The sequence below is a fragment of the Cannabis sativa genome, unplaced genomic scaffold, assembly GCF_029168945.1.
Source record: "Cannabis sativa cultivar Pink pepper isolate KNU-18-1 unplaced genomic scaffold, ASM2916894v1 Contig1, whole genome shotgun sequence".
NCBI classification, from domain to species: domain Eukaryota; kingdom Viridiplantae; phylum Streptophyta; class Magnoliopsida; order Rosales; family Cannabaceae; genus Cannabis; species Cannabis sativa.
The window spans coordinates 1,564,821-1,672,290 of NW_026870037.1; the positions used below are offsets into that span (position 1 = coordinate 1,564,821).

General features: G+C 34.7%; 8 protein-coding genes across 8 annotated transcripts; 4 read left to right on the plus strand and 4 right to left on the minus strand.

The window, feature by feature from the left end:
* Nucleotides 1-1,700: 1,700 nt before the first annotated feature.
* On the minus strand, nt 1,701-3,540 carry LOC133032953 (tetrahydrocannabinolic acid synthase-like). Its single transcript, XM_061107439.1, has one exon. It carries the CDS (start codon nt 3,500-3,502, stop codon nt 1,877-1,879), a length of 1,626 nt encoding a protein of 541 aa, XP_060963422.1. The 5' UTR covers nt 3,503-3,540; the 3' UTR covers nt 1,701-1,876.
* A 32,545-nt stretch (nt 3,541-36,085) lies between these two features.
* Nucleotides 36,086-36,754, minus strand: LOC133032976 (uncharacterized). The gene has a single exon (XM_061107466.1). The coding sequence runs from the start codon at nt 36,752-36,754 to the stop codon at nt 36,086-36,088; it is 669 nt and encodes a 222-aa protein (XP_060963449.1).
* A 535-nt stretch (nt 36,755-37,289) lies between these two features.
* LOC133032918 (protein DGS1, mitochondrial-like) lies at nt 37,290-45,754 on the plus strand. Its single transcript, XM_061107388.1, has 14 exons — nt 37,290-37,635; nt 38,468-38,582; nt 38,745-38,948; nt 39,859-39,996; nt 40,133-40,294; nt 40,733-40,927; nt 41,962-42,062; nt 42,983-43,072; nt 43,225-43,297; nt 43,382-43,410; nt 43,506-43,629; nt 44,467-44,577; nt 45,183-45,283; nt 45,387-45,754. The coding sequence occupies exons 1-14, from the start codon at nt 37,394-37,396 to the stop codon at nt 45,505-45,507; spliced, it is 1,806 nt and encodes a 601-aa protein (XP_060963371.1). The 5' UTR covers nt 37,290-37,393; the 3' UTR covers nt 45,508-45,754.
* Nucleotides 45,755-46,579: 825 nt separating this feature from the next.
* On the minus strand, nt 46,580-47,439 carry LOC133032977 (uncharacterized). The gene is made up of 2 exons (XM_061107467.1): nt 47,243-47,439; nt 46,580-47,201 (listed from the first exon to the last, which is right to left on the minus strand). Exons 1-2 carry the CDS (start codon nt 47,437-47,439, stop codon nt 46,580-46,582), a joined length of 819 nt encoding a protein of 272 aa, XP_060963450.1.
* Nucleotides 47,440-70,898: 23,459 nt separating this feature from the next.
* Nucleotides 70,899-75,667, minus strand: LOC133032928 (pseudouridine-5'-phosphate glycosidase-like). The gene is made up of 13 exons (XM_061107400.1): nt 75,519-75,667; nt 75,282-75,375; nt 74,963-75,073; nt 74,185-74,267; nt 73,473-73,532; nt 73,260-73,320; nt 72,198-72,304; nt 72,012-72,089; nt 71,861-71,906; nt 71,637-71,757; nt 71,452-71,537; nt 71,240-71,323; nt 70,899-71,081 (listed from the first exon to the last, which is right to left on the minus strand). The coding sequence occupies exons 1-12, from the start codon at nt 75,597-75,599 to the stop codon at nt 71,250-71,252; spliced, it is 1,002 nt and encodes a 333-aa protein (XP_060963383.1). The 5' UTR covers nt 75,600-75,667; the 3' UTR covers nt 70,899-71,081; nt 71,240-71,249.
* Nucleotides 75,668-77,945: 2,278 nt separating this feature from the next.
* On the plus strand, nt 77,946-80,310 carry LOC115702174 (flavonol 3-O-glucosyltransferase UGT76E12-like). Its single transcript, XM_061107468.1, has 6 exons — nt 77,946-77,993; nt 78,178-78,249; nt 78,666-78,782; nt 79,294-79,407; nt 79,504-79,548; nt 79,948-80,310. The coding sequence occupies exons 1-6, from the start codon at nt 77,946-77,948 to the stop codon at nt 80,308-80,310; spliced, it is 759 nt and encodes a 252-aa protein (XP_060963451.1).
* A 4,975-nt stretch (nt 80,311-85,285) lies between these two features.
* Nucleotides 85,286-87,764, plus strand: LOC115718722 (DEAD-box ATP-dependent RNA helicase 42). The gene is made up of 2 exons (XM_030647543.2): nt 85,286-85,472; nt 85,584-87,764. Exon 2 carries the CDS (start codon nt 85,595-85,597, stop codon nt 87,530-87,532), a length of 1,938 nt encoding a protein of 645 aa, XP_030503403.2. The 5' UTR covers nt 85,286-85,472; nt 85,584-85,594; the 3' UTR covers nt 87,533-87,764.
* A 4,010-nt stretch (nt 87,765-91,774) lies between these two features.
* On the plus strand, nt 91,775-98,145 carry LOC133032919 (protein RAE1). Its single transcript, XM_061107390.1, has 11 exons — nt 91,775-92,075; nt 92,285-92,371; nt 92,529-92,606; nt 92,705-92,898; nt 93,458-93,599; nt 94,244-94,324; nt 94,970-95,098; nt 96,255-96,332; nt 96,956-97,027; nt 97,674-97,754; nt 97,851-98,145. Exons 1-11 carry the CDS (start codon nt 92,013-92,015, stop codon nt 97,899-97,901), a joined length of 1,056 nt encoding a protein of 351 aa, XP_060963373.1. The 5' UTR covers nt 91,775-92,012; the 3' UTR covers nt 97,902-98,145.
* The last annotated feature ends 9,325 nt before the right edge of the window (nt 98,146-107,470 follow it).

Sequence of the window (107,470 nt, forward strand, 5' to 3'; positions counted from 1 at the left end):
TTGTATGTTTAGTTATTCAAAAAAAAAAAAATACCTTGTATGTTTAGGTCTCCAAACTTTTTTCTTCTTGGAAAAAAAAAATGTCATTTATTAGTGATAAATAATTTTGGCATCTTTAAATTATTATTTTCTAATTTGATTCTTTTTATTTTCTAAACTTAATAGTTATATAAAGTAATTTATGCTTTTTTCTTACAATAATATATACATATAGTTTAAACTTTAACATATAAAATTAAATTATTTTTTTAGTTAGGTGAAATGTTGGTGGAGTTCAATATATATTTGAAAGCTCTTTCACTATATATGGTTTTTTCAAAAAATAAATAAATTAATTAAATGAATTAATTTATACATTTTTCTTGTATAATTTGTACATATAGTTTAAACTTCAATAATTAAAAATTAGTGATGAGTGTAATGATATTTTAAAATTATTATTTTGTAATGTTGATTCTTTTTATTTTATAAAAACTAATGATTAAATAAACTAACTTATGCATTTTTCTTGCATAATTTTTGTACGTATAGTTTAAAGTTTAATATCTAAAAATTAAATTAAACTATCCTTAGTTTTATTTTAATAATAATTTTTTTTATGAATATTTATTTGAAATTTTATATACAATTTAGAATACTTTGCTTAATTTGGTATTTTTACATTCAAGTTTATTAATTTAATTCTACTATTTAACAATGTTAAGTATACTTTTTTTATTTTTTTAGACTATATATAAGAAAATAAAATATATACTACTTCTTCATTGCTTTCCAAAAAAAAAACTCAAATATACTATTTTGTGGTAAGTATTTTTATTTTAAGAGATAACTCATTTTTTCCTTTCTATATATAATATAAAATTTAAAAGAGCAAAACATCAACACTTAATTAAATTTTGTATCATTAAATATTTAATCTTGTATTTTTTTTTTTTTTTGAAGGAATTACTTTAATAATTCTTTAACTCAACAATTATATACCTTCAGCAAAAAAACATAATTACACATATATAAAGACAATATAGAGACTAGAGAATCTTAGTTATTAAATGTGTATGTAACTAAATGTAAAAATATGTCAAGTTAATTTTTTTCTAATATTTTTTTTTTTTTTTGGTTTTTATAACAAGAAATATGTTTTTCTTTTAGGAAAGTCACACTCTTTGTTGCTTTTTTGAATTAGACAAAGTTGTTTTTTTAATTTTCTTTATTTTGATTTAATAAAATATTCTATTAATAATATTAATAATATACTTTCCTTCAAAATAATTAAGTTTTCAAAAAAAGTAATTATGTCTCACGTGCGTAGCACGAGTGTCCTAACTAGTATATATATATATATTGTTGAATCTGAATTAGAATATTAGTGGACTTTTGGAATTTAATAATATGGTAATTAATAAAAAATTGTAACTAAATTATTATAAAAATAAGTACAATAGGCTGTTCAAACAAATCATCCTAATTTAATATGAAATAAATAGACTTAATATTATACACACTATATTGTTTTAGAGTGAGGAATCTATACGTAAGTTGGTTATTTCTCCCTTAATGCTGGTTGTAATCAATATTACGAAACTTCATTTCTAATGACACATATAAATGTAGTAAAACTGCAGCTATTAGATAAGGTAGGGTCAATTATTATCTCTATTAAAATAACTATAAATAAATAGACTAATTTGTATGTAAGACCATTTGATACTGAAAGCAAACATTTTTATTTTTTATAAATCATGACGAAGAAACACAAATTAATTTATTGTATAGATACATGAAGAAACAAACGGTACGTATAAATATTACAATACAACATTAATTAATAGTAAATTATAACATTTATATATATATATATGTATATAAATATATGCATTTAGAGAAATCGTGGAGATAAAGGTGGAATGCTCTGTTCGTTCCTAAAGAAATTAGTCGGGTCAACCTTGGTTTTCACTTGAACTAATTTCTTAAAATTTTTATTGAAGTACTTTTTCCCCCAAATGCTTGCTTGTTCATAACTTATAGGACCTTTTTCATTATTTGTTCCCAAATCTAGGTCTCTATAATTAATATATGAAGCTCTTGGATTTTTGGACACGTATGGAGTCATGTAATTATAAACACTTCGAACCCAATTCATATGCCTTTCACTTTCTTCTTCTTTTTCCCACTGAGACCAATATAAAATTTTGTACATAACTCCAGCTCTATGTGGGAATGGAATTGCAGATTCAGGAATCTCGCTCATTTTACCACCATAAGGGTACATTTGAATATATGCCAATCCTACATCTTCTTCATATAACTTTTCCAAAAGTTTGACCATAACAATTTCTGAAATTGGCTTCCTAACGTAGTCTAGTTTCCCCTTAAAATAACCCTTTACTACATTTGTTGGATCGAGCAAAACCTCCAATTTATCCTCACTTGAGAATTCATTGAAGAAAAAGATCATTTCAATCCAACTCGTTTCAAAACAATCTTTTCTTACTACACCCAACTCAGGAAAGTTAGTTTGCATCAAGGAAAGAAACTTATCCACTCTACCAAGAAAAATAGAAAAGAATGTAGCTTGTATTGTTGTCATATTCTTCCCATGCTCATCAGTAGAATTCACAGTTAAGAACCTAACTACCATCAACAAATCTTGGTCAAACTTGTGAGCAATATTTTGCCACTTATTATAAATTTTCACAGTTTCATTTATCGGCAAGTTCTTACTAACTGATAATACAGTAACCTTAGATGGCACAGGAACCAATCTAATTTTCCAAGCAAGAAGAATTCCAAAGCTTGCTCCACCACCACCACGAATGGCCCAAAACAAATCTTCTCCCATTGATTTTCGGTCAACGAATTCTCCATCAGCGTTGACTAAGTGAGCATCAATGACATTATCAGCTGCAAGGCCATATTTTCGCATCAATGCTCCATAGCCTCCTCCACTGAAATGCCCACCTACCCCAACACTATGGCAATAGCCACCAGGAAAACTAAGATTCTCATTTTTCTCAGCAATCCTATAATAAAGTTCTCCCAAGGTAGCTCCAGATTCAACCCATGCAGTTTTGTTATCTACGTCTATAATGATTGAACGTAGATTTCTCATATCTAATATCACAAATGGGACTTTAGACACATAGGAGACACCCTCAAAGTCATGGCCGCCGCTTCGAGTTCGAATCTGTAAGCCATATTTCTTGGAACATAAAACACAGGCTTGGACATGGGATGTATTTGAAGGTGTGATGATAACTAGTGGTTTTGGTGTTGGAGAAGTGAATCTAAGGTTCTGTATGGTTGAATTTAGAAGGGAGATAAATGAAGAGTCATTTGGAGTGTGTATGAGTTTGGCAAGTGATGTATTGTTGTTGGAGATATGTTTGGAGAAGCATTGAAGAAAGTTGTTGTGAGGATTAGCTTGAGAAGTTTGGATAGAGAATGAAAGAAGATAAACTAATAATAGTTTGCAAAGAAACCAAGATACTGATGAGTACTTCATTTTCTTAAGCCTTATATGTTTTGCATTAGCATGAATTGAGATCTTTCTTATATACAACTTCATGCAAGGAAAAGTACACAAATCATTTTTTCTTATATAGATAAAAAATTAAAAATCAGGAAGCAGCTTACACCTTTCATTCGTGAATGATTTCTCTTATTTATTTTATTTTTAAAACAATATGTGTTCGTTTGGTATGTCGTATTATATCGTATTGTATTGTATAAGATTATATTGAATTGTATTTAATGTAATATTTTTATATAAAATTATATGTAGTATTGACTTTTGTGGGCAATTAAATATATAATATTTTAGTATAAATTAAAGTTTAACATAGTATTATATAAAAATATGATATATAATCTAATTTAATGTAATACAATACAATACAACTTAATACAACGTAACAAATGAGCCCGAAATAAATTATATGATACAACTTTGTTGAATTTCAAACTTTATAATAATAATCTTTATTCTTTGACTAATTTTAAAAATTGAATTTTTCACAAATATTACCTTGCATCAATTTTTCTCTTCATATTTTAATCACTACCGCCGTTGCCCAATTTGATCTCATCAAACTCACGAAAAGAAAATGAATATTATGACTTCACAGTGGTTCGGAAAAAAAATCATCTGTCCCAATTATTCTATCACAATCTTACTCCTTATTAGATAACAATCTTCTTCTGAGACAGTATAATTAAATTTTCTAAAATATATTTGTCAAGTCAGTAATAAATTTTAATTGAACAAAAGTTCTATTTTTTATTTCCATATCCAATAATAACTACACAATTATATATAAATTTCACACCCTTTACAAATTACTAATAAGCCTCATAGTATTTTCATAGTCTAATACACAATGTGCAAATTTTGGGTTAAATTTAATCCAAAATATACCATAAAATTATATTTTGTTATTTTTTGTAGTTGTGCTTCAATGAAGAAGATGCAAATTAGCTATAATAAAAGTTAATATTACTATTAATTGCTGCTTGTTTGGTATTATATATGGTAGTTCGTGAGATGATTTTAATCATTTTTATTTTGATATTGATTTCGGTTAATTAATTATTTTGTGTATTTTATTAGGACTGAACATCGAGCGGATTTACCGAGTTTTAGGTTGGCGGGTTTCGGGTTCACGGGTTTTGGGTTCAAAAAATTGAAACCGAACCCGGACCCGAATAGGACACGGATTGGCGGGTTGGCAGGTCACGGGTTGGCGGGTTTCGGTTGGTCGGGTTTAGCGGGTTGGCGGGTTGACCCGGTCAACTCAGTCAACTCGGTCAACTCTTTAAAAAATTAATTTTTTATTCAAATAATTATTTTTTTAATTTTTTTAATTTTTTAAATTAAGCATATATAATATAACAATTTGTTCATAGTATCTACTATTGAAGAAAAAATGCATTAGTCAATCCAACCAACAAAGAAACAACCTATTTATCAAAGATTCAAATCAAATTTCATATTCATGTTCATGAATCATGATAAAAGTAAAAACTAAAATATTTCAAAATACATCCATATCCAATATCCATAGTCCATAAAAATCTAAAGTTCATATTATATATATAAAAACAGTAATAAAAAAAATATATATAATATATTTATAAATCGGGTTCGCGGGCGGGTTCGCGGGTTCAACCCGAAACCCGGTACCCCTAAAATCTCAACCCGCCAACCCACCCGAAGGGTACCGGGTTGAACCCAACCCTCCTGAAACTTTTTTTTAAAAAAAAAATTTGCGGGTTGACCAGTTAGGGTTCGAGCGGGTTGCTCGGGTTCGGGTCAAACCTGCTCAAAATGTTCAGCCCTATATTTTATTTCGTTAATTTTTCAATTTTTAATTTAATTTTATACTTTTTTAATATTAATCTAATTTATATAATTATATTAGTATTTATATATCATTTATGACATTTATTTGCTATTAATAGTAATTTTTCTCTTAATTTTTTCTTGCATATTATTTTTCCGTAAAGCAGTGTAAATCTTTTCATTTTATTAAATTAGAAATTTTATAAATTGTTTCCTTATTTTATTTTTACTTTAATGAGATTTTATTATTATTAATATAGGGAAAAAAAACAGAAAAATACAAAAAAGAAAAAAAAATTACAAAAATACTTTAGGCCGGCCCATTAAACATTTATACAGTTCACATACAAATATTTACAAAAATACCACATGCACTAAGCCTTCAGCTGTACAGAGCGAACCATTAACATGAAAATACGCGCTCGTTTCAAAACCGTAAAACAACCAAAATGAAACCAAAACGAGAAAAATACAACTATTAATTCTGGCGAAATCAACTGGAAAAGAAGACCTGCAATGATCTAAACAGAAAATGACGAAAAAAAATTAGAAAAACTGTAAAGAAACTGAAATAACACATTTGTTTTCTGTTTTATTCGATCAAAATAACTCCCCCTAATATCGAAATCTATATTCATGAAATGTAGATCTGTAACAAACAGATTTGGAACTCCCACCAAACCCAAAACAAATGTATGATGTGAAAAATTTTAAAAAAACCTCATGAATAATACATCTATGTTATATACAGTTGCATTTTAATTGATTACTGGTTTCCAATATAAATATATTTTTTTAGAAACACAATATGAAGAGTAAATTCGAATTAAGGTACAACCAGTTACGTATAAGTCTTTTATTTATTTATTTATTTTTTTTTTTGGTTGCCTTATAGTTGCATTATCGTTTTATGATAGTTTATATATTATGTAGGAATTTAATTTGACGGGGACTAAGAAATAGTAGTTATACATAGTAAGTTTTGTGCAAATAGTTACATATTAATTTTATAATGAAATAACATATGCAAGTAGCAAAACTATAATAAAACTACTAACAACTGTATACAAACTAAAATACAGGAAAAACTTGAAAAATTTTAAAAAAATCTCATGAATAATACATCTACGTTATATACAGTTGCATTTTGATTGATTACTGGTTTCCAATATAAATATATTTTTTTAGAAACGCAATAAGAAGATTAAATTCGAATTAAGGTACAACTAGTTACGTATAAGTCTGTTTATTTTTTTTTTTTTCGGTTGCCTTATAGTTGCATTATCGTATGCTGAAATTTAATTTGACGGGGATTAAGAAATAGTAGTTATACAAAGTAAGTTTCGTGCAAATAGTTGCATATTAGTTTTATAATGAAATAACATATCCAAGTAGCAAAACTATAATAAAACTACTAAACAACTGTATACAAACTATAATAAAGCTAATGAGTGAGAAAGAGTACATTACTTAACTACAAGAAAAGAAAAAGAATTTTCCCACCCAAAACCCCAAAAAAGAGACCACTTTAGAAAGAACCAAATCCTGAATAAAAAAATATAAAAAAGGGTTAGGAATCTGGATACTCCACCAACAGCCACGTCTCCCCCTTCTTCGTCTTCGGCGACGACCTCAGCTGTTGGTTCGGCTCCGTCACCGCCAGCAACGCGATCGACCTCGGCACTGGTGATGAAACCCACCCCAATGACACCACCAGCGGGTCTTCCTCCTCCGACGCTAGCACTAAGCGGGTCTTCCTTCTTCTCTGGCGATGTCTTCAGCGGCGTTTTCTTCTTTGGCCCATCGTCTTCTTCTCCGTTGGAGGTGATCTCCGCAACGTATCTCTCAGGCGACGCCACAGAAAATCCAGATATGGAGGATCCCGACCCACATGCTGTGCGGCGGCGGTGGCAGTGGATTTCACCGAAAATGGGTCTCACGGTAGAGCAGTCGGAGTCTTCTGGGTTACTTCCGCCATGAATAATTTCCAGACATACCCACAAGATTGTGTGTGCAAGTGGTAAAAGTGTAATAAAATAAACTTAAAGTGTATAAAAGTTGCTTTTACCGTGTTGTAGTATATATGTAATAAAGTTAGCCTTTTGTATTTTTAGTGTAAAAATTTCATATTTATATATAATTTTACTTATTTTTTTTTTATTTTTATCTTATTTTTATGTATAAAAATTGATTTATAGAGTTTTAATTAGTATTTAGATATTAAAAAATATTTTTTAATAGTTGTTAGTCAAAGTTATTTAAGAGTATTATATTAATTTTATGAATAATATATTATTTTAATTCCTTTTATATTTTATTTTTAATGGACAATTTTTATAATAATCTGTATTTATTAGGTTCTTTTTTATTTTAGTCAAACCAATTAATATTTTGTAGGTTTTTTTTTCCTTTTAATAATATACTTTGTGGATTAAATTTGCATAGTGAGTTATTTTGTTTAGTTCTTGTTTAACCATTTATAGTAGCTAATTTGTATCTTGATTGGAGGTTAATAGTGCTATTTTTGGTGGAAGGTTGTGCCTTTGTTTGGTGGCTATTTTTTGTTTTATAATTTAAAACTCAATTTAATTTTTAGGTGCGAATAGATCTTTTAAAATAATTTTAGGTTTGATGACTACGCTGGTTTTTTGTATCATTTTTTGATGGTTTTTATGCCTTCAATGGTTTTTCTGCCAATTTTTATGACTTGTCCCTAATTGTGTAAGGTAGATTTGTGATATGGTCAATGGGTACGAGAAGTGTTTCATTTTATATTCATGCTTTCTACAAACAACTTTTCAAATTCGACAGATTAGTTTTTCAAGTCTTGACATTATAATATGGATTGTTTTACCATCTTTATTCACATTAAATTATGTGGTAATAGAGTTTTATGTATTGTTAATTTGTAGGTCAGTTTTGAGGAAGGCCGACTTTTGTAGAGATTTTACCGATAAATTTATTTTAAATATTATTTATTTAAGAGTTGTTATCTTCTAACTATTGAGAATTCTCTTATTACGTTTTAATATCATCGCTAGGGGATTAATTTATTTTTTATCTTATTTTATTTTGTAGATATTTTTGGGACCATTCTTGATATGTTAATGAGTTGGTGTGTAGTATTCAGTGATACAAGTTAATGTTGGATATATTTTACCAGGATCTAGATTTACTAACAAGTATGTTTCATTAACATCCTAATATGAATTCTAAAACAATGAAATAAACACATATAAAGTTTAGGAAACCTTACATTGGGTGCAGCGGAATATGATGACTCCTTCCTTTCAGATCTCTAGCCCTTGATTATTTTCTGTAGCAGAGCATCACCAAGATCTGAACCTGGATCTCTTTCTCTCCTTCCTTTGATGCTGATTCTCCTTCTTGTTGGTTGATTTTCCACAGTCTTACACACTATGATTGAGATACCACTTGATGTGTGTGGGCACTCACTCATTCACTCAAGGATTTTGAAATTTAGAGAAGAAAAGAAGAGAAGAGGTTTCGGCTATAGAGAATAGAAAGTGGCTCAAATTTCATTTGACAAACTTCACAAGGTTAATTGTGAATGAGAGCCATCACTATCTATTTATAGGTAACCACTTAGATTTAGGTTAGAATTATTTGGCATTAAAATAATGAAAAAATAAATGGTTAAATACACTAAGTGTGGCCGGCCATGGATTGTGGATTGGGCCCACTTTGCAATTTTGCCATTTTGTCATTTTTCCATCCCAATTTCTCAAAAACGCTAATTTTTCAATTTAACCATTTAAATGCCAATTCTAATTATTTAATAACTAAAAATTAATTATTAAATAATATTGTCATTTAATATATTTATTAATTAGACATATAAAGTCTCTTAATTAATAAATAAACCTAGAATCTCTTTTCTTTACAATTTCGCCCTTGCTTAGTGAAAATTCATAAACTAGACATAGTCTAACTTTAGAATTATAATTGATTAATCAAAATCAATTAACTGAGTCTTACAAGCAGTATGACCTCAACTAGTATGGGGACCATGGGTCTATATATCCGAGCTTCCAATAAGCAGATCAAGAATTTATATCTTAAATTCACTGACTTATTAATTCTTCATTGAATCCACGCATAGAACTTAGAATTGCACTCTCAGTATATAGAACGCTCTATATGTTCCACGATATAGATACGTCATTAGTTATCAATTGTTATAATCCTGATTTGATCAATGATCCTCTAATAGATGATCTACATTGAATAGGCACTAAGTTACCGTTACACCTTCAATGTATTTTATCCTTAAAAAACTTAGCTCCGTATAAATGATATTTCAGTGAAGTGAAATGAGATCTCCACCATTTATCTCTATTTAGCCAAGCTCGAAGGATATCATCGTTTCACTTCTAAATTCCTATAGAAGTTATAGATTCCATATTTATGTTAGCGCTCCCACTCAATTATACTATCATGTTCCCAAAATGTGCGTATCACCCTGTCCCAAAAGTAGGCTTAACTAACAAATCAAAGAACATGTATAATACTCTTGAGATCGAACCTAAACATATCAGGATTAAGATCATTTGATCTAGGATCAACGGGTGATATTGAATTGAATAGATATTACGGTAAATTTTAATATATCTAATCAAAGTTCAATATCGGTCCCCTCCGATGTATACTCCATACATCTGATGCTGGTAAACTTTGCCAATGTCCTGGAAAGGACATAACACTTATCCAAGGTGTAAGAATACCTATCGCTGATTATCATGTCAGTCTAAATCCAGTGAACTGACAAATCAGGGAATAAACTTTCGAACATTAAATTAAGATTATATTCCACTGTGCTGACAACACTATAATTATTAACAAATTCATATGTTCTGGACTTAAATAGAATTCATACATTATATGTATATAATCATGAAATAAATCATGTGAACCATGCAACATAAAATATTATTTCTGATCTTTATTAATAAGTAAATTTGATTATATTGAAATGGGTTTTATTTAGGGCACAAAACCCAACAAACTCCCACTTGCACTAATATAAAACAAAATGTGCATTTCAAATAATCATTAACACATTGATATACAAATCAAGTGTAGTAGTAGTAAACTCCTCGTAATAGGATCTGACAGGTTGAATTAACAACAACCTTTTCTCCACCATTACTTTCCCTTAATCACAAAATCCTTGATATTGTGAAATTCCTCTCTATATGCCTACTCTTTTGGGATACTGGATTCTATACCTTTGGCAACTACTTTTGGTTATTCAGGAAATAACACTAGTAGTTAAGACAAGTTGGAACGGTACCACAATTGTATAGAACTTTTCTTGGACTGAACAAGTACCTTTCCTGCAACTTTAACATTCAGTCTCTCTCTGGTAGACCTAGAGATTTCAGATAGGTTTTTACACTTCTACAAAATCACTACTCCACCCCCAGAGTAATCACCATCTTATCAGCAGACTTTCTAGCACAAAGGCAAGTCTCGAAATCTGATGTGGTGTAGTCTAAGAGTTTTAAACACACCCTTATAGACTAACATATAGTTCCTCTTCTTAATCTTAAGATTTACTTGATTGTCTTCCAATGTTCTTCTCCTGGATTAATCTGATACCTACTCATTACTCCCACTCAACAGCAGGTGTCTGGTCTAAGGCATACTAAAGCATACCTGGGACCTCTCACTGTTGATTTAAGAAATTCTTTCATGGCTTTATCTTTTCTGGAATAGTTGAGACTTTTCCTTAGATAAATAAAATTATGCCTAGAAGTCGAGAAGCTTCTATAGGTTGCCATTAGAAAGAAAATGCTTCAGCATCTTACTAAAGTAAGTTGTTTGCATTAGAGTAAGTAATTACCAGGTATACCACAAGCCATAGGTCTAGATAAACTCAAACCTATAATACTAGGAACAGGAAGTTTTGTTAAGTCCATTGAATAGACTTATAAACTAAAATTTCCTTTCACGTCCTTGTAATAGAAAACTTTAGGTTATTCCATGTGAATGGGTCAAACCATAGTTCTATTGGCTTTTCTTCTTAGTTTCTTATCTTGACAATCCATTACTTGTTTAAACTCACAATGGATTTTAATCACTAGTGTCTTCCAAGTCATAAGAAGGTGAGTTCCTAGAAACTCTCCCACTATGATAAGGTACCTTGAATTATGTCTAAGAAAACTAAATGGTATTGACCTCTTCGGTTGTGTCAAAACAACAGAGACAGTGGGATCATCATATGGAATAAGATGATAGAACACTTTTGGAATCAAGAAAAAAAATATCTCCTTTATTTGCTACTTTATTTTCAGACTTAGTCATTTTCTTAGAAAAATAGTATTTGTTTAAACAAACACTTTCTTATCTATTAACTATGGGATGGTCCACCCCTAATCACTTTGAATAGCTAACAAACTATGGTTAACAGTTCTAGCTTTTCTTAAGATTTTGATTAGGTCATCCATGAATCTAGTAATGATTTACACTAAGTACACAACCATTGCATCATTCTAAAATTCTATTACCATAGAAGGATTTAGGCAACGACTAGTAACTAATCATCAATATACAAATCGAAATTTCTGGGGAGGTGAGTTTGGATATAATTCAAAAATCAATTTAATGATCTTTGAACTGCATATCTACTAACTATTTCTCCACCCCTATCAGTTCGCAAGATCCTTAACCACTTACCTTAATGGTTTATCACCATTGCTAGAAATTCATGAAATTTCAAACATTTCAAATTTCTTTTGCATAAGGTAAAATCTAGAGTGATCGTTTTAAGAATACAACGAAAAACTCATATCCACCCATGAATGTACATCCATCTGCAAATGAGATGAACTACTTTCAGTGGATATAGGCATATTAACTCTTTGTAGAGATTGATCTTGTCAAAACCACTATGAACAAGATACAAATGCCATAGATTAAAAAAAATGTGGTTGTGTCTTTTGATGACTTAGGTTTAGTTACATCAAAGAGTTCTTAGAATAGTGCAAGTGGATCCTGGTCACAGAATACTAAACTCATATTCCATACAGTTTGAATCCATTGATAGAAGGTGGATATTAAACACTTGTGAAAGTGTACCTGTATTGTATTCTGGAATTAGAAATATAAGAAATTTTTTGTTTGGAATCTAAAATTAAAGTCAAAGACTTAAATTTATACCAAATATAATGAGTAATTCTTTCTTGGACCACCACTACTAATTTTAACTCTAAGTCAGATTTGCCCATACAAGTAGGAGATTTATAAGATTGAGGATTTATATCATTTTGGGATAGAATTTCGGGAATATAATCATATACGTCATTAAATTTCTTAAGAGAAAATAGAATGACATGAATCGATTTATAGACCATTCATCCAATGATATGTTATTAAGGTAATTCGAAATGAATAAGCTAAGAGGAATTAGGATAATTTCGTTGTTTTAAATAAGAATCCAACGATGATTCGATTAACGCGAGTCAAAGTAATCTTATTTATACAATCTTCTTGTTTCATATTGTAAAATACTAGTCTAAGGTGTCATCAATTGATGAACAGCTAGATGTTGTATATACAATATTTATCTTTCGAGATCTAACACTATTGTGTATGTCTAATGGTGAAAATCCATTAGGGATTTATCTCATTAGAAAAACAAACCAAGTTAGACCAACAATGAAGATTCGAAATTAAACTACAATTTAATAACAGAAAATAACATGGTTCAATATAAATTCATACACAATTCAAAAATTATTAAACATATAGCAAGTAGGAATGACAAGTGAAAATACTAAAACATACAATCCTAAATAATTTCTAAGGTTTTCAACAAACTGATACAGTGTCCCGGTAGGCGAGAGTCAAAGTATCATTCATTGAATAGAGTTGTCAGCTCATCTAAAATGCAAACCATTCTAGCAACCTTTAATTCGATCAAAATAAGAATCCAACGTTGTCCCGGTAGGCGAGAGTCAAGGTTATTCTCATTTTATGAGCTTCCACCATTGTTTCATGTTTTATAAGTTTATCTCTAAGTAGTCACCGTAGGGGAGAGTCTAATAGAGACGAAAACTTACAAAACACTTATCAAATGAGATCTTACGGTGTTAAATGCGTTCAACGAATAACCATCCATAAGGGGGGCGAAGTTTAGCGTCTCGAGGTTATATTGAAAACATTGAACTATTGTAAGACCAACAATAGAGATCGAATGTCCTAATAATAATAAAGCTCATTATTTTTTTAAAAAAAATGTATTTTCTCTAATATTTATTTTAATCAATTTATTTTAAATATATATTTATTAAAATTTCCAATTTAGAATGAAAAATGTGACAGTCAGTAGTCCCGTGATCCGTAAGGGGAAATACCGAGTAAGCTGTGCAATCCCACACCGCCTGGGGAAGGTCAAGTGGGATGATTCTGAGACTGTGTAGGTATGGGACTACACAGTTGAAGAGGGCTTAAATGGATTGATTGGTACTACCTATGTCAACAAGGTGCATCTTGTTTTTCGGTAGCCCATCTCGAAAGAACTCCAAAGTTAAGCGTGCTTGGCCTGGAGCAATTTCAAGGATGGGTGACCTCCTGGGAAGTTTTCCCAGGATGTGTGTGAGTGAGGACAAAGCACGCTGGAAATACTTGTGTTGGTCTGTAGGGTCAGTCATCAATCCAGGAAGCAGCCAGAGTGGCGTACTCGTGTATAAGAGCCATTAGTCCGTGGGTGTAAGGGCCCAATGGATGCTTGAAGCGAGGACGTTACAAAAAATCTAAATATAAATTTTAATTTCATATTTATAAATTATACGTAGATGGATATGAAAATAAAATGAATTATTTCCATCTTAGTAATAATTTCCAATAAATATTTAGAAAATTATTCAATTTAAGTTGTTTCAAAATTAATTTAAATTAACTTACAACTCAAATTTAATTTTCTATAAATATATATTGCATTTCGAAAAATTGAAGTATTTAAGAATACAATTTTCAAAATTGCTTGTTAAAATAAAATAAAATAAATCCTCGAAAAAATTATTCTAATTTAATGTTGGCCCAAAATTAATTAATAAAAATTAATTTACAACAAAAAATATAATCTTCCTATTTAATTAAATATTAAAGAAAAATTTCAAATATTTAAGTATCATAATGAAAATCAACTTAAATATTAATTTTCTATTTAATTAAATACACTAGAAAAATACTTCAAGCAAAACAGATAATATCTATCTATACTTTCATTGACTAATTAATTCATTTTCTAATTATAATATATTTTAGTTTATTTATTTTAATTAATCATTAAATGAAAAAATCATTGATTTAAGTTGGACCAAAATTAAAATAAATAATTTTCAACTTTAATCTATTTTTCAAATAAAATTCGAAATTTCTGCATTTAAGAAATGCAATTTCGAAATTGTGGGAAAAAGATTAATAAAATAAAATAAAATATATTTTGAAAATGATTCAAATTTAAGTTATTCTGAAATAAAATTTCAAACTTAAAATAATTTTTAATTTTAATTAAATAACATGAAAATAATAATATTTAAGTATCATGATGAAAATCAACTTAAATATTAATTTTCTATTTAATTAAATACACTAGAAAAATACTTCAAGCAAAACAGATAATATCTATCTAGACTTTCATTGACTAATTAATTCATTTTCTAATTATAATATATTTTAGTTCATTTATTTTAATTAATCATTAAATGAAAAAATCATTGATTTAAGTTGGACCAAAATTAAAATAAATAATTTTCAACTTTAATCTATTTTTCAAATAAAATTCGAAATTTCTGCATTTAAGAAATGTAATTTCGAAATTGTGGGAAAAAGATTAATAAAATAAAATAAAATATATTTTGAAAATTATTCAAATTTAAGTTATTCTGAAATAAAATTTCAAACTTAAAATAATTTTCAATTTTAATTAAATAACATGAAAATAATAATATTTAAGTATCATGATGAAAATCAACTTAAATATTTAAATTTTCAATTTAATTAAATGTATTAAATTCAAGAAATAAATAATTAAGTATAGAGAAGACTTAATTATTAATTCTAATTTAATACTAGAAAAAATATACTTAACTTGGATTGTACCAAAATTAATTATTAAACAATTAATTTCACAATCTATGATATTTTCCTAATTAAATATTAGAAAAAATAACTAGTTCTAGAAATAACTATCTAGAATATATTTCATTTACTAAGTGTTTTTCTAAAATTAACTTTAAAATATTAAATGAAAAATGAAATTTCATATATTTTAAAAGTTAATTATGTTGCTAATTCAATTTTTAATTAGGTTAGACTAATATAATTAACCTAATACAATTATTTAAATAAGGCAAATAGGTCTTCACAATTGGGGTAGTTTATGTGAGGGGGAGTTGGGTTCAGTATGTCGTACCCACTTCTATTGGCCCCCAACTCTCACACAAGGCCCAAAAGAGAGGAATTTAACCTTTAAATAAACAATTGTTATTCATTGAATAAGTCCAAATCTAATTGGGCCTAAATAAATTTACTTATGTCAAAATTTATTTTAGCAACCTAGTCCATTTACTTAGTAAAACTTAAATGGGCTTCCTATATGCATCTAAGCCCAATAGCAAACATATAGGCTCACACAGGTCAAATGATTTGGATGGACCCTATCATGTTACTAGGTTTACACAGATGAAAGAAATTGCAAAATTTACCTGTTACAAATTATTTATAAGATCTATTGACAATTGGACTATGATTAAAATCAGATCATTGGATCTGTCAACAAGTTAATCATAGCAATTTAGATCAAATAAATAATAGGTTTGTAAAAAAAAATTGAATACATAATAATATAATCAAACAATACAAACAATAATAACTAATCTGGAATATCTGGAAAGTAAGCTAAAATATCTCAATTTTAAAATTTAAAATAAAATTAAATTTTAAAATAAATATCTTAACTAGAATTCAAATTTAGGTTGTTAGAGAATATTTGAAAAAATTCAAAATTCAACAAACTCCTAAATTTCTTAAATTCTAACAAAAAATCAAAATATCGAACCAATTTTTCAAATATCAAGTTTATTCAAAATTTAAATTTATTTAAAATTTCTAATAAGATAATATAATAAAATATCTTGAATTTTAAATTTAGATATTTTATTATATTCTAAGTCTTATAATTTAATAAATTTAAATATTACATAAATAAACTAATTGAAAAATAAGATATTTTATATGGTTAGAATATTTTAAAAATAATAAAATAATAAGTTTGAAAAATTTATGGTTTGAAACTCTAAAATATCTATTCAAACTAAACTAACCAATTTTTCAAATCTTCATGTTATTTTTTCCAAAATATAATTTTAATAAAAAAAAATGTCTAATAAGATAAAATGTTAAACCTAACATATTCCTAATCTTATAATTTTAATTAATAAAATATATTTTGAAAATAACAAATTTGAAAAAAAATATGATATGGTTAGCAAATTTTGAAATTAGTACAAGATTATTTTTAAAAGATAATATTTTAATATCAAAGTAAGATCATTTAAAAAATAATATCTGATCTTATAATTAAAATAAATAAAATAATCTAAAATTTCAAAAATAACCATAAGGCTCCTTTGTGAGAAATCAAATTTTTAAAATTCAAAGCCTACTAATATCAGAAACTAATTTTAATTAATTAAAAATTTAATAAAAATTAATTTTATTCTAACAATTAGATTTTTAATTGAAAATTTAGATTCTACACAAAATTCTACCAAAAATTGGCTTTTGTTTCAATGAAAAACGATTTTTGAATCAAAAGTTATGACGAAAACAAGTTTGAGGCACAGGGGTATGCATTGCATACCCCTGCGCTCGCGGATGCAAGGGAAACGCCGAGCTTTGAGGCTGCATGCAGCCTCATTTGACGGAGGATGCTCGGACATGCATGTTGTCTGAAGCGTGTTTGTCCGAGCGAGCCCAAGTGCGTGCGCGCGTGTAACGCCCTAATGCTAAGGCACGCTACAGTGCTTTTTCAATTATTGTGCAAACTTTGCTAATCAAAGTAATTTCTCGAAAAACGTGTCAAATTAAAATTTTTGCTTTAAACATTAAACTTTATAAAATAATATAATATTTACAAATCCCGGGATCCCGATTTCAAACTTTTGAAAATTTACTGTTTAAACTTTACATTCAAAATATACAAGTTCTGGGTCGCACAGCGACTTTCAAAATACAATACCCAGATGTCCCGAGACCGAACACTCCAGGTCGCGCTGCTTGACATGTACAATCTCACCCGAGCTCAGGTTCACTCCTGTTCAGCTTTCGCCTTTCCTTTACCTACACATGGAAGCAGAAACTATGAGTCGACAGACTCAGTAAGAAATGCATATAACATACCATATAATTTCCGACCTGTAAATAGGCGCCCATACACCTATTTACAGAGCTTAACAGATGAGCATGAACGTTCAATACCAGGGTACGACCACTATACCACATACACAACGTACCTAGCTGTACGAGTGTTGGTAGGGTTTACCTCGACCAGTGAGTAACACTGAGTAATGTACCACACACCTTAGCATTTTCCTATGCTTGTGTTGGTATCACCGTATCGTACTCAAATCAACAACAATCACTGTACCAATACACTCTATAACTTAATTATACAAGTGTTGGTAGTGTTTAACATAACTCAAGCATGCATATATAAACACATATACACACATTCAGATAATCACATCATACATTATACACAGTCCTTACCTGTTTTCCGAATTCAAGTGTGCTGGCCGACCTGAACGGAATTCACGTGCTAGATGGATGCCCTAATCACAATAACGGTAACACAGATGAGTGACTCGCCAAATCACTTTTCGGGACTTAAAACTCGAAACTAAAAGTTTCCCTATCAATAAACCTCATGGCAATACCCTATATAACCCAAAATTGGCTAAAACTAGGGTTCTGGAAAAACCCCCAACAGGCAGACCGGATCCAACCGGTATCCCGGTTCTGGGTCACCAACCGGTCGACCGGTTGGTATAGACCACCCAGAACCGGAATTCCGGTTCATCTGCAGAAACCCAAAAATTTATCCCCCTTGATTCAAATCAAGCCCAATCTTTACCAAACTCTCCAAAAGATACCTATACAAAGCATACACAATGATTTCCAGGCAGTAATTCACAGAACAAACCATCACAACCCAAGTTGCCATTAATGAACAAAGCTTGAACTTTAAACCTAAATTTGCATAAAAACTATCTACAGCCATTAAAACCAGTAGCTAGGACTTAGAATCAACTCATCTAAACCCTAAAATTCGAACCTTAAACTTACCTAAACCTACTTGACCACCATATCACAAATTCATTAATTCAAACTATCATAAACTTGAAAATTCACATACACAATGATTCTAGGGTTTACCTTGCTTTGATTCCTCTTGAATCCTTAGCTGAAAACACAACTTAAGCTCCCAAAATTCCTTGCCCCTTGCTGCCTTCGAAGAGAGAAAGAGAGAAGAGAGAGCTTCTCTTGATTTTCTTTGATTTTTTCCTTATTTTCCAAATGAAAAATGAGTTAATTACTTAACTCTTCCAAATTAGATGCTAGGTGTCAACTATATGGGCAGCCACCACACTAACCTTAACCAAAAGACTAAAATGCCCCTAGACTTAAAACTAGGGTATTTCTAAAGCTAGGGGTAAAATGGTCAAAATCCATAACCCCGCTCAATCCCGGTAATTTATTTTCTCTAAAATATTCCCCACTATAAAATAGGGTTCTAAAATTACCCATGTGATTAATCTAGCCATCCATCGCATTTTCCGTTGTCGCCGAATAAAAATTACAAAAATAACATATTACACATATAAGCTAGATAATACCCCTAGAGTTTAATAAAATCTCCGAAATTGAGAAATTATAACTCTAATATTTATTTCTAAATATTGGGGTCCACATTAAAATTTAATTCACAAATAATAATAAAATAATAAAAATTAGTGCTAATTGCCTTTACTAATTCATAAACTAGAGCGGTCATTACAATTATCCCCCCGTTAATAGGATTTCGTCCCCGAAATCTAACCTGAATAGCTCTGGATGTTGAGTCCTCATATCTGACTCCAACTCCCAGGTGGCTTCTTCCACCTTACTATTCCTCCAGAGCACCTTAACCAGTGCAATAGTCTTGTTCCGAAGAACTTTTTCTTTTCTATCCAAAATCTGAACAGGTTGCTCTTCATAGGATAAGTCTGGTTGAAGTTCAAGGGCTTCATAACTCAAGACATGAGTCGGGTCTGACACGTATTTCCTTAACATAGAAATGTGAAATACGTCATGAACAGCTGACAATGCTGGTGGTAAGGCTAGCCGATACGCTACCTGCCCGACCTTCTCAAGTATCTGAAATGGCCCAATGAACCTAGGGCTTAACTTACCCTTCTTCCCGAAGCGTCTAATACCCTTCATTGGTGAAACCCGCAGGAAAACATGTTCCCCTGCCTGAAATGTAACATCTCTGCGCTTCGGATCAGCATAACTTTTCTGCCTGCTTTGAGAAGCAAGCATCCGAGCCTTGATCTTATCAATAGCTTCATTGGTCCTCTGCACTAACTCAGGACCCAGGTACTTCCTTTCTCCTGTCTCGTCCCAATGAATAGGAGAACGACATTTTCTACCATATAACATCTCATAGGGAGCCATCCCTATTGTACTTTGGTAGCTGTTGTTGTAGGAGAATTCAATTAGAGGCAAGTACTTAACCCATGAACCCTCAAAGTCCATGACACAGGCTCGTAATAGGTCTTCTAAAATCTGGATAGTTCTTTCTGACTGACCATCAGTCTGAGGGTGAAAGGCTGTACTAAACTTTAACTTGGTACCCATAGCCTTCTGGAGACTCACCCAAAACTTCGATGTGAACTTTGGATCCCTGTCTGATACAATAGATTTAGGGGCTCCATGGAGACGAACTATCTCCTTCACATACAATTCAGCATATTGATCCACTGAATATGTAACTTTCACTGGTAAGAAGTGAGCTGACTTTGTGAATCTGTCCACGATGACCCAAACAGAATCATACATCCCTGTGGTTCTAGGCAAACCAGTTACGAAGTCCATTGTGATGTCCTCCCACTTCCATTCTGGAAGGACTAAAGGCTGTAATAACCCTGCCGGCCTCTGATGTTCAGCCTTAATCTGCTGGCAAGTTAAACATTTGGACACGTAGTCCACCACATCTCTTTTCATCCCATACCACCAGAAGTAGGGTTTCAAATCCTGATACATCTTGGTGGTTCCCGGATGCAACGAATAAGGTGTGGTGTGAGCTTCATCAAGTATCTCTTTCTTAAGCTCATCCACACTAGGAACACAAACTCGAACTTTATATAGTAACATTCCACTGTTCGAGACTGTAAAACCTTTAGGCCGACCAGCTATCACTTCATCTCGAACTTTAACTAGTTCGGGATCTTCCAGTTGTGCCTTTCTGATTCTCTCCAACAGATCAGATTGGAGTGTTAAATTATGTAGTTTCCCGACCACGAATTCAATTCCTGCACTAACCATTTCCGAGGCTAGCTGAGGAGCTATCATAACCGTAGTACACACTTGACCGGGACCTTTTCTGCTCAGAGCGTCGGCCACAACATTGGCTTTCCCGGGGTGATACAGTATTTCACAATCGTAGTCCTTAACCAACTCCAACCACCTTCTCTGCCTCATATTCAGATCTTTTTGGGTGAAAAAGTATTTAAGACTTTTATGATCCGTGTAAATCTCACACTTTTCACCGTAAAGATAATGTCGCCAAATCTTTAAAGCAAAAACCACAGCAGCGAGCTCTAAATCATGAGTTGGGTAACGCTGCTCATAATCCTTCAGTTGACGAGAGGCATAAGCTATGACTCTGTCAGCTTGCATCAGAACGCATCCCAGACCCTGTCTGGATGCATCACAATACACAACAAATTTCTCTTGATCTGATGGCAAAGCTAACACCGGAGCTGTTATCAAACGCTGCTTCAACTCCTGAAAGCTTGATTCACACTTATCTGACCACACAAATCTCTGATTTTTCTTGGTCAATTCAGTTAGGGGCATAGAAAGTTTAGAAAATCCTTCGACGAAACGTCGATAATACCCTGCTAACCCGAGAAAACTTCGAATTTCTGTCACAGACTTGGGCCTCGGCCAATTCTTCACTGATTCTATCTTGTTTGGATCAACCATAATTCCATTTTTCCCAACTATGTGACCCAAAAAGGACACCTCGGACAACCAGAATTCGCACTTTTTGAACTTGGCATACAGCTTGTGATCTCTAAGTCGCTGTAACACCATTCGGAGATGATGCTCGTGCTCCTCTTCTGACTGAGAGTACACAAGAATGTCATCGATAAACACTATAACGCAGTTATCGAGGAAATCCTTGAATACCCTATTCATGAGATCCATAAAGGCCGCAGGAGCATTAGTCAATCCGAATGACATTACCAGAAACTCATAGTGCCCATATCTGGTTCTAAAAGCAGTCTTCGGTATGTCCTCCTCCCGAATTCTGAGTTGATGATAACCAGACCGTAAATCAATCTTCGAAAACACTGTCTTTCCCTGAAGCTGATCGAACAGATCATCGATCCTAGGCAACGGGTACTTGTTCTTAATCGTCAGCTTGTTTAGTTCCCGATAATCAATACACATTCTGAGGGAACCATCTTTCTTCTTTACAAAAAGAACCGGAGCTCCCCAGGGCGATACACTGGGTCGAATAAACCCAATATCAAGCATCCCCTGAAGTTGTAACTTAAGCTCCTTGAGTTCCGCTGGAGCCATTCTATATGGAGCTTTAGAAACAGGTTCGACTCCAGGTGCCAGATCAATTACGAAATCAATCTCTCGCTGTGGCGGCAATCCCGGCAATTCCTCGGGAAACACATCAAGAAAATCTTTCACCACCCGGACTATCTCAGGCCCAAATGTTTCAGGTCTGCTGGAGTCAAATACTACCGCTAGAAATCCTATACAACCATTGCATAGTAAATCCCTAGCTCTCAACACAGAAATAACTGGGATCCGAGACCCCTGAATCGATCCAACATAAACAAATGGATCTTCACCTTCCGGCTGAAAAATCACCATTTTACGTCTACAATCTATACTGGCCGAATACTTGGATAGAAAATCCATTCCCAGTATAATATCAAACTCAGTTAATTTCAATTCTATAAGGTCAGTACTCAATTCCCTATCTTCGATCCTAATCGGCATAGACCTAATGCGCCTATTAGAGATAACCAATTCCCCGCTAGGCATTAGGGTTCCAAACCCTCTTTCTAAAATGTCACAAGGTCTACCCAAAAGATCAATCACCCTTGTAGCCACATATGAACGTGTAGCTCCCGAGTCAAATAATACTGTAAATAACAAGTTGTTGACGGGAAGCTGACCTGTCACAACAGAAGGACTGGCTGCAGCATCAGCTTGGGTGATGGCAAACACACGAGCAGGAACCGGTTTCACCTCAACTTTTGGCTCCTCTTTCTTTTGCCTGGGGGCAATCTTTCTTGAAATGCCCCACCATGCCACATAGAAAGCATGTCTTCCGGTTACACTCTCCCGGATGATGTTTCTTGCACCTTGGACACTCAGGATAAGAATAACCCTGTCGTCCTCCTCTGCCTTGGTTCCCACGGAACCGCTTGCTTTGCCCCGAGCCACCAGAAGCTGGAACAACCTTTCTTTTCTGCTCAATGGTGGAGTCACCACCATCCCTACCATAAACAGGAGTAGGAACAGTGGGGGTTCCACCAACACTCGGAGTCACCCGGGGCTCCTGAAGAAATTTTACTGCACCTTCGGCTCTCAAAGCCTTCTCAACCATATCTGCATACGTGGTTGCTTCGGTAGTGGTAATAACCAGATCATGCCGGATCTTTGCACTCAAACCCGCTAAATATTTTTCTTTCTTACTAAAGTCCGTGGGCACAATTCCTGCTGCCAATTTAGCCAACCGATCAAATTTCGTTGTATACTCAGTGACTGACATACCCTCAGTCTGAACTAGATCAGTGAACTCTTTCCGCTTTGCACTGCGGACCGCTTCATTGTAATACTTGGAGTTAAATAACTCCCTGAATTCTTCCCAAGTCATCAGCGTGACGTCCCGTGTGAGGGTTATCAATTCCCACCACACAAGGGCATCTTCCTGAAACTGGAAAGTGGCGCAGGTCACCCGATCATTTCCAACCACTCCCATAAAGTTGAGAATACGCTCAATCATCGAAAGCCATTGCTCGGCCTTCATCACATCAGGGCCTCCCAGAAACACTGGAGGTGCCTGTTTTCGAAATCTTTCGTACAACGGTTCCATACGGTTGCCAACAACAGGTTGTTCCCGCCGGCACCGCCGGAACTGCAACGGCCTGAACTTCTTGAGGAGGCACGGCAGGAGGACCCTGCTGCCTCAGCCTCTGAATCTCTTCATCTTGCTGACGAATTCTCTCTTGCATTTCAGCAAATCTTTGCTCCCAATCAGGAGGAGCTTGAGGTGGATTTACAGGGCGACCACCCTGAGCTCTACCACGGCCACGGCCGCGACCACGGGGATTTTGAGGATTCCCCTGACCGCCTCCGGCCTCAACCATGCCACCCTGGCTTCTTGTATTTCGCGGGGCGTCCATTTAATAGGACTTAGCCTGCGAATCCATAAGGTAGGCAGGTTAGCCGGCGATCAAAATTAACACCGCTCTTAATAGCAAAAAGGCAACGCACTTTCTTTTCTTTTTAAAGAAATATATTTAATTTAAATCTAATATGCTTCCTAACATGCTTTTACATCACACTTATTTAAAATACTAAACAAGTACGGGCTTACTGAACCGTGAACCGAGCTTTCTCTGATGAAGATTGTACATGTCATAGCAAGCTTCGGTAGACAAACCTGGCGGCTCTGATACCAAAATTGTAACGCCCTAATGCTAAGGCACGCTACAGTGCTTTTTCAATTATTGTGCAAACTTTGCTAATCAAAGTAATTTCTCGAAAAACGTGTCAAATTAAAATTTTTGCTTTAAACATTAAACTTTATAAAATAATATAATATTTACAAATCCCGGGATCCCGATTTCAAACTTTTGAAAATTTACTGTTTAAACTTTACATTCAAAATATACAAGTTCTGGGTCGCACAGCGACTTTCAAAATACAATACCCAGATGTCCCGAGACCGAACACTCCAGGTCGCGCTGCTTGACATGTACAATCTCACCCGAGCTCAGGTTCACTCCTGTTCAGCTTTCGCCTTTCCTTTACCTACACATGGAAGCAGAAACTGTGAGTCGACAGACTCAGTAAGAAATGCATATAACATACCATATAATTTCCGACCTGTAAATAGGCGCCCATACACCTATTTACAGAGCTTAACAGATGAGCATGAACGTTCAATACCAGGGTACGACCACTATACCACATACACAACGTACCTAGCTGTACGAGTGTTGGTAGGGTTTACCTCGATCAGTGAGTAACACTGAGTAATGTACCACACACCTTAGCATTTTCCTATGCTTGTGTTGGTATCACCGTATCGTACTCAAATCAACAACAATCACTGTACCAATACACTCTATAACTTAATTATACAAGTGTTGGTAGTGTTTAACATAACTCAAGCATGCATATATAAACACATATACACACATTCAGATAATCACATCATACATTATACACGGTCCTTTTTTGTTTTCCGAATTCAAGTGTCTTTGGCCGACCTGAACGGAATTCACGTGCTAGATGGATGCCCTAATCACAATAACGGTAACACAGATGAGTGACTCGCCAAATCACTTTTCGGGACTTAAAACTCGAAACTAAAAGTTTCCCTATCAATAAACCTCATGGCAATACCCTATATAACCCAAAATTGGCTAAAACTAGGGTTCTGGAAAAACCCCCAACAGGCAGACCGGATCCAACCGGTATCCCGGTTCTGGGTCACCAACCTGGCCGACCGGTTGGTATAGACCACCCGAACCTAATTCCGGCTCATCTGCGAAACCCAAAAATTTATCCCCCTTGATTCAAATCAAGCCCAATCTTTACCAAACTCTCCAGTATACCTATACAAAGCATACACAATGATTTCCAGGCAGTAATTCACAGAACAAACCATCACAACCCAAGTTGCCATTAATGAACAAAGCTTGAACTTTAAACCTAAATTTGCATAAAAACTATCTACAGCCATTAAAACCAGTAGCTAGGACTTAGAATCAACTCATCTAAACCCTAAAATTCGAACCTTAAACTTACCTAAACCTAACAGCCACCATATCACAAATTCATTAATTCAAACTATCATAAACTTGAAAATTCACATACACAATGATTCTAGGGTTTACCTTGCTTTGATTCCTCTTGAATCCTTAGCTGAAAACACAACTTAAGCTCCCAAAATTCCTTGCCCCTTGCTGCCTTCGAAGAGAGAAAGAGAGAAGAGAGAGCTTCTCTTGATTTTCTTTGATTTTTTCCTTATTTTCCAAATGAAAAATGAGTTAATTACTTAACTCTTCCAAATTAGATGCTAGGTGTCAACTATATGGGCAGCCACCACACTAACCTTAACCAAAAGACTAAAATGCCCCTAGACTTAAAACTAGGGTATTTCTAAAGCTAGGGGTAAAATGGTCAAAATCCATAACCCCGCTCAATCCCGGTAATTTATTTTCTCTAAAATATTCCCCACTATAAAATAGGGTTCTAAAATTACCCATGTGATTAATCTAGCCATCCATCGCATTTTCCGTTGTCGCCGAATAAAAATTACAAAAATAACATATTACACATATAAGCTAGATAATACCCCTAGAGTTTAATAAAATCTCCGAAATTGAGAAATTATAACTCTAATATTTATTTCTAAATATTGGGGTCCACATTAAAATTTAATTCACAAATAATAATAAAATAATAAAAATTAGTGCTAATTGCCTTTACTAATTCATAAACTAGAGCGGTCATTACAGCGCGTGTGTGACACTCAAAACCTCATATTTTCGTTCAACTTCAAAAAATCATAACTAATTCATAAAAAATCCAAATTAGGTTCTATAAAAGCCTAAATTTATTAATTTTTTGTCTACTTTCCAGAAAAAATAATTCCAGATCGAAATAAAAAATATTTCAGTAACATATATTGCGATTTCTAAACTATCATCAAATAAGCACATAAACCACATGAAACCATCCAAATCAATGCAAAACGTCGTTTTAATTCATATTTCATGAAATAAATCATTAACCTGGCTCTGATACTAGTTTTTGGATATATTTTACCAGGATCTAGATTTACTAACAAGTATGTTCCATTAACATCCTAATATGAATTGTAAAATAATGAAATAAACACATATAAAGTTTAGGAAACCTTACATTGAGTGCAGCGGAATATAATGACTCATTCCGTTCAGATCTCTAGCCCTTGATTCCTTTTTGTAGCAGAGCATCACCAAGATCTGAACCTGGATCTCTTTCTCTCCTTCCTTTGATGTTGATTCTCCTTCTTCTTGGTTGATTTTCCACAGTCTTACACACTATGATTGAGATACCACTTGATGTGTGTGGGCACTCACTCATTTACTCAAGGATTTTGAAATTTAGAGAAGAAAAGAAGAGAAGAGGTTTCGGCTATAGAGAATAGAAAGAGGCTCAAATTGCATCTGTCAAAGTTCACAAGGTTAAGTGTGAATGAGAGCCATCACTATCTATTTATAGGTAACCACTTAGGTTTAGGTTAGAATTATTTGGCATTAAAATAATGAAAAAATAAATGCTAAAATACACTAAGTGTGGCCGGCCATGGATTGTGGATTGGGCCCACTTTGCAATTTTGCCATTTTGTCATTTTTCCATCCCAATTTCTCAAAAACCCCAATTTTCCAATTTAACCATTTAAATGCCAATTCTAATTATTTAATAACTAAAAATTAATTATTAAATAATATTATCATTTAATATATTTATTAATTAGACATATAAAGTCTCTTAATTAATAAATAAACCTAGAATCTCTTTTCTTTACAATTTCGCCCTTGCTTAGTGAAAATTCATAAACTAGACATAGTCTAACTTTAGAATTATAATTGATTAATCAAAATCAATTAACTGAGTCTTACAAGCAGTATGACCTCAACTAGTATGGGGACCATGGGTTTATATATCCGAGCTTCCAATAAGCAGATCAAGAATTTATATCTTAAATTTACTGACTTATTAATTCTTCATTAAATCCACGCATAGAACTTAGAATTGCACTCTCAGTATATAGAACGCTCTACATGTTCCACGATATAGATACGTCATTAGTTATCCATTGTTATAATCCTAATTTAATCAATGCTCCTCTAATAGATGATCTACATTGAATAGGCACTAAGTTACCGTTACACCTTCAATGTATTTTATCCTTAAAACACTTAGCTCCGTATAAATGATATTTCAGCGAAGTGAAATGAGATCTCCACCATTTATCTCTATTTAGCCAAGCTCGAAGGATATCATCGTTTCACTTCTAATTTTCTATAGAAGTTATAGATTCCATATTTATGTTAGCGCTCCCACTCAATTATACTATCATGTTCCCAAAATGTACGTATCACTCTGACCCAAAAGTAGGCTTAACTAACAAATCAAAGAACATGTATAATACTCTTGAGATCGAACCTAAACATATCAGGATTAAGATCATTTGATCTAGGATCAACGGGTGATATTGAATTGAATAGATATTATGGTAAATTTTAATATATCTAATCAAAGTTCAATATATGTCCCTTCCGATGTATACTCCATACATCCGATGCTGGTAAACTTTGCCAATGCCCTGGAGAGGACATAACACTTATCCAAGGTGTAAGAATACCTATCGCTGATTATCATGTCAGTCTAAATCCAGTGAACTGACAAATAAGGGAATAAACTTTCGAACATATAATTAAGATTATATTTCACTGTGCTGATAACACTGTAATAATTAACAAATTCATATGTTCTGGACTTAAATAGAATTCATACATTATATGTATATAATCATGAAATAAATCATGTGAACCATGCAACATAAAATATTATTTTTGATCTTTATTAATAAGTAAATCTGATTATATTGAAATGGGTTTTATTTAGGGCACAAAACCCAACAGTTAAAGCTCTAGCTCTTTGGGTGTGATGTTTGGGGAATCTATAAATTTATTGTCTAAATTTTTGGGGGCAGTTTTGTCCCATATTGCTCGCTATCTTTAGTAGTTCATGATTTGACAAAACATGTCCTTCGGTTAGACGATGGGCTATCCAAGTTCAAGGAGGTTCCTGCACTGTTTGCGGATGTCTGCATCGTAAATTCATGAGTGATTTTAATCACTACGTTAAAAAAAATATACAAAATAATTAATTTTATTTATATTATTTTAATATTTTATAAATATATCTTATTCAAAACCAATGAATAGTATTAATAAGTGGCAAAGAGGTAATTAAAAAAAGTAGTATTTATTGTAGGCTAAAATTTGGCTAATGCTATCTTTTGTGCCAAATTTGGCACAATTTTTAGCTTGGGCCAAATTTGACACACATTTTATATCACCATTGGAGTTAACTGTTAGCAAAATGTTCTAAAAAATAGCAATACAGTATATTTATAGCTCTCCATTGTAGATGCTCTAACACTTTTCCACCCTTCAAAATTACATTGTCCTTAAGGTGATAAAAATAAAAAAAAATAAAAAAAAATAAAATCACAAGAAAACATTCGAAATATAAAACTAATTCCAGGCCAACATTTATTTATTTTAAAAATTTAGCTTCAAGCCCAGGCCAAAATTCATAGGGCAAAGAGAGTTTCCATGTCAGTGATGATGCACCGCCCTTCTACTTTTCCTTTGTCTTCTTCTAGTTTTTTTTTTTTTTTTTTGAAAACAACAACCATTATCTTTGGAGTCGTGACCTCCATGGAATCTCAGCGAATTGAAGCTTCATTCACACTCTGAAATATTTGCAAAAATTAAACAAAAAGGATGTATATATATTTCTTCTGCAAACCAGTGATTATGAAGACCAAGTCAACGTCCTTTTCTCCGATGGTCTTTTGCTATTCTGCAAGACCATGCTACCCTTCAACAGTGACTACTTGTTGGGTTTTGTGCCCTAAATAAAACTTATTTCAATATAAGCAGATTTACTAATTAATAAAGATCAAAAATCGTTTTATGTTTCATGGTTCACATAATTTATTTCATGATTATGTTTAATGTATAAATTCTATTAAGTTCATAACATATATATATATATTTGTTCATGATTATAGTGTTGTCAGCACAGTGGGATATAATTATGATTATATGTTCAAAAGTTTAATTTCCATGATTTGTCAGGACACTAGATTTAGACTGACATGATAATCAACGATAAAGTACACTTACACCTTGGATAAGTGTTATGTCATTTTTAGGACCTTGGCAAAGTTTACCAATATCGGATGTATGGAGCATACATTGGATTGGATCGATATTAAACTTGGACAAGATATCATAAACTTACCGTTATATCTTTCTAAGTCAATATCACTGGTTGATCTTAAGTCTATAGATCTTAATCCTGAGATGGTTAGGTTCGTTCTTAATTGTATTATTTATGTTCTTGGAGTTGTTCGTTAAAGTCTGGTCGGCTGAACACTTACATCTTAGGAACATGATAGTATAATTGAGTGGGAGCGCTAATTGAACTAAAGTTCTATTTTTTTTTTATTTCCATATCCAACAATAGCTACACAATTACATATTTATAGGCTTTCACACTCTTTACAAATTACTAATAAGCCTCTATAGCATTTTCATAGTCTAACATCCCTCCAATAAATAAATGACATATGTTTTTATTTTTCCTGTCAATTAAGAGCATTTTTAATGGTAGCATCATTTAAGGATGATAAAAATATTTACATCATCCAAAATATAAGGGTTGAGATGTAAAATGGCCCTAAATTTAGAAACTAAATTAATAAATGTCTATTTTTAAAAAAAAAAATTAAGAAAATGGCCAAATGTAATAAATTAGCTAATAAAAATTTTTAAAATATATTTACTACTGTTATCTGCATTTTCGTAAACATGACACGTGGACTTCAATCAAAAAAGGCTAAGGAGTCATTAGCCGGATCAACTTTCTCAATTGATGCTCTGGGAAGGTAAATGCATCAATTTCGCACGAAGGGGTTCCATGAAGAGGAGTTCCCTAACTAGCTACATGGAAGGTACCCGTGAAACAAAGTCTCCCTCACTTCCAGGAACCAACACCATGCACTATCGTGAAGAGTAGGGATTTTCCTAGAAAGGCCAAGACATTTTGAGACTGCCTCAATCCCAGATACGCCTTCGGGTTGCGCGGGCTTTATCCACGCATGTTAGGCTACGAACCTAGTGACTAGACTTTTTCATGTACGATGTCAGAGATTGTCATGACACACCATCGTGCAAAGCATACATGTCCTCGTGTACATGCCCAAACAATCCAATGGCTAGGGATAAGGGAAATTCAAATAAGAAAAGCCCTGAAGTGACACGCATCCAAGGCCCAGCCTATTTAATCAGTACGATTTGACACCCTTAAATGCCATATGGGAAAAATACCACCTGCTAATCCAACGGACAGATCTTGCCCCAACGAAGATCCATCTAAAGCAGCGTATACATGAAGCTGGCCTATAAATATCCCAAAAAAAGGACAACGGCGGGAGGACCTTCTTTTTCAGATGGAAGACCCATTCTCCATCATCCCAAGAAAACACATGTTTGTAACCCTTTTATTAACTCCAAAATATTCTTACTAAGCTTCCTCTTCTTCAGGAGGAACACGACGGGAAGGAGTCTTAGTCCATTGTATCTTTATTTGTATAAACAGTGATCGACCAAAGAGCCTAATAAAAGGACTCGTGGACTAAGGATAGTTAACGCCTGAACCACGTAAAAATCTCTTGTTTGTTATTTCACTATTTATTTCATTGTTACTTTCTTAAGATCTAAAAATATTTAGTTGTCAAAAAACTCAGTAAACATTTTGGTGCTTTTATTGAGAGTTGAAGAAAGAAATATGCACGGCAGTTACCGACACAAGCCCGTCAGAAAGAGAACTCATGCGAATAAAGAAGGAAGACCTCATGATCTCTTACTGAGTTCCGGTCGAAGGCCAAAAATGTGCAGACCAAAGGCGTTGCCCAGAGTAAGACCTGATGCCTTCATCTGCAAAAGAAGAATACAAAGTATGAACGCATGCGGTCTTAGAACGCCTGCTGCACCTATATCTTCCCTTAGAAGCTCAGATCTGGCCAGCCAACTCCCTGTAAGGGTGACTGGCCACCAGTATCTTTAGACCTGTATCTCTTGTAATTCACCAAGACGTAACCACACAAATACGACGAGGTACAAGGGGTGTTGGGGCCAGATGAAGAAGCTATGACCCGATGTAGTTATGACGAATAACTCATGAGGGGTCGTTAGATGCAACGACTCTATCTAGCTCGAGACTTCGGCACCGGTGCTGGTGCGAGGGCTGGATCTGTTGTCTAACAACTACTTCCCCTGCCTTTGCACTAGGTGGTAAAGTTGTTCAGAAATTGATCATGTAATAGCGGCGGCTAAGAGGAGACCATCAATACCGTCGACGTCTGCTGGGCCACCAGTCAGGCCTGGTTATGGTACTATTGGTTGAGGCAAGCCATTTTTAGCATAGTTCACTCAGAAGGCTTCTGTTTCTTGACGTGACTACAACCCCGAAATTACATCAGTGAAAGCAACTCGAGACATTATAAACCAGTTAGGAAGCTCCTGTTGGTCCACTGCTTATCCTATTGGGAGTCCGAGTTTTTTACCCAAAAACCATTAGAGGCCATGCACTTCACCGAAGGAAACAGACTGCCCAGGAGATCCTTGGGCACATGCATGCAACCCCTAAAGCTTCCCAGAGCTCGAGAGATGCATGCGCATTGCTTTTTGCGCGTGAAAGATCATTGGGTGTGTTGCACGTCTTCAACCCTCCTTCTCGGAAGGGAAGGACTGCTTGAAGTATGCTTTACTCTCACTAACTCTTTCACCCTTTGATCTTTTCAAGTGAAGTCTAAGCTTGAATTTTTATGCAACTTCAGCCTTCCTTCGCGGAAGTCGGAGCTTGCCACGTGAAAATTCAATAGGACTCTTGCATGCACACTGTGTTTTTCGTGCAAGAAAGATCACTGGGGGTATGGCACGTCTTCAACTCTCCTCCTCGGAATGGAAGGACTGCTTGAAGTCTGTCTTACTCTCCATGATGCTTTTTTCCTTTGATCTTTTCAAGCGAAGCCTAAGCTTGAATTTTTATGCAACTTCAGCCTTCCTCTGCGGAAGCCAAAGCTTGCCTCATAAAAATTCAACATGTCTCTCGCATGCACGATGTTTTTCGTGCAGGAAAGATCACTGTGGGTATGGCACGTCTTCAACCCTCCTTCCCGGCATGGAAGGACTACTTGAAGTCTACTTTACTCCCCGTGATCCTTTCTCCCTTTGATCTTTTCAAGCGAAGTCTAAGCTTGAATTTTTATGCAACTTCATCCTTCCTTTGCGGAAGCCAAAACTTGCGTCATAAAAATTTAACAGGACTCTTGCATACACGCTATTTTTTTTGTGCAAGAAAGATCACTGGGGTATGGCACGTCTTCAACCCTCCTTCCTGGAATGGAAGGACTGCTTGAAGTCTGTCTTACTCTCCATGATGCTTTCTTCCTTTCATCTTTTCAAGCAAAGTCTAAGCTTAAAATTTTATGCAACTTCAGCCTTCCTCCGCGGAAGCCAAAGCTTACCTCATAAAAATTCAACATGACTCTCACATGCACGATGTTTTTTATGCAGGAAAGATCACTGGAGGTATGGCACGTCTTCAACCTTCCTTCCCGGCATGGAAGGACTGCTTGAAATCTGCTTACTTCTCGTGATTTTTCTCCCTTTAATCTTTTCAAGCAAAGTCTAAGCTTGAATTTTTATGCAACTTTAGTCTTCCTTTGCGGAAGCCAAATCTTGCCTCATAAAAGTTCAACATGACTCTCGCATGCACGATGTTTTTCATGCAGGAAAGATCACTGGGGGTATGGCACATCTTCAACCCTCCTTCCCAGCATGGAAGGACTTCTTGAAGTCTTCTTTACTCCCTGTGACCCTATCTAAGCTTGAATTTTTATGCAACTTCAGTCTTCCTTCGCGGAAGCCGAAGCTTGCCTCATAAAAATTCAACATGGCTCTTGCATGCACGATGTTTTTCGTGCAAGAAAGATCATTGGGGGTATGACACGTCTTCAACCCTCCTTCCCGGAATGGAAGGACTACTTGAAGTCTGTCTTACTCTCCGTGATGATTTCTTCCTTTGATCTTTTTAAGCGAAGTCTAAACTTGAATTTTTATGAAACTTCAGCCTTCTTCTGCGGAAGTCGAAGCTTGCCTCATAAAAATTCAACATGTCTCTCGCATGCACGATATTTTTCGTGCAAGAAAGATTACTAAGAGTATGGCACGTCTTCAACCCTCCTTCTCGGAATGGAAGGACTGCTTGAAGTCTGTCTTACCCCCGTGATGCTTTCTTCCTTTGATCTTTTCAAGCAAATTCTAAGCTTGAATTTTTATGCAACTTCAGCATTTCTTCGCGGAAGTCGATGCTTGCTTCTTAAAAAGTCATCATAGCTCTCGCTCACCCTGAGATATTTTTCCTTCGGCTCTTGCAAGCAAAGTCAAAGTCCAAATTTCTCGTGCACTTTTAGCCTTTCCTAAGCGAAAGACGAAAGTTTGCTAATACAAATTGTAGCATGACTCTCGAAGCGGATCTCAGCATGAAGAAAATTGTCAGCGCAAGGACATAAGTTCGACTTTCCCTTTGGGAAACCAAAAGCCCCTTGTGTCGCAAGAAGCCTATGATTTCCTCTACGAGATTCACGTCGCAAAGGGATCATTTGGGGACAACAATACAGCTGAGTTTCCGCTTACTAACCCCACGACTCTTTTTTTGTGAAAGCTGGGAGATAACTGCTACACACTTTCAAGAATTTCCCTCCAAGTGGTCACAAAGAAGAAAGACGTGGCCCAAAAAAATAGTACATTTCCTGGAATAAAGCAGAACTACGCTCAAACCTCTTCCACAAGGACTGGAAAAGGACACAAGTTAGACTCTAAGAAAATAACCGAGAATTTGAGACCAAAATTCCCAGCTCATTTGGGGGGTACGGTCTACCCGATTGTTGACAACTCTAACAGTGTCTTACGTCCATTTGCTAAAGTTGATTAGCTTAAGTGTACACATGCAACCAAAAACAGGAAGCGTTTTTAACTAAATCTTCTCGAGAGAAAGGTACTTGAATTCTTTCCTCAGGGGCTAAACTTAAGCACAAATCTAGAGATAAGATGTGTATTCGGTCAAAATTCTTGAAAGAAAAAAAATATGCTCGAATTCCTTCTTGCACATCTTTGGGGATTTTTTATAAGTTTAGCCCATCTGTTTGCATCGCAAGCTAAAACTTTAGGCTGACAAGGATCAAGATAGGAAGAATGCCTAAAAGTTTAAAGTAGTCATGGGCAGCACGCAGGTCGTGGTTGTCCGCCTCGACTTGCTCCAGTTCAGCTACTAACGTGCCAACTTCCTTTGCGACCCTCTTCGCCAGTAAGGCCACCTATCAGAATAGGCCAAGTTAGATAGGCCAAAGTATCGGAACAAGAAGCAGAATAATAATAATAATAATAATAATAATAATAATAATAATAATAATAATAATAATAATAATAATAATAAGAGAAAAGTGGAATAAAGTGTCTCGAGGCCTTACCCCAACTGCGTGCTGCTTGACAGAGTGGGCCAACGCGAAAAGAATCCACTCTACTGCAGGAAGCCCAGGTCTCCACATGCAATTCTGAGGCGCTCATGGCCACCTGGTCTAGAAGCTCGATAGCGAAGGGCGCAGGCCTCCCTCCCCACCTTGTAGGCCAGCTGCTTCTCTAAGGCCTCAAACATACAAATTAATTGTTCAAAACCTAATTGTCTTATTCTTTTAACTTTAATATTAATAAAATACCAATATATTATTAGTAACTACAATACATAAAGCAAAAAAAAAAAAACTTAATAAATTAATATATATGTATAACGGTCGGTTTCAGTTTTTTCGGTTGGTTTATTATCCAAAAAAAAATGACCGTTCAATGGCGGTTTTAACTGTTAGCGCTTTTTTCAATTTTTGGTTTTGCCGGTTTCGATTCTAGAGGTGTTCTACCAATCGATTTGAACGATTTTTTCGGTTTTCTAGATTTTATGCTCATCCGTATTTTTGGTTATTAGATTATTTTAATTATATGTTATTAGAGTAATAAAGTTATTGAGTTATTAAAGTTATAGAGTTATTGAAATAGAACGTTCTGAGTTTTGGCGACTTCAAACTATATGCTTACTTTGTTAGAGAAGAACATTTTAGTAGATAATTTTTTTTTTGTACTTTAGGTCTCATTAGAAATAATTTTTAGTAATTTTTATTAGGTGCTAATTATCTTTGTATTTTATGCAGTTTGAAATATCTTATTTTTAATTGGAACATTTAGAAGAAGTGGAACAAATATATTTTTTTTGAATAGAAGATGAATTTTATTAAACCATTTCATGCATGATTACATCAAGAATGTTACTCGGGATAGAACTACCCGAATAACTACGATCAGCATATAACCATGAGTCTTGAGCAAAAGCATGAGCAACACGGTTGGCAGATCGTTTAACAAAGCAAAAATTAACATTGTTTAAACTAGAAAGAAGATATTTGTACTCCTCAATACAATTTCCAAACGGAGAGGCCATAATCACTGAACTCCGAAGAGCTTGGACCGTGACAAGGCTGTCCGTCTCCCCCATAACATTAGAGAAGTTTGAAGTCTTTATCCAACTAAGAACCTCCTTCAATCCAAGAGCCTCGGCGAAACCCGGATCCACACACCCATGCCTTGAACCCGATCTAGCTTGAATGACATAGCCTTTAGCATCTCGAAGAACCCAACCAAAGTCGAATCTGTGCTTGTCACTAAAAGTTGCAGCATCAACATTAATCTTGTAATAATCAACATGAGGGGCACACCATTGCTTATCCCCTTCTCCAATCCCAACCGAGAAAGAAGAGGGTGAAAAGTTTTTTTCTTGAGCAAATAACCACTGTTCAAGATTAGTTCTTGCTAAAGCCATAACATTTTTAACTGACCCAGACTTGCCATTCCAAACTTTATTATTCATGTCTTGCCAAATAGCCCAACAAAGCATGGCACCCATTTGCCTATCTCCACTGTTCCATCGTTGGAACTGTTGTTGAAACCAGTCGCCAAATGAAAAATTTCCTATGCTGTCATGAGACAAATATTAATTGTCAACTTATGAGTGAAAGATGAAGATTTTCAGTATTTCAAGCATTTTGTCTAGAAACATAAGTGATGTTGGATAGGTTATTCTCTTAAAATTTGTTAAAGAGGTTGATTTTGATCCCTTTGTAATTGTATCTGCTTTTGTGAGGAGACATTATCATTGTTACAGAATGTAACAAGTACGTTATCTAATTTTACAAGATATCCCTAATTTATATACATTGGTCGATTAATATGGCTACACATAAATTAGTAACCAACTTCTTTATCTAAATTTTTACTCATTAATTTATTTTTTAAAATGTATAATCATTTAGGCTGCATGACATTTAATTATCAATCATTTTGCTCATTACTTTTTATTTAAAAAAAAAAAAAAAAAGAACAATAGACCAAAATTTGTGTTTATTCTTTTACATAACCACTCCATTTTACTAGTTCAGTTCTCGTAAGAGAACAAATCCTATTTATACAAAGAAAATCAACGAAGCAAGAACGGGAGGGCGCGTGCGCATTTCATATTTGACACCTTTACCTGAAAGGTTTGAAAATGGAAGACCTCTCACCTCCATCTCCCACCGCCGCCGAAAATCACTCCGCCGATTTCAAAACCCTATTTTCATTTTACTCTAATTACGTCCGTAGTCGAGCTCTCACTTTCCTTACCTCCCCCGCTTCCAATTTTCTCGGGAAAGTTACCAACCTTTACCGCCAAGCTTCTCGCGCCCGATCGAGGAGACGTCGCCCGCGTCTTCCTCTTCCATTTCCTACCAAAGCTTTCGATTCGACTCTGTATGCTCACTTTTCTTCTTACTCTCCCACTTTGCCTTATAAATCTCTGCTTCTCTCTTTGTTTGGTTGGGGAGAAAATTAGTCAATGAGGTTGTTAAGAATGTTAGATTATTGTAGTTGTATCAGATTCTTACCAGAACTAAATGAATTTAATATATTGATTGTCGCTTAAGCATACCACAAATGGATTCTAAGTGACAAAACTTAGTAATGTTGATTCATTGTGTCATTACAAGTTTGAACCAAAAACTCTGGGATATGGGAAAATTTGTTTCATTTGCTCTCTTGGTTCCATTTTATTCCAGTTTTGTACAATCAAAACTCAAATGCCATAATCTTATAATAATGTGGTTGTGATATGTCATTATATGAAATCATACAGACTATAGAAATAAAATGCGAAATCAAGAGTTAATTCATTACTGATTACAAGAGGGGAGGGGAGGGTTAACCTGCGCAAGTTTGTTAACGAAGGCATTGACTTTATGAGCTTTATTAGAGTGATATGAAGTATGAACTTGATTTTACAAAGAAAATGTACACTTTTGTTTTCTGAGTGTCCGTGAGTAACCTGAAGTTAAGTACACGTTCATTCATTGGCTATGTATACTAATATGAATGTTGTCCTAAATATTCATTTAGTTTTTCTTTCTTAATGTTTTTTTTTTTTTTGTGTTGATTTATTTTGTGAAGATCGTTAGTTAATGAGACATATTTACGATTGTTTAAGCATTGAATCAATTGTTCCAATATATTGTAAGAACGTGGTGGTCTTTCCTCTTTTATCTTATTCTCTATTACTTTGTTGATTCTATAATGCTTTAACATACAGGGTGAAAACAGAAGCATCTAGTGTTATCATTGTTTTGGAGGATATTTTGGAACAGATATATTCAAATTTGCATAGCATTCAGAAGAACTTGCAGTTTTGGCAATCTAGGGCTGAGGTTAGTTAATCAGCTTTACTGCAAATTTTCTTTCATATATAAGAAAAGAAGCGTTTGGAAAAGTATGTCTAATTTCATTTTTTATACATATATTTTTTCTTGATTTGTGTAAAGTGCATTTTGATAATATATTCATCGATTGTGTATAATGTCTAATTTCAGGAAACAAATGCTCGAAAGGCATATTTTATGTTGTTTGAGCGAGGGCCGCGGGCTTTATGTGATGGAACGATCCGATTGATACGTGAATCTGTTACTGAAGGTTCTTCCATGCAGCATATAAGTCATTCTGCATCTGCTCATATATCTGATAGGATAGCTGTCTTAAGTAGCTTACAATGTTGTCTTGCGACATTTCTGGCTCAGGTTAGCTGGTTTGGTTAACCTTATTCTTGATTGAATTGTATAAGTACGAATGCTGGTGGGGGGTTGACATGCTTTCATTTCTGAATTTCACAATTCTCTTTGAAATTTTTGTAGGAAGAATGTTTTGATATAATGTTCAGATGTGTGTATGAGAGAAACTTTGTTACTGGTATGTCTTACACATTTAGCTGTGCGTATGAATACATAGATCTAGAGCATTTAGTATCATCCGAAGAATGCCCTAATTAGGTTCTATCCTATAAGTGTGATTTGAGTGACCTTTTGTATTTTTTTATGTATATTTTAACAAAACTTTATAAAAACCAGAAAGTACAAGGATAGGAAAGTGGTTGGAAAACCACAGAAACAAAGGCAACATGGTTGGGATTTACGGCAGACTATCCCAGTCTCTAGTCTCTACATAGGTCAGATACTATTACATTTTTTCAAGTCTTTAACACTGTAGGCCCCTAAAACGACCCAGTGCAGTATTTAATCTTTCCCCATAAAGTTTTACCTGTAAAACTATTTCCCTCAAAGGTTCTGCTATTTCTCTCCAACCAAATAGTCCAGAAAGTTTCTATCACTGCAGTTTTCCAAAGAACAGAGCCTGCTTTCTCCCTCCTTAGCTTCAGCGATTAACAAATTGAGGCATTGCCTTGTCATACACCACTCAATTCATACATAGTTTTCTTTTCATCCACTGGAACATAGTTGGCTGGTTCATAATCTCCATTTTCAAGTGTACGTGCATTGGCACAGACACAAATGCACCTGTACACAAATATAGGCATGATCTTTTATGTGGAATCCAAAATTTGTTGCTATTCAGCTCCATGGTTGCATAATTCTTCTACAAGCTCTAATAATTTTTTTGAAAATGATATCATTCATTGTTGCTTTTCTGTAGTTTTATGTTGAAGCTGACCAGTTGGGGGAGCAGCTCATAAATGATCCAGACAAGGCCTTGGTATCATTATTGGTTAAAATTAATGCTTTATTTTCCAAGTTAGAAGCATCAATTAGCCAGATACATACAAAGCACCAGGTAACTATAAGAAGATAAGGTCTTGGTTTATCACTATGGTCTTTGTGGTAGAAAGTTCACCTTTCTCTAATCAAATTTATCAGGAATTGGTTCCATTTCACATTTATAGTTTTGTTTTCATGCTATGATTATGCAGATTGATTCATTGATTGATGAAACCTACTCATTTCCACCACTGTTTGAGAAGCTAGCAGAAGTAAATCAAGAAGGACCACTATGGACAGATTTTGAAATCAAGAATGCTATTGACTTGGTTTATCAAAATCTACACAAGTTGGAGTCTTACATATCTTTCACTGTAAGAGCTTGTGGATTTGATTCGTGTATCAACTTAAAAATCGGTACCTTATAAAAATCATCTATTGGTAATTTTAAATCATGTGTATTAGGTGTCTGTCATGCCAATTTATCATGCTGAAATAAGATAGCAACATAACGTAGTTGGATGTATGTTAATGTATTAGTGTGATGGTGGCCGGATTGTTATTTACTGCAACTGTATCCTGGATGTTTAAAAAAAAATTGAAACTGAGTGTGTATTTGTGTGTGTTTTCTTTAATAAAATAGAAATATATAAATTTATATATCTGGAATCTGGTTGCTAATTTGTGTACGCACTTTTCATGGCTACCATCGCTTGGATTTGGATGGTTTGTTTTATTGTAGGCAATGAACTTTCAACCTAAAGACTGTATTGTTAGAAGCCTTATCGTTGACACTTTTGTATTTTAATCAGGTCCAAAAACATAAGAAACCAAGAAAAGTAACTCGATACTGGATTCATTATGCATGTGGTGCAGTTGGCCTCTCTGTTTGTTCTATGTGGCTCCTAAAACATAGTAGTCTAATGGGAAGTTCTGACATAAACAATTGGATACGTGAAGCAAAGGATTCTACAGTCAGCTTTTTTAATGACCACGTGGAGCAACCGGTATGTATTTCTTGTTTTCTGCACCTTTATCTTTTGTTTAGTTACTTGATGCTAGTTGGCTAATATATTGCTTCCCCAATGCTAGTTTTCTCAATCAACTAATGATATTTGGTGTTAAAGCTTAAATAGATGTTAACAAAATATTGATAAATTGATCCAAACATGTTAATATTGAATCAATAAATTAAGAATTCTTTTTCTAGAAAAATTAAAACTTAAGTCTAGTATAATTTTTATTTTTATTTTTTTGAACAAAATCTAGTATAATTTAATACTTAGAACAATTATAAATAAACCCCATGATAGAGTTTTGGTAATTGGATCAATGCTATGAGTTTGATTGAAATTTATCAAAAAAGAACAATTATAAATATGTTCAAAAAATGAAAATATTAAAAGAAAAAAAAGTTAATACATTTTTCATTAATTTTTCCCTACTATTTTCTCTCATAAAAATTGTATTGGTAAAATCCAAGGTCCAAACAAGGTCTAACAGTTTGGCACTCTTCCAATTTTTTTCTTTTAAAACTTTCAAACCACAATGTGCTTATGCAAATGTTTCAATATCTCGATTCCTTGCATAAGATGCTGTTTTAATTCAAATCTTTATCATGAGTAGGGTCACCAGGACATATAAACATATAATTTTATTATTGTTATCTCTTAAACGTTTAAATTGGAGTCCTTGTCTAAAAACCCTACAATATTTAAGGATCAAGAAATTATAGCAATCGCTTGCTATGTAGTACTCAGAAAAGTGCAAACCACAAGCATCACTGCTTGAACTACCCAATTTATAAACATATAATCAATAACCAATTGTCAAAAGTTACTCCTATTATTTTAATTTAATAATGAAAGGAATGATGATATCGGTCCTAGAGACTATGCTGACTATGGTTTTTTCCTTTCTATAGCAAGTGCCATCTCGTGTTAATTAATTTCAGTACCTAATTTAAGCAAATCTATATTTTATTTTCATATGTATATGTATATGTATAAAACATGAATCAATTAACTCATTTTCTCCTCAGCTTCTGTCTATTAGAGATGAGCTTTTTGAGACGTTTAGAAAGAGGCACAAAGGAATGATGGATCTTGAAGAAGTACATTTGACTTCTAGTTCGCTACACAGGTTATTTCTATATTCTACTTTAATATTTTTTGGAGTTCACCTTTGTATAGTTAGTGCCAAATTAATTGAGCATTTTATGTTGGTTTGAATGAGAAAAAGTAAGAATAAGTAAGGGAACTTGCCCAGTTTGGTGTTCTCTATATTTATTTTCTGGTTAACAAATTTGTGTAGTGTTTTCGGTACGTAATTCTATGCCTGAAGGAAAAGGTGGAAGGATTTCCCTTAGAAAATATAGGGAGCTTCACTGATGTCTGATGGTTTTACACATTTAAAAGCACATGTTTCAACTATGTAGGCTGAATTCATGGACAAAATTGTGATATTTTTTACTCCAATGTACCAAAATGATCACCTTTTGTCTCCTGATGACATTAGGTTTTTACCAAGCTTGAGTTCAATGCTTCTTCAGCCCTATATTAATTTAAAAACTTTTGACAGGTTTACTTTGCTAATTCGTTCCCTAATTAATTGAATAATGTATCTTATTCCTTTTCTGGATCCTGCCATTATACCTTTTCCAGGCTTCTAGCATCAACTATGTGTGTCTCTACCAAACATATAAAAATCTTGTGCACTTCCACCCTTTGATTCCCACCTCAATACGTTGTCAAGAATTGTGGCTTTTCTTTCTATATTTAAATTGATGAGTGACCACCTTTTATCCTTGTTGCCTAAAGAATTACACCCTTGAGAAGGGGACCAGTTGATATTCTTACATTTGTTGTATTTGTTGCATTTTGTTTTCAGACAAGCTAATGTGTCCCTAGCTTTTGTAGAGAATTCACAGAAGAACATTGATCTTCCATCCGTAATTTTGTTACATTTGGGCTTCTTATTTGTCTCTTATTCCGTTTTGGTAAAAAGTAGCATGATTGGTGGGTGTTTATCTCCATTTAAAATATTCCTCTGTTTATTTGCAGGATGTTATTAGCTTTTAGTGAGCAGATAAAAGGTAATAAGTTACCAGAGAATGCATCAGATCAGGAAATGCTGGAAATAGTTATGGCCAGGTAGGTCTCAGTTTGTAACTTAAATGATGTTCTGGCATTGTATGCTAGTGATGAGTTGTTTACATGTGCCAGTTACGTAAAATATTGCTATGATACAACTTAGTGAATTTTAGAAGTTTGACTCGAAAGGTTTTGTGGCTTTCTGTATATAGGTATGAAACGGAACTTATGCATCCCATTCAGAACCTCCTTAATGGAGAGCTGGCCCGTGCTCTGCTCATCCAGGTAATTATGATTTCAATATGTGGTCACCGTGGTGTATGGTGCATTTGTATTACATTGTTTTATATTATTGTTTTTGCATTACAGGTTCAGAAGTTAAAACTGGACATTGAGACGTGAGTTTCACAAACTTTGCTTTGGTAGATAATAAAAGAATTCAATTTCTCAGTTTTTCACTTCTTTTAGTTGCTTAACGGAATGTTATATGCAGGGCGATGCTTGAACTCAACCAGATTCTCAGGGCAAATGAGATTAACTTTGCTATATTAGCTGCATTACCCGCATTCTTTCTTTCTCTTCTTCTGCTGATGTTAGTGCGTGCATGGTATACACAGGTAGCAGACTATGCAAAACTTATCCAATTGCTCTTGACACTTGCAGCTAGCATCCATTTCAGAGTGTGGAATAAATTGGACAGTTAAAAGCATACCAAATCGCTATGTCCGAAGAGGAGTAGACAACCTTGATTCGGCTTGACCCCATGTCTTTGCCTCTTCTGCAGACTGAGCTCGCTGATTGATTTTAGTTTCAGGAAGAAAACATATACTGAAAATAATATTTACTTTTATTAGGCATAATCTTAAAAGTACACATCACATAAGATTACATTGAGAGAATAAACCAACTAACTCCTATTTTCTAACTATACCTGACTAATTTATTCATTTGAATAATTCAACACTCCCCTCAAGTTGGATGATATATACTATACAATCCAAGCTTCTCTTGCAATCTTTCAAACTAAGGCATATGCAATACCTGTGTAAAAATGTCAGCGACCTGTTGAGTAGTATGAATGTAGGAGACTTTAAGAATCACTTAACAAAATATTCTCCTTTATGAAATGACAATCAAAATTTAACATGTATTGACAATTGTGATGAACCAAATTATAAGATAAGGATATATAAGCCTTATTATCACACCAAATATTCTCCGCTATCTACTGCTGTCATTCTAGTCTCGAATGCTTTTTTCAAGCTGTACTACTAATCTCTTGAAGTCATCCTTACAAGCTTTTGATCTAACTATGTAACCAGGATCCTAAATGTGAACTTTAGAAAATTACCATATGGAAAATGGGAAGCTGAAATGAACTTAATGTGAACTTTTTCATTTTATAATTGTTTCTGGTGACCAATTATATAGACTTGTAATTGATTTCTGTTCAGGATACTAGAGCAGAAGGAAGAGGAAGAGTTTCTCGCATCCAGAGAAGGTTACTTGTTGTTGAGGTTGAGAAAAGGATTATGATGTATCAATCTTTCCTTGACCAAGGACTGGTGAGAAGCTAAAATTGAACTTTCATTCCGAAATTTTACATTTTTTTTTAATCTTTTCTTTCAAATATTAATACTCTGCTTATTTGATCTTTTTCACCCCTATTAACAAATGCAAATGCTTCTTCATATGAGCAAAAGTGATCTCAGCCTGAACGATTCGATCATTTTCTTGCCAAATTATTTATTTATTATTAAAAAAAAAATTCCTTAAAAAAGGGGGCAGCAAAGAATAGATAATGCAAAACTTTATATATTTATTTTTATCAGATGTAGTGTAATTATTGTGTTGATTTGGATTTTATGGTTCTTGCTGGAATTACTTGGTCTGTCTTAGTTTAAGTTAACTTTGTTTCATGGTGGCTATACTACTTGACATTTTGATGCTCTTTTTTCTCTTTTTTTGCTTTGATTGTCGTGAAATTGTGTGAAATTTATGATTTTTTTTTCTAGGGTAATAACTGAAGATAGATTGCCTTGGCTCCAAATTTTAGTGTTCCTATTGCAATTCATTTAAACATCTAATATAATTGCATAGCTTTGTTTTATATATTTTAAGAAACTGTGTAAACGAAAGGGCATAAACATGATGGGTCATGCTATTACAGGAAAGTGATGCACAATGCATGCTTGGTTTGATGTTGTATAGTCTGGATCGCTTATACCGTGCTGTGGAGCGACATGCAAAAGCGAGCGGTGAATGGCAATGGTTAGTTTCAATCTGTTTTATTTACATATTTTTAGATTATAAGAAAGAAGGATAAAAATATGAGTTGGACAGCAGAACTAATGAGCGGTATTATTTCAAACAGCTTAAAGGAAGACATTCTTGACTTGGGAAAGCCTGGTCTCCAAACTGGGTATAAGCTCGCCGTGACATCGCGCATTGGACGGATGTATGAATGTTTGCTTCCTTCACTGAAACGACAGTAGTTTCTCCTCTTGGATTTTACACCTATTTCGATATTTACGTTGTAGATTTCTCAACGTAAAAAGCACCAAATCACAGTTGTACAAGGACTCCAAAACATTTTTGACCTCCATAATGATCAAAGCCACCAAAAATTTCACATTTTAAACTCTTTCTCTTGTGTATCTTTCTTTGAATAAAGCCAAAAGTGTACTTTTGTTTTTGCTAATAAGCTAAAGGTATACTTTTTTTCCTTTGACACAAGACAGAGTTATACTTTAAAATGGGAAAATTACGACAAAAAAGTACTCAAAAATGTTATACGGTTTTAATGATTTTAGTACTTTTTTTTAGCTGGTTTCTGGGTGTAATATGTTGTATCACAGTTGGTCTACTTCATAATTTATTATAAAATATTAATTTAAACTCTTTTTTTTTAAAATAAAATAAAACGTGCATGATGATTAGATTTCGCGGTTATTATAAAAGATATTGTTCAGAATAGAAGAAACACAAAAATGACCATACTGATTGTTTGTAAAAGCTCACTTAGCGATATTATGGGCCATAAAATTGCAAGTTCTGCTAACAAAATAAAAATTACAATGGAACTCCAAATCGCTGAGCGAATTGATAACTATTTTAAAATCACTCTCTATAATAATATACTTCAAGCTTTTCTCTTTAGCAACTTCCAGCGCCAAGCAGCAGTTTGCCGCTTCATCACAAAGAGCATCAGAGAACTCTAATCTAGCTGTATGCACCCCCACACACCACTCCATGGTGGTTTCTAGCCACAACTGCAATGCACATGCTTCCCATCCCCACTTTAACATCACAGTTTAGCTTAACTCACTCAAGAGAGGGAGGAAGCCAACCTGCTACCAGACACGGGGATGGAGTGGGGAAAATAGAAGCACAGTGATCTGCATAAGAGTAATAAATATAGTCAATACACTGATTAACATTGGCCCAACTTTTATTATGTACCTTGTCATTCCGCGTCTGCCAAATTGTATCGACAACAATCGAAGCATAAAGAAAGACTTCATCTGTATTAATGCCTTATTTTCCTAGTCCCCAGATGAATTTGACTCAATCCCACAAACGAATGCCAGAATTAGAAATGGGAAAAATACCCCACGGGAACGACCACCACAAATGAAATGCCCAATTACAAGTCAGAAATAAGTGCTCCAAAGTTTCCTCACCACCCCCACATAAGGGGCAGGCTACATCCTCTAAATGGAATCTCTTAGAAAGAATAGCGCGAATAGGGAGGGCCTTAGATAGTATACACCACCACATTATCTTATGGCATTCCAATATGTTACTATTCCACGGTTTGTTCCAGAGGAATGGAGCTACGTCATAATGAGGAGCCATTTCTAAAGCTTGGATGAGATAAGCTGATTTACACAAGAAACGTCCATTACTCTCCTTCGTCCAAATCCACCTATCCATACCCTGACCAGAGGGTCTACCTCCTTTCAGGATGGCTGAAACAGATTCTTTATCAAAAGGATAATTCAATTTTCGAATATCCCAATCCCCATAATTTGTAAGGAGATTAACCACTCTGTTATAACCCGTAACTCTAGCATCATTCGCCTTAGGATAGAACTCCTTGCCATGGGAGATCCAGGGATTCTCCCAAATTCTCTTATCATTTCCATCCGCGATTATTTTACACGCCCTTTTCTCAAAATATCTTTGGCTTTCATCACATTCTTTCAAAACCAATCAAAGTCTTTGTACTTGCAGATAAGGTAATCTTTTCCTTTCAGGTACTTTGCTTCCAATATCCTGCAGCAAAGAGATTGACTCCCAGTTAACAGGTTCCACCCCCACTTAGCCAGATAAGCCTGATTCATTTCCTTAGGTTTCTGAAAAACCCAACCCTCCACAGGATTGGGGAAGACACAGTTTATCCCAATCCTTAAAATGCATCCCATGGTTACCTTTCACAAAAGCCTACCAGAAGTCCCAAACCATGCCATCAATATTATAAACGAGACAATTCAAGAGTTTGGTAGTTTGCATGGCATAACTTGGCATGGATAGACCCACAGACTTAATAAGAGTAGCCCGCCCAACTTTCGAGAGAGATTTTGCTTTCCAGCCCTGAAGCTTAGCGGTCAGGTTATTCAAAATAAAGTTGAAGTTTGCATCCTTCTGTTTGGACCGAAATAAGGGAAGCCCCAAGTACTTAATATTTGCAACTAGGTTTCCAATTCCCAAAGTTTCTTTGATCTCGCTTTTAACCCGATCAAGAGTGTTCTTAAAGTCATTCACTTCAATAGAATAGCGAAATTTGTAGGAAAAATATATGGAAAATTCATTTTATCACATCTCTCATAGTTTTTTACATACATAGAAAAACTTCGAACGTGTTTCTATGAAATTGATTTAGTTTTATTATTTCTAAGAACTTAATAATACAAGGTCAACACATGAGATAGTCTCCCAATATCCCACTATATGCTACATTTTCCCAACACATCAATTACCCCTGCCTTTGGGTGTTTTTTCCACACACCTCACCAAGGCAGTTGGAGGGCTCCTATTTTATGATCTGATTTGATATCCTGAGAACTTCAAATATATATATATGGGAAGTGCTTGAGGGATTCCTTTTTATTGGGTGCTTGGATTTGGGTTTTTTAGGAGACTCTTTCATGGTGGACCTGACCTCTTTACGAATGTCTCAAACTTGTGATATGACATATGTAAGGAGTTCAAGGAATCCTTTTTTATGGCTACTGGCTAGCTTGTGTCCTTATCACCTAATGAACTTATTATGGTAACCTTGTCTCTTATAAACTTGTTTGACGATGTCCAAGAGCATCTCATTTAGGTCGATTACAAGTTTGCATGTCTCTTTTAGAAAGTGACCTTAAGGGACGCCCCTTCTGTGACTTTTTCAAATCACTGGGGTAACTGTTTGTTGGAATTTATTTTACCAGGATCTTAGATCTACTCACAAGTATGTTTATTAACACCCTAAATATGAACTTTCTAAAACGATGAAATAAACACGTATAAAGTTTAAGAAACCTTACATTGGGTGCAGCGAAATTGAATGACTCCTTCCGTTCAGATCTCTAACCCTTGTATCCTTTCTGTAGCAGAGTATTATCAAGATCTGAACCTGAATCTCTTTCTCTGAATCCTTGATGCTGAAACTCCTTTGCTAATGATCTTTCTTCACGATCTTCATCACTATGATTGAGGTATTGCTTGCTGTGTGTGGGCACTACTCTAATCACTAAGGTAATTTCGAAATTCTAAGGAAGAAGAAGAGAGAGAGAGAGAGAGAGAGAGAGAGAGAGAGAGAGAGAGAGAGAGAGAGAGAGAGAGAGAGAGAGAGAGTGGCGGCCAAGGTAGAGAGAGAAAGGCTCAGGTTTTCTGATTCAGAAGTGTAATTTTTCCTGAAGCCTTCACTACCTATTTATAGCATTCCACTAAGGTTAGGTTTGAATTATTTGGCATTAAAATAATGAAAATATTAGTTTAAAATGCCTACAAAAGTGGACGGCCATGGCTTGATGGATTTGGGCCTTACTTTTTGCAATTTTGCAATTTTAACACTTTTGTATCTGATTTTCTCAAAAATGCCAATTTTCCAATTCAACCATTTAAATGCCAATTCTAACTATTTAATAACTATAAATAATTATTAAATAATATTGTCATTTTTATCATATTTATTAATTGAACCATACAAAGTATCATAATTAACAAATATGCCCCTATTAACTCTTTCTTTACAATTTCGCCCTTACTTAGTGAAAATTTCACAAATAGACATAGTCTAATTTGTGAATTATAATTGATTAATCAAAACCAATTACATGAGTCTTACAAACAATATTATCTCAACTATTGCGGGGACCATGGGTCTATATAACCGAGCTTCCAATAAGTAGATCAAGAATTTAGCACTAAAATTCACTAACTTATTAATTCTTCGTTGAATCCACGCATAGAACTTAGAATTACACTCTCAGTATATAGAATGCTCTATATGTTCCACCATATAGACGCATCATTAGTTATCCATTGTTATAATCCTAATGTGATCAATGATCCTCTATATGAATGATCTACACTGTAAAGGGATTAGATTACCGTAACACCCTACTATGTATTTTATCCTTAAAACACTTGACCCCGTATAAATGATATTTCAGCTTATGTGAAATGAGTACTCCACCATTTATGTTCGTTTGGTCAAGCTCGAAGGAGATCATCCTTTGCTTACTATTCGCCAGATAGAAGCTATAGATTCCATGTTTATGCTAGCGCTCCCACTCAATTGCACTACCGTGTTCCCAAAATGTACGTATCACCCTGACCTAAAAGTAGGCTTAACTAACAAATCAAAGAAAACGTATAGCCTTTCAAGATTGAGCCTAATCATAACAGGATTAAGAACATTTGATCTAGGATCAACTTGGCGATATTGACTTGAATAGATTTTACGGTAAGTTTAATTAAATCTAAGTCAAAGTTCAATATCGGTCCCTTCCAATGCATACTCCATGCATCCAACCTGAGCTTTACTTTAACCAATGTTCTGGAAAGAACATAGCATTTCTCCAAATGCAAGTAAACTCTTGTTGTAGATTATCATATCAGTAAAACCCTGTGTCTGATAAATCTAAAAAACTTTATTCACATAGTCATGTTTACTTTCCAATGTGATGACAACACAATAAACAGGATCAAGTATGTGAAAAGGGTTTAAGATGAATTTATAAATCAAATAGACAAGCAATTGATAAAGTGAACCAAAACATACACAAATGAATGAAAAATACTTCTGTTTCTTTATTGATGTTGAATAAAATAGATTACATTGAAATGGAGTTTTATTTAGGGCATAAAACCTAGCAAACTCCCACTTGCACTAATATAAAACTAATTAGTACATATCAATTAATCCTAAATTCTGACGGTGCTTTTCAAAGGCTGTCACGGCCACGACTTTGGTAAATGGATGAGCTAGGTTGTCCTCTGTGTCAACTTTCTCAACTAGTACATCCCCTCTTGCCACGTATTCTCTGATAATGTGATACTTCCTTTCAATGTGTTTGCTTCTCTTGTGGCTTCGAGGTTCTTTACTGTTTGCTATTGCTCCATTGTTATCACAAAGTAAGACCAGAGGCTTTTCCATTCCAGGAACGACACCTATACTGGTGAAGAACTTTCTTAGCCAGACAAGTTCTTTAGCAGCTTCGGCTGCAGCTATGTATTCAGCTTCTATAGTTAATTCCGATATCGCGGTTTGTTTAGCACTTCTCCAAACCACTGCTCGACCCCCAAGAGTAAACACCATCCCAGATGTAGATTTCCTGTCTTCAAGACTTGCCTGGAAATCTGAATCAGTGTAACCTATGGGATTTAAAGCACCACCCTTGTAGACTAACACAAGATTCCTTGTACTCTTTAAGTATTTCAGAATATACTTAACTGCATTCCAATGTTCATGTCCTGGATTAGACTGATACCTGCTCACGATTCCAACAGCATAACAGATGTCAGGTCTAGTGCATAACATTGCATACATTAGACTTCCAACTGCAGAGGCATAGGGAATTTTCGCCATGTCCTCTATCTCTTGAGGATCAGTTGGTGACTGTTCCTTAGATAGACGAATACCATATCTAGAAGGCATGTTTGCCCCATTGGTGTTGTTCATGGAGAATCTCTCTAAGACTTTGTCTATGTAGGTTTTTTGAGAGAGAGCAAGAGATCTGTTCTTCCAGTTTCTAATAATCTGAATACCAAGAACATAGGCTGCTTCACCCAAATCTTTCATATCGAATTGAGTGTTAAGCTGTAAAGCCCGCTTAGTTAATTTGGAAATTAGCAGTTATTTATGTTAATCAGGAAATTATTTATAGCTATTTAAATAATTTATCATGGATATTTATGGAATTCAGATATGCATAATTATGTCATCAGCAGTTTTTATATTTCGCATTTCCGGTGTCCGGTATTTTGGAACGCGGCGTTTGGCTCAGTAGAAATCACAACTTAGTATGTTAGTATTTTGGGGACGGGTTTTAGACATTGGGAATATCGGGAATGGCCGGGAATTTAGAATGTCCCAAAAATACCCCTTTAGTATGATTTTAGTGATTTTATGGGGGAGGGGCAAAATGGTCTTTTTGCCCCATTAATGTTTTGTCTTATGTGGTTTATTAATTGGAATAAATGTTTATTTTAATCATTAAATTCTTGGCTGAAATGAGGTTTGATAAATGAAATAAAACATGAGTTAAACTCTTTTTTCTCTTCAAGCTTTTCACACTTAGAAAAAATAGAAAATTTTCCAACAAAACTCTCTCTTTTCCTCTTCACTTTCGGCTGGGTATTGTGGGGTGCAAAGCTGGGTTTTTTCTTCATTTCTCTAAGTTAAATTCATCCTAATTGTGAGCTCTTGATTGTGGTAGGTGATTCTAACCCTTTCTCCTTTAATTTCTTGAAAAACTATGTGAAAAATTATGATGCATGCATGTTGTTTTAGATGTTGTTGCTGCTGTAATTTTGTGGTTGATTTGTGTAGTTCAAGCATGTTATTTTGATAGGATTTAAGCTATGTTGAAAGCATGATAGTTAGATTGAGCTAAGCTTTGTTGTTTTTATGAAAAAAGTATGAATTTTGGATGGAAAGTGTTGTGTTTATGTTCTGTGTTGTTGCTGTTGTTCTTGTTAGTTTGCAGAGGTTAGATTATGCTTAGTTATGTTGAATTATGTTGGTTTGCATGCTTGTTTAGGTGGTTTGCTCAAGCTTGAGTTTGGAACTCAAAGCTTGAGCTCCAATGGCAAAATTTGTATGTGTGGTTTCTGGGTAGGTTTGTTGCCTTGGATTTGTTATTTGGGACCTATAGAGGAGGTCTGGAAAGTTTGGGATCAATTGGGGTTAAATTGGTCGAGATATGGGAATTTTTGGTTGCTGCCTGCGAGGAACCGGAATTCCGGTTGAGCATCCGGAATTCCGGATGGGGTTCAGAATTTTCCCAGAACCGGAATTCCGGTTGGGCAACCGGACTTCCGGATGGGGGATTTTTCAGAACCCTAGTTTTCCTCGTTTTTGGGTTTTTAGGGGTATTGCCATGCTTTTTATCGATAGGGAAACTTTTAGTTTCGAGTTTTAGTCCCCGGGAAGTGATTTAGCGTGTCACTTATAGCGTTGTGGTTTTTATGGTTTAGGAGCCAGTAATCCGCCGTTCGGCCTTCGGCCAAATCGGGTTGACCGCACACCCGAAATCGAATCCGTGTAAGATTAGTATAACAGTATGCATATGTAGTTTACATGTTTAGCGTGCATGTAGGAAGCCTGTTAGTTTACATTAGATATGTATTTAGGCTTCGAACCACCCAACCCTGTCACGTCGGTACAGGCTGGAGTATGACCAGCAGCCGGAGTATGACCGGTTCGACCGATCAGGCTGACACTCGGTTGGTGGTTCGGTCTTATTGACCTATCCCGTCGGTACAGGCCGGAGTATGACCAAGCCGGAGTATGACCGGTTCGACCGATCAGAGGATACTTGTCAATAGTGCCGTCCCCCGAACGTTCAAAACTCGGCACCATGTTGGACATGGCGGTAGTGCTCGCACCATGTTGGACATGGCAAGAGCGGGACTCGGCATCGTGTTGGACACGGCAGTCAGTTTTATGTATGATATTATTATGCTTTTCTTACTGAGTCTGTCGACTCACAGTTTACGTTGCATGTGTAGGTAAAGGCAAGGCAGTTGCTGATGGACCGTGAGCGAGCTTATGGGATTGTACATGTCGGGGCGGTTAGGCCTGGAGCATACGATCCTCGGGACAGCACGGCTGAGATTTTGTAATTGTCGTTAGACGACTTTATTTTGATGTAAAAGTTGAACAGTAAAAACGTTTGTAAATATTTTTATAAATCGGGATCCCGAGACTTTTTTGTGAAATGGTTTATAAGTTTAATGAAAAAGCAAAATTTTAATTAATCACGTTTTTCCATAAACCTCGTTGATTAGCAACGAGCTGCACAGTATGTTTAAAAATCACGTAATACGCCTAAATTAGTTAGGGTGTTACAATTTGGTATCAGAGCCGCTGTGTTGTCTTCCGAAGATCGTCACGACATGTACAATCATCATCGCCAGCTAGCTCCGGTTCACTTGCTCGCAAGCCTTTATTGCTTTAGTAGTTTATTTTATTCAGTTATGAAAAAGAAAAGCCTGTTAGGAAGCATGTTAGTAGCCTGATAGTAGAATAGGCGCATGTTTCATTTCTAATTTCCAAATTAAGCGGCATTAGTAAGCTCGCCTTGAATACGACCTGATATGCCAACTCTTGGTTTCGCAGGCGGTTCTAACTAGATGGACGCCAGGCGGACTACCAGGAGTCGAGGCAACTCAGTGGGGTCGAATCAGGGAGAGGGAGCTCGGTTTCCCCCACCTGCTAGGGGCCGAGGTAGAGGTCCCCGAGGCAGGGCTCGTGGTCGGGGTGATGAGAACCCGCCACAGGCTGCCCAGGCTCCCCCAGCCGATCAGGGAGCCCCGAACTGGGAGTTGCGGTTTGCGGAGATGCAAGCCAGGATCGAAGAACAAGACCTCGAGATTCAGAGGTTGAGACAGCAGGGTGCTCCCCGCAGCCGGGCGGCCGTAGTTCCGGCGGCACCTGCCCCTGCCGCCTGTGCCGAGATGGTAGTGGCGGCCCACGCATTGGAACCTTTGTATGAGCGGTTCCGGAAGCAAGCACCTCCGTATTCCCCGGGAGGTCCAGATGTGTCGAAAGCCGAGCAGTGGCTTACGGTGATCACCAGAATCTTGAACTTTATGGGTGTCACCGGCAACGACAGAGTGGTGTGCGCCACATTTCAGTTCCAGGAGGATGCCCTGGTATGGTGGGACATGGTGTCTCAGATTCACGATGTCACCACCATGACTTGGGAGAGGTTCCAGGAACTTTTTAACGCGAAGTACTACAACGAGGCGGTTAGAAGCGCCAAGAGAAAGGAATTCGTTCACCTGACCCAGCGGGAGAACATGAGTGTCACTGAGTATACTACTCAGTTTGACCGGTTGGCGAGGTTAGCCTCGGGTATTGTGCCGACCGACTTCAGCAGGAAGGAGAAGTATCTGGACGGGTTGAATCCCAAGATCAGGCATGACCTGATGATTACCACTGACGACAGCACCACCTACGCTCAGATGGTGGAGAAGGCACTGCGAGCTGAGGGCGCAGTGGGGTGTATGTCAGATTTAGCCAGTACTCCGGTTGGTGGCGGAGCTCCTACCCCTCCTGCATCAGGCTTTAGCAGGGGGAGTAGTGGTTCGGCCATTGATCAGAGGAAGAGGGCACCCACTGCTTCCGGCGGCTCGAGTCAGAACAAGAGGTTCCGGGGGAACCAGAACAGAGGGAGTCGTCCTGGTGGTAATGAGACTCGCTTCTCCTACCCCGAGTGCCCTAGCTGCAAGAGGCATCATCGGGGAGAGTGCAAGGGGCAGGGATGCTTCCATTGTGGCATGCCCGGGCACTTCAAGAGGGAATGTCCCCAACTCCGCCGGAGGCACCGAGAGCTCCAACGATGCCCACTCCGGCCAGGTATTCGCGATCACGCAGCCGATGCAGATGCCAGCCCATCAGTTGTAACAGGTCAGATTCTTATTAACGACTCGTTTTATTCAGTGCTGTTTGATTCTGGGGCTACACGTTCTTATGTGGCGGCCAGAGTCTTTAGTAAGTTGGGTAGACCCTTTGATAGATATGAGTCAGGGTTTGGAACCCTGTTACCTGGCGGAGAATTGGTTATCTCCAATAGGTGGATTAGGTCTATGCCAATCAGGATAGATGGTAGAGAGTTGAGCGCTGATCTGATAGAGATGAGCTTAGTCGAATTTGATATTATTTTAGGAATGGATTTCCTATCTAAATATTCGGCGAGCATTGATTGCAAGAGGAAGATGGTGGTCTTCCAACCAGAAAGTGAAGAACCGTTCGTATTTGTGGGTTCTGGTTCGGGGATCTCGGATCCCGTGATCTCGGCTATGTCAGCGAGAGAATTATTGCACGGTGGGTGCTTAGGGTTTCTGGCCGTGGTGGTGGACACCACTCGGCCAGACACCATTCGGCCAGAGGACATCAGTGTGGTTCGGGAATTTTTGGACGTTTTTCCCGAAGAACTTCCAGGGTTACCACCTCAGCGGGAGATTGACTTCGTGATTGACTTGGCACCAGGGGTGGATCCGGTTTCTAAAGCCCCGTATAGGATGGCTCCATTCGAACTTAAGGAGTTAAAGATTCAGCTCCAGGGGTTGCTTGACATAGGGTTCATTCGGCCCAGTGTGTCACCTTGGGGAGCCCCGGTTTTGTTCGTGAAGAAGAAGGATGGCTCTATGAGGATGTGCATCGACTACAGAGAGTTGAACAAGCTGACGGTGAAAAATAAATATCCATTACCTAGCATCGATGACTTGTTCGATCAGCTTCAGGGGAAGACGGTCTTCTCTAAGATTGATCTCCGTTCGGGTTATCATCAGTTGAGGATCCGAGAGGAGGACATTCCAAAGACGGCTTTCCGCACTAGGTATGGACATTACGAGTTCCTGGTTATGTCATTCGGACTAACCAATGCTCCTGCAGCATTCATGGACCTGATGAACAGAGTATTCAAGGATTTCCTCGATATCTGCGTTATTGTGTTTATCGACGACATCCTCGTGTACTCTCAATCAGAAGAGGAGCATGAGTTACATCTTCAGATGGTACTGCAACGACTTCGAGAACATAGACTCTACGCCAAGTTCAAGAAATGTGAGTTTTGGTTGTCTCAGGTGTCCTTCCTAGGGCACATTGTGAGTAAAGATGGGATCAAGGTGGATCCCGGGAAGATTGAATCCGTCAGGGATTGGCCGAGACCGAAGACAGTGACAGAGATCAGAAGCTTCTTGGGGTTAGCTGGGTACTACCGTAGGTTCGTGGAGGGGTTCTCCAAAATTTCAATGCCCCTAACCGAGCTTACAAAGAAGAATCGCCGATTTATCCGGTCGTATAAATGCGAAGCTAGTTTTCGTGAGCCGAAACGAGAGGTTGATTACTGCTCCGGTACTAGCTTTGCCTTCGGACGAGGAGAAGTTCGTGGTCTATTGTGACGCATCCAAACAGGGTTTGGGGTGCGTATTGATGCAAGCCGATCGGGTTATCGCTTACGCCTCCCGTCAGTTAAAGGATTATGAACAGCGATACCCGACTCATGATTTAGAATTGGCCGCAGTGGTTTTTGCACTGAAGATTTGGCGGCATTACTTGTATGGTGAGAAGTGCGAGATCTACACCGACCATAAGAGTCTCAAGTATTTCTTTACTCAGAAAGATTTGAACATGAGACAGAGGCGTTGGTTGGAATTAGTGAAGGACTACGATTGTGAGATCCTTTACCATCCCGGGAAAGCCAATGTAGTGGCCGATGCCCTGAGCAGAAAGGGTCCCGGGCAAGTGGCTAGCATGGTTCAGATCTCACCTCGGCCTAGCGGAGGATATGGTCGTGTCCAGCATTGAGTTTGTGGTAGGTCAGCTACACAACTTAACGCTGCAATCTGATCTGTTAGAAAGAATAAAAGTTGCTCAGACGACAGATCCGGAATTAGTGAAAATCCGAGATGAGGTATTGGCTGGTCAAGCCAAAGACTTTTCAGTGTCAGATAGTGGGATGCTTTTGTATAAAGCCAGGGTTTGCGTCCCGAACAGTGTGGATTTGAGGAACGAGATCTTTGAGGAGGCTCATTCTACCCCGTATTCTCTGCATCCCGGCACCACCAAGATGTACCAAGACTTGAAACCGTACTTCTGGTGGAACGGTATGAAGAAGAATTTGGTAGAATTCGTATCGAGATGCCTCACATGTCAGCAGATCAAGGCTGAACATCAGAGACCAGCAGGGTTGTTGCAGCCTCTAACCCTACCAGAATGGAAATGGGAGGATATTACTATGGATTTTGTGGTCGGGTTACCTAGGACCACGGGTATGTATGATTCCATCTGGGTAGTGGTGGACCGATTTACGAAATCGCTCATTTTCTCACGGTCGTAACAACATTTTCGGTGGATCGGTTGGCGTAACCGTACGTCGTGGAAATAGTGAGACTTCACGGGGTACCGAAGTCTATTGTTTCGGACAGGGATCCGAAATTCACCTCCAAATTTTGGCAGAGTTTGCAACGGGCAATGGGTACGAAGTTAAAATTCAGTACAGCATTCCATCCTCAGACAGATGGTCAGTCCGAAAGGACAATTCAGATATTGGAGGACATGCTGAGAGCCTGTGTTATGGACTTTGAGGGTTCATGGAATAAATACCTACCGTTAATAGAGTTTTCGTACAACAACAGTTATCAGAGTACGATAGGGATGGCACCCTATGAACTGTTGTACGGTAGGAAGTGCAGATCCCCTATCCACTGGGATGAGACAGGGGAGAGGAAATACCTAGGTCCGAGTCGGTTCGGCGGACCAATGAGGCAATAGAGAAGATTAAAGCTAGAATGCTTGCCTCCCAGAGCATGCATGTAAGAGTTACGCAGATCCGAAACGTCGAGATGTTGAGTTCCGAGTAGGGGACCATGTGTTTTTGCGAGTATCTCCGATGAAGGGGATTAAACGTTTCGGGAAAAGAGGCAAGTTATGCCCTAGATTTACAGGACCTTTCGAGATTCTCGAGAAGATAGGTCAAGTGGCATATCGGTTAGCATTGCCTCCAGGCTTTATCGACGTGCACAACGTATTTCATGTCTCAATGTTGAGAAAATACGTTTCAGACCCCTCTCATATAATCGGCTATGAGAGCCTTCGGCTTCACTCGGATATGTCCTATGAGGAACAGACCGTGCAGATCCTGGATAGAAAGGATAAAGTCCTTCGGAATAAGACCATAGCGTTGGTCAAGGTTCTCTGGAGAAACAGTAAGGTGGAAGAAGCCACCTGGGAGCTAGAATCAGATATGCGAGCTCAATATCCAGAGTTATTCAGGTTAGATTTCGGGGACGAAATCCTTTTAAGGGGGGGATAGTTGTAAAGCCCGCTTAGTTAATTTGGAAATTAGCAGTTATTTATGTTAATCAGGAAATTATTTATAGCTATTTAAATAATTTATCATGGATATTTATGGAATTCAGATATGCATAATTATGTCATCAGCAGTTTTTATATTTCGCATTTCCGGTGTCCGGTATTTTGGAACGCGGCGTTTGGCTCAGTAGAAATCACAACTTAGTATGTTAGTATTTTGGGGACGGGTTTTAGACATTGGGAATATCGGGAATGGCCGGGAATTTAGAATGTCCCAAAAATACCCCTTTAGTATGATTTTAGTGATTTTATGGGGGAGGGGCAAAATGGTCTTTTTGCCCCATTAATGTTTTGTCTTATGTGGTTTATTAATTGGAATAAATGTTTTTTTAATCATTAAATTCTTGGCTGAAATGAGGTTTGATAAATGAAATAAAACATGAGTTAAACTCTTTTTTTCTCTTCAAGCTTTTCACACTTAGAAAAAAAATAGAAAATTTTCCAACAAAACTCTCTCTTTTCCTCTTCACTTTCGGCTGGGTATTGTGGGGTGCAAAGCTGGGTTTTTTCTTCATTTCTCTAAGCTAAATTCATCCTAATTGTGAGCTCTTGATTGTGGTAGGTGATTCTAACCCTTTCTCCTTTAATTTCTTGAAAAACTATGTGAAAAATTATGATGCATGCATGTTGTTTTAGATGTTGTTGCTGCTGTAATTTTGTGGTTGATTTGTGTAGTTCAAGCATGTTATTTTGATAGGATTTAAGCTATGTTGAAAGCATGATAGTTAGATTGAGCTAAGCTTTGTTGTTTTTATGAAAAAAGTATGAATTTTGGATGGAAAGTGTTGTGTTTATGTTCTGTGTTGTTGCTGTTGTTCTTGTTAGTTTGCAGAGGTTAGATTATGCTTAGTTATGTTGAATTATGTTGGTTTGCATGCTTGTTTAGGTGGTTTGCTCAAGCTTGAGTTTGGAACTCAAAGCTTGAGCTCCAATGGCAAAATTTGTATGTGTGGTTTCTGGGTAGGTTTGTTGCCTTGGATTTGTTATTTGGGACCTATAGAGGAGGTCTGGAAAGTTTGGGATCAATTGGGGTTAAATTGGTCGAGATATGGGAATTTTTGGTTGCTGCCTGCGAGGAACCGGAATTCCGGTTGAGCATCCGGAATTCCGGATGGGGTTCAGAATTTTCCCAGAACCGGAATTCCGGTTGGGCAACCGGACTTCCGGATGGGGGATTTTTCAGAACCCTAGTTTTCCTCGTTTTTGGGTTTTTAGGGGTATTGCCATGCTTTTTATCGATAGGGAAACTTTTAGTTTCGAGTTTTAGTCCCCGGGAAGTGATTTAGCGTGTCACTTATAGCGTTGTGGTTTTTATGGTTTAGGAGCCAGTAATCCGCCGTTCAGCTTCAGTTCCAGTTGACCGCACACCTGAAATCGGAATCCAGGTAAGATTAGTATAACAGTATGCATATGTAGTTTACATGTTTAGCGTGCATGTAGGAAGCCTGTTAGTTTACATTAGATATGTATTTAGGCTTCGAACCACCCAACCCTGTCACGTCGGTACAGGCTGGAGTATGACCAGCAGCCGGAGTATGACCGGTTCGACCGATCAGGCTGACACTGGTTGGTGGTTCAGTGCTATTGACCTATCCCGTCGGTACAGGCTGGAGTATGACCAGCAGCCGGAGTATGACCGGTTCGACCGATCAGGAGGATACTTGTCAATAGTGCCGTCCCCTGAACGTTCAAAACTCAGTACCATGTTGGACATGGCAGTAGTGCTCAGTACCATGTTGGACATGGCAGTAGCGGGACTCAGTATCGTGTTGGACACGGCAGTCAGTTTTATGTATGATATTATTATGCTTTTCTTACTGAGTCTGTCGACTCACAGTTTACGTTGCATGTGTAGGTAAAGGCAAGGCGATTCTTGATGGACCGTGAGCGAGCTTATGGGATTGTACATGTCGGGGCGGTTAGGCCTGGAGCGTACGATCCTCGGGACAGCACGGCTGAGATTTTGTAATTGTCGTTAGACGACTTTATTTTGATGTAAAAGTTGAACAGTAAAAACGTTTGTAAATATTTTTATAAATCGGGATCCCGAGACTTTTTTGTGAAATGGTTTATAAGTTTAATGAAAAAGCAAAATTTTAATTAATCACGTTTTTCCATAAACCTCGTTGATTAGCAACGAGCTGCACAGTATGTTTAAAAATCACGTAATACGCCTAAATTAGTTAGGGTGTTACAATTATTGTGACAGTCAGTAGTCCCGTGATCCGTAAGGGGAAATACCGGGTAAGCTGTACAATCTCACACCGCCTGGGGAAGGTCAAGTGGGATGATTCTAAGACTGTGTAGGTATGGGACTACACAGTTGAATAGAGCTTAAATGGATTGATTGGTACTACCTATATCAACAAGGTGCATCTTGTTTTTCGGTAGCCCATCTCGAAAGAACTCCACAGTTAAGCGTGCTTGGCTTGGAGCAATTTCAGGATGGGTGACCTCCTGGGAAGTTTTCCCAAGAAGCGTGCGAGTGAGGACAAAGCACGCTGGAAACACTCGTGTTGGTCTGTAGGATCAGTCATCAGTCCATGAAGCAGCCAGAGTGACGTACTCGTGTATAAGAGCCATTCATTCCGTGGGTGTAAGGGCCCAATGGAGGCTTGAAGCGGGGACGTTACATAAGCCATTCCTTGATGTGAGTCATTTTCTTGACATTGTTTCCAATAATCAAAATGTCATCAACATAAAGGAACAGGAATACTACTATTTGGTCTTCCTTGAGTTGATAAGCACAAGGTTCATCTTCATTCTGAAGAAAGCCGTAGGTATTGATGATTTCATCAAACCTTTTGTTCCATGAGCGAGAAGCTTGCTTAAGTCCATAGATAGATCTGTTTAATTTGTAAACTTTCTTTTCCTGCCCAAGAAGAACATAACCTTCTGGTTGCTCCATATAGATGGTTTCTTCAAGTACCACATTAAGGAAGGCAGTCTTGACATCCACTTGCCAGATTTCATAATCGAAAGCAACAACTATGGAGAGAAGAATTCGGATGGATTTGAGCATGGCAACAGGACTAAAAGTTTCCTCATAGTCCACGCCTTCTCTTTGGGTATAACCCTTGGCTACAAGTCTAGCTTTAAAAGTTTCGACTTCGCCTCCAGCTCCTCTTTTCTTCTTGTAAACCCACTTGCATCCTATCGGATGATAGTCGTCAGGTGCGTCTACATATTCCCAGACTTTGTTCTTTTTCATGGAATCCATTTTCTGAATCCATGCCGGCCGACCATCGCTTCCGTTGTGGACTAGACATTGCCTGTTTATAGGTTAATGGATCGTCATCAATATCGTCACCTACGACCATATTGATTTCACCATCCAAGCCATAACGAGCAGGTTTTGTTGAAACCCTCCCACTACGACGAGGTGCGGTGATCTTCTGAACAGAAACTTTAGTAGTAGATTTCTCAGTTTCTTCAACTGAGGGAGTGGGATTGTCTTCTTCATGAGCGGAAGAGGACGGAACATTGGAAGGACTTATATCTAATAGAAATTCCTCTAGAACAACTTTACTTTTTGGTTTGTAGTCTTTAATATAGTTCTCTTCAAGGAAAATAGCATTTGTAGAAACAAACACTTTGTTATCCTTGTGACTATAAAATAGTCCACCCCTAGTCTCTTTAGAATTTCCAACAAACATGCATACTTCGGTACGTGATTCAAGTTTGCCTTCTTTCTTTCTTAAGACATGAGCAGGGCACCCCCAAATTCTGTAATGGCATAAACTAGGTGTACGACCATTCCAACGTTCGACGGGTGTCTTAGGGACTGCTTTAGATGGAACAACATTTAAAATGTCATTTGCCATCTGTATAGCATATCCCCAAAAGGACGTAGACAGAGTTGAATAACTCAGCATAGACCTAACCATTTCCAAAAGAGTGCGATTTCTTCTTTCTGCAACTCCATTTTGTTGTGGAGTGCTTGGGGCAGTGTATTGGGATTCAATTCCAAGTTAAATTAAATGATCTTTGAACTGCATATCCATATATTCTCCACCCCTATCAGTTCGCAAGATCTTTAATGATTTACCTAATTGGTTTTGGGCCAAAGCATGAAACTCCTGAAACTTTTCAAACGTTTCAGATTTCTTTTGCATTAGGTAAAGAAAACTATATCTAGAGAAATCGTCAATGAAAGTGACAAAATACTCATAACCACCTCGGGCTTTGACATTCAAAGGTCCGCAGACATCGGAATGCACTAACCCTAGTTGGATTTTGGCACGCTCTCCCTTTGCAGAGAAAGAACGTTTTGGCATTTTTCCTTCTAGGCAGGACTCGCATACTGGCAATTCACCTAAGACGACATTTTTCAATGGACCGTCTTTGGTGAGCCTATTGAGTCTATCAAAGCCTATATGACCTAAACGTAAATGCCATAGATATGTTTGATCATCATTATCAATCTCTTTTCTTTTGAGGTTTCTAGGTCTAGCTACACTGAAAAGTTCGCTATTTAGTGAGATTTGAGTACTCGGTCTTAAAACATAAAGCCCTTGTTCCATTATAGCAACACATATTTGAAATCCATTACGAGAAATTTTACAATTTGTACTCGAAAAATTCAATATATAAGATTGTGTTTGCAAACATGAGACACTAATCAAGTTTCTACTAAAGTTTGGAATAAATAAAACATTTTCTAAAATTAAAAATCTTTGTTGAAACTTGATGCGGGCTTTTCCTCTAGCTTTGACCGATACTAATTTGTCATTGCCAACTTTAAGCTTTAACTCTCCTGGAAGCAGATTTTCCCAAGTTTCAAGCAACTGCAGTGAAGAACATACATGGTTAGTAGACCCAGAATCAACAATCCAGACGGATTTGTCGTTCTCTAAAACACATGATTCAAAGACAAAAGCATTACCTTCGTTTGAATTGTTTAGAAGCCTGGGACATCGTTCTTCATGATGTCCCTTTTCATTACAATTCGAACATAGAAGATTATGTCTGATATTTGTACTTGAAGAAGCAGTTTTGCTAGATCCTTCATACCTAGTCCTTTTCCTTCGATTATGGATTGCAAACCCAGGGGGACCCATTGCAATCAAATTCCGTTCATGGGCTCGTAATTCGGCTTCGAGCTTGTCCATGTCGGAGGAGTTAGAATTGTTGATCATGTAAGAGATAAAAAATTCATTATACTCCGGAGGAAGACTATTAAGGATGAGTTGGACCCATTGGTCTCTTGATAAATCAATTCCTAGTAGATTTGCCTTTTGGAACTTCAGATTCATCATCAACAGGTGCGAGTTAATGCAACTACCAGGATGTATTTGTTGGGTTTTATGCCCTAAATAAAACTCTTTACAATCTGATTAGTTATCAATATAAGAAATTTGAAGTGATTGATGTTTGCATGAATTTTACATGCTAATGGTTTAATATGTTTGATATGTTTGTTACATTCATACACACAAAATCAGTTAAATCCAGATCATATGTTTATTCACAATTACAATATCGTCAACACAGTGGAATGTGATTGTGATCATATGAATCAAAAGTTTTGGTCCCTGTTTCATCAGTGTTATTGGATTTACACTAATGTGATAATCAGCGATGATGTGTACTTACACTTGGAGTAAGTGTTATGTTCTTTCCAGGACATTAGTAAAGTATACTAGTTTCGAATGTATGGAGTATACATTGGACTGGACCGATATTGCAACTAAGTTAAGATATTACAAACTTACCGTTATACATATCTTTCCAAGTCAATATCAGTAGTTGATCTTAAGATTAAAAGAATCTAAATCCTGATATGCTTGGGCTCAACTCAGGAGTGCTATTCATGTTCTTTGATTTATTAGTTAAGCCTACTTTTGGGTCAGGGTGATACGTATATTTTGGGAACATGATAGTATGATTGAGTGGGAGTGCTGAACATAAATATGGAATCTATAGCTTCTACTGGTGTATAGAAGTCAAGTGATGATTCCCTTCGAGCTTAGCAAATAGAAGTAAATGGATGAGCTCTTGTTTAACTGACTAATCATTAGATCACTAAACACCATTTACAGGTAGCTAAGTGTTTTAAGGGGCAAAATACATTGAGGGGTGAGAACGGTAAAGAAATCCCATCTCGATGTAGATCATCTATATAGAGGATCTTTAAATCACAATAAGATTATAACAATGGTTAAATGAGATAGTATATTGATATCGTGGAACATACAATATGCTCTATATAAGTCTGAGAGTGCAATTCTAAGTTCTAAGAGTGGATTCAACGAAGAATTAATAAGTAGGAATTTACTTGGTAAATTTGGTTCACTTATTGGAAGCTCAGCATATAGATCCATGGTCCCCGTTCTAGTTGAGAACATTCTGCTTGTAAGACTCATTAATTGATTCGTGATTGATCAATTATAATTCTAAAGTTAGACTATGTCTAATTTTATGAATTTTCACTAAGCAGGGGTGAAATTGTAAAGAAAAGAGATTCTAGGTTTATTTATTTATTAATGGACTTTTTATGTCTAATTAATAATTAAATTAAATGACAATATTATTTAATAATCTATTTTAGTTATTAAATAATTAGTTTTGGCATTTAAAAGGTTAGAATTGGAAAATTGGCGTTTTTGAGAAAATAGAGATAAAATTTGATAAAATTGCAAAATTAAGTGAGGCCCATTACAACACCATGGCCGGCCACTTAAGTTGATTTTTCAAATTAATATTTTCATTATTTTAATGCCAAATAATTCCTAACCTAAACCTAGTAGTTGCCTATAAATAGAAAGTGATGGCTCAGTCAAATACACATCTTTGAATAAACCTTTCTGACAGAAATTTCTCTCTTCAGAAAAACTGAGGCTTCCCCACTTTCTACACCTTGGCCGAAACCCTCTCTCTTTTCTCCTTCATCTTTTTCGACCCTAGTGAAAGAGTAAGTGCCCACACACAGCAAGCAGTAACTCAATCATAGATTGGAAGACTGTGAAGGATCAAAACTTGAAGAAGAAGGACATTCGGGCTCAGATCTTGATTATACTCTGCTACAGAAAGGATTCAAGGGTTAGAGATCTGAGTGGAAGGAGACATTAATTCCGCTGCATCAATGTAAGGTTTTCTTAACTTTATATGTGTTTAATTTATCGTTTTAGAAAGTTCTTATTTAGGATGTTTAAACAACATACTTGTGAGTAGATCTAAGATCCTGGTAAAATAAATTTCCAACAGTATTTTCACACTATAGAGTTCTTTTGCTAAGATAGTAACTAGGAGAGGAACGGGGTGAGGATTATTCATAATGACACTACAACACATCAATAAAACAGAAGTAAGGTTTTGGCTCATAAATTCATACATAGTTTAGAAAATAACAAGTAATGACATATGTTATAGAAATACTAAATCTAACATAGTTTATTTTCCAAGGTATTTCAAAAAATTGATACAGTGTCCCGTTTAGGCGAGAGTCAAAGCATCATCCATTGAATAGAGTTGTCAGCTCATCTAAAATGATAACCATTCTAGCAACCTTTTATTCGATCAAGATTGGAATTCAGCGTTGTCCCGTTTAGGCGAGAGTCAAGGCAATTCTATCTTATGAGCTTCCACCATTGTTTCATAATTTGCAAGTCAAGTATGGTCGCCACCATTAGGGTGATCCATACCATACAAAACACTTACAAGCTACTTATCATTCGAGATTAAACGGTGCGAAATTGCTAATGAACGTTCCTCCATTAGGGAGGATTACTCACTAAAACAAACGCGTTGTAAAACCCACAATGGAGATCGAATGTCTCTTAATTAAAAGCTCATTATTTAAAAAATATTATATGTATTTTGTATAATCATTTTAATTCGATATTATAATAATGAAAAATTACAAACTAAAGTTGGTTTAAATAAAAAATCAACTTTAATTAATTATCAATTATTATTTAATTTGAAAAATAAATTCAAATAAATATCGAACAAGTTCCATAATATAATAATGAAAAATTACAAATCAAAGTTGGTTTAAATAAAAAATCAACTTTAATTAATTTTCAATTATTAATTAAATTCGAAAAATAAATTCGAATAATAAATGGAACAAATTTGAAAATATCTTGTCTAAGTTGTTTTAGAAGAATCTAAAAAAATTAACTTAAATATCTTTCAAAATCAGATTTAATTAAATTAAAAATTAAGTTGTAACCACTTAATTTGAAGATATTCTATTTTAAGTTAATATTCGAAAAGATATTAACTTAAAAAATATCTAAAGAATCTTAATAACCAATGCCTAAAATTCCTCAACTTAATTTTGAAATTTTAAATCCAAAAGATATTCAGATTTAAGTTGGTTAGTTGTAGATAACTAAATTTCAACTTAAATAGGAATATTTAATGAAAAATTTAAATTAAGCTTCAGAAAGAATCTAGATGGTTATAATTCTATATTTAATTAAATACAAGAAAATACATATAGTTTAGCTTAGAATATAAAATTCTTTAAACTATGGTTTTCTTAAATTAATTTCAAAATAAATGAAATTAATTATGTTGCTAATCAATTTTATTAGGTTAAACTAGTGTAATTAACCTAGTACAGTTATTCAAATCAGGCAAATGGGCCTTCACAATTGGGGTGGTTCATGTGAGGGGGTGCTGGGTTCAGTATGTCGTACCCACCACTATGGCTCCCAACTCTCACACAAGGCCCAAAAGAGAGGAATTTAACCTTAAAATGAACAACTGTTATTAATTGACTAAGCCCAAAAATTAAATGGGCTTAAATAAAATCTATCAAGAACTATGACATTTTATTTAGCAACAGCAACCTATATGCATCTATAATGAAATTAAACACATAGGCTCACACAAGCACACTTTGGATGGGTCTTATCATGTTGCTAGGTCATACACAGATGAAAGAAGATTGTAAATATACCTGTTACAAATTATTAACTTGACCAAGGGAGCCATGAGTTAAAATCAGATCATTGGATTTGTCAACAAGTTAACCATGGCTATTTGCAATCAAGCAATAATAGGTTTTGAAAACTTACACATAAGCTAAAACACATACTCCTCCAACAAGGTTAGCTGGATAGTTGGATGTAGGATTTATTTAATTTTAAATTAAATAATTAATTTCGAAATAACTAATTAAATAAATAAATTTTTTTCGAAAATTTAAAAATTGAAAAATTCGAAAATTTAAAAAAAAAAATTTAAATTTAAAATTAAACCTACAATTTTGAAAAATTAGGTTTCAACCAACCTAAATATCATTTCAAAATTTGCTAACTACTTTTAAAAATTAAATGTTATTTTATAAATAAAAATTAAATAAAAAATTAAAAAAGATAAATGAATATCTTTTTCAGATTTTAAATGTAATTTAAATAAATAAAATAACAAAATTTAAAAGTTAGCAAAATATCTTACATCTTTTTTTAAAATTACATGATTATAGTTATCTTATTTTAAATTTCAATAAGGTCAAATTATTTAAAAAAAAATTAATTTAAAATATTTAAAATCTGACTTTAAATTTAAAAATAAGATAAGATATAATCAAATTTAAAAATAAGATAGATTATTAAGCAAAAAAGATAGATACTAACTATTTTTAAATTCAAATTACACTAATATCTTGAATTAAGTTTAAAATATATTAAATTAATTCAAAATGATAATTAGAATTGAATTAGGAATAGTAATAGTATAAATACAGAACTACACAAAAAATCGGAAGTTAATTCCATGAAAAAGCATGAAAAAACGAAGAAAAACGAAAAAATTGCGAGTTGTACGGACAGGATGCTGTGCATACCCATTCGCGCGCGCAGGAGGGTGTCATGGGCGAGTTTGTGCGGCGGAATCATGTCGTGCATGATTTCCGCGCGCGCATGCAAGTTTCAGTACAACTCCAATTTTTTCGAATCTTCAAAAAATCATAACTAATTCAAATTAAATCGAAATTCAGTTCTGTAAAAAAGTAACTTGCTTAATTTTTTCCATACTATCCAATAAAAATAATTCCAGAAACAGATATTCAATTATTTTTAACGAAAATTCACAAACACCAATCAATCATCAAATAACACTCAATACAACATGATACCATCCAAAAACAAAACAAACAATCGTTTTAAAGTCCAAATTTCTTGCAAGTAAATCAATTACCATGGCTCTGAGGCCAGTTATTGGAATTTATTTTACCAGGATCTTAGATCTACTCACAAGTATGTTTATTAACACCCTAAATATAAACTTTCTAAAACGATGAAATAAACACGTATAAAGTTTAAGAAACCTTACATTGGGTGCAGCGGAATTGAATGACTCCTTCCATTCAGATCTCTAACCCTTGTATCCTTTCTGTAACAGAGTATTATCAAGATCTGAACTTGAATCTCTTTCTCTGAATCCTTGATGCTGAAACTCCTTTGCTGATGATCTTTCTTCACGATCTTCCTCACTATGATTGAGGTATTGCTTGTTGTGTGTGGGCACTACTCTAATCACTAAGGTAATTTCGAAATTCTAAGGAAGAAGAGAGAGAGAGAGTGGCGGCCAAGGTAGAGAGAGAAAGGCTCAGGTTTTCTGATTCAGAAGTGTAATTTTTCTGAAGCCTTCACTACCTATTTATAGCATTCCACTAAGGTTAGGTTTGAATTATTTGGCATTAAAATAATGAAAATATCAGTTTAAAATGCCTACAAAAGTGGTCGGCCATGGCTTGATGGATTTGGGCCTTGCTTTTTGCAATTTTGCAATTTTAACACTTTTGTATCTGATTTTCTCAAAAATGCCAATTTTCCAATTCAACCATTTAAATGCCAATTCTAACTATTTAATAACTATAAATAATTATTAAATAATATTGTCATTTATAATATTTATTAATTGAACCATACAAAGTATCATAATTAACAAATATGCCCCTATTAACTCTTTCTTTACAATTTCGCCCTTACTTAGTGAAAATTTCACAAATAGACATAGTCTAATTTGTGAATTATAATTGATTAATCAAAACCAATTACATGAGTCTTACAAATAATATTATCTCAACTAGTGCGGGGACCATGGGTTTATATAACCGAGCTTCCAATAAGTAGATCAAGAATTTAGCACTAAAATTCACTAACTTATTAATTCTTCTTTGAATCCACGCATAGAACTTAGAATTACACTCTCAGTATATAGAATGCTCTATATGTTCCACCATATAGACGCATCATTAGTTATCCATTATTATAATCCTAATGTGATCAATGATCCTCTATATAAATGATCTACACTGTAAAGGGATTAGATTACCGTAACACCCTACTATGTATTTTATCCTTAAAACACTTGACCCCGTATAAATGATATTTCAGCTTATGTGAAATGAGTACTCCACCATTTATATTCGTTTAGTCAAGCTCGAAGGAGATCATCCTTTGCTTACTATTCGCCAGATAGAAGCTATAAATTCCATGTTAATGCTAGCGCTCCCACTCAATTGCACTACCGTGTTCCCAAAATGTACGTATCACCCTGACCTAAAAGTAGGCTTAACTAACAAATCAAAGAACACGTATAGCCTTTCAAGATTGAGCCTAATCATAACAGGATTAAGAACATTTGATCTAGGATCAACTTGGCGATATTGACTTGAATAGATTTTACGGTAAGTTTAATTAAATCTAAGTCAAAGTTCAATATCGGTCTCTTCCAATGCATACTCCATGCATCCAACCTGATATTTACTTTAATCAATGTTCTAGAAAGAACATAACATTTCTCCAAATGCAAGTAAACTCTTGTTATAGATTATCATATGAGTAAAACCTTGTGTCTGATAAATCTAGAAAACTTTATTCACACAGTCATGTTTACTTTCCAATGTGATGACAACACAATAAACAGGATCAAATATGTGAAAAAGGTTTAAGATGAATTTATAAATCAAATAGACAAGCAATTGATAAAGTGAACCAAAACATACACAAATGAATGAAAAATACTTCTGTTTCTTTATTGATGTTGAATAAAATAGATTACATTGAAATGGAGTTTTATTTAGGGCATAAAACCTAACACTGTTATGTTTTTTTTTTTACTGTATTGAAAGGTTTAATATAATCTAAAATTTTCATGTACCTACAAAAAAAAAAGGTAATATATTACTTAAACCCAAAGAACAAAATGGCATGTTTCATATATTTCTAAATGTTACTTTGTGTGGAACTATGTAAAGATTAAAATTTTGTTATTATACAAATAAATAATATAACAAAAAAAAAAACATTAACATTAACAAACTACAAATAATACTAAAAACTGCTTTTATTGAGTGCAACGAGTTAAAATCCTACATAACTAGTATGAAATTTAAATAATAGGAAAATAAATTTGTTACTGGAAACTCAAAGTGTAACTTTTAATATCGATGATAATATTTTCTGATACAGATCTGCATTGTATAATCTATGACAATCAACTCCGAATCACCTGCCAAAAAAAACCAGATGAGATAACACAGCCTTTTAATGAATACCAAATACAAATCATGTCATGTCCAAGGTGTTGTTACCGTTTAGATTCAAATGCTTTTCTTCTCCTTTCATTAATGTTATCAATCAATTAATCAAAACTACAAGTATTAATACCTTTGTTACACTAATCACTAAGGTGAGAAAGTGCTACAGCAATTTCAGCTCCAACAAGTGCATTATTCTTCACCAACGCAATATCTAACAATTAGTTAAGAAATTGTTTAACCAAGTCCAACTCATAAATAACATATGATGATAACAGTATATGACAACGCTAACTAGATTCCATAATACCAAAAACAGGAACCATAATTGGGAAAGGATACTTGATGAAAGAGAAGCTCCTCCTGTTAGTTCATTCACTCGTGCAAGCAAGAAAGGAGTTTCCGCATTTCCTGTTATGTTCTTGTCCCTGAGAAATAGTTCCAAACCCCAACGATGATATTATTAGAAGATGTTTAATGAAACACAATAAGAGGTAAAGATAACGCACTAAAGATATCTGTTTTACCTAGCTTCTTTCAGAGCTCTTTGAATTACAGAATCAATTAAACTTCCAGAAGCTTCGTGTTCTTGTGGAATTGGAACTGCGATTAGAATCCCAGTTCCAAGACCGAGTTTCATGTTTGCATCTGTTACATGAATAATAATTAGAAAGAGTAGAGGTTACAACCAAAAACTTTACAATTGCAAGACAAATGTTACAATAAAAGCATAATTTGACTTTCCAATTACCAATAAGTCGGGCACATTCTTCTGCGGTGTCTACACGGCAAGGAACCTATTTATTTACTCATATCAGGGTCCCAACAAATAGTACAGTACCTGTTCTTAGAGTACAGTCATCTTAATACAATAAGGAAACCGATAATTTATTGAATAATACCTTGCAGCCGGTCGTTCGGGTAAAAAATGCTGGAAACTCGTTGGTCTTGTAAGCAGCAACGCAAACTCCTTGAGTCTCCTACAGAAACGTATGTGAAAAACCAAATAATAGTTGGTAATATAATGGATTTATGCTCGACTGTTCATAATATATAGTGGTTTTATTAACACGGAGCATCAATAGTACCAAATATTCCAGTGTCCGGGGTATATCTAATATTGATTTCACACCAGCAGAAATAACTGCTACTGGTGTCCTCCCAAGCTCAGTCAGATCAGAAGATATATCCATTGCTACAAAGGAAGATACATCAACAATTAATAAACAACCATCATGCTTAACATTTAACGAGCTTATATCATAAGGCATAAATTAAAATTAGTATAACTAAAATAAAACAAACAAATGAGATGGAATTTGGAATGAAATGGTATCAAAGCTCTTTCATCATCTAATAACACTACGGGAGTAATCAATCCATACATCCTAGAGTATAAATAATGAAATTAAAAGTTACTCTACAACTACACAAAAGACAATTATAGCCATGAACTGCCCTCTTGCTGATGCTAAATACCACAGGAAAATGTGCAAGAACAAAAGGAGCTTTTCAGGGCAAGGCCTATCTGTAGCATGTCAACTTAAAACCTTACAATGTGACCTTGATTATTATTCCTAAAGGGTTATTGTTATAATATCACTCTATTTAATATTACTCTAGTTATATCATTCGCTTTTCCTCACTTTCCTAATTACGTAAATTTCAGTGTCAAGTTAGATTCAGGGATATTGTTATCATACGACTACATTACATGTGGGAAAGATGAGTTGAAGCATGAATAATATATAAAGTAAATAGCGGCTAAAATAACCAATGTATTTAAATTGATGTCTTTCTATACTCATTCTTTTTCTTATAATCAATATTTTAAAATTGTACTTTTATACTCATAAATCTTTTTTATTAAACGGTAAATATACTCAATGTTTTCAAAATGCTGCACTTTTAAACACTCTTTTAAAACTGTTAGATGGTAGTAGTGAGTAGTGACAAAATACATATTTTTGAGACATTTTGAAAAGAAAAAATAGGCATAAAAGTGTAACATTTTGAAAATATTAGGTGCATTCACTGTTAAAATAATAAGATTGAAAAACATTGGGTATTTTAGCCGCTATTTACTTAATAATGCATACTTATTACAAGCTGAAATGATTTATAAAAGAAGGAAAGAAAGATTAGCTTACTATTTTCACCGTGTCTGTGGACTCCTCCAATCCCTCCTGTTACAAAAACTGAAATGCCAACCTGAAACAATTTTCATATTGAGTAATAGAAAAATGTGCAATGACACAAATTGGAAATATGTACCCAGTTGCTTGAGTAATCAAACAATATCCTAATTTATTTATTTTTAACAAATAAATAAACTGGTTTTAAACAATTTAAAAAGTAATCACCATAGAAGCAATAAGCATGGTTGCTGATACTGTAGTTGCGCCATTTCCTTTGGAGGCCACCTAGGAAAGAGCCTTGTTAGTCACCACATAAAATTATGCTGGACATGATAAACTACAAGCAAACTATAGTTATGGAGTAATAATTTGATAAGCCCCCGGTCTGATTTACATATTATAGAATGATGAATAAGTGAACTTGTACATCACACCTGTCACATATTGTAGAAGGTAGAATAAGGGAATTTGTGCGCCGTTCATTTTTGGTGCTAATGTATCATGTGCGGTTTTTAATGTTACTTGTTCTTTTTAATTTTTTTTTTGGAAAAGAGACAAAGGTCACATGTCTCGTCTCCAAATATATTGAGAATCCTCGCTTATGGCGGAGGAAGGCCATGGTTACAAGCACCAACAAATTTCTTGTGAGTTGTATCTGTAGTGTGTGTGCATATATAGTTTAGAAATCATTCAGTGGGGAAAGCAGATATGGAGTGAGCCTCTTGTATGGAAAGCCCCAAACCTCTCGAACACTTGGACCTTATATTTGATTTCTATCATTCTAATAAAAGTGCCAAGACAAATTCGAGAGAAGAAGAGGATTAATGATATCTCTTCAAAGAAAGTTACATCAGCATGTTCATTTACTAGAAGTTACAGAAAATAATCAAAAGTAACCTGAACAACCAATGCTTAATATTCTCAAGTAATCACTTACAACATGTGCAATGTCTCTACGAGCTGTCTTTTGAGCTTGGGTACCAAGGTTAGCAAGCCTCTCTAGCTCTACCACACTCAAACCTATAAAACAATAGTTTAGCAATATTAAAAGAGCAATCACGAACCATCAACTATACAGTAGCAGCTAGAGACTTACATTGGCAAACAATACCAGATTCCAGACCACCTACAGCTACAAGCCACTATCTTTAACATACCAACAATATCTGGCAAAATCACAGGATAATTAAGATTGTAGACCAATCAACCTGGGGGTAACACTTTGATTCAACAACTAAAAATATTCCTTTACCAAATTTTCTTTATCAAAGCATCACAAAAAGTTTATATAGGCTTAAAACTTCAATCATAAAAACAATAATCAAATGCTTTCTTTTTCTCTCTTCTACTTACCAACATAATAAGATATAATGAAAATACTTGGTCATCATGATAGGTCTCCCCTATTATTATATCAGGACTTTGTTAAAACCATTATTAAAGAAAATTATAACAAATTCAAATCATTTTTAAAGCAAAATTGATTGGATTTAAACATGCAATAACTCACAGAACTGTCCAAGAAAAAAAGTGATATGACCTCCAAAGCAATAGCCAAAAAAATAATGTTCACTGCAATCACTCAAACCCCTTTATACTTACTTCAAACTTCTTAGGCTGAAAATTTCAAACACCAAGTAATAAAATTGCAATAAAAATAAGCCCCATTATCAATAAAATTTGTCTTGAAAAGAAGAGAAAAGTTGAATATTTACCTACACATGGTATGCCATCTAAAATTGCAATGGTGGCCGGAACAGCTCCTTTGCCTCGCACAATTGCCTCAACCTCCTTTGCAGTTTCCAGATTTTTTGGATATGGCATCCCTATATGCAAGCAGAATATAGAAAACAATATTGAGTCTGAAATCATATGTGTCATATACATTGTGAACAGGTTATAAATCATAGTTTTATGCACACATTTCACAAAGTCATATATGACAACACAAAAACTAACTGTAGTTTAAAAAGACGAAGTAATCAAACAAATCCCATATTAGAAGAAAAAACTGTAATAGAGAAGTGGGTTCACCATGGGAAATAATGGTGGATTCAAGGGCAACAACAGGACCTCCATTTGACAAGGCTTCAGAAACCTCCGGAGAAACCTTGATTAATCCTACACCCTATAAATACATATATATATATATATATATATATATATAAATTACAAACAACAAAGAGAGGGAAAGCGAATGATATAAGTAGAGAACTAGAGTAATATTATACGAAAGCCAATTATGATGAATTTGGGCTATGAAAATGGAACCTTGTTGTTATCTGAAGTTTTGGAAGGGTCCAAGTGTCTGCGGAGATTCGATAACCTTGAGAGAGATGAAGAAGACGCCATTAAAATAAGTTAAAGGAGCAAAGCTAAACACAAACGAGAGTAGCAAGAGAAAAAACTCTTACCATACTTTATATTTATTAAGTATGTTCCAATATAAAATGCTAATTGCATATAAAATGCTAATTGCCTATAAATTTTAGTCTAATTAAGATTTTTATCCCTAAATTTTGACATGTAATAAATTATGTCCCTTAAATTTTTAAGGTCGTTAAAAAAGTCCTTAAACTTTGACATGTATCAAATTATGTCCTTTGAATTTTTAAGGTCGTTGAAAATGTCTCCTGAACTTTTAAGATTGTTAGATTTAAAGATTATTTTTGTCCAATTTTAGTAAAAAAAATCTAACATAGATGAAAGTTCAGGGGCATGATTTAGTACATGTCAAAGTTCAAAGGGCATGCTTTGGTATATTTCAAAATTTGGGGAGCATTGTTTAATGTTTAGTATATAAACAATCACTGAAATAGTAAAATTGAATGAAATTAGACAAAAGTCCTTAAATCCAACAATCTCAATAGTTCATAGGTATTTTTAACAACCTTAAAAGTTAAGGGATATAATTTAGTACATGTCAAAGTTCAGGGAGCAAAAATTATAATTAGCCTTGTAAATATTAAGATGACTTAGGAACCTTTTTAGCATAATCTTGCATTTTTGTTTTAAGGGTAATTTTGTAATTCAACATATTAAATTGTTCAAAAAGAAAGAAAATTATATGGGAAATTTTATTTACACCCCAAAAAATTTTAAAGGCACCCCATTTTGATAATTTTTATTTTATATAAAATTTATATTTTTAATTATACTAATTTTTTTTAACTTTTTTCTTTCAATTCATATTCTTAAAAAATATATCTATCAAGCAAAAATAAAGTGTATTTTAAATATTATGACAAAAAAATTAAAATAAAAAATTATGTGAAATTTTTTTAGAAAAAAAAAAAATACACATGAGTTAGAAAAAATTATGAAAATGAAATCAAAATAAGTATTGAAATTAACATAAAATAATGTGAAGAAAAAATTTAAAAAAAAAATATTAAGAGTAATTTTTAAAAATTATTTAAGTTTATATTTTTTTTAATAATGGGGTGTATTTATAAGTTTAAGGGGTGCAAATAGAACTCCCCAAATTATATTTGTGCACTATATATTAATAATTACAGCCTATTATTAAAAAAACAATATTAATAATTTTTAAACATTACTTTAATATTTTTTTAAAAAAAAAAAATCTCAGAGTATTATATGTTAATTTTATTACTTATTTTGATTTTTTTTTATATATTTTTTTTTTCTAAACCATATATGTATATTTTTTTTTTTTTAAAAAAAGTTTCATTTAATTTTTTATTTTAATTTTTTTGTCATAATATTTAAAATATAATTTATTTTTATTTATTAAATATATTTTTTAAGAATATAAACTAAGAGAAGAAAAATAAAAATACGTAATACAATTAAAGAGATAAATATTATACAAATAAAAATTATTATAATAAAATTTCTTTAAAAAAAATTTAAAGTATAAATAAAATTTCCCTAAATAAAATTTTGGAAACTCCTTAGGTGAGAGCATCACTTTTGCTCTCACTTGTGAAAGCATTCTTATAGCCTTTGATTTATAATTTGATTGTAGTAATTTATTTAGTTATAATATGGAATACATATAGGATTAATAATTTTTATTTATTATTATTGTAATATAATATATGCTAATTAAAAAAAAAAAAAAAAAAAACTTCAACAGGTTAATCGAAGCTTCTAAGTTTCTCTCTCGCGTATACAAAGGAGTACGGTGTTCTCTCTTTTGCAGGTCGGCGATTACAGGGATTATGACTCAACCGTCTCTGTAAGGTTCACAGTCGTTGGTTTCTCTTCTCCGCGCTGTCGACGACTGGCGGAGACTCTTGGTCTATGAACCTTTGCAATCTGCTTGGTTTCGGGAAAAAGAAAATCCTTGCAATGTGCTGACAAATTGTTTTCAAAAGTGTTTGGTTCTTGCCTAATATTGGAAACTTAGAGTATTAGAGTATTGATTTCGAAAGTGTTGGTTCTTCCTTGCTCGTTTCGGTCCTGATTAGTATTAGTATTAGGATTATACTAGTATTAACATTATACTAGTATTAGTATTATAATGATTAATTTTTAATCTAAGTATTATACTAGAATTAGTATTTTTTTAATCGTCTTGTAGTATTAGTATTATACTAGTATAAATGTCTTGTCTTTTGACATGGTTTTATAATTTTTTTAATTGGTTTTGTTTTTTGGTTTTTGACGTTAGTTACTGGTTCTTGTTCTGAGTTTGTTCGGATGTCCATGACATCGAATAATTATCAACGAATGGAGGCAGCAGAGAAAATGGCAGGGATTTTTATGCCAAAATGGCAAGTGCGCGCAACTTGAAATAGCTGAATTTGTTGGCATAAAAGAAGCTTTAAGCTGGATTGACCGTCATTCGTGGGGCCAAGTGATTTTAGAAACTAATAGTTTAATTTGTGTTCATAATATTCATACTCTTCTCTTATCTTTAAATAATGTTGAATTGTGTTTTGTCAAACGATCTGCAAACAAGCTGGCTCATGTTTTAGCCAGGAATTCTTGTTTCTCTTCAGGTCGTGTGCTTCAGGTGGAGGACTGTTTCAACGTGCGTTCTATTATTATTAACGATTGCTAGTTAATAAAGTTGCTAATTTTTATTCAAAAAAAAAAAAAAAAACTTTGTACATGGGAGGGTTGGTTATATTTTTTGTATATGTATTTCTATAAATAAAATAAATATGTGAGAGCATTTTTACAACCTTTGATTTATAATCTGATGGTAGTAATTTATTTAATTATAGTAGGGTAGGATTAATAATTGTTATTTATTTTATTTATAGAAATACAAAATTTGTGGATTGTGAGATTACTTTAACTTTGTTGATGTACTTTAACTCTGCCAGAGTACTTTGTGGATTGTCATATTTATTAATTTGCAAAATTTGTTACTTACTAAATAAACACATTTTTTTTATGTGTTTTTGGTACTTTTGGGTTTCTAGAAGTTTTTCATGGATTTAGTTACATAGGCACATAGAAAGAAATATCGATGAATCTGGTTTAACCCTGTTACATGGAGATGCTAAAACAGTTTCAGGTGCATTTTTCTGTTTGTGTGATCTTTGCTTGATTCTTAAGGTCAGACATTTAAATGCTATTGTTTGGTTGTGTTTTCAGTTTTCAGTTTTTAGAATTGTGTTTTTAAAAGTGAGAATAGAAAACAGTTTTTTGTTATTTTAAAAATTTAATGGTGTTTGGCACAAATTTTTAAAAACTATTTTTAGATTTTTTCTTACAAAAAAAAAAAAAAAATCAATATTTTAGCACCATACCATGACATTAACCCATCCGGGTCTAGTTTCGGGTATGGTTTCGGGTCTAGGATCCGAGTATGTGAGCAAAATATAAAATATAATATGTTAGACAAAAAGAAATTGTTTTTGAAAATTAAAAACAACATTTTGATGTTTTCTGTCTTCTAGTTTTTTAAAACTTAATTTTTCAAAAACAGTTTTTAAAAATTTTTGACAAACGACTCCTAATAGTTTTTAAAAACTGTTTTCATTTTTAAAAAACAAAAAAACAATCTTTAAACTGTAAAGCGAAACAGTCTCTAAGAGTGTGTGTGTTTCTATAAAATTACTGACAGATTTCAGAGTTTCTCAACGAGTTTTACAAAAAATACTTGTTCAGTATTTTGGAACTCATATTTGGTGTGTTGAGGGATAGCCTTTATAAACCTGGATTCAATTTGCATGTTATGGTGCTTCATCACTTGTTTTGTCTAGTGTGGTAGGTCTCTTTATGCTCTTCTTTTATTAAGTAATTAATGAGCTGCTGCTATTTGATATGCTTTTAGGGTGAAGGTGGCTTGTTAACTAGAGCTGAGCCTTTGTGGCAGCATGTAAGTAACTGCCCATATAAAAGGGGAATTTTGATTTTATATACTTAAAAAATTAAAAAAAAATTATTATTAAACCAAAAACCTCACAATTCTCTCTCTCTGCATCATCTCTCTCTATCTCACATCCCAACCGCCCACCCTCACCATCACCTCCGGCCTCCATCCTCCGACCTCCGACCCTCACCGCCACCTCCGACCACCCGCACCAACACCCCAACCCAGCCCCACTCTCTCGGACCGTCCAAAAATCGCACCTCGAAAGCCCACTCTCTCTTCCTCTCTCTGAAATCGCAAAAAAAAAAAAAAAATTACTCCCAGGTCCAAGTTCATTTTAAAGCCTATGAATGTGCAAAAACTGCACATTGGTGTCTCTTTAATACAACTTGTGACATCGAATAGGTTGCGCTTTCTTTGTTTCCAAAATTTCTCCCAATAGGGCCATTAATAGCAAACAGAGCTAATAGGCTTTTAGATATTTCCCAATCACAATTTTGGGCTAATGACTCTTCTTGCATAAGTTGGCTTAATCAACAAAAGGATTGCTCAGTCATATACATCGCATTTGGTAGCTTCACTATACACGAGCAACACCAATTTTATGAGTTGGCTCATGGACTTAAGCTCACTCGTAGGCCATTCCTTTGGGTTGTTCGTCCAGGATTCATCTCAAGTGAAAAGGCAAAAAGTACTATGTTTGACCCATTACATACATTTTTGGGAATTGAAAATATGGTTGGAAAGATTGTTAGTTGGGCACCTTAACAAGAGGTTTTGAGTCATCCTGCTATTGCTTGTTTTGTAACTCATTGTGGTTGGAATTCAACCATAGAAGGTTTGAGTAATGGAGTGCCTTTTCTGTGTTGGCCTTATTTTTCTGACCAATTTATGGCCCACTCTCCCAAATGCATCCTTTATTACTCCTGCAAATACTGATGAACTCAAATTCAATAGTGGCCTTGGGAATCCTTTTACTGTATGTTGAATAGCCCTGCATTGCATGCATATAAATCTCTTTAATATTATTTAGAATCAAAACAGTATAAAAACTAACTATTATATGTAAAAAAATAATAATACCTCAAGTGTCCAACTTCTTGGAACCCAAATTGTGTAATGATATTGATAGGAATTTCCTATCATTTTGGGTATAATCAGTAGCAAGATAAAAGAAAATAGAGCCAAACAGTAGAAACAATAGGAAATAGCAAGTATATTGATATTAGAGTGACAAAAGAGAACACGTTTGCTGGGTATTTGAGAGACCCAGCTCTCTCCCAAGAGCTATAAGCTCATTTAACTAAAATCATTCACACCCCAAAACCCTTCTATTACTCTCCTATTTATACCATCTCAATACTCCCATTACAATTACCCATATACCCTTATTATATAATACCCTAAGGCCTAACAATACCGGCCGCCCGAAATTCACCTTGTCCTCAAGGTGAAGAACATGAAGCTTCAATTGCCAACCTCGCTCGTCCTCTATCAAAGAACCAGTCCAGTAAATGCGTATTGTTCAAGTTGTGAGAGACACACCAAGTTTCAGCAAGTCGACTTCGCTTGAAAAACCAGTCCAACATATGCATTTTGCACTTCCACTCCTTGTTATGCCTCTGAAAAATGTTGTAGAAAATTGTGCTTGAGGTATCATGTGGTTGGATGTGGCCTCCTTCCCAATTTTTGGCATTAATTTCAAATTTAATTTCCAACTTTGCTGAATATCTTTTTAATTCGTTTGCTGCCTTAAAAAATGTCTCCTTGCTCCTTTGAATATAATCATCATAAGCCAAATAAAAGTTATCCCCCTGAAGAAGAAAATTAACAACCTTGTTGACCCTCCAATTGAGAACATCAAGTCCTTTAAACATCATCAGAGAAGGGATAGTACCCATCACACCAATGCTGAAAATTACATGCTGGATGATTTGTCTCAATATTTCCAGTAGCGGGCAATCCCCATTATCATCATATAACCAAAATGAGAATAGAAAATTATCAATAATTGGTCCAATCCCACAATTGTGTTGAGTCACCATTTTAGAGCTAAAGAATATGTAACAGTAATCAAGTCCACATTCATATTCTGTAGTGATTTCTTTGTGCCCCATTTGTCTAACAGTGCCCATGAAATAACAACCCCCCTTATCATCAACTAATTTTCCAAATTCAATAAGAAATATGAAATTAGTAGTAAGATTGGTTCTATTCCATTTGAAAGACCTGGTGACCCAAAAGTTATTGTGCAAGCTTGGCCATGGAAGAAACTCTTGAGAGCAAGCTTTTCTTCCTCTATCAAAAAGCCAACGAGCAGTTGGTGTCATTCCCTCTTCGTCATACCCAAAAGTTGAACGTGAAAGCTGTGCTCCGGCCACCCACACCTCATTTTCCATTGCCGATCCTGAGTTACAGCACCCAAGTCGCACCACCTTGACATACCATGAGAATGAAGATTTAATATTTCCATTTTTCAATGTGTGACATAGAGAAATGGCTAATGAACCATTGTTCTTTGGATGATATATGACCCAATTGTGACCTAAATTTAGATATGGGCTTTTGGGCTTGCTTATTGGGCCACCATTTTGTTTTGGTTTGGACCTTAAGTCTAGACAGAAAGAATTGAGCCCAGCTGCCTCATTAATGATTGAGGCACACCAATAATGTTGAACGCCATTAAGAAGCTCGAGAAGACATAGCGACTTCTCTGGTCTGGGCATCAAGGATCGCAGAAGCTGCTTCGCAGGCGAGAAGATTGTCTCCTCCGGTGCCGATCGGCAACACCGTTCTGTTGGCCATGGATCGTGAATCCCTTTGATGTCCGACAGAGCCACTCGTTTCTTTTGAAGCTCCAGCGGTGGTTCAACCTCTTTCTTCTCTGGCTCCGGTCGACGACGCATCTCCCGTGAACTTGACGACGGTAGTCGACCACGCTGCTCTTCCACCGTTGTACGGCGTCGCGTCTCACCCATCCAACTAAGAACCTCCGACCAACATAATCCGGGTAAGACAAAGAAGATAACGGTGTTAGTGTCATCCAGTGGAGCGCCGATCATCTTCTGCAGCTCCAGTGAGCAGCTGTGCGACTTCGACGATGTATCTCGAAGAGCCATTCTATGGTGTTTGACTGGAAGTGTTCGCAAGATGCTTCTCAAATTTAAAACCTCTGATGCTTCACCCTTATCGGCTTCGTCTCGCTGTTCATCCTCCTTGATGGTTGTCACTACCGCTGCTAATTGTGGAAGCAGCATCTTTGAACAACCTTGTGCCGACACCATCGAGTTAACCTCCGTCGCCATTAGAGTGTCGTTGATGTTTCATGCCTCTCTGGATTTTTGTATCTGATCAATCATCAGGTCCAGCCGTTTCACGATGGGACCAATCGTAGCCTCAAGAGCTGATTTCATCATTTCTAATTGGTTCGAAGCTTGCTGAAACTCCGATCGAATTTCCGTCACCCCTCGCCCCAAAGAATCGACGTGCTCTGATACCATTTGATAGGAATTTCCTATCATTTTGGGTATAATCAGTAGCAAGATAAAAGAAAATAGAGCCAAACAGTAGAAACAATAAGAAATAGCAAGTATATTGATATTAGAGTGACAAAAGAGAACAAGTTTGCTGGGTCTTTGAGAGACCCAGCTCTCTCCCAAGAGCTATAAGCTCATTTAACTAAAATCATTCACACCCTAAAACCCTTCTATTACTCTCCTATTTATACCATCTCAATACTCCCATTACAATTACCCATATACCCTTATTATATAATACCCTAAGGCCTAACAGATATCTGCTGTGATATTGTCCAAATTGGCCTTTGTAGCGCCGACGGGAGGTGGGCCACCCTTTGTCAAGTGTGGAGCAACTCTGTCCAAACCATAACCCAATGCTCCATACAAGAAGAACTCAGTTTCCAAAAACTCAAGATTCAAAGGGAATTCCAAGAGATCAACATCAGAATTTAGGACACTACTCCCAATATTATTATTTGCTAGGTATGTTGGGAGGAGAAAGATTAGCACAAAAGCAACAATTGAACTGGTCATTGACCCCATATGTGAACTCATACTCATACTCATGTAAATATATTATATATATTGTATTCCTTAATTATTGTTGCAGTATGACACAGATCTTTTCCCGGAGTTGGAGGAGCATGATGCTGCTGAGAAAGAAGAGACTATCTATAATAGGACAATGAAAGACTAGTAGCTATATTAGATCTCTAATTGTACAAATGGACATGGACTCATAGGTTAGACCTCTAATTGTACAGATGGGACCTTTTTCAAAGATTTTTTTTGTTTGTTTTTGCTTTCATTTTTCAAATTAGGCTTTTATTATTGGAGCATATAGCAATAAATACTTAGGTTACTCAGATATGATCCGACTCAGGTTTCGTGAGAGAAAATTGTATTGCTAGTTCATTCTTTTAGCTTTTCTTTTTTAGTATATATCAATTTAATTTTTGTAAATAACAGGAATATAATATTCGCGTATACCTTGGGAGTGATTAATACCAAGTCAAATGAATCATCTAATTGGTTAGAATTTTCAAATATATCAATGTTTGATTCTTACATATCATTTCTTCATTTTAGGGGTTTCTCTGCAATTTTTTTTTAATGAAAAGTTTATTGTTCAAAAAAAATGAAAACACTTGTTGGTAATAGGCTATTAAAGCCTTGTGTTCTTTATTGTTTACTGACTTTTGTTCTATTTTAATTACATTTCTTATCGCTTATTAATTGATTTACTGTTACATAGACTTCCCACAATAATTACATGTGTAAGTTTATTAACATTTACATTATTAGATTAAATGATTATAAAAAACTTAAAAATTAAATAATTTAATTAAAAAATATCTATAACATACCATATGAAATTAAATTTGCTTAAAAACACAATTCTATTTATTTTCTCACTATAATTAATAGATTTCATACAAATATATATTGTTTTAAAAAATATATTATAACCACTTGTAAAATTTACATTAATTTATTCAAATGATATATATTTTAAAACTAAAAATAATTAGAAAATCCTTACAAAATTAAAATTTTACAATATATATTAATTTTTTGAGTAAAAAATCTCATAATATTATTAAAATATTATATATAAAAAATAAAGTTGATATAACAAACATATGTTATATCAAAATTTGAAATTTCGATAAGATACGATGATGACAATAAGTAAAATAGGATACTCTAATATTTTTTTTATATTACCCTATTTATTTATTTTTATAACAATAATTTTTTTAATAAATATATATAATAAATTTTATACTTCTTAATAAACAACTCCAAATAATAATAATTAATAAAATTATAAATAGACTTAAAGTTTTTTATTCTTTTTATGGAGTTTTATTTTTGATAAAAAAATTTGTTAATAATAATATGAAATTAAATAATATAATTTTATTTTTATTATATATTAGAATTATTATTTTTTTCAAGATAAATATTTATTATATTAATAAATAATTATTTTTTATTATAAAACTAAAAAAATTAACTTAGCTAGGGCTATATTACCTATAGTTTATATAATAGTTTGACTGCCTCTTTACTAGTTTACTTGTATAACAATATCAAGAAAAATGATGTGTTGCCACACGAAAAAAAAAAATGATATATTCCTGTTTTTTTGTTTTGTTTTGTTTTTTTTTTCTTTGAAAAAAATGATATATCTTAAAAGAAGTAGAAAGGGCATGAATAATATTCAACCACGAACCGTCTACATTGTTCCTCCAAAGCCTTTATAAAAAGCTCTATAAATTAGTCTCACCATTCAATTCAGTACCACCAAAAAAAAAATTCTTGATAGATTTAATCACATTTTCGATCGCTGAAATAGAATAGATCGTTATATTCTCAATCTGTTCGCCACTTCAATCGCCATAGCAGGTTCACCACTTCAATCGCCATATTCTCAATCGAAAAGATAATTTGGTTTCATGAATCTGTTAAGTCTTGGACTTTTACTTTAGATAATTCTTTTAGTGTTTGCTTGCGCAGGAATTTTAGTTATGGAAGCTTTGGATATGGATTTAACCAGAGACGAAACAAGAGACAATAAAAGGGGTAGGGAGAAGCGAGACAAAGAACATGAGAAAGAAATTGACCAAATTAATTGTGATGTTAGGGATGGAATGACAACACATTCTGAGAATAGTTCTTCTCCACCTGTTTTGCATACTGATGTTGATTGGGATTCTGGAATTGAGGAATCATTAGGTTCTTATATAAATTCTACATCTTTGGCTGAAGTTGGAAAACTAAATAATGATTTACACTATTTAATTGTCGATCATAAGAGTCCATACTTGAAAAATAAGGATAAGTTGAAGAAAGGTTTAAATAGATCTTTTGGTAGATTCATTCCTGGTGGGGATTCTCACTCCTATTGTGGGGAGGACCTTGAGAATAATGGGGAGATAATAGAAGACGAAGATGATGAGCTGCTGAAAAAGGTAAAGAAGACAAAGCTATCTTTTATTAATCATTCCAAAATTGATTATAAGCCATTTAAGAAGAATTTCTATGTTGAAGTGAAAGAAATCTCGAAAATGACTCCAGAAGAGGTTTTTGTTTACCGTAAAGAATTGGATTTGACTATATTTGGTAAGAATGTGCCGAAGCCAGTCAAGACATGGGACCAAATGGGGCTTACAAGTAAAATATTGGAGACAGTAAAACAACTCAAATATGAAAAGCCAACCCCAATTCAAGCTCAGGGACTGCCTACAATTATGAGTGGCAGAGATTGCATTGGCATTGGACAAATTGGCTCAGGCAAGATGCTGACATTTGTGCTTCCAATGCTTAAGCATATCAAGGACCAGTTGCCTTTGGTTGCAGGAGATGGGCCTATAGGACTTATTATGGCACCTACAAGGGAGCTTGTCCAACAGATTCACAGTGGTATAGAAATGTTCTCTAAGGTTCTAGGTCTCAGGTGTGTACCTGTATATGGAGGATCCAATTTTGCCCAACAAATTAGTGAGTTGAAGAAGGGTACTGAAATTGTTGTTTGCACACCAAGCAGGATGATTGACATGCTTTGCACAAGCAATGGTGACATTACAAATCTCCTTAGAGTCACTTATTTGGTCATAGATGAAGCTGACCGAATGGTTGACATGGGTTTTGAACCTCAAATCCGTTGGATTATTCAGAATACTCGCCCTGATAAACAAACAATACTCCTTTGTGCTACTTTGCCTCGTGAAGTGGAAATCTTGGCGCGAAACTCGCTACACAACCCTGTCGAAATACAGGTGGGTGAAAGGAATGTTGTGAATAAGGACATCTTGCAACTTGTTGAAATGAGACCTGAAAATGAGAAGTTTTCTAGATTGTTAGAAATACTTGGAGAATGGGAAAAAAAAGGGAAAATTATAATTTTTGTTAATTCCCCGGAAAAGTGTGATGCTTTGCTCAGGGATCTACTCAAACATAGTTATCATTGCTTATCACTTTACGGTGCCAAGAACCAAATGGATCGTGAGTCAACTCTATTAGACCTGGAAAGTGGTGTTTGCAATGTGTTGATTACAACCAGTGTTGCTGCTAGAGGATTAGATGTAAAGGAGCTTGAACTGGTGATTAACTATGATGTGCCAATTAACTATGAGGTATACATTCACCATGTTGGCCGAACTAGTAAATTTGGCCCTAAAGGTGGTGCCATAACGTTTATCTCTAAGGAAGATTCAAGATATGCTCCTCATATTGTAAAAGCATTTGAACTATCTAAGCAAGTTGTTGCTGATGACCTAAAAGCACTAGCTGATAGCGCAAAAAGAAATCCATTAAGTGGCTATATGACAGTTGGACCTTGTTTTAAGTTTAAAGAAGAAGATGAATTGAGTAGGATAGCAGCGAAAAAAACAGCCAAAGAGTACGGTTTTGAAGATGACATTAGTTCGGAAGATGAAGATGAAGATGAATATGTTGTTTACTAGTTAGAACTTGCTGTAATAAACTACCAAATTCTCTTTATTAATCTCAATTGTGTCTTCACATATTTCTTAAAGGCCCAAAAATGGATCTGTACTAATTTACAATGGACCCTAACTATTTGCACTCATTAACAATAAAGTGGAAATTATAGAGATTTTAAAAGTTGTTTACTTAAATATTGTATTTTTAAGTTTGATTAATTTATATGGTATTTTTTTAATTTTAAATATTTTTATAATATTTGATATGATATATATATATATGTAAATTAAGTTTTCAAAGTCCATATTTAAAGTTTTTATTTGTTTAGACAGTTTTATTTGTCACTGTTACCGGAAAAAGGAGTTTGCTGTCAGCGTCGGAAAAGTCACCGGAGTAGCGGTCGTCGTCGAAAAAGTCGTTGGAGTTGCTGCCGGCGTTGGAAAAGTCATCGGAATTGGTATTGTCGCCGGAAAAATCACTAAGAAACTAGTTTCTTCTTGATGAAGAAAGCAATTTCTTTGTGATTTTTCCTACACCGGCAACAACTTCCGTGACTTTTCCGGCACTGACAGCAAACTTCGGAAAAGTCGTCGAAATTGGTATTGTCGCCGAAAAATCACCAAGAAACTGGTTTATTGTGGTTTTTTCATCAAGAAAGAAACTAGTTTCTTGGTGATTTTTCTGACAACAATGTTAATTTTGACGACTTCTTTTGAAGTTTGCTGTCGGTGCCAGAAAAGTCGTCGGAGTAGCTGTCGGTGTCGGAAAAATCACCAAGATCAAGAAACCATTTTCTTGATGAAGAAACTGGTTTCTTCATCAAGAAACCAGTTTCTTTGTAATTTTTCCAGCAAAAATGTCAATTCTGACGACTTTTTCGAATTTTGCTGTCAGTGCCAAAAAAGTCGACAGAGTAGCTGCTGGTGTCAGAAAAATCACCAAAAAAATCACAAAGAAACAAATTTCTTTTAGTTTCTTTGTGATTTTTTCGATGATTTTTCCGGCGACAATGCTAATTTTGACGACTTTTTTGGTGCTGTTAGTAACTCCGGCGACTTTTCTAATGCCGACAGCTACTCCAGTATTTTTTTCAGCGCCAACAGCAAATTCCAGCGAGTTTTCTGGCACCAGTGACAACTTCGACGATCACTGTAGTTTCATTTGTTTTATTTAAAAAAAAAAATATGAAAATTTTTTTAATATTTTTTATGTGAATTTAAAGTTGTACATTCCATATATGTTATGTTTTTATATCAAATAATATATTTTTTTTTATTAAATTTTCTTACCATATTAGTGTAAACTAACTTTAATTTTCCAAATATATAAATACCCCTTATACTGTACAACAGATCCAAAACAAAAGTAATCTACCCCAACACATAACAAGTACTTAAAAAATATCCACACAATCCACTATTTGTACAACATATCCCAAACAAAGTAGTTTGTACTAATTTAACAGCAAACTCAAAGAAAAATCTGCATTAGTTGCCAACAGATCCCAAAAAAATGTCTTTACCAATCTACAACAAATTAATAGAAAAAAAAAAAGAAAAAGAAAGGGAAGGATATGGTCATCGCTAGCCATTCTCGGAATGAAATCTTCTGTCACCAATTGTGTCTCCTTTCTATCCCATTAACTGCCATATGATATGTGTCTCTTAATTTAAAAACTCATGACCTTTTTCTTTGAAACGGTCCCAGCCCACCAACAAAAGAAGACCTCTAGGAAGGGGAGGAGGACACAAAAACATGTACTCATTCATTATTTGCTTCATGCAATACAAGCGATTGAATATAAAGAGGATAATCGGGCCACCAAACTTTGCTAACAGTAATCAATAAAGCATACTTAGCCAATGTGCGAGTTGCCATATTACGAGTTCGTAGACAATGCACTAGACTCATCACACTAAAATTATTAAAAGACAAACTAAAATCGTTCAAAATAAGTCCTAAAGAAGACTCCAACAATAAATGATTATTAAATTTGGACACCGAATTAAGACAATCAGACTCAAAAATAACATTATTAAAACTAAATAAACAACATTGTGCAACTGCATTTCTAAGGGCCAAAGCTTCAGCAATTTTAGGTAAGAACTCTCCATCCACAAACCAAGATGTCGAAGCCAATACCTCTCTGTAATCATTCCTAACAATCATGCTCAACCCACAACACCCATTAGTCAAGTTCAACGCAGCATCAACATTGGCTTTTACGAAGCCAGAAGGAGGAGGCGTCCAACAGATAGCCCTCCCCAACCACGTCGACGAAGAGAGATGCTGAACAATAACAATTGACTCCTCTCAACAAGAAAAAACAACGACTTTCCTTTGATAGGCAACCAAGAAATCATAAGCCCATGTTACCACTAGGTCAAAAGGGATGTGTTTATTATTATAAACACATTTATTTCTTCGAAACCAGACTCTCCATAAGACAACCAAAATCAATTCAATTTAATGCTTGAGAAGAGAGTCAATAAAGATGTGAATGAAACCAAAAAAAAAAATTGTACAAGAAGCAAGAGGGTCACTGAGTTGAAAATCACAAAGCTTACGACATTGAGCAAGAGAAGAACAACTCCATAAAATATGATGTGTAGTCTCTAATTGATCATCACATACTAGGCACACTCCATCATTCAAAAGACCATGATTAATGAGATTTTTCTTAGTGGGTATTCAATTAGAAGAAATCTGCCAAGAAAAATGTGACAGTTAGTTGTCCCATGATCCGTAAAAGAAAATACTAGGCAAGTTGTGCAATCCCACATCACCTGTGGAAGGTCAAGTGTGATGATTCTTAGATTGTGTAGATATGGGACTACACAGTTGAAGTAGGAACATTACAAAATGGTATCAGAGCCTTGACCCAATCGGAAGTGTAGTTGATGAGGATGTTAAACCCCGTAAGGGGGTGATTGTGACAGTAGTTATCTGTGATCCGTAAGGGAAAATATCAAGTAAGTTGTGTAATCCCACATCACCTGGGGAAGGTCAACTGTGATGATTCTAAGACTGTGTAGGTATGAGACTACACAATTGAAGATGACTTAAATGAATTGATTGGTACTACCTATTTCGATGATAAAGCCCTTTGGCATTATAGTAAGAACGACGAATATTCAATTCGAAGTGGATATAAAATGGCAACTGACTTATGCAAAACAGTTCAACAATCAAATGATAGTCAGGTGGTTGCTTGGTGGAAATACTTATGGAAATTAAAAGTTCTCCCAAAAGTGAAACATTTTACTTGAAATATAACTCATTTTTGGATCCCTACTCAAGGAGCGTGGCCGAGGAATGGACATTAATCCATGTTGTCAACAATGTTCTATGAATGTGAAAGAGAGTGTTTCATGCTCTATGGCATTGTCCATCTATTCGTTCAGTGTAGAAACTAAGTGGGATGAAAAACAATATTCAAATGGTGGGGAAAGAAGATGTTCTTTCTTTTCTAATGCAACTCTCTCAGGTTTGGCAGAAGGAAATGTTTGAATATTTTATTGTGCTATCTTGGCAAATATGGTATATTCGAAACAATACCAAACATGGTGGTAATGTTCCACGCGCGAAGGATGTGCTTGAGTGGAGTGCCCTGTTCTTACATGAAAATAGAGACACTTGTGGGGTGCAAAGTCAATGAGCTAAAATAGAGGCAATGCGATGAATTCCTCCTATAACAGGGCTGCTGAAAATAAATGTAGATGTTGGTGTTCGAAAGGGAAGAGAAGGATCTAATTTGGAATGTGTGGTTCGTGATAGCGGAGGTCATGTAAGTTTTGCTTCTGCATCTTTCTTACAATAGGATTTCCAGCCACTACAAGCTGAGTTACTCACCATTCAAGCTAGGTTGTAAGCTGGAATTCAGCAACGCTTACCTCGATTTTGTATCGAATCTGATTGTCTTGAAGTCGTCCAATAATTCAAAGAAAGGAGGATGATCGCCGAGATGTTGATAGTATTTTAGAACACATTCGATACTTATTATTATTATTTGATAATGTGGCTGTAATTTCTTTTGCTTATGAATCAACCAATTATGCTTTGGCTGACAAAATTAGTGCTACGTGAATTTGGGTTAATCCTCCTTGTATGAATCTCCCTTTAAAGTGGAATTTACCTAATCCTTTGTAATAATTTGTTTGTAGAAATATTTTATGTAATAAAAACGATATTTTTAATTAAAAACGTTAAATGGCTAAAAATAACTAGTTTTTTTTTTAGTACAAATTTAAAACTGATTCACTATGGACACCGTCTTAAGCAGCAGCAGCAGCAGCAGCTTAAATATTAAGCAAAAAGTTTTGTATATTATTTACCCCACTTTTGAGCATTGGCTTTTTATTTCAGCGTATATCGTTTTCCCTCTCTTTCAACTCCCAAACCCAAACCCAAACCTTCTGTATCTCTCTTCTCTCCTCTTCCTTTTCACTTTTCTCTGAGTATTCACTCCATACATTTGAACATTTTCGGGAGCCACCAACAATGTCGACCTTCGGGGCCGCTTCGGCTGGGAATACCAATCCCAATCCTAATAATTCCTTCGAGGTACTTATTTTCACTATCATTTTCTTCTTGTGTATTTGTAATCCCAGCTGAAAGCTTCCAATAAATCCCTTTGCTTTATTTCCCTCCTCCTAATTTTTATTTTTCTGAATTCGAACTCTGTGTGCTTCGTCTATGTGTATATTTATTGTTTTTACTCTCTTGGTCAATTAAGTGTTAGTATTTATTTATTTATTTATTTTTGGGTTTAGGTTGCTCAACCTCCTAGTGATTCTATTTCAAGCCTTTGTTTCAGTCCCAAGGCTAATCACTTGGTCGCCACTTCATGGGACAATCAGGTTTGTTCTACTAATTTTTGTCTATTTCTGTGTTCTTGAACATAATTCACGCATACCCTTTGATTTGGAAGGAGAAAAATAGTATAAATGAAAGAAGAAGATGAAAATAGAAACTTTGGCTATGTTTGAAACTTCCATTATGCCCTTAAAATTGTAGGTGAGATGTTGGGAGATAATGCGGAGCGGAAATGCTCTTGCCAGTACACCCAAGGCTTCAATATCTCATGACCAGCCGGTAACAACCACTGAATTTCTTAAAATTACATTTATTCTTTCTACATTTTTTTTTTGTTTTGCCAATCCTGAATGCCTTGTTGTTTGTTTTGCTGTAAGGTTTTGTGCGCGGCTTGGAAGGATGACGGGACAACTGTCTTTTCTGGTGGCTGTGACAAGCAAGTGAAGATGTGGCCTTTATTGGCTGGTGGTCAAGCTGTTACTGTGGCTATGCATGATGCACCCGTTAAAGAGGTTGCTTGGATTCCGGAGATGAACCTTTTGGTATCAGGAAGCTGGGATAAGACCCTGAAGTAAGAACTAATTTTCTTTCAGTCTTATAATTTAATTAACCTCAACTTTGTATACATGTAGTTGATATTCTTTTGTTTTAGATAAAACTTAAAAGTCTGAACGGTTAATCTGTTACTGTTGTCTCTTGATTTCAACCATGATGCACTTTAAGGTTGTTGAATCTAAATTTTGTGCAGAAGAGTGTCACCTTTACATTGAACGGCTAATTAGTAACATGTGAAGGAAATTGTTTCTAAAATATATGATCATATGGTGGTAATGAAAATAGAAAATGAGTCTAGCCCAAATGTCTGTGTAGTAATCTTCATGCAGGGTGCTGATCTTTATAGGAAACTATAATGAGAGCTTTGTAATAGTGGGGGAAGGAATATTTTTCTGTTTCCTTGTACATTTATGCTGCTAATTTGTTACTTGTATCCTAAAATGGCTTGTTCATTTCTGCATCTGTACACTTTTGTGCCTGCTCTGATCAAGTTTCTGTATAACATTGTAATCTTATAATTACAACTTTTAGATCATTTAGTTGTGGTTGGTTGTATAATTATGTTGCGTTCATAGGTATTGGGATACTAGACAACCAAATCCAGTCCATACACAGCAACTCCCAGATCGCTGTTATGCACTAACAGTAAGGCATCCGCTGATGGTTGTTGGCACTGCAGACAGGAATCTAATAGTCTTCAACTTGCAAAACCCACAGGTAATACGCTCTTCTCATGTGATGGGTAAAATTAAACCTGCTTTTCGAAATGATCTAAAAGTGTCTTTTGCAGCAGTCAAATACTAGAGTATGAAATATTATAATGTTTCAGAGTTCATGGGTATTAGTATTTTTTGAAATTAATTTATGAAGCATTGATTCAAATGTTGGACTCGGCTCCTTATTTTGTTTAACTAAGAAGGTAAAATATCTAAAATAATAGAAAAAAGTTCAAAAACAAAGAGAAGATTTCCTGTTTGATTGATTCCATAAGCTGGTAGGACTATTATCATTAAATGCGTGCCTGCACTTGAATATTATTTTTTGTGATTTTTTGTTGCTTTAAACTTCTTGAGGACCTAAATGTGTGATTAATATATTTTGAATTAGCATTCTCATTAAGAGATCTAATATCACTACTTCACTTTTAAACTTAATATGTTTTCCTTTTGCTTGTTCTTTTAAATAGAAACTGCACAATTTCTTTATATTGTTACAAGCATCAAGGTTGTTTTGCATAATAACTGGATGAGACTCAATTAAATAAGGAATTCAAGGACTTCTAACATTGCAGCAGAGTTTACATCTTATTACCACATTATCTTTGAATCCACTTTTTCTAATCCTTGGTTATATACTTACAGGCTGAGTTCAAGAGAATCACTTCACCATTGAAATATCAGACAAGATGTGTTGCTGCCTTTCCTGATCAGCAGGGTTTCTTGGTACTCATTTTACTAGATTTTTTTTTCTTGTCTTTTTTAATGTTAAATGAACTACATAACTTTGTTATTTATCACATAGCATTTTTTTACATGGGATATGAAATGTTGATAAGTCTTCAGGCTTAGGTGGTGGGATTATGTACAAGTAACATATTTTTGCAGGGAAATTTGGTTAGAGTTAGAAAAATGACCCTTTGATGCTGTCATAACTCATAATTAAGCTGTGAGGCAATAACATCTTTTTTTTTTCAAACCTCTTCATTTGGAGTATGGCAACAGAGCCTCAAACCATCTGAATTTTATGACACAAATTTAACAACAGTGAATTTAAAATAAATTTTTTCTGTAGATCACGTATCTAAGTACTTGCTTGTTGTTATCATTTTTTTTTTCTTTTGACAAAAAAAAATATATAAATATTTATTTACATGCAGAAGCTTTTTAAGATTTAATTCTATTTTTCCTCAACAGCTGTGTGATAAAAATGTATATTGCCAGTTAGAGCATGATTGCTTTTAGTTATAAATTTCATAGGTCATTTTGAATTTTCAAAATATATATGTGTATGATTTTCTTAGATTTATCTCCTTGTGTAACTTGGATTAGCTTCACTGTAATTTTATATTGATGGTACTTCCTGTCCAGGTTGGCTCAATAGAGGGAAGGGTCGGTGTGCATCACCTAGATGATTCACAGCAAAGCAAAAACTTCACTTTCAAATGCCACAGAGATGGCAGTGATATATATTCAGTCAATTCTTTGAACTTCCATCCAGTAAGATTTTCTACAATTCTACTATAAGTATATATTTGTTTAAGATTGTAGAACGGGTACAAAGAGTAGGAGCAAAGAAACATTGTTGTTCTTGCTTCAGAACTTGTTGAAAATACTGTAAAACAGAGTCTATTATTCAAATGCAATATATCTAAAACATAGCAATCTAAAATAACCAGAAATATAGAAAAATATTCAAAATAAAGGAAGATCTTATTTTAAATGGATAGGATAATATTATTTCTAAACTAAATTATAGTATTAGAAACTAGGCTGTTTCATCAATCATCATCCTTGAGTTAGCTCCCAGGCTATAGTATAAAGTAGATTACCATCGAGATTCTAGGAATCTTTTCTAACACTCTTCCTTAAGCTGAGTTATGTATATGAAACAATCTCAGCTTGATACGTAGATTTTTTGAAAGGAATCATTAAAAGGAAGCCATCTTAAGCTGAGTTAGATTCTTTAGAACCTTGCTTAAACTTGCAAGGGTTGGTATCTCTTGACTATAGTTTTCTTCTTAACTGAAATTCAATTTGATACCATCCATAGAAATCGATACTGAAAGAATTGAATTCACCTCGTTTCAAAACATAAATCAAAATACTAAACAACAAGTGGTATTGAGAGGCAAAATGTTTAAAACAGAAAGATTTGGATTTAAAAGAAATATTTTAAATAAAAATAAGGTCTTATCTTAAGAGATAGTATAAAATCTTATCTAAACCCAGTGATAAGATTAGGGAACTAGGGATACTGAAGTACCTTTAAGATCCTAAAATCTTGGTTCATAATATCGATAATCTAGAAATCCTTTCTAACAAGGATTTTAATTTTACTTTAAATCAACTTTTACTTTGAGTCATGTTGATTTTGATTTTCCTTCATAATACTAAACCCTTCTAAACCTTGAAGCATTATATCACTAGTCCTTGTTCCATTAGTGGTTGGTAGTAGAACAACTTAATTGGATATTTTTGGATATTTTTAGCAGTGTTCATTATTTTCAGTTATATTTTGTATTGACATTCTGCTCGAGATAAATAAAATCAACTCGGCTGTAGGATATGTGATCAGATTGTCAGGCTAAATTCTTGTGTTGTCTTCAGTTTATTGATGTTTCTTATGATCACATTCCTTGCCTTTGTTTTTCAGGTGCATCACACATTTGCAACAGCAGGCTCTGATGGTGCCTTTAATTTCTGGGATAAAGATAGTAAACAGAGACTTAAGGTATTTTTGAGTATCTTCTATTTCCTTGCATTTACATTTTTATTTATTTTTTTAGTTTTTCTACTGTCCTAATATATTCAGGAAGTAAAGTTAAGGTGTGGTCGGCATAAATATTCCTTTCTACGACCTTTATTTTGACGTAGACATTCTTTCTGGGAAAGGAGGACATCTTATTCCCTATAATTTTCATTGCATTCAAAGTTATTTCTCTTTAAATATTTAAATGACCATAGAATGTTGTCATAAATTGAAAATGTCAAGGGCTCAATTATGATCTTCAGATCCTTTTATATACATAACGTCTTTATGTACTATTAGTTTTTTTTTTGTTAGGCTTTATGTATCATTAATTATTTTAGAAGTAATGAGGAATTTACAAATGAGCACTAAAATTGAAAAACTGTTCTTGAAGTTTAGATATTCCAGATTTGTTTCAACTGTTATCTGTTTGTAAAAGTTTGCTATCTGTATAATTAGTATTTATGTATATGTTTTGTGTGTACACTGTGTATATGCATGCACTTCTGTAAATACTTGTAACTGTATATGCATATAAGTGAGTTCATTATGTCTTCCTTTACATTTGGACTATCCAACTCTAATGCATGCTTTTTTTTTTCAAGGCAATGGCAAGATGCCAACAACCAATACCTTGCAGTGCTTTTAACAATGATGGTTCACTATATGCGTACGCGGTATGTTTCACATTCATTTTCTTTTAGTTTGATTTGATCATCTTCTTCCCATACTTCGTCACTACTAAATCGTTATTCACTTCTGAAACTTTTGAGTGCAAAGGTGCAATAAATGCTGGTTGGGGGTAAATAATTAGTTTCTAACATAATGAATAATGCGTGTAATTTTTGTTGTAATTACAAAGTTTTTTTAGATGCTTTATACTAGATTTCAGGTAGATCTAGTGTTTTTACTAAGTTGGAACTTTTAATTCAAGCTTCAGTTTGCGGCAGCTTTAGAATGGAAACAGCTTAACATTTTTCTTGTTTTAATTTTGTCAAAACCCCGATAGGGTGAGATGGTTACATGCTCTTTTCACTATTAAATTCAGCGCATCTTTCAAAAACCAGATGAGGAACATAAAATTGTGAAAATTTAAAAATTTGATCAAGTGGGTTGGATTGGTGCACTAAATGCTATGCATCGTGATAATGTACTGGTTAAAGTCTTGCAAGTATGAAAAGCTGTACTTGTTGCCAGGTTTCCAAGAGTTGTATATGGCTATGGGATTACAGTAGCCTAGTATTTCCAACTCATAAACCTTCCAATAACATCTTGTTGGTATCTTGAAAATCATTTAGTAAAGAATCTTCAATGTCGCTGTAGGTCTGCTATGACTGGAGCAAAGGGGCAGAAAATCACAATCCAGCAACAGCAAAGACATCCATATACGTGCACATGCCTCAGGTATGTTATTGAACATGTTTTAAAGTCAAATAGAATGTAATAGGAAAGACTAGAATACAAATCACAAAGTGCAACCTCTTTTATTTTTGGATGCAGGATCCCGAGGTTAAGGGCAAGCCTCGAGTTGGAGCAAGTGGAAGAAAGTGAAATTGGTTATGCGCTTGCATTTTTCGTTGTAGTCGTATGTCTTAAAGTAAATCTTTTTTGTTTTTGGTAGTTTGTATATGAATTGGATTCTTAGGTGAGTGTGGACTTGTTTTCCTGTAGTTGGATAGAAATTTTAGTTAAGTGGGGAAATTTTTGTATCCATTCAAGTCGACAGATGTTTTGGTTTTGGATTTCATTTTTAAACCTTGAGGTTTATTTGGTTAATGTTGAGTTTTGACATGAATTCATTTGGTGCATTTAAACAGTAATAGGATTACAATTACTTTGCAAAGTATAAAATTTTAAGTGATTGAACTAAATATTTTTATTTTTTTGATGTTAAAGTGATTTACCATTTAGGGCCCGTTTGGCACAGCTTTTGGAAAAGCTAAAAGCTGCTTTTCAAAAAAGCTGTGACAAAAAGGTGTTTGGTAAGCAGTTAAAAAACAGCTTATTGAAGAAATTATGGAAAAGCTACAGCTAAAAGCTAAAGCTGGTACAACCCAACTTTTAGAAAAAGCTGTTTTGATTAAAAGACTTTATAATAAATTATTTTTACTAAAAATTTATTTAATTATTTATTATATATTATAAAAAATAAAAATATTTTTTAAATGAAAAAATATTTAAAAATAAATAATATTTAAATTTCTAATTTTTTATTTTATTTTAAAAAATATTTTATATTTGTATTTTTATTATTTATAAATAATATCAATTTATGTTTCTTATAAACTACAATTTTATCTTTTGCAAGTGATAAAAATATAATTTAAAAATATTAAAAATTATTTTTATCAAATGCATATAAATTTATACTATAGAAAAAAATAATTAAAAATATATAAAAAAATAAAAAATTTATATAACATATTTTTTTATATATATTTGTAATTATAATGAACTAGATTAAAATATTATCATTATTGTAATAGAATCTTAACAACTCGCAGCACTTTAAAAATTATAATTTACCAAACACTCAGCTCAGCTTTTTTCCACAGTTCTGCTACAGCTGCTTTTTCCCACAGCACAGCTACAGCTGCTTTTCCCCACAGCACAGCTGTGCCAAACTGGCCCTTAATTAGTCAGCTGTTAAGCGAGAGTAGCGTAAAGGCTTGTATTTTTTTTTAAAAAAAAAAATTATTAATTAATTTGCAGTTACCTTGGCAATAAAATGAACAGATTTTAATTTAAATGATATATATATAATTCATATTGTTAAAAATGAAGGAGTTTTTTATATATACGTTTCTTATTATCTATGAAAGGTAATTTAAGGTCAAATTCTCTTAACTTTAAAATTTGTCACAATAATCTCCCCTACTAAAATAATTAAGACCAAACTCCCTAATCTTCAAAACGTTTTGGTCTCCACTATTTTGTTAGCTTTTCATTGTTAAGTGCTAAATAAATCTACACATTGTATATGTGGCATGATTTTATTAGTCTACATTATTTTATTTATTTAAATATTATAAACATAATTAAAAAAAATCAGAAAAAAAAATAATTCTTTTTTTTTTTTTTTTGCTTTTTATTTTCTTCTTCCATGTGTTCTTCAATAAGGGTAGACAACATTCAATCCAATTCAATTGAACTGATCAAATCTAATCCAATTACAATAAAATGGATATCCAATTACAATTGGATGCTAAAAGTTAGATTTTAATTGGATTGAATCGGTTATTGGATGTCAATCTCAAAATCCAATTAAAAACCGATCCAATCTAATTACATTTATATATGTTAAAAAATTATTTATATTTATTTATATAATAAAAAATATAATATATATTAATTATATTTCTATGATTTTTTTTTTTTTTGTGTTGAATTTGTAACACTTGGTTTTTTGTGTATTATTTTCATGATGTTTTGTTCTATTTTATTACTTAAAAATGTTGTTGTTTTAATTATTTGAAATGTTTAGTTATATTACATTGCAATGATGGTATGTCTATGGAGTATTAAACTTGAATAAAGAGTGATATTTAATTTTTACGTATTTTTTTTTTATATTTTTATGTTAATACTAAAATTTAAGTGTGTAATTAGATATCCAATTAAAAAACCGATCCAATCCAATTAGTAATTAGATTAGATTGGATCAGATGGTAATTTTTCGAATCCAATTACTAATTGGATTGGATCAGATGAGAAAAAAAAGATCGTATTGGATCAGATGTCCACCCCTAATTCATCATTCTACAACACCATTATCATAACCAACTACCATTATCATGACCATCAATATCACAACACAACCACCACCACTTATCGAAACCACCACTGCCAACCAACACCCCGTAGGAACTTAGTTTTAAAATTCAAATCACAAAAAAAAAAAGTAATAACAATAAACAAAAATCAAATCAAATTCAAACAAACCCAAATTCAAAATGTTGATCGAGATTTTTAACAACTAATTAATTAGAGTTGTTTAAATGATTAGAAGAAACTAGGGGTGTTCACGGATTGGTTAGGTCCAAGTTTTTAATTTTTTTCAAACCAAACCACTATTACGATTTTTTAAAAATTCAAAATCAAATCAGACCAATGAAATAATCAAACAAAACTAAACCACTCAAAAATATATTGGTTTGGTTCGAACCATGATTTGTATTTGTAGTTGTTCTATTTTTTTTTTTTTTTTACAATAATTGTTCATTTTTTCGATAATTTTTTTTACTTTTAATAAGTTTATAATACATAAGTGACAATAAAAATTTATTATTGTAACAATATAAACTCAATATCAATATTCCACTTAAAGTTGTTCCCAAATATCAACATTTTGTCCAAAAAAAAAATTTAAGTATATATATTATTATACGGATTGGTTTGGTTTGAACCTCTATCAAGATTCTTAAAACTGTGACTGAGCTAGAGAATTTAAAATGGTTCGGATTGATCAAATCATTCACACCAAATTCATTTGGTGTGGTTTCAAATGGGTTGGTGCGGATTATTTGGAGTTTGGAACCACGGATTGCAGATTATATAAACACCCCTAGATGAATTTAATGTAAATATTTTTACGTGGTTTGGGCATTAATGAGTCTTAGTCCACAAGTCACCGTTATTTAATATAGTAGTTTTCTTACAGAGGGTGTTTACACCATTTTTTCCGACCCCTTCTTCAAATACAGTTAGGGTATTTATAGCCTCATAAAAAAGAAAAAAATATTACTATTGTCGCACGTGTGGAAGCATTACTTGCACAAGTTCTCAAATTCAGATAATAGGGTATGTATGTCTGTTTGGTAAATTGTATAAGCTTTTTCTAGGTGTTTGGTGAGATAAGCCCCTAACATTTCTTGATTGATGCGACAGTTCATTATGCAGCCATCATAAGATTCATAGATCAGAGTGTAATCGTAGAATAATGGATTTAATACATCTAACACATCTTTTCGAAACCATTCGTAGATATTTTTCCCATGCTGCATTTAATACATCTAACAAACGGACTTGGATGTTTTATCTAGCTCTTTGAGGTGGGCATAATTCTTAACTTAGCATGACGCGACTAAAGCTCTTGGAGGGGCTTCCCGAACATGACCATTTGGTCTCAGACTGTTGTCTTAAAAGGTTTACTTTGATTACTTTTGATTTAGGCTTTCCTCCCACCTGGCCGACTCTGGGATTGCCACGTGTATTAGGAAAAATCAGGGGTAACATATACCCCCCAAGTCTCATTTTGCACCTTTGTAAAATGAGACTTGCTACTTGCCTCAAGGAGTGACGCCATCAAATATCATCATGCACGCGCGTGAAATAATCCACAACAACTATTGCATATTTGACTCTGCCTTTTCCCATTGGGAGAGATCCTATAAGGTCAATGCCCCATACCGCGAAGGGCCAAGGGCTTGTCATCAATGTGATTTCATTTGGTGGGGCCCTTGGGATGTTTGCAAACCTTTGACATTGATCAAACTTTAGGACATAGTCTATGCAATCTTTCTTCATAGTGGGCCAGAAGTAGCCTTGTCTTAAGACCTTCTTAGAGAGGCTCAAAACCCTAGTATGATTTCCACAAAATCCTTCATGAATCTCTTGTACAATCTATTTAGCTTCGGAGTCCAAGACACACCTTAGGTATGGCATGCTTAGACCTTTCCGGTAAAGGATACCTTCTTTCATGAGATAACGGGAGGATTGATATTGTATTCTTTTGGAAGTCGCCTGATCTTGAGGCAATTCCCCCTTTGTCAAATAGTTAATGATCAGATTTATCCAACTTGATACACGTTCATTCGTCGTAATCTCAACCTTAGACGTAATACTTGGCGCCAAGGGGTACTCGACAAGAACTACTCCCAATTTTTCCATTTCCCGATTTGGTGCTAACTTAGTTAAGTAGTCCGCATGAGCATCCTTTTCTCGAGAAATTTATTCAATTTTATAGCTCTTGAATTCTTGAGCAACTCCCTTGTGACTGAGACATAGGCATCCATCTTTTCTCCTCGGGTTTGATATTCTCCTAGCAGTTGCTTAAAAACCAGTTGAGAATCACTAAAAACTTCTACCTTGTGGGCTCCCACGACTTTGGCTAGTCTCAACCCCGCCAACAAGGCTTCATACTTAGCTTCATTGTTAGAAGCTGGAAATTTAAACCTTAACGCGACTTGGAGCTTCAACCCCTCTAGAGATATCATTGTTATTCATGCCCCAGATCTGTTCTCATTTGATGCACCATCAACGTATACCCTCCAAGTGGGAATAACAGGGTCTGGTAAGTCAGTCGCTGCTTCCATTTCATTCCATTCAACTATAAAGTCTGCGAGGACTTGCCCTTTAATTGAAATGCCAGAAACATACTGTATGTTAAACTGAATAAGCTCCATCGCCCATTTGAGGAGCCTCCCGAAGGCTTCTAGTTTTTGAAGGACTTGCCGGAGCGGATGGTTTGTGAATACTTCAATTGTATGCGCCTGAAAGTATGATCGCAACTTCCTTGATGCAATCAAAAGGCCAAAAGCTAACTTCTCAATTAAAAGGTATGTGATTTTGGCCCCTATCACCCGCTTACTGACGTAATATACTGGGTGCTAAACTTTTCCTTCCTCCTGGACTAGGGATGCACTGACTGCATTCTCAAGGATGGCTAGGTATAAGTATAGATCCTCCCTGTGTACTGGTTTGGATAGGATTGGCTACTTGGCCATATGTTCTGTCAATTTCTTGAATACTTCTTCGCATTCCCTAGTCAACTCGAACTTTTGACTTTTCTTCAAGATGATGAAAAATGGGATACACTTGTCAGTAGATTGGGAGATGAACTGGCTCAAAGCTGCTATTTTTCCTATTAAGCTTTGCACATCCTTATGTTTCTTAAACGAAGGCATATCTAGCAAGGCTTGTATTTTCTCTGGGTTTGCTTCTATCCCTTGTTGGCTTACTATAAATCCCAGAAATTTTCCAGACTTGACACCAAAAGTGCATTTCTTGGGATTGAGCTTCATCGCGTACTTCCTTACTACTTCAAAACACTCTTTGAGAGTATCAAAGTGACATTTACTCGTTTTAAATTTGACCAGCATGTCATCGACATATACCTCCATAGTTCTTCTTAACAAATTTTTAAACATCCGGCTCACCATGAGCTGATATGTGGCTCCTGCATTTTTGGTCGAAAAGGCATGACTAGATAGCAATATACCCCTTTGTCATTTTGGAATCTGGTATATTCTTGATCTGCCACATGCATTTTAATCTGGTTGTATCCAGAGTACGCATCCATGAAGGACAATAGCTCAAACCCAAAGGTGGTGTCCACCATTTGATCAATTCTAGGTAACGGGAAGCAATCCTTTAGATAGGCCTTATTCAAATCCGTGAAGTCAATGCATATTCGCCATGTTCCATTCGGTTTGGTAGTAGAAATGGGTTAGCCAGCCATTCTAAATAGTACACATCTTTGATGAAGGTGTTCAATAACATCTTATCCACCTCCTTCTCAAAGGCTTCTAACTTTACCAGATCTAAATGGCGTCTTTTTTGTTGTACCGAAGGCATTTTCTTGTTGACGTTTAAGACATGGATGGTCACATGCGGGGTTATTCCGGTCATATCTCCATGAAACCATGCAAATACATCTGTTGATTCTTTGATGGGGCTTATAATTTCATTCCTTTTGTTAGGACCGAAGCCATTCCCTAAGTGGATAACTTTGGTTGGGTCTTGATCACAAATTTCTACTTCCTCAATCTCTTCCATAGGCTCCAAAACGGTCTCATAGCTAATGCGAGGATCCAACTCATCTTGTCCTTTTGGCAAGATCGTGTTTTCAATTCCCTGAACCTTGAAAGTAGCTTGCTGGGTAGCCACATATAGCATTATTCTTATTTCCCCTTGATTTCCTCGAACAGTTCCTGTTGGGTTTTATGCCCTAAATAAAACTCTTTACAATCTGATTAGTAATCAATATAAGAGATTTGAAGTGATTAATGTTTGCATGAATTTTACATGCTAATGCTTTAATATGTTTATTACTTTTACACACAGAATCAATTAAATCCAGATCATATGTTTATTCACAGTTACAGTATCGTCAACACAGTGGAATGTGATTGTGATCATATGAATCAAAAGACTAAGTCCCTGTTTCATCAGTGTTTTGGATTTACACTGATGTGATAATCAGCGATGATGTGTACCTACACTTGGAGTAAGTGTTATGTTCTTTCCAGGACATTAGTAAAGTATACTAGTTTCGAATGTATGGAGTATACATTGGACTGGACCGATATTGCAACTAAGTTAAGATATTACAAACTTACCGTTATATATCTTTCCAAGTCAATATCAGTAGTTGATCTTAAGATTAAAAGAATCTAAATCCTGATATGCTTAGGCTCAACTCAGGAATACTATTCATGTTCTTTGATTTATTAGTTAAGCTTACTTTTGGGTCAGGGTGATACGTATATTTTGGGAACATGATAGTATGATTGAGTGGGAGTGCTGAACATAAATATGGAATCTATAGCTTCTATTGGTGTATAGAAGTCAAGTGATGATTCCCTTCGAGCTTAGCAAATAGAAGTAAATGGATGAGCTCTTGTTTAACTGACTAATTATTAGATCATTAAACACCATTTACAGGTAGCTAAGTGTTTTAAGGGGCAAAATACATTGAGGGGTGAGAACGGTAAAATTATCCCATCTCGATGTAAATCATCTATATAGAGGATCTTTAAATCACAATAAGATTATAACAATGGTTAAATGAGATAGCATATTGATATCGTGGAACATATAATATGCTCTATATAAGTCTGAGAGTGCAATTCTAAGTTCTAAAAGTGGATTCAACGAAGAATTAATAAGTAGGAATTTACTTGGTAAATTTGGTTCACTTATTGGAAGCTCAGCATATAGATCCATGGTCCCCATTCTAGTTGAGAACATTCTGCTTGTAAGACTCATTAATTGATTCGTGATTGATCAATTATAATTCTAAAAGTTAGACTATATCTAATTTATGAATTTTCACTAGGCAGGGGCGAAATTGTAAAGAAAAGAGATTCTAGGTTTATTTATTTATTAATGGACTTTATATGTCTTGTTAATAATTAAATTAAATGACAATATTATTTAATAATCTATTTTAGTTATTAAATAATTAGTTTTGGTATTTAAATGGTTAGAATTGGAAAATTGGCGTTTTTGAGAAAATAGAAATAAAATTTGTGAAAACTGCAAAATCAAGTGGGCCCATTATCTACACCTTGGCCGGCCACTTGTTTGACTTTTTTAAATTAATATTTTCATTATTTTAATGCCAAATAATTACTAACCTAAACCTAGTAGTTGCCTATAAATAGAAAGTGATGGCTCAGTCAAAATCATAACTTTGAATAACCTTTTCTGACAGAAATTTCTCTCTTCAGAAAAACTGAGCCTTCCCTATTCTCTTCTATTGGCCGAAACCCATCTTCTCTTTTCTCTTCCTAAATTTTGACCCTAGTGAAAGAGTGAGTGCCCACACACAACAAGCAGTAACTCAATCATAGATTGGAAGACTGTGAAGGATCAAACAAAGAAGAAGGACATTCGGGCTCAGATCTTAATTATACTCTGCGACAGAAAGGATACAAGGGTTAGAGATATGAGTGGAAGGAGACATTAATTCCGCTGCATCAATGTAAGTTTTTCTTAACTTTATATGTGTTTATTTTATCGTTTTAGAAAGTTCATATTTAGGGTGTTAAACAACATACTTGTGAGTAGATCTAAGATCCTGGTAAAATAAATTCCAACAGTTCTAACCCCCCCTCTACTTGAGTGGGGAATTTGAGGCACATGTGCCCGATCGAGGTAATGGCTCCAAAATCCACTAGGGCCGGGCATCCCAAAATCACATTGTAAGCTGTATGGCAGTCTACTACAATGAAAGTGCAATACTTGAACATGCTCTGAGGGGTGTCCGAGCACAAGGTTATAGGGAGCCTTACCTTTCCCATAAGGACAAGGGTAGTTCCACTGAATCCCGTGAGTTGCAAACCACTCGGAGAGAGGTCTTAATCAGTGAGTCTGATGGTAATGAAAGCGTCTTAAACAAAAGGTTTACTGAATTTCCATTGTTCACCAGAATCTTGGCAACAATTTTGTTGGCAATGGGAGTTTCAATCACCAATGGGTCATGATGAGGGAAACACACTGTCTTGGCATCTTCTTCTATAAAGGTGATGAGTTGATCCATGAGTCGGGGCCTTTGCGTCGGGAGCTAGTTAACTTTCCATACTTCTCCATCATGATTCGAGGCTTACCATAACACTTAAACTCATTTTGTGTGGTTCTTCCAATATGTGGCCCTCCTGAGATCATTGCTACCCTTCCATTTGGTTTAGGAGGCTATCCGGGCACTGGATGGTGTTGGGGCAGGGTTCCTGAAGGAACTTGCACGTCTAGAACTTGAGCTCTGGGAGGCGCTGGTGCTCTGACTTGTCCCCTATTCATGTGCGCCAATGTGTCCTTTATCCATTTGTACAAGTGACCTAGCCTTATTAGGCTCTAAATCTCATCTTTCAAGTTTTTCCATTTATAGGTAGTATGTCCAATATCATTGTGATATTCACATCTTTTGTTGGGATCCCTTAGTAGTGGGTTTTTTTCCTTGTGGCCAAGTACACACGTTCTTGGGTGTCCACTAAATCGATATAGTGAGTATACTAGGAGGTGTAACCTTTCTTTTTCCTTTTGTTCTCATTCGGTGTGCTTCCTTTTGACAACCTCTTACTTTGAGAGGTCTTAGTAGCTTCTGCTGCACTTGCTACAGGAGGTGTGGATTAAACGGAATGCTGTGAGCTCACTCTAGGAGCCAAATTACCCCTTAGCGCTCTGAAACTAGACTGGGCCGGGGTAAGAGCAAGGTAGCGGGTATATCCTAGTGTTGCTGAAAATTTTACATTGGGCGTTCCACTTGCCTGTGGCACAACAAGAAAGGTAATTCTTGGAAACTACATTTTGGGAGCATACCCTGGATCGTCGGTAGGGTAATATCCTCCGAAAGCAGTAATATGCGCTTCCTCTACATTGATATATTTTTGGACCCTCTT

Excerpts from the sequence above, each read along its gene's own strand:
- LOC133032953 (XM_061107439.1), bottom strand. The coding sequence starts at position 3,502 with ATGAAGTACTCATCAGTATCTTGGTTTCTTTGCAAACTATTATTAGTT.
- LOC133032976 (XM_061107466.1), bottom strand. The coding sequence starts at position 36,754 with ATGGGTGCCATGCTTTGTTGGGCTATTTGGCAAGACATGAATAATAAA.
- LOC133032918 (XM_061107388.1), top strand. The coding sequence starts at position 37,394 with ATGGAAGACCTCTCACCTCCATCTCCCACCGCCGCCGAAAATCACTCC. Across the intron at positions 39,997-40,132 it reads AGATACATACAAAGCACCAG|ATTGATTCATTGATTGATGA; the intron begins GTAACTATAAGA and ends ATGATTATGCAG. Across the intron at positions 42,063-42,982 it reads ACTTCTAGTTCGCTACACAG|GATGTTATTAGCTTTTAGTG; the intron begins GTTATTTCTATA and ends GTTTATTTGCAG.
- LOC133032977 (XM_061107467.1), bottom strand. The coding sequence starts at position 47,439 with ATGGGATGCATTTTAAGGATTGGGATAAACTGTGTCTTCCCCAATCCT. Across the intron at positions 47,202-47,242 it reads AAAGATTACCTTATCTGCAA|CCAAAGATATTTTGAGAAAA; the intron begins GTACAAAGACTT and ends ATGTGATGAAAG.
- LOC133032928 (XM_061107400.1), bottom strand. The coding sequence starts at position 75,599 with ATGGCGTCTTCTTCATCTCTCTCAAGGTTATCGAATCTCCGCAGACAC. Across the intron at positions 75,376-75,518 it reads AAACTTCAGATAACAACAAG|GGTGTAGGATTAATCAAGGT; the intron begins GTTCCATTTTCA and ends ATGTATTTATAG. Across the intron at positions 72,090-72,197 it reads CCCGGACACTGGAATATTTG|GAGACTCAAGGAGTTTGCGT; the intron begins GTACTATTGATG and ends ACGTTTCTGTAG.
- LOC115702174 (XM_061107468.1), top strand. The coding sequence starts at position 77,946 with ATGGAGGCAGCAGAGAAAATGGCAGGGATTTTTATGCCAAAATGGCAA. Across the intron at positions 78,250-78,665 it reads AGGTGGAGGACTGTTTCAAC|TTACATAGGCACATAGAAAG; the intron begins GTGCGTTCTATT and ends TCATGGATTTAG. Across the intron at positions 78,783-79,293 it reads ATCTTTGCTTGATTCTTAAG|ATTTCAGAGTTTCTCAACGA; the intron begins GTCAGACATTTA and ends AATTACTGACAG.
- LOC115718722 (XM_030647543.2), top strand. The coding sequence starts at position 85,595 with ATGGAAGCTTTGGATATGGATTTAACCAGAGACGAAACAAGAGACAAT.
- LOC133032919 (XM_061107390.1), top strand. The coding sequence starts at position 92,013 with ATGTCGACCTTCGGGGCCGCTTCGGCTGGGAATACCAATCCCAATCCT. Across the intron at positions 92,372-92,528 it reads CCACTTCATGGGACAATCAG|GTGAGATGTTGGGAGATAAT; the intron begins GTTTGTTCTACT and ends TTAAAATTGTAG. Across the intron at positions 94,325-94,969 it reads CTGATCAGCAGGGTTTCTTG|GTTGGCTCAATAGAGGGAAG; the intron begins GTACTCATTTTA and ends CTTCCTGTCCAG.